Raw genomic sequence first — 136,073 nt, 5'->3', positions numbered from 1 at the left:
TTACTTGGTAACTTTTTTAAATTTACATTTTAGTTCCATTAACTTTTATGCAGATTCCTTGGGATATTCTTGGTAGAACAAGCATATCATCAGCAAATAGGGGGAGTGTTATTTCTTTCTTTCTAATCTTTATTTCTGTTACTTCCTTTCCTTGCCTTATTGCACTGTCTAGGGCCTCCAATACAACTTTGAATAGAAGAAAGTGTGAACTGACAGCCTAAATTCCTAATCACTGGAGAAAAAAGTCAGTCTTTCACCATCAAGATTGCCATTAACTGTAGCAATGGCTATGGCTTTTTGTAAATGGTGCTTGTCATGTTAAGGAAGTTTCTTCTATTTGCAATTCTGCAGTTCACTGAAAGTTTTTTTTTTTAAAGATTTTATTTATTTATCAGAGAGAGAGGAGGAGAGAGCGAGCATAGGCAGACAGAATGGCCAGAGGCAGAGGGAGAAGCAGGCTTCCCTCCGAGCAAGGAGCCCGATGTGGGACTCGATCCCAGGACCCTGGGACCATGACCCGAGCAGAAGGCAGCTGCCTTAAAAAAATAACATTTTTTACATTGTGAAAATTAATAAAGGAAATCTCACTAATACAGACTTGTGAAGTTTGGCAAGGGGAGCTCTCATACCCTAATACTTGCAGTCAGTTGCACATCCAACAGAAAGAGACTGCAAATCAATACTAACACAGCCCAGCCAAGAGAAATTGTCACAACTCAACCAATGAAGAACCACTATACTTAAGCCTCCCAATTTACTCTCTTACTTTTACTGTTTACAACTGACCAGTTTATTGTTTACTTTTAGTTTATAACAACCCCTTCCAACTTCCCCCTTTCCTCTATAAAAGAGTGTTTCTCTCCTTTGTGGTTTTGCCATAGCTTGCTTGTCCTGGATTGCAATTCTCTGCTCTTCCCAAATGAATCCATTTTTTTCTGGTAAAATAACTGGTAATTTTATATTTTTTCTTTTAAAATATTTTTAAATTTAAGTTTATTTTTACTTAGTGATCAAAAATGGGATCCAAAAAAAAAAAAAATGGGATCCAGAGAAGACCCCCAACAGCTCTGAAGCTGGTGAGCAAACAAACAGTGCCAGTACCCACAGAGCCAATTCCTGAATAAACTCATTTTTGCTGGTAAAATAACTGGCAGTTTTATTATTTTTATTTTTTAAAATATTTTTACATTTGAATTCAATTTAATTAACATATACTGTATTATTAGTTTCAGAGGTAGAGTTCAGTGATTCATCAGTTTCGTATAACATCAAGTGCTCATTCCATCAAGGGCCCTCCTTCATGACCATCACCCACTTACCCCATTGCCCCGCACCAACCCTCCAGTAACCCTGAGTTTGTTTCCTAGAGTTGTGAGTTTCTTATGGTTTGTCACCCCCTCTGTTTTCATCTGACTTTTCCTTCCCTTCCCCTATGTTCATCTGTTTTGTTTCTTAAATTCCACATATGAGTGAACTCCTATATTTGCCTTTCTCTGACTTATTTTGCCTAGCATAATACCCTCTAGTTCCATCCACGTCATTGGAATAGCAATATTTCATTCTTTTTGATGGCTAAATATTATTCCATTGTATATATACACCACATCTTCATTATCCATTCATCTGTTGATGGATATGTGGACCCTTTCCATAGTTTAGCTATTGTGGACATTGCTGCTATAATCATTGGGTGCATGTGCTTCTTTGAATCACTGTATTTGCATCTTTTGGTTAGATACCTAATAGTACAATTATTGGGTCGTAGGGTAGTTGTATTTTTAACTTTTGGGGGAACATCCATACTCTTTTCCAGAGTGGCTGCACCAGTTTCCATTCCCACCACCAGCATAAGAGGGTTTCCCTTTCTCCACATCTTTGCTAACATCTGTTGTTTCCTGAGTTGTTAATTTTAGCCATTGTGACTGGTGTGAGGTGGTATCTCATTGTGGTTTTGATTTGTATTTCCCTGATGGCAGTTCTATTTTTAAGGTTAACATTACTTGGTGATCAGAAATGGGATTCAGAGAAGACCCCCAACAGCTCTGAGGCTGGTGAGCAAAGAGGTGCTGGTACCCACAGAGCCAATTGTGCTCACTGCTTTCTTGCCCACCCTGGGGTTTGAGGGTAAGTTTTCTCCTGGATTTTGAGCTTTACACTTTGTGTTCAAGCTCTTCAGACTTTATTCAGGATCTGTTTCAAGGTCTTGTGTTTTGTATTTGTGTTTTTTTTATTTGAAAGTACTCATTTGGCCTTTGGTCCAACTCTTTTTCAGAACCAGACTCTCCCTGTTGGAACTGTGTATTTGAACTGTGTTGGCCTTTGGTCTGACCCCATTTGGGGACTGGACCATGCCATGAGGAACTGTGCCTGTTGGAATTACACAAGGCTTTAGTCTGACTCCTGTTTGGGATCAGATTGCTCCTACTGAACTGTGCTATCCTTTGGTCTGACTCCTTTTCGGAACCACATTTTACTACTGGAACTTTGCTGGCTTTTGGCCGGATTCCTTCTAGAACCACGCTGCTCCTACTGACACTGCTGTTTAAGAGTTTATCTCTTTGCTCTAAAGAAAAACCTCTAAGAAATGGGATGCCGGTCATCAAAACGCTCTGAGGGCTGCCTCCTCTTTTCCTCCTTCACCACTATGGGCACTCTGTTGGTTTTATATTTTCAAACTATGGTCCCTTCACATGTAATTTATCACTAAGTGTACTGACCTGACCAAAAATAATTTATAACTTAAGTGGCCTTATAAGAAATTTTAATATCCCCAAACTTGTTTTACTCAAAATTAAGTTAGAAAGTCATGGCTCCAAAACAAACAAACAAACAAAAAACTGAATGAGATACCTCCTTTAAATGGTACCTTGAGGCTTTCAGATGTTTTCAGGATTCTGTTTTGCCTCTTTGTGAAATACTATTTCTTTATTTTTCAAAAAATTTCATTATATTCACTTAGCCAACATATAGTACATCATAAGTTTTTGTTGTAGTGTTCAATGATTCATTACTTGTGTATAATATCTCTAAATGAATTGAGGCAAACAAGCAATTGAAAGGGGTCAAAATGGCTTCTGAGGCCTCACCCCATTCCCTGGGCCACCCACCCCTTGGTTGCAGACAGTAGAAGTCACCTTGTGCTCAGGCCCCAACTCTGGTGTCACTTTCCTCTATTCTCTCTATAGAACTTGCATTTTCCTCCTAATCTATCCCCATTCCTCCTCTCCTGAAACTATCAAACCTGCCTCTTTAAAGTTAAGTCTAGTGAGTACCTAAATAAACCTCAGGTTTCCCATCTTCCCTTGACTAAGTCCAAAATGAGACCCATTATTAAAGTTTCTTGAAGTGACTGGTACATGCATGCAGCAGTCCATCTTGATGACAGCACATGCCAGGGGCGATTCTATTTTGCAGAACTGCTTGTCTCATTTGGAAACTCTCCAGTGAGGAGGGTGACTGCCTTATGGGTGGAATTAAAGGTGGTAGTCATGTGTTTGGCTAAAGCTTATACCTGCATTCTACGTCAGTGGTCAGCCACAGAAGGGGAGAGAATGGACAGGGGTTGGAACCACCAAGATGTTCTGTTGGTTCTATGTCAGGCCCTGACCACCTCCCAGTTGGTAGGCTTCTCCTATAAGTGGGTGAGTATGTGGCCTGGCAGGTAGGGGCACCCCAGATTCAGCACTTAGTCTAGTTATAGGGTAAGTAGGGCCTGCCATGAGTACCACATGCCCAAAGCCATCCCCACAGAGAGGGGAAGGCACCAACAGGAATGGATGCTTGTTTCCATAGTCAGGTACCAGCAATGATGAGTAAAGTGTAACTGCATTGTTGTGTGGGGATCCATCCTCCATTATGACCTGTAGCATCTGTGGTCCTGTTGTGCCTCTCTATGCCAATGGGGCTATTCCCATGATTTGAACCAATGTTGCATTTAATCACCCCCAAAAACCCATTTAATCATCCCATTTAATTATCCCAAAAGCCATCCCATACCTATTCTATACGTAGAATATTATTTAACTGTTCCCATATCAAGGGAAAAATTTTGCTCTTTGTGTCTTCCTGGGCAGGGAGCCTGGATACCTAGTGAATATGGGTCCATCCAAGTAGGGGAAAGAAAGTGTTATACCACGTATAAAAGCATTCCCAAGTGCTTTGGAGGGCAGCTTGAATTTGTCAAAGGAGGCCCATGGTCGCTGATAGGGGGAGTTCACTACACACCCAGTAGTTGATCCTTTTCTATAAGAAGTTGTGGTCAGGGTCCATTAGGTAAATGGGTTTCCTGTGCAGAATCTAAGGGCAAAAAGTAAGATGCTGAGTAGGCACCAGAAAAGGCTAGTGACAACTGACCTATAGAATCAGGAAGGGTGGGTGTTCCTGGATAACCCCACCCCTGGCCTCAGTCTAGCTCCAAACTGACTGTACCAAATTGTTAGCTCCTTTTCTGCTACATGGCAGGACAAACTTGGAAAGGATAGTGGGGTTATAATAATTCTCTGTAGGGCCATTATGATAGTATCCCTTTTCATGAGAGGCCTATTGGGGTGCATGCGCTTCTTTGTTTTCAGTGGAATGGGGTAAAGAAATGGGGGGGATGGTTGGGTCTTATTCTATCCCTATCCTACAGGACTGAAAACCCAAAACACTGTACACTTGTTTGTCATTTCCAGGGCTACATAGTTACATGTTCTGCTATAGATAGATCTTGTGGCAAGGGCAGTAAAAGGTTATCTTGTGTCCCTACATGCAGCAAAGAGCATCTTCCTGCATGCTGTCTACTTGTATTCTAAGGGTGACATCAGGGGTCCTTGAGCAAGTAGAGTATAGGCACTATTGGAATGTATATATTTATTTAATGTCTGTATAACTGTTGACAGGTGGTGTTTCCAAAAGGCCAACTGAGCTGTACTGGGATTACATGGTAGATGAGGATGCCAATGGACATCTTGAGCTTTGGACCCCTTTGCACTTTATGTCCTGTGAAATGGGAGCCTTGGTTGCTGTCAGTATCAGTGGGCACCCTGTATGTAACACACAGCTGTTCCAGGCCACAGATGGTGGCCTTCTGTGTGGCATACTTGGTGGGGTTGGCTTGCAGGAGTCCTGAATAAGTGTCATTCATGTCAAAGCATAATGTCAGCCATCAGAGAGTGGCAGGGGACCAGTCAATCTGCTATCTCTGAATGGAGTGCTCTGTTTTCTTTCCCACTACCTGTCTGTGTCTCTTGACAAAGGTCATGGTTGTACCTGGGCACAGGTTGGCCTTTGTCGGTAGATGGTTACAGTGTCTTGGTAATGCAGTGGTAAGTCCCAGTTCTTAACAACTGCCCACAAGGTCTGTTGTCCTCAATTTCCCATGTTGTATAGCTAGGTGGCATTGTCTTCTTTTGGCAAGTCTTCTAGGAAGCAGATGTGGCCCAACTCATCGTTCTGTTGATTACCAGGTGGGGTGTGTGCAGTGTGTGCATCTACATGGTAAACAGTAGTGTTCATACCTTGTATGCACTGGAGTTCCACATGTTGATTCCCCAGCATGGGTGCCCTGTCACCATCTAGTCCTGTGCCTTCCATTGAAGAAATCATATGGTTGGTCCCTTATAGATTTCCCAGATTCTGTGCATAGAACAATGGAATTGGGCTCATGAAGCGCTTATGTTGTTTGCAGTTCAGCCCATTGACTTCTATGTCTGGCACCAGAGTCCATTAGATAGTTTCAGTTGAGGGTTGGATGGCAGTAGCTGTCCAGGTGCAGAGGTCACACCTTGCTGACCCTTGCTGACTCTACAGGCATGATCAGGGATTGGTAACTGTAAAGAATGGCAACTGTGGTGGCTTTGCAACCTCAGTTAATGGATTTCCTTCAGAGGTGACATGAGTCAACAGGCCAAGAATGGAGTGTGGCTCCACACTAAGAGGGCTATTTGTCAAGGTACTGTGTTGTTGCAAGTAGACATGCCATTTAGCTGCAGTCTGGATTTGGGCAATATCTGACTTGGGCTCTTGGAATGTATCCTTTAGCCATGCTGCTATAGGATGCTGAGTGCAAATGGTCACTGGGATCCTGTTAGTCATGTCTTCTACTTGCCGTAAGGCATGGTAATTAGCCCACAGTTGTTCTAAAATGCATTATCATGCTTCAGTTCCTTTCCATAACAGTGACCAGAAGCCTTACAGTATGCATTTGTGCCCTTGCCATTGCCATAAATTCCATCAAAACCCTTCTGGGTAACTGACTCCATCCAGTCAAGTGGCTGCCCCTGTACATGAACGCTTAAGTCTTGGATCTGTGTGACAGCCACCTTGGCTTCTTCAAATGCTTCTCTTTCCTTTGAAGACCAATCCCAATGGGCTTCTGTTCTTACAAATCTATAAAGGTGCTGAAGCTCTTGAGCCATGCAAAGGATAAATGGATACCAAGAGCTTAAGGAACCTAGGAAAGTTTGCAGCTGTTATGGTGTGGTGAGATGTGGATATCCTTGTATCTTATCAATAACTGCTACAGGAACAACTTCTTTTAAAAAAATTCTAGTATAATTAACGTGCAGTGTTTAATAGTTTCAGGTGTACAATACAGTGATTCAGCAATTTTATACATTATTCAGAGCTTATTATGTTAAATGTACTCTTTAATCCTCTTCACCTATTTTACCTATGCCCACCTACTTCTCCTATGGTAACCGTCAATTAGTTCTCTATATCTAAGAGTCTGATTTTTGTCTTTTTATTTCCTTATCTGTTTGTTTTGCTTCTTAACATCCACAAATGAATGATCTCATACAGTATTTGTCTTTCTCTGACTTATTTTACTCAACATTATATTCTCTAGATCTGTATATGTTGTTGCAAATGGCAAAATTTCATTTTTTATGTCTGAATAATATTCCATTGTATGTATATATACCACCTCTTCTTTAGCCATCCATTTATCAATGAACACTTGGGCTGCTTTCATAAATTGGCTACTGCAAATAATGCTTTAATGAACATAGCAATGCATATGTCATTGGAATTCATGTTTTTCAAATACCCAGTTGTGAAATTACTGGTTCATATGGTAATTCTATTTTTAATTTTTTGAAGAACTTCCATCTGTTTTCCACAGCGACTGTACCAGTTGGTATTGTCACTGATCGTGTTCAGGGTTCCTTTTTCTCCCCACCCTCGCTAACAACTGTCATTTCTTGTGTTGTTGATTTTAGCAATTCTGACAGATGTGAGAAGATATCCCATTGTAGTTTTGATTTACATTTCCCTAATAATGTCTGATGTTGAGGATATTTTCCTGTGTCTGTTGGCCATCTGTAGGTCTTTTTTGGAGAAATGTCTGTTCATCTGCTCATTTTCAAATTGGATGTTTTTTTGGTTTTTAATGTTGAGTTGTATTTGTTTTTACATATTTTGGATAATCCTTTAACAGATATGTCATTTGCAAATAACCTCTCACAGTTAGCAGATTGTCTTTTTGTTTGTTTGCTTCCTTCATTTTGCAAAAGCTTTTTATTCTGTTATCGTCCCAATAATTTAATTTTGCTTTTGTTTCCCTTACCTTAGGAGATATATCCTGGAAAATGTTGCTATGGTTGAGGGCAAAGAAATTACTGCCTATATTTTCTTCTATAGCTTTTATGGTTGAGGTCTCACATTTACGTCTTTAATCTACTGCAAGTTTATTTGTGTGTATGGTGTAAGAAAGTGACCCAGTTTCCCTCCTTTTCATGTAGCTGTCCAGTTTTCCCAACATCATTTGTTAAAGAGACAATCTTTTTCCCCATTGTATATTCTAGTCTCCTTTGCTGTAGATTAGTTGACCACAAAAGCCTGGGTTTATTTCTGGGCTCTCTAATATGTTCCTTTTGTCTATATCTCTGTTTTTGTGCCAGTACTATGCTGTTGTGATTACTATAACTTTGTAGTATATCTTGAAATCTGGGATTGTAATATGTTCCAATTTGCTGTTCTTTGCAAGATTGCTTAAGTCATTTGAGTTCTCTTGTGGTTCCATACAACAGTTTAGGATGCTTTGTTCTAATTCTATGAAAAATGCTTTTGATATTTTGATAGGGATTGCATTAAATGTATAGATTGCTTTGGGTAGTATGTCTATTTTAATAATATTTGTTTTCCCAAACCACAAGCATGGAATATCTTTCCCTTTGTTTGTGTCATCTTCAACTACTTTAATCAATGTTTGAAAGTTTTCAGAGTATATTCTTCCTTCTCCTTGGTTAAGCTTATTCCTAGGTATTTTACTCCTTTTGGTGCAGTTGTAAATGGGATTGTTTTCTTAACTTTCCTGCTACTTTATTAGTGCTTAGACATGCAACAAATTTCTATATGTTAATTTGGTATTCTGGGACTTTAATGACTTCATTTATCAGTTCTAGGAGTTTTTGGTATAGTCTTTAAGGCTTTCTATATATAATATTGGATTACCTGCAAATAGAGACTAACTTTCTCCTTACCAATTTAGATGGCTTTTATTTCTTTTTCTTGTCTGATTGCTATGGCTAGGACTTTGAGCACTATGGTGAATAAAAGTGGTGAGAATAGACATCCTTTTCTTGTTCCTGACAGGGGAAATTCTCTCAGTCTTTCACCATTAAATATAGTATTAGTTGTGTGTTTGCATATATGGCCTTTATTATATGGAGGGATATTTCATTTAAACCTGTTTTGTTGAGTTTTTATCATGAATGGATGCTATATTTGTCGAGTGTCTTTTCTGCATTGATTGAAATGATCATATATGTATCATCCTTTCCCTGGTTGATGTGTTGTATCACACTGATTGACTTGAAACATTGAATCACTCTTGCATCCTTGAAATAAAGCCTGCTTGGTTTTGATGGCAAGTTCTTTTTAATCTATTGTTGGATTTGGTCTGTTAGCATATTGAGGATTTTGGATCTATGGTCTTCAGTGATATTGGCCAGTAATTCTTTTTTGTAGTGTCTATCTGGTTTTGGTATCAGGGTAATGGTGGCTGCATAGAAGGAATTTGGAAGCTTTTCTTCCTCTTCTATTTTTGGAATAACTTGGGAAGAATAGTTATTAACTGTTCTTTAAATGTTTAATGGAATTCATCTGTGAATCCACCTGGTCCTGGAGTTTTATCAGGAGTATTTTCAATGACTTAATCAATTTCATGCTAGTAATTGGCCTGTTCAAATTTTCTATGTCTTCCTGATTCAGTTTTGGGAGGTTCTATTTCTAGGATTTATCCATTTCTTCTACGTTGTCCAATTTGTTCACATATCATTTTTCATGAGATTTTCTTATAAACATTTGTAATTTTGTGGAGTTGTATCTCCCTTCCTTCATTTCTGAATGTATTTATTTGTGTGTACTCACTGCCATGTCCTCTTTCACTCTCACTCTAGCTCTTTCTTTTTGAGTTTGGCTAAAGGCTCATCAATCTTCTTGATCCTTTCAAAGAACAAGCTCCTGGTTTCATTAATCTGTTCTATTGTTTTTAAGTCTCCATTTCACTTATTTCTACTCTAACCTTTATTGTTTCCTTCCTTCTGCTGGCTTTGGTTTTGTCCTTTGTCCAGCTCCTTTAGGTGTAAGGTTAGGTTGTTTATCTGAGGTATTTCTTGCTAATTGAGGTAGGCCTGTATTGATAAAATCTTTCATCTTAGAACAGCTTTTGATGCATCCCAAATATTTTGGACCATTGTGTTTCATTTTCATTTGTCTTCATGTATTTTTTAATTCCTCTTTGATTTCTTGGTTGACTCATTCATTGTTTAGTAGGAAGTTATTTAGTTTTAAATTTTAAAATTTGATTAAATTTTTTTTTAATTTTTAATTTACTTTTTAAAAATTTTTTTCAATTTATTTATTTTCAGAAAAACAGTATTCATTATTTTTTCACCACACCCAGTGCTCCATGCAATCCATGCCCTCTATAATACCCACCACCTGGTACCCTAACCTCCCACCCCCCCCCCGCCACTTCAAACCCCTCAGATTGTTTTTCAGAGTCCATAGTCTCTCGTGATTCACCTCCCCTTCCAATTTACCCCAACTCCCTTCTCCTAACACCCCTTGTCCTCCATGATATTTGTTATGCTCCACAAATAAGTGAAACCATATGATAATTGACTCTCTCTGCTTGACTTATTTCACTCAGCATATTTTTTATTTATTTTCGGCATAATGGTATTCATTATTTTTTCACCACACCTAGTGCTCCATGCAATCCGTGCCCTCTATAATACCCACCACCTGGTACCCCAACCTCTCACCCACCCGCCAATTCAAACCCCTCAGATTGTTTTTTAGAGTCCATAGTCTCTCATGGTTCACCTCCCCTTCCAATTTCCCCCAACTCCCTTCTTCTCTCTAACTCCCCATGTCCTCCATGCTATTTGTTATGCTCCACAAATAAGTGAAACCATATGATAATTGACTCTCTCTGCTTGACTTATTTCACTCAGCATAATCTCTTCGCGTCCCATCCATGTTGCTACAAAAAGTTGGGTATTCAGCCTTTCTGATGGAGGCATAATACTCCATAGTGTATATGGACCACATCTTCCTTATCCATTCGTCCATTGAAGGGCATCTTGGTTCTTTCCACAGTTTGGCATCCATGGCCATTGCTGCTATAAACATTGGGGTTTTAAATTAAAAAATTAAAAGAAATTTTTTTCTTGTGATTGATTTCTGGTTTTGTACTATGTGGTTGGAAAAGATGCATGATATGATTTCAATCCTTTTGAATCCTTTGAGATTTGATTTCTGGCCTAACAGGTGATCTATTCTGGCGAATGTTCCAAAAATAATATGTATGCTGCTGTTCTAGGATGGAATGTTCTGAATCTATGTGTTAGGTCCCTCTAGTCCAATGTGTGATTTAAAACTACTGTTACCTTGTTAATTTTCTGTCTGGATGATCTATCCATTGATGTAAGTGGGATGTTAAAGTCCCCTACTATTATGTTATTACTCTCAAATTCTTACTTTATGTCTGTTAATAGTTGCTTTATGGATTTAGGTGCTCCTAGGTTGAGCACCTAATTGGTTATATTTGGATGCATACAATTATGCCTTCTTGTTGGTTTGTTCCCTTTATGTTTATGTCTCTGTCTCTTGTTACAGTCTTTGTTTAAAATCTGTTTTTCTGATCTAAGTATTGCTATCCTGGACTTTTGCTTCCATTTGCATAGTAAATGTTTTTCCATCCTCTCACTTTTAATCTACATGTCTTTAGATCTGAAATGAGTCTCTTGTAGGCACCATTTACAGATAGGTCTTGTGCTTATCCATTCAGTCACCCTGTGTCTTTTTATTAGAGCAGGTAGTCCGTTTGCCTTCTAAGTAATTATAAATAGGCATGTACTTACTGCCATTTTGTTACTTGTTTTATTTTTTATTTTTTTTTAGATTTTATTTATTTGAGAGAGAGAGAGAGAGAGAGAGAGAGAGAGGAAGTGAGAGAGAGCATGAGCAGTGCCAGGGGAGAGGGATAAGCAGACTCCCATCTGAGCAGAGAGCCAGATGTGGGGCTTGATCTCAGGACCCTGAGATCATGACCCGAGCAGAAGGCAGATGCTTAACTGACTGAAACACCCAGGTGCCCCTTTGTTACTTGCTTTGTAGTTATTTTTGTAGCTCTTCTCTTGTTTTCTTCAGTTGTGGCTTAATGGTTCATAAAGTGATATGCTTGGATTCCTTTCTCTTTATTTTTTTGCATAATTACAGGTTTTTGATTTGTGGTTATCATTAGGTTCATGTCTAACATCTTTTGCATATGGCAGTCTATATTAAATTGATGGTAGCTTAAATTTGAACCCTTTCTAAAAGCACTATATTTTTACACCTCCCACCACATGTTATGTATGTGATGTCAGACTTTATATCCTTTTATTTTATGAATCCCTTGACTGATTTTTATAGGTGCAATTGATTTTACAGCATTTTGCTTTACCTCTATACTGGCTTTATAACTAATTTACTACTTATTATGTTTGTATTTATATGTGAAATATTTTCCTTTCATGATTTTCTAATTCTTTTTTTTTAATTTTTTATTTTTTATAAACATATATTTTTATCCCCAGGGGTACAGGTCTGTGAATCACCAGGTTTACACACTTCACAGCACTCACCAAAGCACATACCCTCCCCAATGTCTTGATAATGGCCTTTTCTTTCCACAAAAAGAATTTCCTTTAATGTTTCTTGTAAGACTGGTATAGTAGCAATGAACTCCTTTCACTTTTTTTTTTTTGAAGAACTATTCATTTCTCCTTCTATCCTGAAAGAGAGCCTTGCTGAGTATAGTGCTCTTAAGGGCAGGTTTTTTTCTTCTCAGCACTTTGAATATATTATGCCACTTCTGGCCTCAGAGTTTCAGCTGAAAAATCAGCTGATAGACTTATGGGGTTTCCCTTTTATGTAACTGCTTTATTTTTCACTTGCTGCTTTAAGTTAAAATCTCTTTACCACTACCTTCTACCTTTTTAATTGTTATGTATCTTGGTGTGGACATCTATGTATTGACTTTATTGGGGGCTCTCTGTGTCTCCTGGATCTAGATGTCTGTTTCCATCCCCAAATTTGGGAAGTTTTCATCTGCAATTTCTTCAAATTTTGCCCCCTTTTCTTTCTGTTCCCCTTTTGGGATTTCTATAATGTGAATGTTAAGTTATTATGTTTGATGATTTTGCTGAGTTCCTATCCTATTCATATTTTGATTCTTTTGTATTGTTGTTTAGCTTGATTGCTTTCTGTTACTCTATGTTCCATCTTGCTGATTGATTCTTCTGCCTCCTATGCTCTATTTATTCCCTCTAGCATATTTTTAATTTTGGTTATTGAGTTCTTTACCTCTGGTTCTTTCTTATATTTTATAGCTCTTTTTTGAAGGTCTCCCTGAGGTCCCCCACTCTTTTTTTAAGTTCAGAAATTATCTTTATGACCATTAATTTGAGTTTTTTTTTCTTTTAAATCAAGCATATTGCTTATCTCTGTCTCATTTTAGCTCTTTTGCTCTTGTTTTTTCCTGTCCTTTCATTTAGGACACATTTTTCTGTTTCCTCACTTTAACTAACTTCCTGTGTTTGTTTCTATGTATTAGGAAAGTCAGTTATGTCTCCTGACTTTGAAAGTAGGAACCTTATGAAGAGGTTCTGTGGTGCCTGTTTACCAGAAACAGGTGCTTCAGGGGTTTCTCCTATGTGGATTCCATGTACTCTACTGCTGTAGGTTAAGCCTCACTTTCCTTCAGTCCAGTTGGCTACAATGGCCTGTTGGCTACAATTTGCCTGTTGTAGGCTGGCTTAGGTCACTCTGCTGTCAAGGGGCCAGTCTGGGACTGCCGTGGACTTGCAGTTGGGTGGTATCAGCAGTCAGACAAGATGCCTGCCCTTAACTCATTTGCTGGGGCTGCAGTCACACTGAACTCAGGGCACTCTCCCTGTGCTGCTGAGAGGCTTTGGTTGGTAGGTGAGACCTGAAGACTAACGAGATATCAGCCTCCAACCCATCTACCAGAACTACAGTGACCCCAAACTGTTGTTTTATCTCCCTGTGCTGCCCCCTGGCAGGTTCTTGTTGACAGATGGGTCTGGCAATCTGAGCAGATGCCTGCCCTTATCTATCTGTTTGGGTGGCACACGCATTGATTGACAGGGCACCCTGCACTGCCAATTATAAGGTTCAGCTGTTGGGCCTACAGTAGAACTAGTGTGTGTAGTTATCTTCCCTTTACCTTCCATCCTTAGGGCAGGTGTCATTTTGAAGGCAGCCCCTCTAAGTTGGGCATGTTGGATGTGGCAGATCCACAGGAGAATACAAGGGTAGGGGACATGCTGTTGGCAGGGTAGCTGTAAAGTATTTTCACTGGTTCCTATAAGTGCCAGGCTATCTAGGCTAGGGAGGGGGCAAATGGCCCCACCAGCTCTTTTGTTCTTGGGGAAGTCTAAAGATCACTGCTCTCCAGCACATACTCTGAGATTAATAAATAAATCTCCTTCACTATACCCCAGATACTTTTCAAACTGCTGCTTCTATGCTTATCTCAGTGGGATTGCTTGTTTTTCTTGCTCCTTAAGGGCAGGGACTCAGTTTCCTATTGCCCTCTGGCTCTCTTAGAACTAAGCCCACTGATTTTTAAAGTACCCCGAATTAAGTCCTGCTGGTTGCACAAACTCACAAAGTTAAAGCCTACTGGCTTTCAAAGCCAAATGTTATGGGGCTTGTATTCTCATTGCATGTACCCCAAGTCTGGGGTAACTTCTCTGGAGTCTCCTTTTCTCTCTTTTCCATGTTTGTGGGGTCCCTCTTATTTGCAGTTAGTCTTAGCAGAAGTTTTGTTTCCCACTGTATCTCCACCCCACCTCCACTTTTCAGTGTGGCCTCCTCTCTATGATGACCTGTGGAAGGTCTCTTCTGTCAGTCTTCAGGTCATTTTCTGGGTTAGTTACACTGACACGGCTACTATATTGGAATGTCCAAGGGAAACTTAGGATCCTCTTACTCCATCACCTTCCCAGAAAAAAATAGGGAAATTAAAGCCTCCCTTTCATGCCTTGTGATTCTGTCAGGCATGGGTTCTGTATTGTCACTTTGTCAAGTAAATTCTGAAATATTGTTACATTTCCTCACTACCCAGAGATCCACTCAGTGTGTGATCAGAAGGGTGTGTTTTAAGAAAATGGCAGCCTCAGGGCAATTACCCTCTTTTGACCAATCAGTTTTGTGTCCACATTAGCTTCAGTTTCCTAAGCCTGGGCAGAGGTGGTGACCGCAGTGGGGGGAGGGAGAATTTTCAGGCAGTGGGGAGCTCTTATATCTCAGGTTAGCCTAATAGCATTCATCAGTACTGAATTTTAGCAGGACCCAGTTCTATTCATCTGTTCACTCCATTGGCCAGTCTAATCTTGGGTGCAGGCTGTAAGAGCTGCTTTCACATTAATACTACTTGGGGTAAAATTTGGGTCCTGTGTTGTAGACTTCAGCAGGGCAATAACTTGCTCACCTTGTCTCCAGGCATAGCTGGAGGCTCCATCAAACAGACTTCTCCTCCTCCTGTTAATGGAAGGATCCCAGTCTCTAGGGTGTTTCTCCTTGAAAATGTATCTTACAGGGGCACCTGAGTGGATCAGTGTGTTAAGCCTCTGCCTTCAGCTCAGGTCATGATCTCAGGGTCCTGGGATCGAGCCCCACATCAGGCTCTCTGCTCAGCAGGGAAACTGCTTCCCCCTCTCTCTGCCTGCCTCTCTGCCTACTTGTGATCTCCCTCTCTCTGTCATGTAAATAAAAAAAATAAAATTGTTAAAAAAATAAGAAAAAAGAAATGTATCTTCCTAAAGTTCTGTATCTCCAAAGTGCACTTGCCACTCCAATGTGTTTCTCATTAATGATTAAGTATTGTGTTCCTGTGTGTCTTTTTTTCAAGAGATTAATGTTATAAGACAAGAGTATCATTTACTGAAGGGCTTTGTTTTACTGCTATGGAAACAGGTTTGGCCAAGGTTTGACGACTTGCACAGGATCCCACAGTTTATTAATGGGAGAGTTGGAACATTGATCTCTTCTACCCTGCCTTTCTGTCTCCATGTTATCTTGCTTTAGTTAATGAACCCAAATTTAATAATACCATAAACTTGGGACTGGGGCTTTACAGGCAATGGAAATATTACTAAACATAGTTTTGAGTTTTATTTGCATTTATTCTACATATGAAAGTTTTAAAATCATGAAGCAGAACATTGAAAATCTTGGTAAAGAACATTTTGTTGTGAAACTTTGGAAGAACTTTCAAACTATATTGTCCTTTGTTATTGGGTAAATTTATATTATGTATTAGAAGAAATCTGTGATATACTTGAAACTCTGGAATTTAATTTCTACTTCTTTTTGCAGCAGCATTATTAGTAGAATTTTGTACTCACTGGTATCATCACTCACGTTCAGGTATGTGAAACCCTAGAAAAGGAGATAATTACACATATCGTTAAATTTGTTTTTTAATTTCTTTTCAGCATAACAATATTCACTGTTTTGCATCACACCCAGTGCTCCATGCAATACGTGCCCTCCTTAATACCTGCCACCAGGCTCCCCCAACCTCCCACCCCCTGCCCCTTCAAAACCCTCAGGTTGCTTTTTCAGAGTCCATAGTCTCTCATGGTTCACCGCCCCTTCCAATTTCCCTCAACTCCCTTCTCCTCTCCATCTCCCCATGTCCTCCATGTTATTTGTTATGCTCCGCAAATAAGTGAAACCATAGGATAATTGACTCTCTCTGCTTGACTTAGCATTAAATATTTTTAATAATAAAGTACCTCAGGGGGGCACATTTTCACTGTCAATATGTTGCTAAAAAGTCCTTGTGCCTCATTTAATGTAATTTGTCTTGAAATTTTAGTTTAAGCTGAACATTAAGAATTGCAAAGAAATGGTATTTAAGCCTGATAATAACATATTAGTATATTTTTTCTACCTGTAAAAGTAAATTAATGAAGGATGCTTTTTAAAATCCAAGTGTTTGTATTAAACACTTTATTTGTCTAGAAGTACTCCTAATCCTGGAAACATTCTACTTGGACTTCTCTATGTGACTGTAAGATTTCCGGCCACTATATAGAGTCACGCAAAATACTTGCTTTCTTTTAAATGTATTTAAAATTAAAATTTATTTTTAATTTTTATTATGTTCAGTTAGTCACCATATAGTACAAAAATTATTAAAAATTTATAATATTTCAATTTGCATTGGAATTATAAAAAAGTATTTTGAGGACTAATACATTTATCTTCATAGATTATACAAGTAGTGTAATCAGCTTATGAAGAATGTGTTTAGAATATATGAAAGCAAGATTTAGGAAGTACTTTAGAGTTCAATCATGTATGTATTTATGGAACTGAATTCCTTCCCATGTGCCCAGCACTGTGCTAGAAGCATCTATTAATATATAATCTCACTGATAAAATCTCTTACTAGTCAAAGTGGACTTTTAAGGGCATGTTAGTCATGCTCTCACTTGGTTTTTATTGCTAAATTTGTGAAAGTTAGCAATACAAATGAGATTCTATCTATTATGAGATATTGGTAGAAGCCCCTTAAAAAAATTTCGCATTTAAGCTGACTTTACACGTTGAGACATGTAATTTTAATTCAGGTTGCCTGTGCTATCTTGAAGCATTAATCTGATGTGTCCTTTGTAAAAGGGCATGATAACATGAAATGTTGGTATGGGAATTTTAATTCTCTAACAATTGCTTCCATTGGGTAAAAACTTAGTAATTGTTTTGAGATTCTAAGGCAACACAGTATTCTGTACCAGTGGACAATTTAATCCCAAGTGACATTTTGGTATATATCATTGGCCTAAATGTAGTCTAAGTTTAAGAGTAAAAAACACTTTATCTTTATTCTGTTTCTCTGTTGTAGAATATTTGGAATTATGCTCGTCTTTGTGGATCTGTCTCTCATCATTACAGACCTGATTGTCGCTAATAGCACAACATATATTCCTTTGGAATATCATTCAATTTCTTTAGCTATTGCTTTATTTTTTTTTGATGGATGTTCTTCTTTGAGCATATGTAGAAGGGTAAGTTTGATTAATTGTTTAAAAGCATGTGAAGCTATTTTGTACTGCTATGAGCAACATCCCAAAATAATTACCAAGGAAACCCAACAAATGTGTCCCTCTTTATCAAAGTATTTCTCCTCAATGCAAATGATGGGTATTAATCCTTTCTTATGGCCGAGTAATATTCCATTGTATACATGGATTGACATGGATGGAACTGGAACGGATTATGCTAAGTGAAATAAGTCGAGCAGAGAAAGACAATTATGATATAGTTTTCCTTATATGTGGAACATAAGGAATAGCATGGAGGACATTAGGAGAAGGAAGGAAAAATGAAGGGGGTGGAATCAGAGCAGGAGACAAGCAATGAAAGACTATGGACTCTGGGAAACAAACTGAGGGTTTCAGAGGGAGGAGGTTAGGGTTGTTTTAGTCTGATGATGGGTATTAAGGAGGGCATATATTGCAATGAACACTGGATGTTATATGCAAATAATGAACCATGGAACACTAGATCAATAACTAAGAAAAAGAAATGTAAAAATAAAAGAAAAACTATTCCCCTTGGAGGAATGGTCAACAAGAAAACAATCCAAATTCTAATTTCTTTTGGATTGGGTTTTAGTATTATTGTTGCAGCTGGCACTCTAGTTTCCAACAATATGTTGTAGATCCTTCAACAGGTAAAGATTAAAGAGATTGCAAAGTGGGTCCAGGCAACTATTGTGTCTCTGTGTGCACATTATTAAGAGGAAAATGTGTGTGAGCTATGAATATAAATCTCAACAAGAGTTGAATCTAAATAAAATCTGACAGTGTATCAATACTAGATAATAGGTCATGAACAATCACCTACCTCGGGTTGAAAGAATATTTATGTTGAAGTACATTAAGAGATCTGTGGCATGCTCATCCCATCAGTAAAGCTTGGTGGTCAGGCAGCAGCTGATTTTCTTTGCTTGCTGGATTTATGAAAAGGTGAACGAAGCGGGCCAAGCCCTGGAAGATGTCAACAGTGAGAGTCAGGGACTAATTCCCCAGTCTCATTTCATGTAGAGCATTTCAGAAGGCTACTTGTCTCCTTTTCTGCTGAACTTCTATCCTCCTACTTCAGAACCAAGGACAGTTTTTACCCCTAGGTTATTCAGAGCCTTAGAGGAGCTACCCCTGAATTCAAAGAAGAGTTCCTTGGAGCACCAGTGCTCCTGGCTAAAGGAGCCAGTGTTGGGGAGAAAGGCAAAGTGGTTAGAAGTTCAACTTTTACAGGGGAAATCCCAGCCTACAGGGATTCTACTGTAGGCACAAAGCCAGAGTTTGCAAACCAAATTACTGGACTGCACAATCCTCACAGCCCACTTGCTCTAAGGCTGTGACACATTTAGCTTCTGTTGCTCAGTAATATTGCCAAACAGCCCACCTTTCTCACCCAATGCATGAAGGTATTGCTTGCCTCTTATTCAATGGTTTGGTTCTATCTCTTACCATACTTAAGTTGCCATATTAATGCTTTTGTCACTTGTATTTATAAAATAAGATACAATTTGGATGTTTTCCTCCTTAATCTAGTCTAGTATGCATTTTAAAGAATCCATTAAACTAGAATTGTTAATGGAATAAGTCAAATAATTTGTTTTTAAAATATCTTTATTTCTTTGGGACATCACACATTAATATTTTCTGTTTTATACTACAGGATAAAATACTATTTTTCTGATGCACTTAACTTTTTGGATGCTGTCATTATTGTAATGACTCTATTGATTGATATTATTTATATGTTTTTTGACTTTAAGTCTCTTCAAACTACCCCCAGGTAAGATATTTATGTTTATTTCTCTTAAAGTTTAATTTCTTTTCTTTTTGGGGGGCGGGGGTCTTTTTCTGTATTTTTCCTTTTGTATAATCTTTTGAAGTCTGAATGTGCTGATCCTGAACCAAATAAGCTACCAAAAGTGAATATTTAGACAAATTTCCACATACTTAGACACTAAAAGATAGTTGTATTTAGGGAAGAGTGAAGGGTATACAGATTAAGTACCTTTAGCTGAATAAAGAACATGGAGCCTCCAAAGAAGAAAGTTGGGACTTTGCCTCTTGTACTCACTTGAGCTTCTCTACATTTTGAAATTCCCACTGAGGTTTAAGAGGTTATTGCCTTTGTTCTCCTCTAGGATTTTGATGAATTCCTATCTCACATTTATGTCTTTCATCCATTTTGAGTTTATCTTTGTGTATGGTGTAAGGAAATGATCCAGTTTCATTCTGCATGTGGCTGTCCAACTTTCCTAGTACCATTTATTAAAAAGATGTTTCTTTCCCATTGGAGATTCTTTCCTGCTTTTTCAAAAATTGGTTGATCCTAGAGTTAAGGGTCCATTAATAAAAAGATTTTATTTATTTATTTGACAGACAAAGATCACAAGTAGACAGAGTGGCAGGCAGAGAGGGGGGGGGGAGGAAGCAGGCTCCCTGCTGAGCAGAGAGCCAGATGCGGGACTCAGTCCCAGGACCCTGAGATCATGACCTGAGCCAAAGGCAGCAGCTTAACCCACTGAGCCCTTAAGGGTCCATTTTTGGGCTTTCTATTCCATTGATCTATGTGTCTATTTTTGTGTTAGTACCATGCTGTCTTGATGATCACAACTTTGTAATACAGCTTGAAGCCAGGCATTGTGATACTCCCAATGGGCATTAAGGAGGGCATGTGATGTGATGAGCACTGGGTATTTTAGGCAACTAATGAATCCTTGAACATTGCATCAAAAACTAATGATGTATTATATCTTGGCTAGTTGAACTTAAATTTAAAAAAGAAATTCCCACTGAATTCCCATTGAGCTTCAATTACAAGTTCCTTACACATGAAATCCCTGGGTTTTTCCTGTAACCAAGAGAGCACTAGTTTGAACATATCCAAAATTTGGGTGACTCCCAAGATTTCTCTCAGAAAGAACAAATGGAACAGAAAGCAAGGTGACATCGGTAAAATCATGGTAGTGGAATTTTGCAGTAAAGCTAAAATGAAGAAAGCCGAGGCAACATTAGAACTGTTTAGGTATCAGGGAACTAAAATGTGTATGAGAGACTGAAAATGTCCCCCTCTCCCCTGCTTTTCCTCTTGCTACAGTAGAAATGAAGAAAAGGAACATGTATATTGAGCTATAGATGTAGGGTGGCTCACTCATTAGTCCCAACATCTTGATCCTTTCTGTAGCCCAACAGCTTAGGATTCAATTCATGTCCCAGTAAAATGTGATGTCTATCATAGGCTTTTGGAGTTGTTTTAAAATAACTAGATCCAGTATGGTCCTCTGACTGGCAACCTCAGTATCACCAAAGAACTTGCTATAAATGCAAGAGGAAAACCATCTCAGGTCCTACTCCAGACCTACTGAATCATATGCACACTCAAGTTAAAGAAGACATATTCAAACCATCCAGTTCTCTGCCATCATGTTTTTTTCTGGTGGTAGGAGAGCCACCAGCTAGCACACTTGGGAAATATCTTGATCTGCTGCCTGCCTGATAATGGGTTAGCAGCTGTAGTGAGCCTCATTACTGATGGGAAATACACAGGTGAACAAGAACCATTTTGACAGAAGAAAGTTTTGATGTGAAAATGATGGGGAAATACTCATCTTAAATCACAAAAGTTCAATCCGCAAATTCTAAGTCTATCATATAACTATTTTTCTCCCCCAGAGTTTCTCAACCTCTGCACTACGGGTACTTTGGACCAGAGTTCTTTTGTTATAAGGGCTGTCCTGTGCATTGGTGTTTAGTAGCATTCCTGGCTTCTACCCACTACCTACAAGTAGCATGCCCTCATACAGTGTGACAACCAAAAATATCCCCAGACATGGCCAAGTATCCTATAGGGGGGTGGTTAGGAGACTTGGTTAGGGGGTGTGTGTGCAAAATCACCCCTGGTTAAGAACTACAGCTCTAGGCTTGATCCATATTGACAAAATCCTATTTCTAAAGCAAAAATGAATCTCTTTACTGTTAGATTGACTATTTTCTTTCGACCTCTACGACTTGTCATTCTTGTAAGAGTTTTTCATCTGGCTCATCAAAAGAGACATCTTGAACAGCTGGCCAGAAGGATGGTAAGCAAACAAAATATGTTTATGATTCAGAATATGTTTGCTTCAGGAAATACTGACAAGAGTTTTAGATAACTATATAATAATCTTTATTTTTATGATGATTTTTCATCTCATAAGTTAATGATTGTTTTCAACTCTCAGGTTTCAGGAAACAAACGGTGGTTCAGGAAGGATGGATTTGACCTAGACCTCACTTATATTACCGGTTTGTAAAGTTTAACTGTTGATTTACTTGTATTAACATCAAATATTTCTGGTGTGTGAGTAAATATGTTCATCTTGTTCTTGCTTTGTCTGAGCCATGTTCTTTCAAAGCATTCTTTATTCATGAAGACATGAGCCACTATGGTGGCACAACATATTTGTAGTTTATCCCTGACAATGGAAAACCTGCATTGTCCTCTCAAATCAGGGCTGCTTGGTTACCTTCCAGGAAATTGAATGGATTTCCAGTTAGCTCCGTTTGTTTGGTTTGGAATTTGAGTTCTAGTATTTTTCTGGGGTACAAGGATTTCAGAAAGACCTGTTCCATTCCAGAAACTGTGGAGAATAAGAGATCTCAGTTTTCTGAGTCAGGAACTCTGGAAGGCACCCTGAGAGTTCCCACCATTGCTGGAACCCAGATTTCTCATTTTTTTTTTTTTTGTTATCTACTTAGGAAATAAATTCTCACCACTGGTCAACACAAATCTGTCCCATATGGTGGGAACCAGCTGAGTCTTAAGAACACTGTGTGAGGGGGCGCCTGGGTGGCTCAGTGGGTTAAGCCGCTGCCTTCGGCTCAGGTCATGATCTCAGGGTCCTGGGATCGAGTCCCACATCGGGCTCTCTGCTCAGCAGGGAGCCTGCTTCCTCCTCTCTCTCTCTCTCTCTCTGCCTGCCTCTCTGCCTACTTGTGATCTTTCTCTGTCAAATAAAAAAAAAAATTTAAATAAAAAAATAAAAAGAACACTGTGTGAGTTTAACGGTCATTATAGCAGATAATTTAATATGTTTTCTTGATTATACTGAGAAGTAGCTTTTTTCTCCATCATTCTTAATCCAGAAAGTTCTTTTTTATGTAAAAGGAGTCCAATTGTATATAAGTTAAGTTCTCATATATTGTTTCACTTTATAATGACATTCATAGTAGTGACTATTTTGGCTTACAGAGCGTATCATTGGCATGTCATTCCCATCTTCAGGAAAGGAGTCTTTCTATAGGAATCCCATTGAGGTAAGTGTATTTAACAAGTGCTCATAATTCTCAGTAAACATAGACTGTGGAGTCATAAGTTTAATATTGGCCCAGAGATGGCAGTGTTCCAAAAATTTACTCTTTCCGGTAAAGAATTATAATGGACTGAGAACAATTAGTTTTTGCTGTGTAATGGACCACCCAAAAAATTAGGGGCTTATAACACCAACCATTTACTTCGTTTATGATAATGTGGCTTTTGAATTTAGGTTGGGCTTGACTGGGTGGTTCTGCTGATCAGGGACAAATTTGACTAATCACAGCCAGGCTGATGCATACATCTGCAGGTAGCTACTTGGCATCTGAGGATTGGCTATTCTAAAATGGTGTGGTTGGAGAAGTACCTGGGTGGCACAGTTACTTAAGGATCCAACTCTTGATTTTGGTTCAAGTCATGATCTTAGGGTCATGAGATTGAGCCCAGTGTTGGGCTCCACACGCTCAGCACAAATTCTGCTTGAGGTTATTTTCCCTCTTCCTTTGCCCCTCTCCCTGCTCACTCACACTCATGTACTTTAAATAAATAAGTAAAATCTTAAAAACAAACAAACCAATAAATAAATAAATAAATGGGATGGTTGGATGTCTCCATGTGATGTCTCATGCTCCAACAGACTAGTTCAGGCTTGTTCATGTGGTAGCAGTGGCAAAGGTCCCACAAACAGCAAGCAAAAGAATACAGAGGCCTTGACAGCCCAGGTTCAAACTACTATAATGTGGCTTCTATGTCATTCTGTGGTACAAAGAAAATTTACAATTCAGTCCAGACTCAAGGAGTAGAACAGACTGCATCTCTTGATGGCAGGAATTGCAATAAATTATGGTCATTTTTATAGTCTTATCATAAGAGAAAAGGATGAGAATTCTTTAAATAAAATAAATGTTCTTAGGTTTTAAGTTATAGTGGAAGCATACTGCCTTAGATTCTGTGGATTAAGTTATTTCACCCTTCCATGAAGATGACAACAAAGACGAGGAAGCCACTGCCCCTTTTAAGCCCAAAGCCAAGTCAAAGGCTTAGAAGATCAAGAAAGTGCTGCTTTCTTGAAAGTCATCCACGGTCATCAAAAACAATCGGCAGATCACCTACATTCTGATGTTGTATATCTGAAGGCAGCCCAAATATCCTCAAAAGAACACCCCCAGAAGGTGGGGTTATGGACATTGGGGAGGGTATGTGTTATGGTGAGAGCTGTGAAGTGTGTAAACCTGGTGATTCACAGACCTGTACCCCTGGGGATAAAAATATATGTTTATAAAAAATAAAAAATTATATTAAAAAAGTATATAAAATAAAAAATTAAAAAAAAAAGAACACCCCCCCCCAAGGAGAAACAAACTTGACCACTGTGCCATCATCAATTTCCCCTGATTATGGAGTCAGCCATGAAGTAAATAGAAAACAATAACACACTTGTGTTCACTGTGGAGTCAAAGCCAACAAGCACGAGATCAAACAGGCTGTGAAGAAGCTCTAGGACATTGATGTGGCCAAGGTCAACACCCTTATCAAGCCTGATAGAAGAAGGCATGTATTTCATGGGCTCCTGACTGTGATACTTTGGATGTTGCCAACAAAATTGAGATCATCTAAACTGAGTCCCGCTGGCTAAATCTAATTTCTTTTACCATAACTAATAAATTATTAATTCAAACATAAAATGATGTTTAATATGAAATTCCAGTTAAAAGCCATCATTTAAGAAGTTTGCATATGCTATATATTAGTATAATTTATATTATTATATCAATATGATATAATTATGTATATGTCTGCATATAAGTCTACACATAAACATGCATATATTATTATGCTTTTGTTGGGGCATAACAAATACTATAAATTGCTCTAATCTTAAGTGGCTCTTGATGAAATTATATATAGGTTATATATGCATTTAACCAACATCCCTATCAATATATGGAACATTTCTTGCTCTTTCTTAGTCAATATCCCAACACACTGGAGGTAATTATTAGTAAAAGTAAAAATTAAAATTAGTAAAAAGTAAAAATTAGTTCTACTTTTTCTTGAATTTCACATAAGTGGAATCATATAATACATCTTTTTTTTTTTTAAAGATTTTATTTATTTATCAGAGAGAGAGATGGGGAGAGAGCGAGCACAGGCAGACAGAATGGCAGGCAGAGGCAGAGGGAGAAGCAGGCTCCCTGCTGAGCAAGGAGCCCGATGTGGGACTCGATCCCAGGACGCTGGGATCATGACCTGAGCCGAAGGCAGCTGCTTAACCAACTGAGCCACTCAGGCGTCCCTATAATACATCTTTTTTGACTGACATTTTAATTCCCCAAATCTGAGATTCCTTCAATATTGTTGTACAGTTCTTACAACATTTACATATTTTTTTTAAATTTTTTATTTTTTATAAACATATATTTTTATCCCCAGGGGTACAGGTCTGTATCTGTTCTTATCAGTTTAACAACATTTACATATTTATTACTTGTGATAACTTTAGTATTTACTGCTATCTAAAATTCTATATTAAAAGCCCTAGTATTTAGGGGTACCTGGATGGTTCTGTTGGTTAAGCAGCTGCTATCAGCTCAGGTCAAGATCTTGGAGTCCTGGGATCAAGCACTGTGTTGTGCTCCATGTTCAGTAGGGAGCCTTCTTCTCCCTCTGCTCATGCTTACATGCTCTCCCTCTCTCTCTGTCTCTCTCAAATAGGTAAATAAAATATTTATTATTATTTTTTAAAAAGCCCTGTTTACAAACAAGCTTTCTATTTACATACAGGGATCATACAATTATACACCACTTCATGAAGACAGTGAAGGTGTTACATTCTATAACATCTACTTTACAGAAATTTTTAAAAAATCAAAAGATACAGCTGAAGAAACAGGTATAAATTTGGGGGCTAGTAATTTTTATAGGGAAGTTGTACAAGTCACATGACTTTTAAATATGTGAATTAAAAATCATGCATTTGGGGTAGTCATTATGCTTTGTGTTGAAATAAAAAAAGAACACTGGCTGTTAAAGAATCATGTTAAAAAATATTTAATGCACTTCAAAATGTTGTACAAATTATTGTGGTTTATATGCACCCCTAAACCTTTAGTCATCTAGTTCAAGTATATCACTAAAGTGATACATTAATTCTTCCAGTACAATGGCATATTTCATTCTATTGACCATTGCATACTCTAGAATATTTTAGAAAAAAATGTGTAATATTCACAAATATTCTGAAAAACAAGCAGTGCAGTGAACCTGCCTAGTGCTTCTGAGATGGTCTCATGTCAGCTTAATAAGTATTCATTCTATAAAATAATAAGCTAATGTTTGAATAATTGCCAAGACAAAAAATATTTTCTCAAAAATCATGAAGTCTTTTTATCAAGCACCACAAAAGGAGATAGAAGAATTTTAGTTTGAACAGATCTCTTGGACTGTGCTTAACCTGGAACTTTAGCTTAGTTTCCAAGATTTCAGAAGGACCAGATCTTGAATTACAGACAGACTCCAATCAAAAAGTTTTGGCTGTTGGGCTTTTTCCATGATTTGGCTGTTGACCATTGACTGATGATGGATAAAGAAGGTGTGTGCTATAGATATATAATGGAATATTACTCAGCCATCAAAAATGATGAAATCTTGCCATTTACAACAATGTGGATGAAACCAGAGTGTATTATGCTAAATGAAATGTTAGAGAAAGACAAATATATGATTTCAATTTTGTGTGGAATTTAAGAAACAAAGCATGAACAGAGAGGAAAGGGAGGAAAAATAAGATTAAAAAAAACAGGGGTGCCTGGGTGGCTCAGTGGGTTAAGCCTCTGCTTTCAGCTCAGGTCATGATCTCAGGGTACTGGGATCAAGTCCTGTGTTGGACTCTCTGCTTGTCAGGGAGCCTGTTTCCTCTTCTCTCTCTCTGCCTACTTGTGATCTCGCTCTGTCAAATAAATAAATAAAATCTTTTAAAAAATGGGGAGGTAAACTATGAGAGACTCTGTGGTTCAAAGAACAAACTCAGGGTTGCTGGAGGGGATGTGGAGTAGGGGATGGGTTAAATGGGTGATGGGCATTAAAGAAGGCACTTGTGGGGATAAGCATGGGGTGTTAAATATAAGTAATAGGAGTGCCTGGGTGGCTCAGTGGGTTAAAGTCTCTGCCTTCAACTTGGGTCATGATCCCAGGGTCCTGGGATCGAGCCCTGCATCAGGCTCTCTGCTCAGCAGGGAGCCTGCTTCCTCCTCCCTCTCTGCCTGTTTCTCTGCCTACTTGTGATCTCTGTCTGTCAAATAAATAAAATCTGGGCGCCTGGGTGACTCAGTGGGTTAAGCCGCTGCCTTCGGCTCAGGTCATGATCTCAGGGTCCTGGAATCGAGTTCCACATCGGGCTATCTGCTCAGCAGGGAGCCTGTTTCCTCCTCTCTCTCTCTCTGCCTGCCTCTCTGCCTACTTGTGATCTCTCTCTGTCAAATAAATAAATAAAATCTTAAAAAAAAATAAAATCTTAAATAAAATAAATAAATAAAAGTGATGAATCACTGAATTCTACTCCTGAAACCAGTACTACACTATATGTTAACTAACTTGAATTTAAATAAAAAATAAAAATAAAAAATGCTCGACTTTACAACAGTGTGAAAGTGATAAGCATTCAGTAGACCTCACACTTTGAAATTTGAAGTTTGATCTTTTCCCAGGCTAATGATCTGCTGTGCAATTATTTTCATCAGCTGCAGTTCCCAGCAGCTATGTGATCATGAGCGTGTACAGTTGATACCCTGACAACAATTGTGTGTCTGTATAGCCATGTTTGTTTTTTCTACTCAGTGCAGTATTCAATATATTACATGAGACATTCAACACTTTACTACAAAATAGACTTCCGATCAGATGATTTTGTCCAACTATAGGATAATGTGTTTTTGAGCACAATTAAGGTGTAGACTAGGCTGCTTTGTTTTGTTGACAGTTTCCTTTGCTGTGCAGGAGACTTTTATCTTGATGAGTCCCAAAAGTTCATTTTTGCTTTTGTTTCCCTTGACTTTGGAGATGTGTCTTGAAAGAAGTTGCTATGGATGATGTCGAAGAGGGTTACACTGCCTGTATTCTTCTCTAGGATTTTGATGGATCCCTGCCCATGTTGAAGTCTTTCATCCATTTAGAGTTTATCTTTGTGTATGGTATAAGACAATGGTTAAGTTTCATTCTTCTGTACATAGCTGTCCAAGTTTCCCAGCACCATTTATTGAAGAGACTGTCTTTTTTTCCACGGATATTTTTTCCTGCTTTGTTGAAGATTAGTTGACCATAGAGTTGAGGGTCCATATCTGGGCTCTCTACTCTGTTCTGTTGTTCTATGTGTCTGTTTTTGTGCCAGTCCCATGCTGTGTTGGTGATCACAGCTTTGTAATAAAGCTTGAAATCAGGCTATGTGATGCCCCTAGCTTCATTTTTCTTTTTCAACATTTCCTTGGTGGTTCGAGATCTTCTCTGGTTCCATACAAATTTTAGGATTGTTTGTCCCAGTACTTTGAAAAATACCTTTGGCATTTTGGCATTGGAGGTATAGATTGTTCTGGGCAGCCTAGATATTTTAACAATGTTTATTCTTCCAATCCATGAGCATGGAATGTTTTTCCATCTTTTGTGTCTTCTTCAATTTCTTTCATGAGTGTTCTGTAGTTCCTTGAGTACAGATCCTTTACCTCTTTGGTTAGGTTTATTCGCAGGTATCATATGGTTGTTGGTGCTATAGTAAATGGAATTGATTCTCTTATTTCCCTTTCTATATTTTCATTGTTAGTGTAGAAGAAAGCAACGGATTTCTGCACATTGATTTTGTATCCTTCCATATTACTGAATTTCTGTATGAATTCTAGTAATTTTGGAGTAGAGACTTTTGGGTTTTTCATGTCATCTATGAAGAGAGAGAGTTTGACGTCAGAAGATATTTGTAAATGACATTATAGATAAAGGACTGGTATCCAAGATGTATGAAGAACTTCTTAACCTCAACCCCCAAAAAACCAATTAAGTCAAAAAATGGGCAGAAGACATGAACAGATGCTTCTCCAAAGAAGACATACGAATGTCTAACAGACACATGAAAAAAAGTTCAATATCATTAGCCATCAAGGAAATTCAACTTAAAACCACATTGAGATACCTCCTTACACCAGATAGAATGGCAAAAATTGACAAGGCAGGAAACAACAACAGAGAAAGGGGAACCCTCTAACACTGTTGGTCGGAATGTAAGTTGGTACAGCCACATTGGAAAACAGTATGGAGGTTCCTTTATTAAAAATAGAGCTACCCTATGACCCAGCAGTTGTACTACTGGGCATTTACTCCAAAAATACTGATGTAGTGAAAAGAATGGGTACATGCACCCCAGTGTTCATAGCAGCAATGTCCACAATAGCCAACCTATAAGGAGCTGAGATGCCCTTCAACAGATGAGTGGATAAAGAAGATGTGGCTCAAATATACAATGTAAAATTACTCGGCCATCAAAAAGGATGAATACCCATCATTTGCATCAACATGGTTGAAACTGGAGGGGATTACACTAAGTGAAATAAGTCAAGCAGAGAAAGACAATTATCATATGGTTTCACTTATATATGGAACATAAGGAATAGTGTGGAGGACATTAGGAGAAGGAAGGGAAAAATGAAGTGGGGGAAATCAGAGGGGGAGATGAACCATGAGAGTCTAGACTCCAGGAAACAAACTGAGGGTTTCAGAGGGGAGGGCGGGTGGGGGAATGGCTTAGACTGGTGATGGGTATTAAGGAGGGAATGTATTGCACCGAGCACTGCGTTATACACAAACAATGAACCACAGAACACTACATCAAAAAATAATGATGTACTGTATGGTGACTAACATAACATAAAAAAGAAAAGGTAGGCTAGGCTAAGTTATGATGTTGGGTAGGTTTCGTGTATTAAATGTATTTTTTACTTTTAATATCTTCAATCAAAAAGGGTTTATTGGGAACTAACCCCATCACAAGTCAAGGAATATATGTAGTCAGAAAGAAACTGCCTTGAGAGAGATGAACTCAGTGATTATCAATTGAAAAAAAAGTATCGATTTTATTCATCTCTTAGACAAACAGAAAAATAAAACATTTTTCCCCATGGAATAACATGTATATAATGATATAAATGTATATTATACATAATTTTATAATTTATAATGATATAAATGTATATTATACATAAATATACAGTGTACAATAATATATTATATATTAACTAATAGTCATAAATATATAATTTGATATTACTATAATAGGATAATATATTTCCCTCTTAGAGTAGTACATGTTTAAATATGTATCATATATTATGTAGTATGTAATTTATATGTAATTTACAATTACATGTAAATTATATGTAGTATATTCTATTTATAAATACATATTGCATATATATTTATGTATATACTCATCTCCTAAAAACACAAAAATAACATTTTCCCCTTAGGATAATATACGTGTATTTATATGTAATATATGTTAAACTACACAATATAGGATATATAATTATGTATATAAAATATGGAGTTATATACAATACATTTAGTATAAGTTATATAAATATACATTTCGTTTATGGACATATATAAATTAATCTTTTATAGAAGCAGGAAAACAAAACCTAGAAAAATAGATGTATATTTAGATATAGTTATATTTAACTATATTTTTATATTTATATATAAAAATTAAACATATATATATATTAACATGTTCCTATAATCAAATTTAATATACACAGTATATATTTTATATAAGTACATATTTTTAGTTTATACATTATGTGATTATATTATAAATTCTATAAATTTATAAACTAGATAATTTATAATATATCATTGAGTTGTATACTATACATAATAGTTTTTATATAATCATATAACATGTTATATATTTTACATAAAACATATTATATTGAATGGTATATTATGTATATTATATATTACATGGCATATACTATATTACATATAAACACATATTATTCTAAGGGGATAAATTTTATATTTTCCTGTAAGAGATCAATATAGGTAATATGTATTTATAAGTAGTATGGAACTAACACAAAGACATATAATTCATATGGTAAAATGTTGAAACTGACCAAAATATGAAAACTGCTAAAGCTGTCAGAAAAAGACAAGACAAAAAGCTTTTGTGTATATCTATAAACTAAAGGTGACACTCTCCAAAGGTTTAAAAATTGTTATTGCTACTTCCATTTAAAAATTTTTTATAGGGGTATCTGGGTGACTCAGTTGGTTAAGTGTCTTACTCTTGGTTTTGGCCCAGGTCATGATCTCAGGGTCCTGGGACTGAACCCTGGGTCAAACTCTGGGCTCATGGAGGAGCTGGCTTGAGGGTTCTTTCCATCTCCCTCTGCCCCTTCCACCACTCATGCATGTGCACACTCTTGCACTCTCTCCCTGTCTCAGATAAAAGCTTTTCTAAAAATAAAATAAAAAATTTAATTCTAAATAAAAAAAAAAAACTATATACAAACCAAAATTTAACCGGAGGCCCCAGCCCCCTCCAAAAAAAAAAAAAAAAAATCAGTACTAAGCAAGACCCAGAACAGTTCATAATTTACAGTTCTGCATGAACAACTCTCTTAGGACTTATCCAATAACGTACTCTATTTTACAATCTGCTTATCTTGTAAAACTAATTTTGCCGACTTTATTTCATTAAAATTTCATACAGTGTAAAAGTAGAACTGTACGTAAATAATCCATCTAGAACTTCTGTAACATCGTCATTTTTTTCTGTAGATGATTCTGAGATTGTCTCATTTTACTGGTATTGGACCTTACTCATTCTTTTGACTCCTGGCAGTTAGAACTACTGCTTCCAAGGCCTGTATTTTCACTGCCTTCAGGAAATAAATCTTTCTCAGCTTGAAACAGATGAGGTTCATCCATTTGATTATTTTTCCTCAGAAGTTTCATCTCTTCATTCATAGTTAAATTTTCCCAGTCTTTCACCATTGAGTATGATCTTTATTTCCTTTATCTGTTTGATCTTCTTTTTCTAGCTCCTTTAGATATAAGGTTAGATTGTGTATCTGAGACTTCTACTTGAGGTGGGCCTGTATTGCTCTAAACTTCCCTCTTAGAATAGCTTTTGGTGCACCCCAAAGATTTTGAACCATTGTGTTTCATTTTCACTTGATTTCCTCTTTGTCTTTTGTCTTTTGTCTTTTTTTTTGTCCCTTTGTCTTTTCCTTTTTATCTTTTGATTTACTCTTTAATTTCTTGATTGACCTGTTCATTGTTTAGTAGCATGTTATTTAATCTCCATGTATTGGTGATCTTTCCAGATTTCTTCTTGTTGTTGATTCTTAGTTTCATAGCTGTAGTCAGAAAAGATGCCTGCTATGACTTGGATCTTTGTGAATTTGTTGAGACGTGTTTTGTGGTCTAATTTGTTCTCTGTTCTGGACAACATTCCATGTGTCCAGAATGTATATTCTGCTGCTTCAGGATGGAATGTTCTAAATGTATCTGTTAATTCAATATGGTCCCATGTGTTATTCAAAGCCATTGTTTCCTTGATGATTTTCTGTTTGGATGACCAGTCTATTGATGTAAGTGAGGTGTTAAAGTCCTCTACTACTATTGTATTACTCTCAGTTACTTCTTTTATGTTTGTTATTACACGCTTTATGTATTTAGGTACGTAAATATTTACAATTGTTATATCTTCCTGTTGTATTGTATGATTTATGATTATATAGTGTTCTCTTTGTCTCTTGTTACAGTCTGTTTTAAACTCTATTTTGTTTGGCATAAGTATTGCTATCCCGGCTTTCTTTTCACATCCATTTGCATGCATTCTCCATCTCTTCACTTTCAATGTGCATGTGTCTTTAGATTTGCAATGAGGCAGCATATAGCTGGGTCTTGGTTATTTTTTCCCATTCCATCTCTCTATGTCTTTTGATTGGAGCATTTAGTCCATTTACATTCAAAGCAATTATCGATGGATATGTATTTGTCATTGTTACTTGTTTCATAGTTGTTTTGGTAGTTCTCTCTTTCTTTCCTGCAGAAGATGTAACATCTTCTGCATATAATAGACCATATTGAGTCAATGGTCACTTAAGTTTGAATTCATTCTTTACTCCTTTCCTCTCCACAATTTAGGTATGTGGTGTCATACTTTACTTTTACTTTCTAAGTATGCTCACTGTTTTTTATAGTTATACTTACTTTAACTGCTTTTGTGCTTCCCACTTTTCTTACTCCTGCTGATTTTTGAAATTCCATGTTTTAAGCCCCATTGGTTGTAAGAACTCACAAAATTAGGCCCTTCTGGTTTTCAAAGCCAAATGTAATGGGGATTCATCTTCCCTACATGGGGTCCCTGATGTGGAGGTTTGTTTTTCACCCCTCACCATGCCTGCAGCACCCCTCCCTCTTGCAGACAGTTGTATGGTTCTCTTTAGCTCCAGACCATGTCTCTGTCCTTACTACCCTCTTTCAGTGGCCCCTTCTCTACATTTAGCTGTGGAGTTTGTTCTGTCAGTCTCCGTGTCATTTTTTGGGTTATTTACACTGATGCATTTATTTAGTTTTATCTGTGTGAGGCGATGAGCTGAAAGTCTTCCTATTCTACCATCTTCCCCAGGAGTCTTTGATATTATTTTAAATGGTATTTTAAAGTTTTGTTTTCTTATTGGCTGCTGTAATATCTATCTATCTATAAATCTATATCTATATATCTATAATTCTATATATATCTATATAGATATAGATATCCAGTACACTTCATAAATTCATACATTCAGCAGACACACAAGAAGACACTCAACATCATCCATGACCAAGGAAAATGCAAATCAAAACCACAATAATACCTCACACCTCTCAGAATGGCTAAAATCAACAACACAAGAAACAACAGGTGTTCGTGAAGATGTTGCAAAAAGGAACCCTGTGCACTGCTGGTGGGAATGCAAACTGGTTGCAACCACTGTTGAAAAGAGTGTGGAAGTTTCTCCAAAACAAAAATTAGACATATTCTGTGATCCAGGTATTTACCCAAAGAAAACAAAAGACACTAATTCAAAATGATACATCTAGGTTCATCCATGTTGTTGCAAACGGCAGGATCTCATCTTTTTTATGGCTCAATAATGTTCTTTGTGTATATATACCACCTCTTCTTTAGCCATCCATTTTGATGGACACTTGGGTTGTTTCCATATCTTGGCTTTTGTAAATATTGATGCAGTAATGGTGTACCATAGAGGTACAGATACCTTTGTGAATGAGTATTTCTGTTTTCTTTAGGTAACCCAATAGTGAAATTACTGGATCATATGGTAATTCTATTTTTATTTTTTTTCAAGAACCTCTGTACTGTTTTCCACAGTGGGTGTACCAGTTTGCATTCCTACCACCAGTGCACAAGGGTTTCTTTTTCTCCATACCCTCACCAACACTTATTTCTTATCTTTGATTTTAGCCATTCTGACAGGTATAAAGTGATAGCTGATTGTGATTTTGATTTGCATTTCCTTTTCCTCTTTTCATGTCTGTGTTTGCCATCTCTATATCTTATTTGAAAAAAATGTCAATTCAGAGGAAAAAGTCTATTTAGGTTTTCTGCCCATTCTTAATTGAATCATATTTTGGGGGGTGTTGACTTGTATAAGTCCTTTATATTTTGAGTATTAACTCCTTATCAGATATATCATTTGCAAATATCTTCTTCCATTCAGAAGGTGGATTTTTAGTTGTGTTGGTGGTTTCCTTCACCATACAAAAACTTATCTGGAATAGTCCTAATAGTTTATATTTACTTTTGTTTCCGTTGACTGAGGACACATATCTAGAAAGATGTTGCAATGGCTGATGTCAAACAGTTTTCTGCCTATATTTTCTTCAAGACGTTTTATAGTTTCACCTCTCACATTTAGGTCTTTAATCCAGTGTATTTATTTTTGTAGCAAAAAGGAACAAAATGATCATTCTTTTGCATTCTTTTAGCTGTCCAGTTTTCTCACCACCACTTATTAAGAGACTATCTTTTCCCCTAGTGTACATACAGTCTTGTCTCCTTTGTCCTAGATTAATTTTCCCTATTAGTGTCGGCTTATTTCTGGGCTCTCTAATCTGTTCAGTATGTCCATTTTTGTACCAGTACCATACCATTTTGATTACTATAGCTTTATAATATATCTCATAATCTGGTTTGTCTTCAAATTCTTTCATCAGCATTTTATAGTTTTCAGAGCACAGATCTTCCACCTCTTTTGTTAAGTTTATTTCTAGGTTATTTTATTCTTTTTGGTGCAATTGTAAATCAAATTGTTTTCTCTTTCTGCTACTTCATTATTAATGTACAAAAAAAAACAATTTCTGTGCATTAATTTTGTGTCCTGAAACTTTACTGAATTCATGTATTCTAATTGTTTTTTTATTAGGGTTTTAGGTTTTTCTCTGTATAATATCATGTAATCTGCAAATAGTGACAGTAACTTCTTCCTTACCTAATTGGATGCTTTTTTTTTTTTTTTCTTGTCTGATTGCTGTGGTTAGAGCTTCTGGGGGTATGCTGAATAAAAGTGGTTAAGAGTGGGCATCCTTGTCTTGTTTCTGATCTTAGAGGGAAAACTCTCAATTTTTCACCATTGAGTATGACATCAGCTGTGAGTTTGTCATATATGACCTTCACTGTGTTGAGGTATGTTCTTTCTAAACCCATTTTTTGGAGAGTTTTATCATAAATGGATGTTGAATTTTGTCACATGCTTTTCTGCATCTGTTGAGATGATTGCATGATTTTTATACTTCATTTTGTTGACTCGGGGGATTGATTTGCAAATATTGAGCCTTTCTTATGAACCTGGAATAAATCCCACTTGATCATGGTGAATGTTCCTTTTAATATATTGTTAAATATGATTTGCTAATATTTTCTTGAGAATTTTTGCTTCTGTGTTCTTCAGTGATAATGTTTTATAGTTTTTTTTTTTTTTTTTTGTAGTGTGTTTGTCTGTTTTGGTATCAGGGTAATGCTGGCCTCATTAGGCTGTACTTCAAAGCTATACTTTCTTTGCTATTGTTTTGGAATAGATTGAAGACAATAGGTATTAACTCTTTTTTAAATATTTGGTAAATTCACCTATGATCTGTCTGATCCTGGAATTTGTTGGGAGTTTTTTGATTAGGAATTCAATTCTGTCAGCAAGAATTTGGTTTTCAAATTTGTATGTCTTCCTGATTCAGTTTAGGATGACTGTATGTTTCAAGCAGTTCATCTATTTTTTTCTAGGTTATCTGATTTTTTGACATATATTTTTTTTCTGGTACACTCTTATACTCTTTCGTTCCTCTATGGTGTTCTTTGTTAACTTTTCTGTCTCTGGTTTCATTCAGTTCCTTTTGTTTTCTTCTCCTTATCAGTCTGCTAAAGATTTATTGAATTTTTTATGTTTTGAAAGAATTGGTTCTTTATTTCATTGGTCTTTTCTTTTTTCTTTTTTTTTTTTTAAAGATTTTATTTATTTGACAGAGAGAAATCACAAATAGATGGAGAGGCAGGCAGAGAGAGAGAGAGAGAGGGAAGCAGGCTCCCCACGGAGCAGAGAGCCCGACGCGGGACTCAATCCCAGGACCCCGAGATCATGACCTGAGCCGAAGGCAGCGGCTTAACCCACTGAGCCACCCAGGCGCCCCTCATTGGTCTTTTCTATTCTTAAAGACTCTATTTCATTCATTTATGCTCGATTTTTATTAAATCTTTCCATCTACTAATTTTGGACTTTACTTTTTTTTCTAGTTTTTTTAGGTTTTTAGATGGAGGTTTTTCTTCTATCTTTGGGTTGGCTGGTATCTCTATAAATATCCCTTTTAGGACTGTTTTCTCTGGGTCTCAAAGATTTAGACTATAGTGTTTTTATTTTCATTTGTCTCCATATATTTTTTAATTTGCTCTTCATTTTCTTTCTTGACTCATTTGTTGCTTGGTAGCATGTTGTTTAATTTCCACCTGTTTGGTTTTCCAATTTTTTTTCTGTAATTGGTTTCTATTTCACCCCATTGTGATTAGAAAATATACACGATATGATTCAATCTTTTTAAATGTATTGAGACTTGTTCTTTGGCCTACCGTGTGATATATCCTGGAAAACATTCTGTGTGCATATAAAAAGAATTTGTATTCTGTTGTTTTTGTGTGTCAAAACAACAGAATATTTATCTGTTAGTTCCATCTGACCTACTGTATTGTTTAAAGACACACTTTCCTTATTGATATTCTGCCTGTATGATATATCTATTTAAAAAGTGCTGTGTTGGGGCGCCTGGGTGGCTCAGTGGGTTAAAGCCTCTGCCTTCGACTCGGGTCACGGTCCCAGGGTCCTGGGATCCAGCCCTGCGTCGGGCTCTCTGCTCAGCAGGGAGCCTGCTTCCTCCTCTCTCTCTGCCTGCCTCTCTGCCTAGTTGTGATCTCTGTCTGTCAAATAAATAAATAAATAAATCTAAAAAAAAAGTGTTGTGTTAAATTCCCCTACTATTATTGTATTACTCTTTCTCCCTTTATGGGTATTAATATTTACTTTAAATATTTAGGTGTGCCATTGTTGGGTACATAGATATTTATAATTGTTGTATCATCTTGTTCAATTGATTCTTTATCATTATGCAATGCCCTACTTACTCTCTTGTAAGTCTTAAAGTTCTGCTTTTTGTGATATAAATATTGTCACCTTGGGGTTTTTTTCCACTCCCTTTTGCATGAAATATCTTTTCCATCCGTTCACTTTCAGCCTGAGTGTGTCCTTATATCTGAAATGAGTGTCTTGTAGGCAATGTGTAGTTGTGTTTTGTTTTTTGTCCACTAGGCCACCTTATGCCTTTTGATTGGAGTGTTGAGGGCACTTATATTTAAGTAATTATTTTCAGTGTGTACTTACTGTCATTTTGATTATTTTCTGGTTGTTTTTGTGGTTCTTCTCTGTTAATTCTTGTTCTCTTTACTTAAGATTATAAATTTCTGTAGTGTTATACTTGACTTTCCTTCTCTTTTTTGTGTATCTTTTATAAGTTTTGTGTTGGTGTTTACCATGAGGTTTATATGCGACATTCTATGTATACATCATTCTATATTAAGTTGATGGTCATTTAAGTTCAAGCACATTATAAAAAACTTTTTAAATCCTTCCTCCGGTTTTGTGTTTATGTTGTCATATTTTACATCTTTTTATAATTTTCTTAATTCTAATTAAGGCCTTTTCTCTTCCACTTTAAAAGGTTCCTTTAACATTTCTTTTAAGCCTGGTTGGGTGGTGATGAACTCCTTTAGCTTTTGCTTGTCTAGGGAACTCCATCTCTCTCTCTCAATTCTAAATAAAAACCTTGCTGGGTAGTTTACTTGGTTGCAGGTTTTTTCCTTTCAGCACTTTGAATATGTCATGACTATCTCCTCTGGGCTGCAAAGTTCCTGCTGAAAATTCACCTGATAGCCTTATGGGGTTTCCCTTTTTGTAACTTTTTGCTTCGCTCTGACTGCCTTTAAAATTCTCTTTATCATTAACATTTGACATTTTAATTATTCTGTGCTATGGTGTGGCCCTCATTGGGTTCATCTTGCTTGGAATTCTATGGTTCCTGAACCCGGATCTTACTTCCTTCCCCAGGTTAGGGGCGTTTTCAGCTATTATTTCTTCAAATATATTTTCTACTCCTTTCTCTTCTCCTTCTGGGGCCCCAATAATGCAAATTCTTACTTATTTGATGTTGTCCAAGAGATCCCTTAACCTATGCTAATTTTTAAAAATTCTTTTTTTGTTTTTGCTATTCAGCTATCTTCTAGATCACTTATGTGTTCTGCATTTGCTAACTTATTGTTGATGCCATCTAGTAGTTTTTCATTTCAGTTATTACATTCTTCAACTCTGATTTGTTCTTTTTGTTTTCTATCTCTTTGTGGAAGTTATCCCTGAGTATTTCACTTTTTTCTCTAGACCAGTGAGCACCTTTATGATCATAACTTTAAACTTTTTATCAGGCAAATTGATTAGCTCTGTTTTGTTTTGTTCTATTATTTGAAGCATATTCCTTTGCCTCCCAATTTTTCTTGATTTTTTGTATTTGCTACTATGATTAGAAAAGCTTCTTATCCAAAACTTGAAGGAATGGTCTTGTGTATGGTTGTCCCTTGTGTACACTTGTGTTCCTAGTAACTTTGAGGGGCTGGCTAGAATTGTGGCTTGTGTGATCTGTGGGTACTGGGGCACTCCATGGGAAGGCTGCCCTGGTGGGATGGCCATAACTGAAGTGTGTCTGAGTCAGGTCATTCCTGGAGCTGTCTACATAGAGAGAGCACCCTGGTAGCACAGCTGAAGGTGAAGTGGCTATAAGCAGAGGGTCCTAGGGCTCTACACACTGAGAGGACCCTTACAAATTGGTTGAAGTGGGTGAAAGCTATGTGTCCCAAGGCTCTCCATGCAGATACAGCTGAGGTGGAGCACAAGCTTAGGGAGGTCCTGGTGCACCCTGCACAAGTGGCACCCCAGCAGGACAGCTGTTGAAGTAGGTGTCAGTGAGGGTGCCTCAGGCTCTCCACACACAACTACTCCCTGGCAGAACTATTGAAGCTGAGGTGGGTGTAGGCCAGAGTGTCTCAAGGTGCTTACTGCAAAGGGCTCCTTGGCAAGTTAGCTGGAGCCAATGCAACTGTGAACCAGGTGGTCCCAGCACATTCTCTGCAGTAAGTGCCCTAGCAAGCTATCTGAAGCCAATGCAGTGGGGGCCTACAATGTTTCAGGGTGCTTTGCATGCATATGACTTTGATACAATGGCTGGAGGTGTAGTGGGTGCCTAGCAGGAGTGTCCCAGTGTGTGTCATACTAGGGCCATTTTGATAGAATGGCTGGGGCTCATGTGGGCTAGGGGCCCAGGGCTCACTGGGGCTCTATACCAGCTTGGATGTGTAAACTGTGCTTCTATCTACACTATCTAGGTAGAAGGGGAGCATGAACTGTGACACTCAACAACCTGTCCAATCTCGATGGATTTCTAGGAGCTTCCCTAGCATTTGGTGGAGTTCTAGGGCTACATTTTTTTTTTTAAATCCTAGTTGCCCTTTTCAACCATGGCTTATTTTCTTGCCCTAAGGCAGATGAATCTCTAACTGAACCCTCAGTATTGTCCCTCCCCTCTATGGTTCACAGTGTCAGAGGTGGGGCTTCCCTTCATTGCTTTGCCTCCCTCTCTCTTGCAGTTCTCTATGTAGCTTCTTTATCTTATGTAATGCAGAATCTGTTCAGTTATCCTTCAGTTCTTCAGGAGGAACTATTCTATTAATATTTGTAGATTTGGTGTGGCCATGGAGAAGGTGAAGTCAGGGTCTTCCTACATCACCACTGTGGAATGGAATCTCAGTTTTCCTTATCAGCTGCTCTATAATGACCTTACCTCGCTGCTCTCTAATGACCATATGGCCATCCCACCATATACCTGGGGTATGTGGGGTAACTCCTATCTGTTCCATATGTTTTCATCCTTTATTAGGCTAGCCTGGGTATGTTCTTATGTAACGGCAAAAAGGCAAGAGCCAGAGTGGTATCTTAAAAAGGTTTTTGAAGTTACTTGCTTTATGTCATTCCGTTGACCAAATAAATTCATATGATATAGTCCAATAGGGGAGGATTAAGTATTTGAATCTTTCATGAAATCACTTAAGGCAGGGAAGCTTTTCTATACATGCAAAAAATTAAAAACAATAACTAGTCCATAGTCATAGTCTTGGGACTTGGGCAGTCAAAATCAATTTACAAATGTTCAAAAAGGTCTTAAGGAGAGTGTGAACCACATCTTATCTAGGTTATGTTATTTGTAAGTAAGACATGATTCTACTACTCCCTTGACCAATTTTGAAAAATTTTCCAAACTGCTATTTAATGTGGAAACTACTTTATTCATTCCATAGTGGGAATAGTTTGAAGTAATTTGACCAGAACCATTGGATGGATTATGGCACTTTAGGGTAGCCATCTTCAAATTGCCAGAATCCATCTCTAGGGATAGAGCATCCTTTGACAATATTACTTTTCAGTAGGTTGGGCTGAGAGCTGTGAGGTAATTACAACTTGTTTAAATGGATTCATTTTTCTTTGTAGATTTAGTGGTGATAAATATAAATTTAGCAACACTTAATAGTGGCTAGGGTATTAAAAAGCCACAAACTTCATTAAGTATGTAAAGTCAAAGCAAAGACATTACTCTTGGCTTCTAGAGTTTTCTCTAGACCATTGAGATTTTTTTTTTTCAGTTCTTAACACTTATCTCCTTGGGTTATTGACAAAGTTCTAATAAACCATGATCTTTTTACCATTTTTAATAGACATAATAGAAGAGGTGATAAATCATCAGTTTTCATAAAACTCATGAATCATGAACCACCCCCCAAATCATATCTACTGTCCATATGAATATTTACCTTCCTCTTTTGCTGAGTGTAGGCTTATGTCTGAGCTATTAGTTCAGGTACCTGGGCTGACTGAGAATGAGGCAGTGGAGCTATGCTGGTGCTTACACGTTCAATGATAACAACGTGTAATGGACAGAGCATGTCTTTGTTGTTTTTAGGATGAAAGCCATCTACAAACTAACAAGTTGGACTAGAGGGTGTGAGATTCAGATATCGGCATGATTAATTTCTGAGAGAATGCAAAATGGTCATGTCGTTCCCCTTCACTCTTAAGAGGGAATAAATGTGCAGGATTAGACTTTGAACAATGGATAGTAATATGTAGAGCAATGGACAGTAACATGTAGAGCAAACAGTAAGATTTCATATGCAGTAAATTTGCTAATATAAATGTCAAGTGTTTCTGAGAAGTAGCAAGATTGGACATAGGTGGGAATAAGGAAGCAAGCACTATGGTGGAAGTGTCAAGTGTGGCCAGTGCTGCCATGGCATGCAGGCAAAGAGGTTGCACTTTCATCTCCAGATCATGGAATGTGCTAAGATAGACAGTAGCTTCCATTGTAAACTCTTCTGGTTAGTTAATATTTTGTAAACACAGAGAAAGGGTTGGCCTATTTAGGACAAAGTTGGAGGTTATTGCAAAAAGGGTTTCAAAGAGTAGACAGCATTTTTCACTTTCCCAAGAGTTTCTGGAATTGTAAACTTAAGGCTATTGAGAAAAAGAAGATCTACATTACCTACATTGCTAAAAATCTTCTTAGTTATCTTTTAGTTTTTGACCTTGGTACAATTATATATTCTTCATTCTGGTTGAGGACAAAAACTATACATCTAGTCCCCCAAAATGTGGTTTCTTGGCAGAGTTGAACTGTCTTTTTAGATGCTTTTTGTCTCTGTTGAGCTAGTTAGTTTAAGAGGTATTTATAGTCTTCAGGAAACTATTTAGATCAGAAAACATAGCAGCAAGTTATCTTTGTATTGAGTCAAGGATGGACTCTTGGAGAAAATTCAGAACTTGAGATCATTTTTTAAAAACGTATAGAGAAATATGAGGTGATTTTTTAAAAATCCCTAAAACTTAGCCATCCAAGTATTTTTTTAAAGATTTTTATTTATGTATTTGACAGAGAGAGAGAGATATCACAAGTAGGCAGAAAGGCAGGCAGAGGGGGAGGGAGATGCAGGTTCCCTGCTGAGCAGGGAGCCTGATGCGGGGCTCAATCCCAGGACCCTGAAATCATGACCTGAGCTGAAGGCAGAGGCTTAACCCACTGAGCCACCCAGACGCCCCCCAGGTTTTTCATTTTCTTTTTTTTTTTTATTAAAAAAGCAAATGCTGAATGTCCGTAAGTGTGATATACTAAGGAAGACTGCACAGAAATTAAATACTGTGAAATGTTTGCTTATTGAGAGAATGAAGGGCAAAACGGTATTCTAATGGTTGTGTGGTATTTCATTAGTGTTATAATCATGCTTGAATGTTGGATAGTTAGGTGTCATTAACATTAATAATGCGGCTGGTGGTGTGTATTATGGAGGGCATGTAGTGCATGGAGCACTGGGTGTGGTGCATAAACAATGAATTCTGGAACACGGAAAAGAAATTTAAAAAAAAATATTAATAATGCAGCATCAGAGGCACAAAGGTTTAAAGGCATAAAGCCTTTTCTCATAGGTTCCTAGGAATTAAATACCCTGGTAATGGAGTATGAGTATTTTGGGGATTCTCAATATATATTACCAAATCCAAGGGATTATGTTAGCAATAAATCAAAATCTTTATTTTCATGCCATCTTTGCGAACATTGGATTTTCCCATTTGAAAAGGAAAGGGCTAATTTCATGGGTGAAAATGGGATTTTATTGTTGTTTAGACTTCTCTGTTGGTGAGGTGAACACTTATCTATATAGTTTGTTATGCAGTTAAATTTTCTCTTTAATGAATTTATTTATGTCCTAGGCCCATATATCTATAAGTTGAGGGAGTATTATTTAAATTGTTTTGGGTTACTAGTTTATACTAGTATAACTAGTTTATAGTTAATATTAGACATAGTTCCCATTCACTCCATTTTACTGAAAATGAATCTTGTTTATTGCACTGTGGCATTTTTTAATGGAAATCTCCAATTTTTAAAGTCGAACCTAAATCTGTTGATCTTCCATTGATTCAATATTTTGTTTTTCTTGATCTAAAGAATTGATTAATATGCACTTGAACTTCCTAGAGATATTTGTGGGTTTTTAAAAATCTCTGATTCTTTACTCCATCTGGATTTCATTTTAGTGTAAAGGATCTCATGAAATCTTGATGCATATGAGTCTATTCCCCCATTCCAGCATTTTACAGACTCAGAGTATTTATCTTTTTTATTTACTATTTCCTACTGACAATTTAACCACTTGATCATTTTGATGTTTTTTCTTTTTCTCAATATGAAGCTAGTAAACATTGGTCAGGGTAGTATACTCATCAATTTTTAAGCCTTTTTACAGTCATTTTGTTGTACAGAGACACATGGTCTGTGTGTGTTTCAAATGGATAAATTTGGTAGAAATACTGTATTTGTATGTGATAGTAACTGTACTTTAGGTCACTATTTCTTATTTGAAAAGTTATGCATATATGCATATTTGTGTGTGTGCGTGTATGTGTGTATATATATGCACATACACGCATATGTATTCATTTTAGAAAGTATGCAAAGGTGATCCAAAGTCTCCATATTGCCACCACTTAATTAAAATTTAATATAATGTTTTTTTTTATCATGCATGTATAGACACACAATCATACCACACATTTTTGCATTATTTATTCATTTAAATAGTGCATAGGTTGATGGTAATATCCAGATCATGATCTCAAAAAACTATCTATTTGGGCACCTGGGTAGCTCAGTTAGTTTAGCCCGTGATTCTTGGTTCTGGCTCAGGTCATGATCTCAGGGTTGTGAGATGGAGGCCCACATCAGGCTCCATGCTAAGTGGGGAGTCTGCTAAAGATTCTCTCTCCCCCCCTTCCTATTACTCATGTTCTCTCTCTCTCTTTTTTCTAAAATAAATCAATCTTTTTAAAAATTTTAAAAAAATAACCTATCTATTCAAAAATAGATCTAGATAAGAATCATATATTACTACGAAATCATAATTTTCACCTACTTATGTAAGGCTAGCTAAATGTCTCTGGTAGCTTTAAGCAATGTGTATTTGTAGTAGACTTTATTCAGGTAGTCATGCACAACATTGTGGACTATTTGAAAACCATCAGTGGATAAGCTAGGACTTGGAATGTAGGTACTCTATTCCCTAAATCTCCCCTAAAAGGTGCTAAGTGAAGGACAAGTAAATAAAAGGTAATGACCATTCTGGCTTACTCCTAAGGAATAGCTTATATTGATGCCATATGGATTTATGTATGATATGTGTCTATTTTTTCTAGGAAGTTGTGCGGTTCTTAGATACCAAACATCGAGAACACTATCAAATCTACAATCTATGCAGTATGTACATGGCCAGATATTTTGCTACTATTGATATGAAACAGATCACTACATATAAGATGATTCAGTCTTCACATTTCATTTAATCATACGTATTTGGTGGGTGATGGGAAGTGAGTTTAAAAATCTCCATCTTGCATTGGTTCTGTTTTGTAGGGGAAAAAATATCTCAATAGTATAAATGCCCTGTCGGGGAGACAGGAAGCTTAAGTTGAGGCAGAGCCATTTTGGGTAGAATCTGCTCTAGTAGTGTTAGGTTTAGGGAAATACTTCTGTTTTCCCTGCTGGCTTGTGTTTTGAAGACAGACAATTCAAAAAATACATTTCCTAATTCACTAGGAGTGGGGTGTGAGGAGAGCAAAACCCAAATATGAAAAAAATCCAAATAGTCAATAAACAAGGGAAAATATGCTCAAAAACAAAACCTGTAGAAAAGAGATTATATCCCCACTTAGTATTCGGTCTTGTTTTTTCCTCTTCCTGTATATTAAGCAGACATTTTCAGGAGGCAAGCATTCTGGTTGGCCACATTTACTTCTGCTCTGTGGTAATATGTGGTAATATGATGAGTAACCTACTATAAAATTAAAAGTAAGGCCTGTTAAGTCCAAATAAGTTGGGTTACTCAAGATGGACAAACCACTGCTATCTCTGTTTTTCAGACCCTTAATATTCTTAAAAGCAACAAGAGCCAGTAAGAAAGCTCCTTTTAATACTGGTTAAGGGGGATGCCTGGGTGGCTCAGTTGGTTAAGCATCTGCCTTTTGCTCAGGTCATGATCCCAGAGTCCTGGGATCGAGTCCCAAATCTGGCTCCCTGCTCAATGAGGAGCCTGTTTCTCTCTCTCCCTCTGCTACTCCCCCTGCTTGTGCGCTCTCTCTCTCTCTGACAAATAAATAAATAAAACCTTTAAAAAAAAGTTAAGGTGGATAAGGCATTTATAATAAAAAGTAGAACTTCTTCATAACTTGATCATTTACTGTGTTTATTAGGCATATGTATCTGCCTATGTATTATTTATTTTAGGTGAAAGAGCTTATAATCCTAAGTACTTCCATGACAGGGTCCAGCGAATCAAGATTGATGATCACAATGTCCCCAGTCTAAGGTAAATTTCATGCCAAGATGGTTGTCAAAAGAAAGCTAAATATATTGGACTTGATTTTTTGTATGAATTTTAATTCAACTAAAAATTTTACATTTGAAATCAGTGAGATGGTGTCATTCGCCAAGGAAGTGGATGAGTGGATGTCTCAAGATGACAAAAACATCGTAGTGATTCACTGTAAGGGAGGCAAAGGTAAAAATATTTTTTAATTTTTCTTTTTCTAAATAAATATTAATACATTAAAGTACAAGAAGAAGGTACATACTGTTATTAGTATTAATAGTTGTTAAAATTTTGGAAGGGGGGTCGCCTAGGTGGCGCAATGGTTAAGCACTGACTCCTGGTTTCAGCTAAGGTCCTGATCTCAGGGTGGGGAGATCCAGTCCTTCACCAGGCTTTGCACTCAGCACAGAGTCTGCTTAAGTTTCTCTCTTCCCCTGCCCTTTTGCTCCCCACCCTGCTCTCTCTCTTTCTCTCAAATCTCTCAAATAAATGAATACATTTTTTTAAAAAATAGTGAACATTTTTTGATGTTTGCTTCAAAACTAAAGGAAGAGAAGGAAAGGAAGTGGGGGGTGAAAGGTGACTACTAAAGGGAAGAAAATAAGAATAACAAAACTATGAAAGATTGAGCATATTTTTTCTTATTTATTGACAACTTGAGTTTCTTCATTTTTGATTTGCAAAAATATGTATGAAAGTAAAAATGTTTAATTTTAAAATCTGTCAGAGCACATTTAAAAAAAATTTTAAGAAATATATAATGTGTTTTTATCCCTGGGGGTACAGGTCTGTGACTCACCAGGTTTACACATTTCACAGCACTCACCATAGCACATACCCTCCCCAATGTCCATAACCCCACCACCCTATCCCATTCCCACTTCCCTCAGAAACCCTCAGTCTGTTTTTTGAGATTGAGTCTTTTAAGGTTTGTCTCCTTCCCGATCCCATCTTCTTTCATTTTTTCTTTTCCTATCCCCCCAAACTCCCCATGTTGCATCTCCACTTCCTCATATCAGGGAGATCATATGAGACTTGTCTTTCTTCGACTGACTCACTTCGCTAAGCATAATACCCTCTAGCTCCATCCATGTCATCACAAATAGCAAGATTTAATTTCTTTTGATGGCTGCATAGTATTCCATTGTATATATATATACCACATCTTCTTTATCCATCCATCTGTTGGTAGACATCTAGGTTCTTTCCATAGTTTGGCTATTGTGGACATTGCTGCCATAAACATTCGGGTGCACGTGCCCCTTTGGAGCACCACGTATGTATCTTTAGGATACATACCCAGCAGTGCAATCGCTGGGTCATAGGGTAGCTCTATTTTCATTTTTTTGAGGAACCTCCACACTGTTTTACAGAGTGGCTGCACCAGCTTGCATTCCCACCAGCAGTGTAGGAGGGTTCCTCTTTCTCCACATCCTCGCCAGCATCTGTCATTTTCTGACTTGTTAATTTTAGCCATTCTGACCGGTGTGAGGTGGTATCTCATTGTGGTTTTGATTTGTATTTCCCTGATGCCGAGAGATGTGGAGCATTTTTTCATGTGTCTGTTGGCCATCTGGATGTCATCTTTGCAGAAATGTCTGTTCATGTCCTCTGCCCATTTATTGATTGGAGTATTTGTTCTTTGGGTGTTAGGTTTTCTAAGCGCTTTATAGATTGTGGATACCAGCCCTTTATCTGATATGTCATTTGCAAATATCTTCTCCCATTCTGTCGCTTGTCTTTTGGTTTGGTTAACTGTTTCCTTTGCTGTGCAAAAGCTTTTGATCTTGATGAAATCCCAGTAGTTCATTTTTACCTTTGCTTCCCTTGCCTTTGGCAAAGTTCCTAGGAAGAAGTTGCTCTGGCTGAGGTCAAAGAGGTTGCTGCCTGTGTTCTCCTCAAGGATTTGGATGGATTCCTTTCTCACATGGAGGTCCTTCATCCATTTTGAGTTTATTTTCATGTGCGGTGTAAGGAAGAGGTCCAATTTCATTTTTCTGCATGTGGCTGTCCAATTTTCCCAGCACCATTTGTTGAAGAGGCTGTCTTTTATCCACTGGACATTCTTTCCTGCTTTGTCGGAGATTAGTTGACCATAGAGTTGAGGGTCTATTTCTGGGCTCTCTATTCTGTTCCATTGACCTATGTATCTGTTTTTGTGCCAGTACCGTACTGTCTTGATGATGTCAGCTTTGTAACAGAGCTTGAAGTCCGGAATTGTGATGCCACCAACTTTGGCTTTCTTTTTCAGTATTCCTTTGGCTATTTGAGGTCTTTTCTGGTTCCATATAAATTTTAAGATTATTTGTTCTATTTCTTTGAAAAAAATTGATAGGATTGCATTATATGTGTAGATTCTTTTAGGTAGCATAGACATTTTCACAATATTTGTTCTTCCAATGCATGAGCATGGAACATTTTTCCATTTCTTTGTGTCTTCCTCAATTTTTTTCATGAGTACTTCATAGTTTTCTGAGTATAAATTCTTTGCCTCTTTGGTTGGGTTTATTCCTAGGTATCTTACAGTTTTGGGTGCAGTTGTAAATAAGATTAACCCCTTAATTTCTCTTTCTTCTGTCTTGCTGTTGGTGTATAGAAATGCAACTGATTTCTACACATTGATTTTATGTCCTGATATTTTACTGAATTACTGTACAAATAGTAGCAGATTTGGAGTAGAGTCTTTTGGGGGTTTCCACATAAAGTATCATACTATCTGCAAAGAGTGACAGTTTGACTTCTTCTTTGCCAGTTTGGATGCCTTTAATTTCTTTTTATTGTCTCATTGCTAAGGCTAGGACTTCTAGTGCTATGTTGAATAGCAGTGGTGATAATGGACATCCCTTCCGTGTTCCTGACCTTGGCAGAAAAGCTTTCAGTTTTTCTCCATTGAAAATGATATTTGCGGTGGGTTTTTCATAGATGGCTTTGATGATATTGAGGTATGTACCCTCTATGCCTACACTGTGAAGAGTTTTGTTCAAGAAATGATGCTATACTTTGTCATATGCTTTTTCAGCATCTAGAAAAGTTGGGTATTCATCTTTTCTGATGAGGCATAATATTCCTTTATATATATAAACCATATCCTCTTTATCCATTAGTCCATTGAAGGGCATCTTGGTTCTCTCCACAGTTTGGCAACTGTGACCATTGCTGCTATGAACATTGGGGTACAGATGGCCCTTCTTTTCTCTCCATCTGTATCTTTGGGGTAAATACCCCGTAGTGCAATTGCAGGTCATAGGGTAGCTCTATTTTTGATTTCTTAAGGAATCTCCACACTGTTTTGCAAATGCTTATGTTGTAAATTAAGATAAATGACTGAAGGTAAGTACGTATCTTTTTATGCTTCCCTGCGTTGACTTCACTTGATTGCATGATAGGATATGTACTGTGTCTGTGACTGTACGCAGCCACAAGAACATGGAATCTGCAAAAGTGTTTTTCAGATGGGAAAATACCAGTTATAGAGACCCATTGATGGCCTCCAGACAGAACTGAAATGTTAACAGTCTTTACCACTAAGAGCAGGGTTGGTAATAGTCAGGAATTCCTTTAGTAAGAAGCCTTTATATCACAGCCTGAGGTGGTAAAAAGTCTTTTTTGGAAGTGCTTGGCTTAGAATGTTTTCCAAACTATGGGTTGTAAAATAAGTTTGGGTGTTCATTGAAAAAAAAAAAAAGAATAGGAAGTAATATATATCTAAAGTTAAAAGGGTAAGCTTGAAATTACACAAAGTAAGTTCAGCATACACTGGCTAAGACAAAAGCTACAGATAAGTGTAGAAATAAAAGACACACTGTATTTTTTAAATCAAATTTTGTATAGCAGTGCAAAAATATAATTTAGAGTAAAACAAAAATTTTGAGGATGAAATAACATGAAATCAAGGGTTTGCTTTAAAATGCTATAGGGAGTGCCTGGGTCACTCAGTTGGTTCAGGGTCATGAGTTCAAGCTCTCCACTGGGCTCTGTTCTGGGTGTGGATCATACTTACAAAAAGTTTAAAAAATGAAATTCTGTGGAAGAAGAGAGGAAGAAAAACATGGAAGGAAGGAAGAGGAGTGAAACAAGGACAACAATATAATATACTCTGGGAAACAGATATTATGGGGTTTGTTATACTCTTCTGTTTACTTTCATGTATGTTTCATAACACACTTAAAGACTCAAAAATAGAAGGAAAAAATGGGTGTTATAAATGCTATGTCATGTTCTGGGTTCTGATCATGTTTTATCTTTTATAGGTATTTTTATTTATGTTAGTTGGAAAAACAGGGTATGTAATTAGTTCTTAACTGGTAAGTAGCTCTTTAGCTCTAGGGTCCTAGAGGAGACCTCAATGGCTCTGCCCGTTACTGCAGTCCCCAGCAGCAGGGATTCAAGAACAGCATACACGTGCGCACGTGCCTTTGGGCACACAGGACAGAATTCTAGATACAACCTCAGAGCAATGAAACAGCTTTGGCTATTCCTGAATTGAAATCTTTTGAATAAGCCCTTTCAGAGGGAAAGAAAATCGATCCCAAATGAGCTCTTTGAATATTTCGGACAGCATCTTTATACCAAATGCTTCCATGAACAGGTTGTTCATGGACTAACTTCTTTTCTTTTGCAGGACGAACTGGAACGATGATTTGTGCCTACCTTATTGCCAGTGGAATATTTACAACTGCAGAGGTAGGAAAGCTGTTACCACAGATGATCTTGTGCTGATTGAATCTGATAGTTCTGAAACCTCACTGGTAGGATGTTAAGATGGTTCTTTGAGTCGTGGTACTTAATGAAGTTGTGATTAGAGATCCACTTATTAGAAAGCCTCGTTTTGATTTGTCCTTGTTTATTTTTTTTTCCAAAATTTTCTTTACATTCTAGTTAGTTAATATACCATATTTCCTAGTTTAATTTTCACTGGTTAGTAACTGACCTCTTAGGTGCCTCTTAGTCTGGGCCAGGACTAGGGTGAGGTCAGTGAGAAACTCCCCTCAGGCACAAAATTTAAGGGAATGCCAAAATTTTCAGTAATTAAGAGAAATAATCGAATGCAGTATGTTTAAAATTAAGATTAATGAAAAAAAATCCATGATGTCTACAATAATACCAACATTTTAAATAAAGGTAGGGTCTATTAGGGACAGGATTAAAGGGGGGGGTTGTAAAGTCAAGCTGTCCAAGTGTAAAACAACTCCACAGTCATAATGCTTCCTACAGCTCAGTTGCTCCCAGCCCCATTCTTATGCCCCCAGTTAGGGGACGGTCTCCTTCCTCACAAGAATAATATCAAGATTGGTTTGGTAGGATGTCCAACATACCTAGAAGCACTAGGTAGGTGAAAGGTACATTTTCCAACGCAGAACAAAATCTCTCCTTGATGTTATTAACCTTTCATAGTCAATATCTATGGGATCTATTGGAGGCTGGGCCCTCTGAAAATTTCTGCAGAGACAGGGTGAGCTATTTCCTGTTCTTAAAGTGGGGTTCTCAGTCTTATTACTGCCATGATTGTGCTGAGAAGTTCCCACTGAATGGACATGGCCAGCAGTCTGAGAGGAGAAACTTCGGGTTGTCTCCAGTGTCCCACCCTCTGGTGCCACCATCTGCTTTATTCCTAATTTGAGACACACAGGTTAGGAAAATGGAGGCTCTTCCCCAGTGTTTTCCAAAGTGGGTCCAATCTTTCAGTGAATTGTAAAGTCAACTTGTTGGGTTGTGACTAGCGTTTTTAAAAATAAAATGGACTAGATTCGAATAGAAAATATCAAAAGGTAAGTATTGTTTTGTGAAACTTTGGTTTCAGTTGTATGCGAGTACGTGTTTGTGCAAAAAGCCTTGATACGATTTTTTGTTGTTGTTAAATTTAGTTTGAGTAAACTCTGCCTAAAGGCTGCAGACTTAAGGAAATAATGTGCCATTAGAACCTTTAAGAATACCTTCCACAGGAAAAGAAAGGGCATATGAGCCATGACTGTCTTGCCCCCTTTTCCGTAGGAGAGCCTTTTTTATTTTGGAGAACAGCAAACAGATAAAAGCACCAGTACTAAATTTCAGGGAGTTGAAACGCCTTCTCAGGTAAGTTGTTATTCTTAAAAGGGGGGACCTTTGGGGGAGTTCAGCACCCATTATTTGGTTTCACTGTGCACTCTTTTCCTCGCGTGATCGGGCCGCTCCACTCTGGTGCCTATAACAGGCCTGGTTCCCTCCCAGGGCCAGAGAGCCATGTCTATGAGTACCCCCCCACACACACACACACCCTGCCCTGGGGAATCCTGCTCTCCATTTAACATTGGTCACTGCTTACGGAGTTCAAGAGTTGATTCCTTCCCAAAGTAGAAAGGTCTAATTTCTAAGATTCCAGACTCGAAGATTATAAAAAAATCACTAGTCTTTGATTTCTCTCTGAGAGGAAATGAGTCTTTCACAAACCCCTACTTGGGCCATTCACCTCTTGCAGAACATCTCATGTGTGTGTGTGTGTGTGAGAGAGAGAGAGAGAGAGAGAGAGAGAGAGAGAGACTCAAAGAAAGAGACAAGAGGGGGCTCCCGTATTTTGAAAGAAAAAGGGGAAATTAACATCTTACCAAACCTATTCCAGACACTATTATACTTTGACATATATTATCTCATTTAATACTCAGAAAATCCATGTGAAATATATGCAGTTACCCTGTTTTATCCTTTAACAAATATTTTATGGTGAATAATTTCAAACATAAAAAGCTGAGACAATCCTATAATAAATCCCCGTATAGTCCTCACACCACTTCAACCATCATTTTATCACGTTGCATTCATTCCCTCCCCACTCTCCTCACATGCACACACACACACACCCCTTCTCCACAGAACCCAGATGGCTGTGGAGGAAATCCCAGTCATCGGGTCATTTTATCTCACAAGTATTTTAGTGTGACATTCACATAGACTCTCGAGGGTAAAAATACCATAACACCATTGATCATATCTAAAAACATTATATCTTAAGGGGCACCTGGGTGGCTCAGTGGGTTAAGAATATAACTCTTAATTTCAGTTCAAGGTCATAATCTTGGGTCATGAGATCAAGCTCTGCAATGGGCTCTACATTCAATTGGGAAGTCTGCTTGAGATTCTCTCTCTCCCTCTACTTCCACCCCTCTGCCCCTCTAAAACAAACAAATAAATCTTTAAAAAGTAAAAACAAATAAAAATATCATACCTTGGGGCACCTTGCTGGCTCAGTGTGTTAAGGCCTCTGCCTTTGGCTCGGGTCATGGACCCGGGGTCTGGGATCGAGCCCTGCATCAGGCTCTCTGCTCAGCAGGGAACCTGCTTGGCTTCCTGTCTCTCTCTGCCTGCCTTTCTGCCTCCTTGTGATCTCTGTCTGTCAAATGAATAAATAAAATCTTTTAAAAGTATATACCTTAATGATACCTTAATAATATCCCAATTTCTGGGGCATGTGGGTGGCTCAGTCAGTTGAGTGTTTGCCTTCAGCTTGGGTCATGACCCTGGGGCTCCCTGCTCACTGGGGAGTCTGCTTCTCCCTCTCCTTCTGCCCCTCTCCATGCTCTTGGTCTCTCTAATGCACACACACTCTCTCATATAAGTAAATCTTTAAAAAATACACTCAAGCTGGCCGCAGGGACAAGAGCATATGTATCTTCGTTAGCAGTGTGTGGAGCTCAAATCCTTTCGTGATGAGGAGGCTACTCTCTGCCAGAGCACAGACCTTCCTTGAACTTAGTAACAGTTAATCCTTCACACCCAGACTGAGCTTTTCCACAGTCATATTAACTACGTCTTGTTGAAAGGTTGTAGCGCTTTCCCTGGGTCTGGTTAGGTGTCCTTGCAGTCGAAAGTGGCCTATAGGAGCCACATGTGCCTCCCTTCTTGTTCCTTCCCCACAGCACAGAGTTCAGAATTTTTCTTCTAAGGGAGATATTCACTCATGAGGCAGCAAACATAAGCATGCCTAGTCATATCATGGCATTCAAAAAATGTTTCTTTAATTAATGATTCTCCCTAAATTCTATGTAAAAATAAAAACAAGAACAAAATCAGGAATGCTGAGGATAGACTTTTCGCCTCCACTTAAATTGAGTCTTCTGTTGTTTTGCAGAGTAGATACGTTGGATATTTTGCAGATGTGAAAAATATCTACAACATGACTCTCCCTCCAAGAAAAACAGTCAAGATTGAAAAAATTGTTATTCATTCAATTCATGGTAAGTGATTTATGTGTCATTGATGAGTTGGCCAGTGGGGAAGTGTTCTGACTCTTGAGGCGTGGGATGGTTGCTCCCATGTGTGTACCAACAATCCCAACTCATGGCTGTCCTTTTATGCATTCTCACATGTAACCCCTCCTGGTAGAAGAGCCCAGAAATCCTTAGATGCCCTCTCTTCACCAGTTTGTGAGGGCTTCATCCCCTTCTGTCTTCTATTCTCACTGCTGCCTTGGCTTCAGCACAGGGTGAGCTTTTAAGAATTGGACCCTGATGGAGAAGAGAGGAAGGGCTCATGAGCCCTGGAGACCACCTTTTCCTCATGTCCACCTCTAATTCAGGGTTCATCTGGCAGCCCTGTACCATTTGCTCACATGAGCCTTTCAGAAACCTTCTTTTCCCTCTCATCATCCTGGTCTCTCCCTCTCACCTCCCTCCTGCACTGTTAGTCCCCTCATCCCCAGCAACTCGAGAGGTCTTGATATGTCTTAAATACATAAAGTTGTCTTCAATACCCAAACAACAAATGAAATTTGTTGCCACAAATTTTCTTTTAGAAATAACTACCAAGTGCCTGCTTTGGGCTAGCCCCCTGCCAGTGTTTCTCTGCCCTCAGGAAGGAGAGGAATGAGTGCGCATGGATATAAAGAGCTGACCACAGTATTGGGGCACACACAGACTGGACCCTGCCAGCTGAGGGTCAAGGTCAAGGATAGCTTCCTAAGGAGCACCACCCAGGTCTTCCTTACTAGAATCTATGTAAACACAGAAAGGGGGTTGGGAGAAACCTGGACTCAGGGTGGTGGGGGGAGGGGGGCATCTTTCAGCCTCCTAGCTTCTATTACTTATTACCAGGAGTAAAAATCCTGACCAATTTTTAAAAGAGCTGACTGTTCTCATGCTTCTAGAATGTCAGGAGAGGGACTGGGATCTATCATCATGCAGGGAGGCAGGAAAATTAGATCTTCCATCTCTGGGACTTAAGAAATGAAGGAGAAGGGGAGGGGGAGAACCATCCTCAAGTCTTTAATTCTCCATCAACCACCCCGCTTCCTGCACAGCTCACAGGGAGGCAGCAGAACAGGGCCACCTCTGTGCGGGTGGGCTGGGGCTTCACTCTCACTGCCTGAGGTGCAGTAGGGAGCGATGCTCTGGCTCCCCAAAGTTAAACCATGTCCCGTGCGGAGATGCCGGGTCCCTCATGAGTAGTATGGTGCTGGAGCACTGGTATGCATCCCAACAGGCTTGTATTTTTAGCCTTCTGGGGAGTCCCAAAAAATAAGAGCTAGATATAGATATTTTTTTAACATTTCGCCCAATTATTTAGAAATAAAAGAATCATTTAAATATTTATATATATATATATGTGTGTGTGTGTGTGTGTGTGTGTGTGTGTGTATCCTGCATAGTAAAAAAAAAATTACAGTTAAAGTATAAAATGCTTTTTTTCAAATTATTTCTATATCCCTTCCTCCCCATCACACACACAGAGGTGGTGGTGAAGAATTTCAGTGGATTACCACAGTTGGATTGCATCGGTTTCCGGCTTGTGAAAACCAATGTCAACCCAGGAGGATTGTTTCTGTGGGAAAATTTGTCTAGGTTTCCAAACAAGCATTGTGCAGGCAGACCCTTGAAACATGGCCCATTCGGGCAAAAGGCTGCTTGTGTATAAAAATTAGCAACTGTTGGTGAAAAGGCTTTGCAGACTGCAAAGTCCTCTAGAGAGTCCATGATGACCGTTTCCTTGGCTGTGTGTGAATTAGGAGGGAGAGAGTTGTCGTGATCCTAATGGCTGACCTCATTCAGAATTCCAGGTGTTGCCACACCTCCTCAGGCAGAGCCAGGCTTGTCCAACAGGTGTCAGAAGGTAGGGGACAGCAGTTTTGCTCTGTTCCCTTCCCACATTCAGTGGGGTCCTGCAAAAAGAGTTGGCCACTTTATTCTAGACCAGGAAGAACAACATGGTTAGCCACTGGAGCAGTTTCTCACACCGAGAAATATAAATGCAACCATAAAACCAACTCAGTGGTAGGAGAGCCAGAATTGCGTTGAGTGTATGCTCTGCTTCAGTTTCTTCTTTGTTAACAGTGGGACCAACGGTATCTATAGAGACCCCCATGAGTATTAACCGTTCCAAACAGACAAATAGGCATTTGGTCCAGTGGAATTTTAATGTATTTTCCTAACATGTTGTTGCAAATGGCAAGATTTCATTTCTTTTGATGGCTGCATAGTATTCCATTGTGTATATATACCACATCTTTTTGATCCATTCATCTGTTGATGGACATCTAGGTTCTTTCCATAGTTTGGTTAAATAGCCTAACATGAATAGTGAGAATGGGAATTGTTTCTCAAAATTCTAAGCTTAAAAATACTTTTAATAAGTTCTGTAATTTCGTATGTTTCTCAGTCTGATGTTATACCCTAAGACTGTGACTTCTCTGCTAATATTTTATGTTTTATATAAACTGCAGAAACATTGTTTAGTTAAAACTGGAAGGTGCAGAGATACAGAACAGAGGAGCTAACCCAAATGCATAAGTACTGCAGAGGAAAACTGGGAGAGGGTTTCATGGGTTTGGTTTGCTAGTCTCAGGCTAACAAATAGATTCTAAAAGTCCAGTTTGAGAAGGAAGTCTCATGGAGACTTCCAGACAAAGTTGTAATCTTAGCAGCTGTTCAGTACATTTGTGTGTCCAGACTTCAGAGCCAACTTCAGAAGGACTACATGGTAAGTTACCAGTCTTTCTGCACCCATGTAAATAATCAGGCCAAAGCTAATGACACCAACATTTTTCTTTATATATATATATATATTTTTACTTATTATCCTCTTATCGCATTGTTAGCTTGCCCAAAAAAACTGAACCCTCTAGGCTAAGAAGTTCTGTTAGCCTTTGGGGTTGGACATTCTTGGTGCCCCATCAAGATCCCACTGGACCCCTTCAACCAGCTCTGTGATTCTCCACCCAACCTCCACCCCCTTTACTATAATCCTTGGAGAATTACTACTGGAGCCAACTCATTTATTTAGAGCCCCAAATCCCTGAGAGTGTCACCACCCTGTTGGGCAGCCCATACGCAATGACTAGCAGCTGTACAAAAACTCAACTCCTTTGCTTCCAAGTGTGGCAAACTCTGCAGTATAATTTACACCAAAGAATTCCCCATAGATCAAGCTGAATCTGCTGAATCCCACCCTTCATTGGCTCTTATGAAGAAATTCCTCCTAGGAGCACTTCCTTCATAAATCACTAGTAACCAGAGTGTTGGTTTAGGGTCCACTTCCGGGAGAACTCAACCTGTGATCATGCATTTCCTTATACTGAGGTGTCATATTTATAACACTGTATCTCCTTGGTCTCTGTCAGGTGATTTACTGTGTTGCAAATTGCAAGAGGACAGAGACCATTATTCATTCGTCTTTGAATCCCCCAGATCCTGACACACAGTTGGAGCTCAGTAGATCTCTGTGAAGTTGACTTGAACAAAAATGTCTCTGGCATGTCTCATCACACCTGTCCAACCCCCCTCATCCACTTCTCCAATTTTATTCCCCACCTCTCTGTCTGTCCATAAATCAGCTCTAGCAGCAGTGGCTTTCTTCCCCTTTTGTTGTTGTCATTCTTTTATAGTAACGATTCTTGGACTTCTAGACGTTGTCTCCCCCTTACTTTTATAAACACTTTCTCTATTGAAATATACTTGACAGAAAATGTTGCATTCATTTTAGGGGTGGCTGGGTGGCTCAGTGGGTTAAGCCTCTGTCTTCGGGTCAGGTCATGATCTCAGTGTCCTGGGATTGAGCCCAGCATCTGGCTATTGGTTTAGCAGGGAGCCTGCTTTCCCCTCTCTCTCTGCCTGCCTCTCTGCCTACTTGTGATCTCTGTCTGTCAAATAAATAAAATCTTTTTTTAAAAAATGTTACATTCATTTTAGATACATAAACTAGTGATTTGACAAGTATATACATTATGTTATGCTCACAAGTGTAGCTACCATCCCTTACCATACAACACTATTTGAGTGACACTCACTATGTCACTCACTATGTTTCCTGTACCTTTTATCCCCCAAGACTTACTTTACTCATTCTATGACTGGAAGCCTATATCTCCCACTCTCCTTCACCTGTTTTGTTCCTCTCCCCACTTTCCTCCCCTCTGGCAATCATCAGTTTGTTCTCTGTGTTTACAGATCAGGTTCTACTTTTTGTTTGTTCATTTTTGTTTGTTTTATTTTTTAGATTCCACATATAAGGAAAACTACTTTTTGTATTTGTCCTTATCTGGTCTGGCTTATTTCACTTAGCATAATACCCTGTAGGTCCATCCATGTTGTCACAAGTGGCAAAAATCTCATTCTTTTATGGGTGAATAATATTCCATTCTATGTACACACCACCTCTTTATTCATCTATCGATGGACACTTGAGTACTTCCACGTCTTGGCTATTGTAGGTAATGCTGCAGTAGACATAGAGGTGAAAGCACTGTGGGCAATACTATAGAGTTTCCTCACGAAGATAAAAGTAGAATTACCATATGACCCAGTAATTCCATTACTGGGTATTTACCCAAAGAATATGGAAACACTAATTTCAAAAGCTATATATATCCCCTATGTTTATTGCAGCATTATTTACAATAGCCAGTATATGGAAGCAACTCAAGTGTCCACTGATGGATAAATGCATAAAGAGAAGGTGCATATCCACATAAGTATAATGGAATATTACTCAGTCATAAAAAAGGAATGAAATCTTGTTTTTTGACCAACATGAATGAACCTAGTGGGTATATTGTTAAATGCATAAGTCAATCAGAGAAAGACAAGTACCATATGATTCCATGCACATAAGTAATTTAAGAAACAACAAAGAAAAAGACAAAAAACAAGAGTCTTAAATACAGAGAAGAAATGAGTTGCCAGAAGTTAAGTGGGGTAGGGGATTGGTGAAATAGATAAAGATGATGAATAGTACACTGACCTTGATTGTATAGAATCGTTGAATCCTTATACTGTACACCTGGAACTAATACTAATAAATACCCTTGAAACTAAAACTAATAAACAACACTTAAGTTAATTATACTCAAGTAAATAAATAAAGTGCCCAGAGTTGAGCCCTGCTGGTCCTCAAAACATATTAAAGCCCAATAGTTTTCAAAAGCCAAATGTTATAGGGACTTGTCTTCTCAGTGCAGGTCTCCTGTGCCTGCTCTGTGGTCTGAGACTCTTGCTTTTCCATGCTTGGGGGTCCCTCCTCTTCATGGACAGTCTTACAGGGGGGGTTGGTTCTCAACTGTGTCTTCACCTCACCTACCTTTTCGATGTGGCCTCCTCTCTACTGTGGAAAGTCTGTTCTGCCAGTTTTTGGGTCCTTTTCAGAGTTTGTTGCACTTGATGTGGCTGTTATCTTGGTGTGTGTAGGGGACAAGGTTAGCACAGGATCCTCCTACTCTGCCATCTTCCCAGCAGCAACAACAAAAAAACAACCATCATATATTTTTTATCCTCCTCTTGCTAATGCGGTGTACCATGTTGGCTGATTTGAAAATATTGAACCATGCTTGCATTCCCAAAATAAATCCCACTGATCGTGGCAAATGATCTTTTTATTGTTGAATGTACTTTGCTAATATTTTGTTGAGGATTTTTGTATCTATCTAAGTTCATGGGGAATACTGGCCTGTAGTTTTATTTGTTTGTTGTTTCTTTAATCTTGACTTTAGTTGGTCTTGGTATGGGTAATGCTGACCTTATAGAATATATTTGGAAGTTTTCCTTCACCTATTTTTTGGGATAGTTTCGGGAGAATAGGTATTAACTCTTCTTTAATGTGTAGCAGACTTCACCTGTGATTCTATCTGGTCCTGAGCTTTAGTTTGTCGGGAGTTATTTGATGACTGATTCAGTTTCATTACTAGTAATTGGTCTGTTCATATTTCCTATTTCTTCGTGACTCAGTGTTAGAGACACCAGCCTTCTTTTGGAGTAAGAATAATCTTCCTTTGAGGTTGTTAAGATCAAAACAGAATGGGGATGGGGAGACTGTCAGAAAAAAGGGTGAAAGAATTTGCAGTGAGCAGTGTTTTGACTTGTGCACCCTTGTGGGATTATCTCTACCTCTCATGGTCTTTAAGCTCTTTATAACTCTAAGTTGTAGAAAAGTAATAATACTGTAAATAATTTTTGTACATAAAAATACAAGTTAGTTGTATCTAGTGGAAAGAAATTGATTATTAAACCATTTTTTAAGATTTTATGTATTTATTTATTTGGGAGAGAGAGAATGAGAGAGAGAGAGAGCATGTGAGGGGGAAGGTCAGAGGGAGAAGCAGACTCCCCGCTGAGCAGGGAGCCCAAAACAGTACTCAGTCCCTGGACTCCGGGATCATGACCTGAACCAAAGGCAGTCACTTAACCCACTGAACCACCCAGGCGACTGATTAAGCCATTTTATATCTGTTTATACACTCATGTCATCAATTTTTATTTCCCAATAGATGCGCAGTATTTTTTTTTAATTGAAGTATAACATACATTTGTTTATATTAGCTCCAGGTGTACAATATAATGATTCAGTAATTTTACACATTACTCAGTGTTCATCAAGATAAGTATATTATCATCAAGATAAGTAAACTCTCATGGGTCACCTGGGTGACTCAGTCTGTTAAGTGTCTGCCTTTGGCTCAGGTCGTGATCCCAGAGTCCTGGGATAGAGCCCTGTGTCAGGTTCCCTGCTCAGCGGGGAGCCTCCTTCTTCCTCTGCCTCTCCCTTGTTCATGCTTTTTTTTTTCTGTCTCTCTCAAATCAATAGATAAAATCTTTAAAAAAAAACATTTATGGACATCGAGAAGAGCATATTCTATGGCGAGTGCTGTGAATCGTGTAAGACTGATAATTCACATACCTGTGCCCCTGAAACAAATAATACATATATGTTAATTTTTAAAATGATAAGCGTACTCTTTATTCCTCTTTATTGCACCCATCCCCTACCCACCTCCCTTATGGCAGCCATCAGTTTGTTCTCTGTATTGAAGGGTCTGGTTTTTTGTCTTCTTTTCTTCATTTTTATTTTTAAATTCCACATGATTGAAATATATTTGTTTCTCTGTTTCACTTAGCATCCCTACAGGTCCATCCACACTGTTGCAAATGGCAAGATTTTTTTTTTTTAATTACAGCTGAACAATGTTCCATTGTGTATGTGTATACCTGTATAAATACATCTTCACTACATTTTCCTTACCTATTCGTCTCTCAGTACACACTTGGATTGCCTCCATGTATTGGCTATTGTAAATAATGCTGCAATAAACATAAGGGTGTATATATCTCTTCAAATTGGTGCTTAATATTCTTTAGGTAAATACCTAGTAGCAAAATTACTGGACTATACAGTAATTCTCTTTCTAATTTTGTGAGGAAACTCCCTACTGTTTTGCACAGTGGCTTGTAGTTAACTTTGCATCAGCTGTAACATTTTACTGGTTTTTGATTAATTGATGAGTCAAATAAGATTTTTGACATGTATTTTAAAAATGCAAGAATAAATGAAACAAGATGGGATTGGGAGGGAGACAAACCATAAGTGACTCTTAATCTCACAAAACAAACTGAGGGTTGCTGGGGGGAGGGGTTTGGGAGAAAGGGGTGGGATTATGGACATTGGGGAGGGTATGTGCTTTGGTGAGTGCTGTGAAGTGTGTAAACCTGGTGATTCACAGACCTCTACCCCTGAGGATAAAAATATATGTTTATAAAAAATAAAAAATTAAAAACATTTTTTAAAAATGCAAGGCACAGAACAGTGCTTTGGTATGCAACAATTCCTGTAACACAGAAGTGGGGAATAATATGTATTCATATTTGTGCTATGTACATATATAAAAATACTCAGGGAGAGTATTCCTTTTTGATTATATGTGCACAAAAATATTCTCCATTTGGAGCTGGACAAATAAACAGGTGGGAGTAGGTGAGCCAGACTCTTCACCTCATGTCTTTTTTACCTTTTATATTATAGAAATATGCTTTAAGAGGTTGAAATGTGTGGGAATTAAGCTTGTAAATCAGTGCCCTTTCCTGTCATGTGGTAAGGGTTTGTATTAATTTAGTTCTACATTTTCACTAATCTCTGGTCAACATCAGTTCTGCAAAGGAGTTCTGCAACTGCAATGGGATAGGATGGCATGGGGTGGAGGAAGTAAGGCTCAGACATGATGATGCTTAATGCAAATTCATAATGTGGTCCTACAATGCAAATAGAATCTGAACATCAAGAATGATTAACATATGACTCTGTTAGAATATTTTTTTAGTTCTGAACCTTTACTTCTATGAATATTTGTGACATTCCTCATTAAAAGAAAAGCAGTTAGAATTAATTGAAGGCTTGAGAAACCAGCCTTTAAGAACTCCTAAAAAAAGGGTTCATCTGAATCGAATAGAGAGCAAGAAACCATTTGTCTATAGATGTATCATGAGTGCCACCAGAATATTTGGATGCAGCAGTCTAATATCTAACTCCAGATGAGGGTAAGAGGAAATTAGACTGTTTAAGACCCATTGTCGGATGTCTGAAGCAAGCAACACACTAGCAGGAAAGGTGGCAAGTTACCTACCTGATTTTTTTCTAGAAAGGTGAAGAGATGAAGTTCTGTCTTAGAAGCTAAACTATATGTCTTCCCCCCCCACACACACACACCTCCAGCCTTATAAATTGAACTTTAGGAGACAAAGTTGGGCTTAAAGATTTGTCTTTTAAAGACGGAATCCAAGCAAGACCCAGATGATTCACTACTGACACACTGTTAGCTGTCATAATTTTCTCTTTAATCCAAAATGTTAATCGATGAGACATTTTGCTCTTTGTTCTAATGAGCCTAACTTTATTTCCTTCAGGTGTAGGAAAAGGCAATGGCACTGATCTCAAAGTACAAATAGTAATGCAGAGGCAGATCATCTTTTTCGGCTCTGCTTCCAAAAACTGTCAGGTAAGAGATAGCATGCAAACTGGAAATTCTGGTGTTTGTTTCAAATCTCAATGTCAAACCAGCATGTTCAGTGTTAGCAGTGTCCCAAGTGACTCTGCCTCCGATATCCTTTGGGACTGCACTGAGAGAAGTAACTCAAGAGTGGCCGGAAGGGGACATATATACCTCTTTCCCCTAGGCGATGGGACCTGGTAGTCTGTTTTCATAAATGTTGAAGTGCCTTGGACTATCCTAAAGCAATAAGAAGCTTTCCCGGGTCTTAAGAAATATAAACCGTCCAAATTCTCTCTCCAGGTTTGTGTCTCTTCTCCTATTACTTCCCCACCACCACTCCTTGCCCATTGTCCCACGGAAGGCACGCACCCAGACCCGATCCTTGACTTCTGTTCTTATCTCTGCACATACTCTACTCTTGGTTCTGCTTATCCATTCTCCTACTGCAAACTATTATTTTTTCTTCCATCCGCTCGCACAGACTTATGACCACCCCCCACGTGGTAGGTGCAGGACACCTACCTAGACAGATTCTGCCCCAACGACGGAACTGTGTATGTCAATCCAGAATTTTCAGATGAGCTTTTCCTCTGCTTCTGCAAGTGACACCAGAATTCTCTCACTGAGGCCTCACGATGTAGAATCCTGGAGTCTCTCCTGGCCATGCCCCCACATCCAGTCAGCACTTCCTATTTATTTTACCTTGGGAATCTCTCCTCACTCTCTACATTCCTTTCTGTTCCCATTGTCACCGCCCAGTCCGGCACCTCATTTGCTCATGCCTGGATTTCTACAGTGGTCTCCCTACCTGTCCCTTCTCTTCATGCTATAGAGTGTCGAGAGACTGGCAATATGCAGGTCTTTCTCTGCTCCTACTTGAAAAGCAGTAAGTGGAGCAGAAGAACAATGCACTCTGTGCCTCTAGTCAAAGCCAGTCAGTATCTTTGGCTCAGTATATCTGCAAAATAAAGACCACATCTCCTGGGTTGTGAGGATTAGTTTAGATAATGTATGTGAAGTTGCTTTGTGAGCTATAATCACTGTTATAAGTGATAACTGTCAGGCCACTTTGTCACATAGGAATTGCCCCGCCCCCATGCTTCCACAATTTTTCTTATTTCCTGGCTCTTGAACCTTTAAAATATTTCCCTATCCTACCTGAGACCTGAGCTTATTTCCTTCAGTAACTTGACCTACAGACTCCATTCCAAGTAGACGGGGTGCCTTCTGGCCCTTGGGACTCAACACTCTCATTTCTGTTTCATGTGTTCCATGTCTTTCCCCTCCCTCCCCCACACCACCCAGTCTGCACAGCATTCTCTTTCAGAGCTCCTCGTGTGTACAAATCCACCACACAGAACTCTTTTTCTGCTCCTCTGTGAAACTTTCTTACTCTCTGCTTCTCATTAAGCTCCCCAGAACACACAACCACACAGTCTTCATTATCCAGCTTGACATGTAATTCATGCCACTCTACCATTGTTTCTTATGTCTGTAGCTCCCTGAAGCATCCCCTGAGTCTGCACCTTCTTTGGTATTTCGCACAGACTCTCCTTAGTGTGGGTACCACTATTGTGCAAGGGCCAATCAGTAACAAAGAAATACTCAGTATAGCCCCAAAGTCCTTCATTCCAGAAATGTGACCAATCTTTGGTCACTCCATCCAGTAGTTGGCTATGGACAAGGCCTATGATACCATCAGCGAGCGCCTCTTTAATAAACATGACCAATCACATGTTTTTGAATGTGAATGCCAAGTTTAAAACTGATCTTCTTAGTGTGTCCCGGCATCTGCAAATCAAATGACACACGTTCAACAGTGACATTTAAATTCTGATGGAAAAGGGAGTATTTCACTTTTCAGCAGTGCAGTACCATACCCTCCAAACATGTTGGCCTTTTAAAAATTTAAACAGTATTGCAACTTAATAGAAACGATTCACATTTATTTATATGTGTAATGGCTGAGCTCTGAGACCAAGTGTACTTGATAAATCCAGGAAGCTGCGATAAGCAAACTGAACTTCACCATTTATCCACCCATTAGCTAGGGTTATGGTTCTGAGTTCCGTGTGATCATTCACAGATCCTTCATGATGCGGAAACAGACAGTGTGACAATCCATCTGTCCAACTGCCCACCACTGTATGATGACATCAAAGTGCAGTTTTTCTCTTCTTCCGTGAGTCATCCAGAACCAACCTATGCCAGTATTCTTGTCTGGCCTTTTGAGTGATTCTGATTTAGCCTTTCCTTTACTACAATTCCTGGCAAGGAACAGGATAGGAGATGTCAACCCTTTGCCAGAGAGGGGGAGAAAAACAAGGCCGGTCTATATCAAAATTTTTAAAAAGAACATAAGAGATTTTTGCTCATTTTTTTAAAAAGATTTTGACAGAGATCACAAGTAGACAGAGAGTGGGGGAAGCAGGCACCCCGCTGAGCAGAGAGCCCTATGTGGGGCTCAATCCCAGAACCCTGGGATCGTGACCTGAGCCGAAGGCAGAGGCTTAACCAACTGAGCCACCCAGGCGCCCCTTGCTCATGTTTTCTAAATTCTATACAACTTGCATATATTTTCAAATAAGGAAAAAACAAAGGTATGTTTACTGCAGAGTGGTGATCAAACTTTTGTTTTGTATCTTTAAAACACAGTGTTCCCCATAGTTTATAAAGTACTTTAAAATGAGGGAGATCTGACTTTCCTTTGAACCGATACATAATTCATGTTAAATAGTATTTTTTTAAATTTTATTTGACAGACAGAGATCACAAGTGGGCAGAGAGGCAGGCAGAGAGGGAGGGGGGAAGCAGGCTCCCTGCTGAGCAGAGAGCCCGATATGGGGCTCCATCCCAGGACCCTGAGATCATGACCCGAGCTGAAGGCAGAGGCTTTAACCCACTGAGCCACCCAGGTGCCCCTTAAATAGTATTTTTTAATCTAACATTTACCTTATGAAAAATGAGAATGTTTGCCATTGTCATTGCTCTGAACATGAGTGTGTAACTTCTGCTGAGATGTCACAAAGTGTACAAGTGTTACTCTTTACATGAATTTCTAAGCCTCAGTGGTTTTGTTTTCCTATTGAAATCATCAAGCAGAACTGCCAACAACTAACAGTGTTGATCAAGTTAAAGTTTGTGCCCTCCTCCACCCCCTGCTTGCTCCCCGTTATGGGAAAATCTGTTCAGTAGTGAAATGGTATGTGTGTGGAAGCAAGTGACCTCAGTGGTTCCCATACCAGACGGGTTCCCCTTTGATCCCTGAAGCCGGTCTGAACACTCGCTCAGTCAGTGGTCCGAAGCAGGAGCTCCACTACAAGCAGTACTGGCCTGGGCAGTGTTGCTTAATTTTGTGATTTTCAAGGGCCATGAGATGAAAACTCTCTCATGTGTGGGTATTCTTATCATTAATACTGACAGTCAATTATCAGTGCAGCTGCTGCTTGTAGAAATGGATGAGGTCTTTGGACATAAAGTGGCATCGGCCTCCAGTCAGCATGATGTAAACTAGGTTGGAGGACTATTGTCTAATTTATATTGAAAAAAAACACATTTCCTTAAATTTTCATAGGAATAGCAAGAAAAAGCCATTTCTTAAAGGCTCCTTTGTGTCGTGAGCAGAGGGTTATAGAGGTTATGTGCTGTGTGTCTAACAGCTCTAATTGTTCAACATATATAGAAAGGAGGGAAAAGGAGGAATTTTAATCCCTTTGGAATTAGTTTTTAGTATTATTTTTATGATTAAAATTAACTTTTTTTCTTTGAATTTTAGGACCTACCCAAGTATTACGACCAGTGTCCATTTTTTTTCTGGTTCCATACATCATTTTTACAAAATAAAAGGTATGGCTCTGATATAATCCAATAGAAATGGCTTAATCTCCAAGATCTGTGTAAGGCAGAATGGTACTCCTGCCCTCAATTTATAGAAACCAAGAAATCCTCAAGTCCCCCATTCTTCATTATGTAAAATATAGGGTTAGCGTTGAGAACCACTGTGGCCTTAACCTCAAAGTCCATGCCATAGGACTGTGTCATAGGAGCTGAGACGTATTCTAATCAGATCTAGGTGTGGTGATAAATCCCTCCCCTTGCAAGTGTAGCAAGAGTCTGCTCAATTACCCCGACTAGGGCAGGCCCACCGTGTGTGTTCATCTTCTGATGACCGACCACCTACCATATTCTAGGCCAGAAAGGAAAGCATCCTCAAGGAAGGCTTTAGCTAGTTTAAAGGTGACTGACACACCTGGATCTAGAGCAGAAGTTAGAGGACACAGTAAACATTCGTAAAGACAGCTTAAAAAAAAAATCAATAGTCTCTATTTTAGAAATGACTTTCTAGTGACTAAACTGGGAAATCTTTTTTATAAATTAACTGAAGATTATTCCAGGGAAACTTCTTCCCTCTCTGGAAATTCGTTCCTGAGTCTGGAAGTTCTCTAGAATTCTAGTTCTCTAGTACTTGAAGGAGGACTGAGTTAGTGGGAATAGTAGAAATAGCCGCTGAGGACTATGGGTCTTGCTTGTGGGGGACAAGAGCTCTCTTGCAGACTTCTTCATAACTTGATCATTTACTGTGTTTATTAGGCATAGCTATCTGACCTATGTATTATTTATTTTAGGTGAAAGAGCTTATAATCCTAAGTACTTCCATGACAGGGTCCAGCGAATCAAGATTGATGATCACAATGTCCCCAGTCTAAGGTAAATTTCATGCCAAGATGGCTGTCAAAAGAAAGCTAAACATACTGGACTTGATTTTTTGGATGAATTTTAATTCAACTAAAAATTTTACATTTGAAATCAGTGAGATGGTGGCATTCACCAAGGAAGTGGATGAGTGGATGTCTCAAGATGACAAAAACATCGTAGTGATTCTCAAGATGACGAAAATATCGCACTGTAAGGGAGGCAAAGGTAAAAATCTTTTTCTTTTTCTAAATATTTATATATTAAAGTACAAGAAGAAGGTACATAGTGTTATTAGTATTAATAGTTGTTAAAATTTTGGAAGGGGGGTCGCCTAGGTGGCACAATAGTTAAAGCACTGACTCCTGGTTTCAGCTAAGGTCCTGATCTCAGTGTGGGGAGATCAAGTCCTTCACCAGGCTCTGAACTCAGCACAGAGTCTGCTTAAGCTTCTCTCTTCCTCTGCCCTTCTGCTCCCCACCCTGCCCTCTCTCACTCTTTCTCTCAAATCTCTCAAATAAATGAATACATTTTTTTAAAAAAAATAGTGAACATTTTTTGATGTTTGCTTCAAGACTAAAGGAAGAGAAGGAAAGGAAGTGGGGGGTGGAAGGTGACTACTAAAGGGAAGAAAATAGGAATAACAAAGCTAAGAAAGATTGAGCATATTTTTTCTTGTTTATTGACTACTGGAGTTCATTTTTGATTTGCAAAAATATCTATGAAATTAAAAACGTTTAATTTTATTTTTTTAAAAGATTTTATTTATTTATTTGACAAAGATCACAAGTAGGCAGAAAGGCAGGCAAAGAGGGGGCTGGGGGAAGCAAGCTCCCCGCTGAGCAGAGAACCCAATGTGGGGCTTGATCCCAGGACCCTGGGATCATGACCTGAGCCAAAGGCAGAAGCTTTAACCCACTGAGCCACCGAAGTGCCCCAAAAATGTTTAATTGTAAATGCTGTCAGAGCACTTTAAAAAAAAATTTCTAATAAAGATATGATGTGTTTTTATCCCCAGGGGTACAGGTCTGTGACTCGCCAGGTTTACACATTTCACAGCACTCATCATAGCACATACCCTCCCCAGTGTCCATATCCCCACCACCCTATCCCGTCCACACTCCCCTCAGCAACTCTCAGTCTGTTTTTTGAGATTGAGTCTTTTATGGTTTGTCTCCCTCCTGATCCCATCTTCTTTCATTTTTTCTTTTCCTACCCCCCCCAAACCCTCCATGTTGCATCTCCACTTCCTCATACCAGGGAGATCATATGATAGTTGTCTTTCTCTGACTGACTCACTTCGCTAAGCATAATACCCTCTAGTTCCACCCACAACGTCACAAATGGCAAGATTTCATTTCTTTTGATGGCTGCATAGTATTTCTTTATATATATATATATACCACCTCTTCTTTATCCATTCATCTGTTGCTGGACATCTAGGTTCTTTCCATAGTTTGTCTATTGTGGACATTGCTGCCATAAACATTCGGGTGCACGTGCCCCTTCGGAGCACCACGTTTGTATCTTTAGGATATATACCCAGCAGCGCAATTGCTGGGTCATAGGGTAGCTCTATTTTCAGTTTTTTGAGGAACCTCCACACTGTTTTCCAGAGTGGCTGCACCAGCTTGCATTCCCACCAGCAGTGTAGGAGGGTTCCCCTTTCTCCGCAACCTCACCAGCATCTGTCATTTTTCTGACTTGTTAATTTTAGTCATTCTGACTGGTGTGAGGTGGTATCTCATTGTGGTTTTGATTTGTATTTCCCTGATGCTGAGTGATGTGGAACTTTTTTTCATGTGTCTGTTGGCCATCTGGATGTCGTCTTTGCAGAAATGTCTATTCATGTCCTCTGCCCATTTCTTTTTTTTTTTTATTTTTCATAAACATATATTTTATCCCCAGGGGTACAGGTCTGTGAATCGCCAGGTTTATACACTACACAGCACTCACCATAGCACATAACCTCCCCAATGTCCATAACCCCACCCCCCTTCCCCTAAATTCCCTCCCCCCAGCAACCCTCATTTTATTTTGTGAGATTAAGAGTCACTTATGGTTTGTCTCCCTCCCAATCCCACTTCTTGATTGGAGTATTTGTTCTTTGGCTGTTGAGTTTGCTAAGCTCTATAGATTTTTATACTAGCCCTTTATCTGATTTGTTGTTTGCAAATATCTTCTCCCATTCTGTCAGATGTCTTTTGATTTCGTGAACTGTTTCCTTTGCTGTGCAAAAGCTTTTGATCTTGATGAAGTCCCAAAAGTTCATTTATTTCCTTGCTTCCCTTGCATTTGGAGATGTTCCTAGGAAGAAGTTGCTCTGGCTGAGGTCAAAGAGGTTGCTGCCTGTGTTCTCCTCAAGGATTTGGATGGATTCCTTTCTCACATGGAGGTCCTTCATCCATTTGGAGTCTATTTTCATGTGCGGTGTAAGGAAGAGGTCCAATTTCATTTTTCTGCATGTGGCTGTCCAATTTTTCCCAGCACCATTTGTTGAAGAGGCTGTCTTTTATCCATTGGACATTCTTTCCTGCTTTGTCGAAGATTAGTTGACCATAGAGTTGATGGTCTATTTCTGGGCTCTCTATTCTGTTCCATTGACCTATGTATCTGTTTTTGTGCCAGTACTGTACTGTCTTGATGATGTCAGCTTTGTAACAGAGCTTGAAGTCCGGAATTGTGATGCCACCAACTTTGGCTTTCTTTTTCAGTATTCCTTTGGCTATTTGAGGTCTTTTCTGGTTCCATATAAATATTAAGATTATTTGTTCTATTTCATTGAAAAACATGGATGGGATTTGGTAGGAATTGCATTAAATGTGTAGATTTCTTTAGGTAGCATAGACATTTTCACAATATTTGTTCCTCTAATCCATGAGCATGGAACATTTTTCTATTTCTTTGGGACAGGGGGGTGAGGTTATGGACATTGGGGAGGGTATGTGCTTTGGTGAGTGCTGTTAAGTGTATAAACCTGGCGATTCACAGATCTGTACCCGTAGGGATAAAAATACATTGTATGTTAATAAAAAATTAAAAAATTTAAAAAAAAAAGGCAAAAAGAAATTCATACCATACTAAAATGTAAGAAAAAAAAACCACACACACAAAAAAATGAGGGAGATCTTTCCTTTGAACATATACATAATTCATGTTAATAAAATTTTAAAAATACTATTTTATAACTTTTTTAAAAATATTTATTTATTTATTTGACAGAGAGAGACCACAAGTAGGCAGAGAGGCAGGCAGAGAGAGAGAGGAGGAAGCAGGCTCCCTGCTGAGCAGAGAGCCCGATGTGGGGCTCGATCCCAGGACCCTGAGATCATGACCTGAGCCGAAGGCAGCGGCGTAACGCACTGAGCCACCCAGGCGCCCCTAAAAATACTATTTTATTATTTGACAGAGATCACAAGTAGGCAGAGAGGGAAGCAGAGAGAGAGGGGGAAGCAGGCTCCCTGCTGAACAGAGAGCCCGATGTGGGGCTCGATCCCAAGACCCTGAGATAATGACCTGAGCAGAAGGCAGAGGATTTAACCCACTGAGCCACCCAGGAGCCCCATGATTTTTTTTTTTTAAGCTGTCTTCACGGATGCTTACTGTGTCCTCTAACTTCTGCCCTAGATCTAGTTGTATCAGTCACCTTTTAACTAGCTAAAGCCTTCCTCGAGGATGCTTTCCTTTCTGGCCTAGAATGTGGTAGGTGGTAGGTCACCAATAGATGACATCAGTCCACATCAGTCCACACACGGTGGACCTGCCCATTCGGAGTAACTGAGCAGACTCCTGCTACACTTGCAAGGGGAGGGATTTATCACCACACCTAGATCTGATTAGAATACGTCTCAGCTCCTATGACACAGTCCTATGGCATGGACTTTGAGGAAAAGGCCACAGTGGTTCTCAACACTAACCCTATATTTTACCTAATGAAGAATGGGGGACTTGAGGATTTCTTGGTTTCTATAAATTGAGGGCAGGAGTGCCATTCTGCCTTACACAGATCTTGGAGATTAAGCCATTTATACTAGAGCCATACCTGTTATTTTGTACAAAAGATGTATGGAACCAAAAGAAAAATGGACACTTGTCATATTTAGGAAGATCCTAAAATTAAAAAAAAAAAAAAGTTAACTTTCATAGTAAAAATGATACTAAGAACTAATTCCAAAGAGATTAAAATTCCTCCTTTTCCCTTCTTTCTATATATGTTTAACAATTAGAGCCGTTAGACACACAGCACTTAACCTCTATAACCCTCGGCTCACAACACAAAGGAGACTTTAAGAAATGGATTTTTCTTGCCATTCCTATCAAAATTTAAGGAAAGGTGTTTTTTTTCTATATAAATTAGACAATAGTCCTCCAACCTAGTTTACATCGTGCTGACCGGAGGCCGATGCCACTTTATGTCCAAAGACCTCATCCATTTCTACAAGCAGCAGTTACATTGATAGTTGACTGTCAGTATTAATGACAAGAATACCCACACATGAGAGAGTTTTCATCTCATGGCCCTTGAAAATCACAAAATTAAGCAACACTGCCCAGGCCAGTACTGCTTGTAGTGGAGCTCCTGCTTTGAACCACTGACTGAGCGAGTGTTCAGACCGGCTTCAGGGATCAAAGGGGAGCCCATCTGGTATGGGAACCACCGAGGTCACTTGCTTCCACACACATACCATTTCACTACTGAACAGATTTTCCCATAACGGGGAGCAAGCAGGGGGTGGAGGAGGGCACAAACTTTAACTTGATCAACACTGTTAGTTGTTGGCAGTTCTGCTTGATGATTTCAATAGGAAAACAAAACCACTGAGGCTTAGAAATTCATGTAAAGAGTAACACTTGTACACTTTGTGACATCTCAGCAGAAGTTACACACTCATGTTCAGAGCAATGACAATGGCAAACATTCTCATTTTTCATAAGCTAAATATTAGATTAAAAATACTATTTAAGGGGTACCTGGGAGGCTCAGTGGGTTAAGCCTCTGCCTTCAGCTCAGGTCACGATCCCAGGGTCTGGGGATCCAGCCCCACATCTGGCTCTCTGCTCTCTGCTCGGCAGGGAGCCTGCTTCTCCCTCTCTCTCTGCCTGCCTCTCTGCCTACTTGTGATCTGTCCAATAAATAAATAAAATCTTTTAAAAAAAATCAATACTCTCCCATTTCAAAATAACTTTCTAGTGACTAAACTGGGAAATTTTTTTTTTAAATTAACTGAAGATTATTATTCCAGAGAAACTTCTTCCCTATCTAAAAATTCGTTCCTGAGTCTGGAAGTTCTCTAGATTTCTAGTTCTCTAGTACTTGAAGGAGGACTGAGTTAGTGGGAATAGTAGAAATAGCTGCTAAGGACTATGGGTCTTGCTTGTGGGGGACAAGAGCTCTCTTGCAGACTCTGCAGGGAAAAGGGTATCCGGTGTCAGCAATACAAACACAGCTCTGTCAGAGCCACACCACTTATTTAGGCTTCGGTCTCCATGAGGGAGTTCCTTGGGACGGTGGGCTGTTGCAAGCTGTGGATACCGCGGTTTGCGGAGATGGTGCGACCTCTCTGTGAACTGGCTAAGGGAGGACTCACTATGGTAGAGTGGACAGCTGAGGCAGAAGGAGCATTTTAGGAATTACAAACAGCCTTACTGACTGCCCCAACATTGGCCATCCCAGATGTTACCAAGCCCTTCCACTTGTATGTGCCAACTGAGGCACAGGAGAGGGACTAAGACTAACCCTGGTTGGCCTTCTGTGCTTGAAGCATGTTTCTTCTTTCCTAGGCTTTACCTTCCATGGAACCAACTGGATAATCCACATAAAAAAAAAACCTGGCATATCTACCGTGAGAACTTCGCAGTAGAGCTGCATTTTGAATAAGTGGGGAGAAGGATCCTGTTCCCCACCATCCCTGCCACACATTTAGGTCTCCTAACCCTCCTTCCTTGCATGTATACTTACAGTACATTTACATACGCATACGCATTTTTGACACCTAAAGTATATGCGTTATAAAACGTTAGTGGTCCTTTTTCTTTCCTGAAGGAGGTATGCCAGAGTTGAGAGAACTACTGTTCCTGGGGACTGCATGCCAAAGTTAAGAGTTTAAAAGAACTTTCATATCAAAATAACATTTAAAATGATTCCTCACAATATTGCGTGAGGTTTATTATGTATTTTTGGGTAAGTAGTCCTTGCTTTCACATGTGTAATGTCAGATTAAAGAGGTCATTTCAAAGCTATTTAACAAACCTCCGACTGGCCCCAGTACGAGGCTTGAGCCCATAGGACCGTTCCTATAAACAGTCCCCGCTGAGCTTGTGATACAAGGTTCAATTACACAGGCAGTCCTTGGAGGACAAGAGAATCTGGGTAAACATAAGCAGACATTACAGCAGATTCTTTCTCTTTGTAACATCACCGTGAAGTCAAAGGAAATGTCTGCCTAGAGAAATCTAGATGATTTTAAAATCTAGATGACACAGACTCTGCTTCCCGCCAACTTCATTTAAATGTAGGGAACTCTGTGAAGATCATCCTTTAACTATAAACACTGGTTAGTCCAGTGTCCACAGGGAATCCTATTCTCTTCGTTGCTGGATGCTGTTTTATTCGAAATCTCGTTATTTATATGTTTTATTTATATGTCATTATTTATATGTTAATATGTTCCTTATTTATGAACATGCCTGGATGCAGATGCTCTCTTTCCCTCCAAATAGCCCTCAAAGGGTCTCAGCTACCAGTGCAATAGCCCATCTAAAGGCTTTTTAGGAAAAGCTCTGACTATATTACTTGCTATAATTTGTGTACAATAACACATGCTGCTGCTAAACAGTTTGTACTGTTCCCTTGAACATGCGTGCAATCATAAGCCAGAGGGGCAGACCAGGTGGCAGGGGGTGGGGGTGTAGATACTTATCTGGCACTAAGGAAGAAAACACCAATTTTCAAGACTTGCTTTCTGAAAGAAGATTACAGTTAGGGTTTCTTTTCCCTAACCCTCCAAGATGCATCCAAATTCCTGGCCACTGAGTTGCTACACTCTTCTGCTTTTGCTCACATAAAGAGAATTTACAGGCTTGCCTCCTTACAAACTGACATAAATACTTCCTTGAACAACTCGAGAATCTTACATCATGGTACATCAGAATGATACTATTTTTTTTCGAATAGATATGTCTACCCTGGAATAGAATTATCCAAAACATAATAGGAAATTTAGCTATTTTAAAAAATAGAACAGTTTCCTGCTACATCAACCCCATCCACACAACCAGGCAGAAGAAGAATGCTGCTGGTGGGCCAACTTGCACAGCTGCAGTATACAGAAAGAGCAGCTGCTCACTGCCCCGACCCTCTGGCTTCTGGCACGTGGGCTAGAGTTAGCACAGAGCCTCTGCAGAGAACAAAAAGCTTCAGGTAACCAGAGGTTTCACTCGAGGGGGACACTGTGCAAACAAGGACAGACACACACGGGAAAGATGTTAGCAGAGTCAGCCTGCTTAAGAACACTGGTTTCTGAGAGAGCCCTTGCTGGGCTTGGAGCAGCACGGTATGATGAGGCTTGCCTAAGTGGGGACAAGAAGGGACCCTCTTACACCAGGTGACCTGGAGTTTTGTGGTGGTGGTTAGTGCATTCATATGGCATAAAATTACTTGGCTTGTTTCATTGCTTTGTAAAGTCACCCCCTACATACAATCCTGAAAATCCACGGACTGCCAGTACCAAATGTAAAAGGCTCCAACCCAATAAGAAACATGGCAGTTAGCAATCCTGAGATAAATGTAAACAAGAGCGTCAGCCCCAACATCACACACTGTGGAGGACAGGCCCACGGTTCTGTCCAGTTCCATCCAAAAGAGGACCTTGCCCATGAGCACTGTCCTTCAGGCACCAGTAGGAAACAAGGGCTTCTCTTGGCTTTGGCACTCTGCTCCCGGGAAGGGTTTCTGGTCAGTGGAGGCAGTGAGTGAGTGAGTGGGCCAAAGTGCATCAGCAGGCGAAAGAAGGTCCAAAGAAATAATCTGCAATCCTACCCAGGCCAGGACCCAGAGGCGGAAGAGCAGGCCTGCTGGCGGTCATGGGCCTTCACAAAGCACAGCAGCAGGGCCCCCTCCCCTCAGCACCTCCCTCAACCTAAGGCCCAGCAGAGGCGGAGTTCTTTGGGAGAGAAGGGGAGCTGGCACAGGTGAGGGGCGTGCTGCTCTCACCACACCTCACAATGTGTTAGGGGTCAAGATGATCCCACCTAGGAAGTGAATGGCACTATTTTAACAGTAGAACATCTTGGGAAAGTCCAAGAGGCTTACTCCTAACTTAAATCGTGAACATGGAAGCCACACCAGTTTGCGGATATGTTCTCCTCTACAAAATCTACATAGTTCAGTTGTCAAGCACCACAAAAAAACTGAACTTCAGCCACTTAGCACAGTGCATGTACTAAGGTTCTAAAAGCCTACATCTAGAGTAAGGAATCACTCATAGTCATCTTTATGAAACATGGTTACCTCAGAGTTTTTCTGGTGAGATCTGAGAATTAAACATGGAACCAAATGACGCCTTCTAACATGTAACCATCCAAGCTGCACGAACACATACAGGTTTACGAAAAGTCCTGAACGAACTATATTTAGCCTTTCAGATCCTGTACAGGGTCGGCGGCTCGCCCTAAATGTCCCACCAAGGACAAGAGCAGCAACTGAGTTCAATTTCAGTACGATTATGGGCAGAAATTAATAGGATAAAATGGAGACCCTTTTCACAAAATTTAAGATTTAGAGTATAAGGGAAGACCAAAAAAAACAGAACTATGAAACCAAAATAATTCCCCATTGGTCTTGTACTCCATGAAACCCTGAGATGAACTGTCGTGATCACGTGCCTAGACTTGGATTTCGTTTTGCCAGGACACTTCAGTAGGCTTCGAACTGGCTCATCAGCTTCCTACTGTATTCGTAGGCCAGAAAGAGCGCCCTATTGGCAGGGAACCCTCGGATCATTGTGGGTTTCAGTCCAGAATATAAGGCTGTTATTCCTAGAAGACAAAAAGTGATCAAAGACTAAGATGCCCCTTCTCAGAGAGACCCTGTGGAGCCTCAGAGCCCAGGGCTGGACACCGACAGATCCAGACAACACACTGAATGCCGACAAGGGACGGAAGGGCTTCTGTCCAGGTGTCCCTGGACGAACGGGAAGGATGGAGGCTCACGGCAACGAGGCCAGGCATCCAGTGTTCCAGCAAATCTTGGTGACGCTCAGGTACCACACACGAATCCCGGGCTCGCTCCTGGTATGAGGCCTCACCTGGGCAGAGAGAAGCAGCCCCAGAACACAGGAGGGCAGCAGCCTCACAGATTCAGTCGGGAGGACAAGGACCGCAAGACACTGGGCCAAAAGCACAGTCCTGTGTCCACAGCTGGCACTGCCCAGACTGTTATGAAGATCCAAGTGGATGAGGGAGGCGTAAGGGCTCTGCGCAACTATGAGGCTTTATGCAACTCTGGAGTATGAACTGAACCGTTTCCACACCCTGTGACTGCTCTCTCGCAAAATCAAGCCCGAGAAGTTCACATCCTGAGGTGGAAGATGTAGAGCGGATGCTGAAAGGACAGGTCTCTGCTCACCAGAGGCACGATCCGGGCATTATACAAACATCTACTAGAAAATCTTGACACTCCTACGTTAACTCTCAAAATATAGAGACAATCACCTTCAGGAAGTCTGAGCATTAGGGACTTTCAGCAAGTTCTTTTAAATCCTTTAGTGGTTCTGTTAGAGATGGTTTTCTAATACTATCTATACTCTATAGTACAAGGGGTGCTGACTTCCAAGCATTTGTCCCCTTGGAACAATCTGGAGTTTTAAAGTTCCCTCCGGGCTATTTAGAACAAAGAATCCTGGCCCAGAAGCGAGGAACAAGGACAGCAAACATTCTTGAGAATGGAAGCAAGCTAAGGCAGGGGCACTAGATAAAGGACAGGGGGCAGGGGAAGAGAACAACCACACACATGTGATTGACCTCCACGAGGGTTACAGCGAAATACCTGGTCTAGACATACCCACTCCATTTCTGCAATGAGCAGACTCACCTTCATTTTTCACAATGCTTATAAAGGTTCTGATAAATCCTGCCTGTTTTCCAGACAGGGAAAGAACTTGAATTCTGGATTTGACACAATCCACTGGGTAAACAGCAAGCCAGAGGCAGATCCCACCAACTACACCGCTTAACATCAAAGGGACAGGGCCTGGAGGAGGAAAGCAGCCAACAGCATTTTTGTCTCAAGGACAGCATTTCCAGAGGTCAAGGTGGTAGTGGGTGCAGGTAGATGCAAATAAAAATGCTGATACTTCGGGCACCTGTGGCTCAGTCAGTAAGGCATCTGCCTTCAGCTCAGGTCATGATCTCAGGGATTGAGCCCCCTTTGGGCTCTCTGCTCAGAGGACACAAGGTCCCATGTGGCACTTTGGGTCTGCACCTCATCACAGGACCAGATCAGTGCTGGTCATTGTGGCGCTGTGGCCCTCCTGGCCTGCCCTCCGAAGGACTGGCCCACACAGAACCAACAGGCCCCCAGCAACATGGCAACCCGCCCCCCACCCCATGGGAATGAGAACAGTGGCCACTGAAACACAGGTCACGTTTTTTCCAACCCTCTCAGTCTGCAGTATTTCATTATGTTAATGCTCCACAGCCCTGATTCTTCCTTTACCACGAAAGCCAAAGTTGTCTTATTAAACATGATAGTTAAGCCTGGGAGCTTGCCTAACCCCAGAATAAGACCAAACCACTGAAGTGATGTGTTTGAGAAGAAACAAGTAATCATTCATGCAAGCCAAACATTGACATGATTGCGTCAAGTTGCTACACAGGACAAGCTAGAAAGAATACTTTTCAGTCCTCTGGAAACACACTCAAGATTTGTTACCAAGTTTTATGCTTATTGCAACAACTTTACAGGTGATTTACCCCTTTATTAAAGAGTCCCCAGAGGAAAGTAATTTCTAACTTCTCCCCTAAAATGTTACTACAGTAAAGAAGTCTGGGATGCACAGCTTCATCCTCGTGGCAAGGACATGAGTGCACCCAGAGGAAGGTGCCAAGGTCCTTTCCAAGCCTCCAGAAACCTCCGTGCCTAGCAGACCCCCACAGCCTCTGCAATAAGCAGGCCACAGCCAGGTCCAGCCCAGCCAAATGCTTACCTAGCTCATCCTTTGATCTCCCTGATGCAAAAAACAACCTGCTCAGCTCGTAGCCGCCAAAGAAGAGGAAATAGCCAGGCACCTCTTGGAGTAAGGTGCTGGAGAGGCTTTGGTAGAAGCCCAAGGGGCCGTCCTTCCTGAGGACGCTCTTCATCACAGACCAGACTGTGCTGCAGGGAGACAGGCAGCTGTGCTTAGGGCCAGTGAAATGGGGGGACTGGGGTGCGAGCCTGGCATTCCCACCCAAGTGGCAGGCCTGGCTGAACCCTGGGCAGGCAGGGAATGGCTGATTCTAGAAACTCAGGGGCCCAAATTCTGAAAATGAGGCTTCTGCAGGGAGGAAATCTCAGAGAAGCACAGATCCTATTATTTTAGGAAAACTGTTCTCACCTGAACTATCCAACAGCTAGGAAATATCATTAAAGTGTGTATTCATAGAGACCTGTGTGTGGCCACCATGCCTCCGGCCAAGACTTCAGCAGACTACGCCAGAAACCCGTCTCAAATGGAACCATGTTCACATTTCCCAAGTGTACCACTCAGGAAAGGAAGCCCTGAGAACACTCCTGGAGAAGGAGTACACTGGACTTCTGGAAAATCAGAAAGACCTCCTCTGAGTGTGGACAGAACAAAGGACCTAGACCAGTGCCAACGTGGCAAGGCAAGTTTCTAGAGCTGCTTTTTGCTAGTTGCAAGGCTCACCATCGCAGGCAAGGTCTATTTTATGGTACACAAGAAACAAGGGAAAAGAAGTAGGTGCTACCAAGCCAACACTCCTGCCCGATGACTGTTCTCCCCACAGGTGGTCAGTGGAGGTGGTCTTCAGGAATCTGACCCACAGCTTCCCCCTGTATAAAGGATTCCAGGAGTGGATCAGGACGCTCAGAACACATACAAATAAAATCCAACCCCCATTTGACAGGTGGAGAAAGAAAAGTCAGGGAAAGCCAGACAAGCTCTGATTTTTATATTGCTTGCATCCTCTTGCCCTCAATAAACAAATCTATTTTTTAGTTCATTGAAAAAAAATGCATTCATACATTCTGGATATTATCCAAGATGTAAAAGAGCCAATACCCACTTTTGTCCAACAATGAATAAGAGAAATTACAATAAGGAGCTGTACACTCTCAGTAAGAATAAAATGCCCTCGTATTCGCTCACTCCTCTACCTCCTTCTGTGCCTACCCTCCTCTACATTTCTTTCGAACGGGTGGGTATAGAAGGAATCTGTTCAATGCTTACGGTCTTTTCGCTTTGTGTTAGTGCAGTGAAGGACTAAGGGAATAGATGTTACTTGAAGGCACGACAATGGAAATTCTTAGAAACTGTACAGGGCAAGAGGCACTGAGGATTTAGTTTTAGAAAGTAAGTAGGCAGGAACTTCTATTTCAGGCTGATCAGAGCCCTGGAGCAGCAGTAATGCAGGATCCTTTCTGTCTAGACCCCTCTTCCTGACGGTGTGCACCATGGCAGGCCTTATCTGTCAGGAAAACAGCAGCAGAAACCACATCTTTGATGTGTATTAGGAAACCCCTTGCTCTTCACAGTGCTCTCAGCACGTGACCTTGCTTAGACCAGTGAAGAATCAAACCACCCGGTAATCAAAAGAATTTCAGAAGGCTTCATCAGGCATCACTCATTATCTAGGTCCTTCCTACAACTCAGCTCGCATTCTATAATGGGAATGTAACACAGTGATCCAACTCAACGGGACTGGCCTGCCTTCTGAACCAAGTCTTAACCCCAAGGTACCATATACCCTGTGTAGGCCAGGAGTATATAGCCACACCTAAAATATTGTCAACCGATACTTACCTTTGTGCAAGGTGTCCATTCGCTTAAGTTTTTGGAGCCAACAATTAATTTCCTTAAAACTACCTCAGGAAGGGGTGCCTGGGTGGCTCAGTGGGTTAAAGCATCTGCCTTCGGCTCAGGTCATGATCCCAGGGTCCTGGGATTAAGCCCCACGTCTGCTTCCCTCTCTGTCTCTGTCTGCCTTTCTGCCTACTTATACTGTCTGTCAAATAAACAAATAAAATCTTAAAAAAAAAAAAAAGCACCTTGGGAAACCAACTGAAGGTTGCTTTAGGAGAGGGGGGTGGGTTGGGGTAATTGGTGACGGGCATTAAGAAGGATGCTTGATCCATTCATCTGTGGATGGACATCTAGGTTCTTTCCATAGTTTGGCTATTGTGGACATTGCTGCTATAAACATTCGGGTGCATGTGCCCCTTTGGATCACTACATTTGTATCTTTAGGGTAAATACCCAATAGTGCAATTGCTGGGTCATAGGGCAGTTCTATTTTCAACATTCTGAGGAACCTCCATGCTGTTTTCCAGAGTGGCTGCACCAGCTTGCATTTTGGGAGGGAGACAAACCATAAGTGACTCTTAATCTCACAAAACAAACTGAGGGTTGATGGGGGGAGGGGGTTTGGGAGAAGGGGGTGGGATTATGGACATTGGGGAAGGTATGTGCTTTGGTGAGTGCTGTGAAGTGTGTAAACCTGGTGATTCACAGACCTGTACCCCTGGGGATAAAAATATATGTTTATAAAAAAAAAAAAAAAGAAAGGACCAATACCCAACTTTTGTAGCAACATGGACGGGACTGGAAGAGATTATTATGCTGAGTGAAATAAGTCAAGCAGAGAGAGTCAATTATCATATGGTTTCACTTATTTGTGGAGCATAACAAATAGCATGGAGGACATGGGGAGTTAGAGAGGAGAAGGGAGTTGGGGGAAATTGGAAGGGGAGGTGAGAGGAGAAGGGAGTTGGGGGAAATTGGAAGGGGAGGTGAACCATGAGAGACTATGGACTCTGAAAAACAATCTGAGGGTATTGAAGGGGTGGGGGGTGGGAGGTTGGGGTACTAGGTGGTGGGTATTATAAAGGGCACGAATTGCATGGAGCACTGGGTGTGGTGAAAAATAATGAATACTGTTATGCTGAAAATAAAAAATAAATTTAAAAAAAAAAAAAAAAAAAAAAGAAGGATGCTTGATGTAACTAGCACTGAGTGTTGTATTTAAGTGATGAATCACTAAATCCTACCCTGGAACTAATAATACCTTATATGTTAACTAAATTGAATATAAATTAAAAATTTAAATGAAAAAAAAAAAAAAAACCTTAAACTACTCCTAGGGGACATGAGAACAATTTTCTGGGTTCTGTTCCTGTTCTATCTCTGAATCTGGGCATTGGTTACCAAATTGTATATTTAGTGACTATTAGAACCCCCACTTATGATTTCTGGGTGTACAGCAGATTTCAATAAAAAGTTTCAAAGACTTATGCTTTTGGACCTCTAGGCTAGAAAGAATAGCTTCAAACTGGTTGTAAAGAATCCCCAGGGTGCAGGATATAGAACTCAATCAGAATCCCCACCCTCCCTGGGAGGAGACTACTTGTGTAAAAGGTCAATTAATCTGTTTTTTCCGGTCAGATTTACACACTGAGTCAACCACAGTGACAAAGAGCTTTAGTCAGCCAGATGTCAAGATAAATAAGCAAATGTTGAGATTAATAAAGACAATAAATCACACTGTGTATGACACACACTCATGTAACTAGAATCTGTTTGCAGGACTGAGGGGGAGAGCATTCTGATAACTGCAGAGTAGCTCCCCAGGGCTCTGAGGAGTGTTCAGAAGCCAGGCTCGCTGTCGGTACACGAGAAGGGTGCGGGGGTAGGTAAGAGAGTGACCCTGAAATCTGGGCTGATCCGCTCACGTGAAACCTGGGAATGGGCACCAAATATCCATCTTGGAACCTAAGTTGGCAATTCTGAAGGCTCAGCTCTCAGACACGGTTTCAAAGCTGTCTGCTGTGTGCCTCCAACACAGCTGGGGACACTGCCTCATGCACTCGATGAGCCAAGAGTGAGAGGAGCTCTCGGCCTCTCCACGTCCCAGGTGTGAAACATCTGCAGACAGTGGTCCGTTGTGGGAGCAGGAGTGGGTCCGGCCTCTGAAAGGTCATTTAGGAAGTACCCCTCTGACTGGTAGGGGAAAGAGTTCTAAAACCACAGTATTTTGGAGTAGATAAATCTCTTTCTCTGCCACTGAGTTTTAGTAGAATATAAAACTGACAAATACTCAATGCACCAAGGCAATGAGAAACCCTGAACAGCGCTTACTTGTGGCTTCTGGCGATCTTCCCTGACGACTCCATCTCATACATGGTCTGCAGCCGGCACTTGACGAGCTCAGTGGGGCAGAGCACCAGGGCCGCAAAGGCAGAGGCGAAGGAACCCACGGCTGCGATCTACAGATCACTGGAAGGAAACCAGCACGGGAGTCCGGTCATTCATTCATTCAGCACTCCCCACTCAAAGCGCTCAGCTGTAAGGGAGAGCAAGGATCAAAGGGGAGGAACCCTTTGCCGAGTGCCCACTGGGAACTCGCACATGCGGTTTCATCTAAGGATCCCAGCCCTGGGAAGCCAACACCGATACCGACACCCCAAATTTCATGTGGAAAAACCGTGCATAATACCTAATGTACCTGAAGTCACACCACTACCACGTTGCAATGCTAGGATTCAGACCTGGGTCTGCCTGACTGCAAGATCCAGCTCCTTTTATTAGTCATAGTCCTGGCGACACGCACGGAATATATCCCCCACCCCTAAGGCTCTATGCAGGAGCCATAATCCCCCAAGGTGACATATTCAGAGGGGGCCTCTGGGAGGTGCTTAGGTTTAGTGAGGTCGTGAGGGTAGAAACCCCCATGATGCAATCAGTGTCCTTATAAGAGGCCACCGCTCTCTCTATCCACCCTTTGAGGACACAGCAAGAAGGTGTCCCTCTGTAATCCAGGAAATAGGCCCTCACCAGACACCCAATCAACCAGCACCATGATCTTGGGCTTTCCAGTTTTCAAAACTGAGAGAAACAAATGTTTGTTTAAGCCATCCAGTTGACAGTATTTTGTTACAGCAGCCACACTAAAACACAATGATATAGAAAACAAATAATCAAAAAACAAAAACAAACAAACAAACAAAAAAAGAGGGAGTAAAAAAATTACCCAAACTCCCACTACCCCAAAGACACACCATCACGATACTACGGCGTATCTGCCACTAAGCTTCATAAAGCGAGGTTCTGGGGCCATCCCTGCATGCCCCAAATCCAACGTGGAACAACCACATGTACAACGTTACTGTTGCAGATGAAAGCCCACAATAAATCTTTAACCAAAAAGCTGCTCATTGCAAAAAAGATTTCCCAGTTCCGCTGACGACCTCCTGACCTCAGCCCCAGAGGGCAGCAGGAGCGAGGACAGGGGAGGAGGGGGTGAAGGAGGGGTCAGCAAGCTCCAGGGCTGGAGGTAAAATGGCTACACTGGGAATCTAAACGGAGAAGCAAATGCACGAAACACAAGCATTCATTTCACCACAGGAGGGTCTGGTACCAGCAGCCACAGTCACCAGCAGGGCTGTGAAAGCGAGGTCCCATCAGAGTTCAAAAATACGGGGAAAAGTCTGAGAGATCAACTGTCAGGAATTCTCCTGAGCGTTCACAAGGGTCAGAAAATAAGATCCCTTCCATCCCCGGAGTGTTCGGTCACAAGAGCTCTGCTGGCACCCGGGACTGGGCAGGAAGAGTGAGCTGCTCACAGGACGACTGGCTCCCTGACTCTCACCTGTTAAGCCAGCAGCCTGTGTCACCTAAACACCAGGATGCCACACCCCCGTGAGGCAACCCCCTCCCAGGCTACGGAGATCCCCTCCCAAGCTTTCCCCAAACCGTGAGCAAAAGTCTAACAGACCGAGCACATGCGACTGTCCGGGGTTCTGTTAAACAGTCACACAAAGGGACGTCAGACAGGAAGAGAAAATCAAGGGCCGCCTCCAATCTCAGCCCCAACTTTCTGGTCCCCGGTGACCTGGCATCGGGGCCATGGGCAGACGGAGGGCAGGGCCCAAGCCTGTCTGCTTCCAGAAGAGTTGGTGGGGAGTGAGGCTTTCTTCCAGGAGGGAGACCCTGCTTGTGTTCCAGACTTGCTTCTCATTTCAGAGAATCGGGTATGAGGCCATTACCCAGCGACATGCAACTCTGCTGGTGCTCAGGTTCTAGCGAATGGAAACTGTCCAACATGGTTCACACCTACTCGGTGGACTGTCAAGACCAAAGCTTCAGGTGGCTTCTGCAGTCTTTCAGCCAGCCTGCAGATCCAGGCTTTTTTTCCCTCGGGCACCCTTCATCAATTTGCTGACCAGCAGCCAGAACGGCCAGGTTTGCGGGAACAAAGATGGCATCGATCGGTGTGGAAGCCCTTCAGCCTAAGAGTCGGGGGCCTGAGTATGAGCACGCTGTTCTAGTGCAACAGCAAGGCCAAAGCACACCTGCAGTGGACTCTGAGTCCTCTCCCCTACCTGGGCGCCCAGTGAGGCACACGGGGCCCCAGGCTGCACCTGCAGGAGAGGCGTTAGACCCAGAACTGAAACCGCAGCAGGCACAGGATGGGATTTGGTAAGAATCGGCTGCTTATCTCCCATTCAACAAACATGTACCTGAACCCTCCTGCTGTGTTAGGACCCCATGTGGACAAAGGTCAAAGGAGAACTCTACTCGGGGTGGCATTCAAGCCAAGGACATGCAAATATTTACGGTATCATTGCTGAAATTCATGGCAGGCTCTTCCAAGCAGTGCTTTCCTTTCATTGCCTCTACTGACCACGCCTTCCTCTAGACCTGACCCCTACCACAGTCTAGAGTCCTGACTCTGGTCTTACGGCAAGAGTTCTGGACAGGGACTCAGAAGACACGGCTCTGGGTCCTGTGCTCAGTTATGAGCTCAAGTAATAGGATCCTAAGCCAGTATCTGCAAGTCGGGAGTACCCAGTTTTAAAACAGAACTGCAGGGAGAGCTCTGCTGCTCTCACAGATCATGAGGAGGGATGAACAAAACAGGACAGGTGTGGGTGCCCCAGCTCCATCAACTCTAATGTGGCCACTCCCTGCCAGGTAATAAGCAAACACTGTTGTGTGGGATGAAGACGCAGCTCCCTCCTGCCTCACCAGGACTGGAGAGGAGGGTACGGGGTGAGACCACATGAAACAGAATGGCTTCTTGGCTGTAGGACTTCCTCCAGGACCTCATAGGCTGCTTCCTACCTCCATCTTCTCCATAAGGCCTCCTCCTCTGGGAATGTCGGAGGGGACCTAAACTTCCCATCTTGTCCCAGAGAAGGTTTCCTCCTCTAGCAGGAAGAGTGACAGTTGCTATAGTGTTCTTTCTGTCAGTCTCTAGCATGAGATCCCAAACACTCCTGGTTTCTCTCCTGCTTATTTATTTACTTCCTCCTCCTCTTCATGACCCCTTCTGTGCTGGAAGGTCCTGGAATCCATGCTCAGCCCTCTATAGATGCTATCTCCCTGGGTGATTCCACCCAGTCCCAAGCTTTTAAAAAACACATTCCATCCATGAAGACAAAACTCCTGCGAACAAAAGGGCACATCTTTGAGGTCACTAGGTGTCTCCAGAGAACACTTCTGTACAGAAGGGGCCTACAGTCGGGTGGGACCGGAGTTGCAAATGGGTTTCCAGTTCCTACCGAAACAACCCATACAGCTATCTGCCCAACCATGAACCTGATATAAGTTTCAATGATTTAAAATAAATCAATGTTCAAAAAAGGGAGGACTACACATCCTGGTGGTTTCTGAATCCTCTATGGTCTCTGTGTAAATAAATATGGAAGGGAGGATGCGGCACAAGCTGAAGTCCGATGTTTGGGCAGACTTGGCCAAAGAGTCAGTCCATCCGCATCTTCACAGATGCTTCCAGCTCCTCCTAAAATTCCAAGTTGCTCTCCAGCCTGTCTGGCTCAGGCAGCTTCTTCCAGTCCTCTGCACTCTGATGAAGGGGAACCCAAAGCTCGGCTCACAAGTTGCAACTGTGGCTCCCATCCAGCCCTGGTGCCCACAAGAGAAGCAGTACCACCAGGGCATCTGAAAAGCATCTTCCTGAAGAACAGCAGAATGTAAGGGCACCTCCTTATTCAGGGTGCATTACTGACCAGCCTTCTGCAAGTTTTACATGACAACTTCACAATCAGAAACAAAGTGGTTATTTTAGAAAAGGAAACACTCTTCCCATAAGGTATCATAAAAGTTTATGTTTATCAAAAGTGGTGTCTTTCCTAAACAAAGGAAGAAAGTGTTAGTGCCCACAACTCAGCTCAGCCTGGCCTGCTTCTCCAATCAAACCACTTTCCACACCACCTGTTGGCAGAAGCTGTAGCACATGAAGAGGACCGAGTTCTTGGCGATGTTGGCGATCAGCGCTGGGCTGGTCCCCTTGTAGAAGCTGCGGAAGCCCACCTGGGAGTAGGTCTTCAGGCAGCAGTTGGTGAAGCCCCGGTACAGGTCAGGGAACATCTTCATCTTCACTTTCAAGGTGTCAGAGGGCTGCCCGGTCAGTACACATGCTGTGCCCCCTAAAAGCAGGACAGAAGCCTCCTCCAGCACCCGTCTTCTGGTTTGGAATGCAGCCGCAAACACCTACAGAAATTTAGAGAATGATAAGTACCCTACCGCAGGGCTTTTACTCCAACCTCTCTTCCCACCCCTCACCAGCAATGAAACCTCCAAGCCCAGTTCAGTTAACAACAAAGGGTCCCCACTGTGCCCGGCACCCAGCTCCAGCTCTGAAGGAACCCACCCTTGGTGGGAGAGACAGACACGTGTTCAACAGTCAAGACCGCAGGGCGCACGGGGGTGGCGTGTGTGCGGAGGGGTCAGCAATTGGGTCAGATGGACTTGGTCCCTAAGGCCGGCTCTGCTGTGAGAGTCTGGACAAGCGATATTAACTTCAGAGCCTTGGCTCCCCATCCAGTTTGCACGAGGATTACATAAAAATGGACGAGAAGGCTGAAGATAACAGCTGCTGCGGGAACGGCTCATGAAGAACAGTCCCTCTGCTGCGTGCAGTCATAGCAAGGGAGGGAGGAGAAGTCTGGCAGGAGGGACTCACCCCTCTCTGCCTAATCCCCGCAGCACAGATGACTATCAGAAAAACAGGGAAAGAGGCAACAGAGAAAGATGACAGAGAGTCTGGCTAATCCCTAAAGAGCTAAAATTGGACCACACGGAAAATTTTCATCTGGATTCTACCAACCAATGATTCGTATTCGAAGGGAGAATGCACTGAATCCTACCGTGCTTAGCATCAATTATGTATTTTTACACTTTTATATTGTAAGAGTTTAGAAAACAGCAAAATCTAAATTGCTGTAGAGGACCTCAATAAAAAAGTCTGAAGGTAAGGAAAAGAATGAACTCTAGCCATGCCACCCTGTCTTAACCCCGGACCCTGGCCTAGGTCAGCATTTGAAAAATGCCACTCGTTAATGCTTCTGCCTTTCCTGGGCCTCAGAGATCCCTGCATCTCAGATGTCCACTGTTTATGTCAGAAAACCTAACTATTGGATTAGGTATGTATGTATGTATGTATGTATGTATGTATGTATGTATGTATAAGAGATTGTATTTATTTATTTGACAGAGAGAGATTACAAGTAGGCAGAGAGGCAGGCAGAGAGAAAGAGGGAGAAGCAGGTTCCCCACTGAGCAGAGAACTGGATGCGGGACTTGATCCCAGGACCCTGAGACCATGACCTGAGCCAAAAGCAGAGGCTTAACCCACTGAGCCACTCAGGGACCCCTGGATTAGGTTTTTAAAGTGTCATCAAAATTGAAGAGAAGGCGGGGCCCCTGGATGGCTCAGTCAGTCAAGTATCAGACTCTTGATTTGGGCTCAGGTCCTATTCTTTGGGTTGTGAGACTGAGCCCCGCGTTGGGCTCAGTGCTCCGCATGGGGTCTGCTTATTCTTCCCCCTCTGCTCCTGCCCCCACCTCAAGACCTTTTTTTAAAAAATGGAAGAGAAGGGGCACCTGGGTGGCTCAGTGGGTTAAAGCCTCTGCCTTCGGCTCAGGTCATGATCCCAGGGTCCTGGGATCAAGCCCCCCATTGGGCTCTTTGCTCAGCAGGGAGCCTGCTTTCTCCTCTCTCTCTGCCTGCCTCTCTGCCTACTTGTGATCTCTGTCAAATAAATAAATAAAATATTTTTAAAAAATGGAAGAGAAGGCTTACATAAATATTTTATGTAATTTTGTGCGATTTCATAACTGACATTACATAGTTACTCTGTCTGAATTGTGCAAAGTAGAGACAGGAGAGGGGCTGTTTTCAATAACTCCCACAAATTACTGGCAGATAAACATGTTCAAGGAGCCTGAAAACTGTGAGCTCTTCTTTTAAGCAATTGCAAGTATATTTGTACTACAATTATAGTTATTCTCTCTCAGGTACTTCTAGGAATAAAATAGGACCCTAATTATATAAAAAATAATTATTCCAAAAGAAGAGGTGAATGTCAGCATTTTTAAAGAGGGTACAAAATTTAGGTGACCAAGACACAGATAAAGTGAATAAACCACTTCATTCAGAGCACTGCAATTTTAACTGGAACCTTTCCATAGTTTAACTCAATCATCTTCAACAGTTCCGACATCACAGGCTGCTAGTACAAGGACTTGTTGCATATCTGTAACAGTTACATTTCCAACAGCGAGAAGGTAGGAGGCTAGTGCATGCTCAAATACTAACTACATTTCCCTCCGCTCATCTATGGAGGTAACTGACTCCCATGTAATTTACCACAAACGACACTGTCTAGGCCCCCGTTAAGTGGGTGATGACGATTCGGAACACCAGCACCAGCCACTGAGACCTAGCAGGTCCTCAGATACCCATCAGGTATCCCAGAAGCTATGAATAACTTAGAGGAGTATTTCTCCACTTGCTCAAAGCATAGACCTCTGATCATCTCATTCTCCTTGACTGAAAAATAGAAATAGTTCTGTGTTCTTTCATAGATGTCCCAAAAGGCCCTGCAGGAGAGGGGCTCAGACCATGGTGCACTCTATACTTTACCAGGGCCAGTGTTGTGGGTTTTCTATGCTTAAAATAGTTGAGTCAGCAAATAACAAGGTGGTCAGGAAATCTAACCTGGCAGGGATGGTGTCGGTGGTGAAAATGGGGATGACCAAGCAGCAGACCCTTCACCAGAAGGTCCAGGACCACCTTGTCCACCCATGCAAAAATGGAGAACCTCAAACCCAAAGGAGGCACTTGATAAATATTCTGCTTAATTGCAACAAAAAGAATAGAAGACTTAGGAATAAACTTAACCAAGGAGGTAAAGACCTGTTCTCTGCAACTTATACAGCAATGAGAAAGAGATTGAAGACAGCACAAATGGAACATTGTACCATGATTATGAATTGGAAGAAAAAAACTGTTAAAATGTCCATGTTACCCAAAGCAAATCAATGGATTCAATGCAATCCTTACCAAAATACCACCAGCATTTTTCAAAGAACCAGACAAATAATCCTAAAATTTGTACGGAAGCACAAGTGTTCTTGAGTAAACAAAGCAATCTCGAGAAAGAACAACAAAGATGGAGGTATTGCAATCCCAGATTTCTAGATATACTACAAAGCCCTTGGTGTGTGTTCATGTGCGTGTGCATGTGTGTGTGTGTGTATCCTCAGGCTGGATCCCTTGTTGAGGCACTGAGACATGGCTGTGCTGAAGACCAAATACTGCTCTGCAGATAACTTCCTTGTAGTTGAAGACTCTCACTGGATGATATGTATAGATAGATGTATATAGATACATATAGATATTTTTAAGATTTTTTAGTTTGGGAGAGTTGAACGGGCTTGAAAAAACAAAAATTACTCTTCAGCAAAATAAAATACTTCTGTTTTGAATACATAACAATGTCTCATGTACAGTCAAAAATTGCTAGACTTGGCATGCCTGGTTAGCTGTCAGAAGAGCATGCAGCTCTGGATGTTAGGGTTGTGAGTTCGAGCCCTACATTGGGTAAAAAGATTACTTAAAAGTAAAATCTTGAGAGAAAGAAAGGAAGGAAGGAAGGAAGGAAGGAAGGAAGGAAGGAAGGAAGGAATTACTAGACTTTCACAAAGAAATAGGAAAATATCACCATGGGGAAAGAATTCGGTTGACAGAAAATGACCAGAAGATGGCGCACGTATTAGACTGAAAATGCAGAGACACATCAGTAGTTATCATGAGGAAGTTTAAAGGCTTGATGGAAAACCTGGACTTGGTGGTTGAAAAGATAAGACAATCTTAAAAATGACCTGAAGGAGGGGGGCCTGGGTGACTCAGTTAAGCATCTGCCTTCAGCTCAGGTCATGACCTCAGAGTCCTGGTATCCAAGCCCACATCGGACTCCCTCCTCAGCAGAGAGCCTGCTTCTCTCTCTGTCTCTCTGCCCCTCTTGCCTCTCCCTCTACTGTTTGCACTCACACTTGTGCTCACTCTCTTTTTCAAGTAAATAACTTAAAATCCTTTTTAAAATAGGACCTGAAGGAAATTTTAGAATGAAAAATCCAAAGAATTCTTGTACCAAAAAGGAGTAGTAACAAATAAAAGATATAGTCACATAAAAAACAGGATTAAGAAAACAGGAGCAGCACACTCTAAAATAGTTGAGGATATTGAAAATTTGATTTTTAGAAGAAAAGAAGTAACTAGCAAATTAGATGAAGCTAAAGCATACAAGACAAACCAAGGCAAGGAATTGCCCCATGATGGATCACAAAAACACAAAGTCATGGGAAGTGGGGAAGAAGCCATAAGCAATACAGTTGATGGATGCAGAGACAGAGCATCCTACAGAAGTACCAGGAGAGAAGAGAGACATTGCAGAGGACGAACTGGTCAAAGCAAAGATGGGAAAAAAAATCCCTCTCAGTTTAAAGAATAAAGCAAATATTCTACAAACCTCCAGAGAAGATAAAGGAGCAAGACTTGCATTGGCAGCAGACTTTTCATCAGCAACACTGAATATTAGAAAGCAATGGAGTTAATGTCTTCAACATTCTAAGGGAAAGTGATTTTGAATTTAAATTCTATATCCAGTTAAATGAGCATTTAGGCCTTAAGGGTGGTGAAGGACCTTTTCAGATATGTAAAGCCGCATCAAATTTACCAGCCAGAAATCATTTATGAAAGAATTACTGAAAGATACACTCCCACAAAATGAAAAAAGGAAGGAGGAAGATACAAATTCAAGAAAAAGTAGATAAAACTAGTAAACTCAAAGCATGAAACTGGGGACGAAACTGGTGATGGCTTGAGCTATTTGTTAAAGAGGTAAAGGTTCCTGAGCCAGAGGAGGTGAAGAACATAGAGACTCAGGAGGAAGGGTCTTCAGAGTGGAAGGAAAAACAAACCCTCGACAGGAAGACGGCTAAGATTTATAAGAGGAGGGAGGAAGGAGGCTTGAAGGTGCGGAAGAAGGGAGAAGAGGTGGCTTTGGAATAATGTGAGGAAAGGATTCCATCTTCCAATGCCATACTGTGGTAAATATGAAGCATGGAGTTGAGGAAATGACCAAAGATGCCTTGGAGATTATTGTAACTAAAGAAGTAGAAGATTCTGAGCCAGAGGAGGAAGAATGTTCAGGGTAGGAAATGGAAGTAGTTTTATCGTGGGACGAAGGAGAGGACCCTGAAGTAGAACATGTAAAGACTTGCCTTCCAGATTGAGATAAGAGAGGTCTCCAATGGACTTAAAGAAATTGCCTAAAATTATTTGGCTTGGGACTCAGATAAAAATTGGTGAAACCTTGGATGGAACAAAAACCCCAGAAAAAAGAGGAAACAGATATGCTCATAAATCAAGGAATTGGGACGGTCTGTCTAACCTTGTGTTTGACCTCTCCCTCAAAGTCACTAGAGATAAGTTCTGGTAAGCAGAATAGGCATTTATGTACAAATTTGAGTACTCCCATCAGGAATCACCATAGTTTGAAGGAAAACAGACACAAAACTCTCCAAACAAAGGTGCCAACACTTAACAAAACAGATAATATAAGAGAAGAAAATTTTAGAAATGGAATTAATAACTACAAAGAAATAAAAGAGGAGATTAGAAATATTAAAAATTATTATCCAGATGTCTTGTAAATAAAGAACTCCATGGATGCTCTGAATAGCTGAAAAGACCTACTTAAAGAGACAAGTAATGATCTAGAAGATCGACTTGAAGAACGTTCTAAGGTTACAATGCAAAGGGCCAAAGAGATAATAAAGAAAGATCCAGATATAGAGGCGAGATCCAGAAGCTCCAACATCCATTTGACAGGAATTCCAGAAAAAGATAATAAAGGGAATGGAGCAGAGGAAATAATTAATAATTGAAGAAAACTTCCCAGAGCTAAAGAAAGATTCAAGTCTTTTTTTTCTAAGATTTTATTTATTTATGAGAGAGGGACACAGAGAATGCATGAAAGGGGGGAGGGTCAGAGGGAGAAGCAGACCACGCTCTTAGCAGGGAACTGGATGTTGGACTGGATCCCAGGACTCCAGGATCATAACTTGAGAGCCAAAGGCAGTTGCTTAACCAACTGTGCCACCCAGGTGCCCAGAAAAATTCAAGTCTTGAGACTGACAGTGCTTACCAAGTACTCAGTAAGATTGATGAATAAAGACTCCTAGGGATCTGGGAATTCCAAGGATAAAAAAAAAATCATAAAGTCTTCCAGAAAGAGGAGTGTGAACCTACAAAGGAACAAGAATCAGACTGACAGCAGACTTACTGGACACTCTGGATCCTAGAAGGAAATGGGGCAGTAACATAAAATTTCCAGAGGAAAACATTTAAACCTAGAATCCTACATCCATCCAAAGTGGCATTTTATTTTGAAGGTAAAAAAAAAAAGACATTTTTTGATATGAAAGAATTCACAGTTTGTTTCTTGCATACCCTCTTTGAAAGAATCACTGGAGGATATACTTTAGCAATCTAGGGTGACTATAAACACATACACACAATGTAGATTATCTTTCTCCCACATCAAAAAAGGAATACAGGAAAATAAAATGCTACATTTCTACTCAGGAAGATGAACAGCTAACAATGCTCTTGGGGAATATAGGAAAAGAAGGTTATGGATACTACCTAGATGTTAGTAAAGTTAAAGAGTGTGCTAAAATGAATTCAATCATTGTAGCTTATGTACAAGTCTAGTTTCTAAACTACTGGGGATCATCTCTTGGCCTTTTGCTAAAGATAGAGTGTAAACTACTGCGGAGATGGAGGGAATCCGTCAATAGGATCATAGACAGGAGGAGATGGGGTGAAAGTAACAGAAAAACACAGGAAAAAATGTGGCAAGAAATGTTAAAACGAGAAAGGCGAAAGTTGAGCTCTTATCAAGAGAAAGGTAACTTTATCATTAATATTGATGTGAATCTTGAATCTTTTTATTAAACCGTTTCCTCCCCCCCCCCCAAATAACTACAAAGCAGTAGTAATAAAAGCAGTACAGTACTGCCACAGAAAGAGATTCATAGATTAAAATAACAGATTAGAGGCCCAGAAATAAACTCACACTGGGCACCTGGGTGTCTCAGTTTGTTGGGTGATTGTCTTCAGCTCAGATTATGGTCCCAGGGTCCTGGGATCGAGTCCCATATCAGGCTTCCTCTGTTCTGTGAGAAACATGCTTCGCCCTCTCCCTGCCACGGCCCCCTGCTTGTGGTCTCTCTCTCTGTTAAATAAATAAAATCTTTTTTTTTTAAGATTTTATCCATTCATTTGACAGAGATCACAAGTAGGCAGAGAAGCAGGCAGTGATAGAGTGGAGAAAGCAGGCTTGCCGCTGAGCAGACAGCCAGATGCAGGGTTCGATCCCAAGACCTGGGACCATGACCCGAGTCAAAAGCAGAGTCTTTAACCCACTGAGACAACCAGATGCCCCAAATAAATAAAATCTTAAAAAAAAAAGTTTCAGGGGTGCCTGGGTGGCTCATTGGGTTAAGCCTCTGCCTTTGGCTCAGGTCATGATCCCAGGGGCCTGGGATCAAGCCCTGCATCAGGCTCTCTGCTCAGTGGGGAGCCTGCATCCCTCTCTCTCTCTGCCTGCTTCTCTGCCTACTTGTGATCTCTGTCAAATAAATAAATAAAAATCTTAAAAAAAAAAAAACCTTCCAGTTTCATAAAACAAATAAGTCACAGAGATGAAAAGTACAGCACAGGAACTATAGTCAATAAGGTGGTGATAACATATGGTGACAGATGGTGACCACACTTACCATTGCGAGCGTTGTGTGATGTACAGCATTGTCAAATCTCTATGTTGTGTGCCTAGACTAATAAAACATTGTATGTCAACTACACTTCAATAATATGCTTTTTTAGCATTGAGAGGAATGTGTTTGGCTCTCTTCCCAGCCGGCAGACTGTGAGCTGCCAAGTCCATGTCCTCCATGGTGCAGTAAACTGTCCAAGCAGAGTCAAGCATGATAAGGGGGTCTCAGGAGGACTTGGTGTGTGTATTGGGGGCAGCCAGAGTGCAGAGGTCTCATGGACCTAAGGACTGATGCCTGTTTCTCAGAGATTTCTGAAGGTGGAAAGGCTTACCCTGCTGGTTTGAAGGTCTAATGGTCTGGTAAGGACATCAGGGCTCTCAGCCAGTGCCATGGCCCCACGTGACAGGAAGGGAGGAGCCGGGGGGCTGCTCAAGGAGCCAAAGGAGATGATCTATTGCCTGAAGAGGGTTTGGGAGTAGGCTAACCGCAGCAGAAGCCACTGCCCTTGTCTGAGAGGAGTGCTCCAGCATGGAGGGAGCCAGGGCAAACCTGCACACTCTGCCCTAAAGAACCCCACAGCATAGTCTCTGAAGAGCTTCATCTGGGCAGAGACCACCAGCATCAGATGGACCCAGAGCAGGGCCCATGCAAAAGGCAAGCCTGACTTTCCTGTCCCCTTCCTGCCCCATCTTGGAGGAGCTGAACTCACAAGAGGAAAGGGAAGAGAGAAGGAGAGAAGTTGGAGTAGGAATTGAATCAGACCAAATTATCTTAACCAAAGGATGAGAAAGTTTTATGATTGGTGTGATCACTCTATTTCAAAATGCAAACTAGCCTCTGTTGACTGTGCTGTACTTTTTAATTTTCTGCAACATATCACATGCCATATAATCCACTTAAGTATTATGTCTCTTCTTTATTGTCTTTCTCTTTTCCTCTCACCTCTGTCTTCATCCCAAAATATAAACTGGCAAGATCGAGGATCTTTGCTTTTAACTGTTTCCCTGGCCTCTGGAATGATACATTTGGGTAGCCCATCACTACATGTGGCTGCTTAGCTTGAACTTAAAAGGAAATAAAGTAAATTCATTGCTTCAGTTGCCCTCGACACATTTAAGTACTTAATATATGGCTAGTGGCTCCCATATGGGGCAGGACAGGTATGGAAAATTTCAGTATCACTGAAAGTTTTTGTTTATTTGTTCGTCTGTTCATTTGTTTTAAGTAGGCTCCATGGAGCCCAACTCGGGGCTTGAATTCACCACCCTGAGATTAAGACCTGAGTTGAGATCAGTAGTCCAATGGTTACACGCCATCACACATACCCCACATACCACATACATACACACACACAGACTACACACACACTATACCACATATACTCTACATACCACATACACATACCATCACAGCATGCACACACACACACACACACACACACCACACATACCCTACATACCACATACATACACATACAGACCACACACCACACACACACACTACACCACACATACTGTATATACCACATACACACACCATCACACCACACATACACTGCACACCACATTCACACACCAGTAACTAGAGTTAGTTTGTTTTAACATCTCAGGATTATCAAGGATGGATCCAGTTTCTGTGTCTGCATTAATTTTAGGCTGGCTCCTGAAGTTACAGGAATGAGAAAGGGAGGGTATCTGTGTTTTTCCTTGCAGGGTGAGAAGAAGTTGGCTTCTGGAATCTCTCTCAGAAGGTTAGGAAGTTCTCTTTCTCAGGGTTCTCTTGTGACAAAGGTGCCATACTTCACCATGACCATGAGATATTTTTTCATTCATACAGGTCTCTAATTTATTTCAATAATGTTTTGTAATTTTTTGGAGTTTAGGTTTTATAATTCTTTTGTTCAGTTTATTCTTAAGCATTTTATTCTTTTTGATGCTATTGTAAATAGAATCTTTCTTTTAGTTGAGGTGTAGTTGGCATATTACACTGGCTCTCTGCCTACTTGTGATCTCTGTATTATTTTCAGATGTACAGCATAATGATTTGATGTTTGTGTATTCCAAAATGATCAACACAATGTCTAGTTAACATTCCTTATCATACATAATTATAGAATTATGTTTTCTTTTACAGATAACTGGTGAGATTTACTTTGTTAGCAGTGTTAAATATGCAACATAGTATTAACCAGGTAGAATTATTTTCTTAATTTCATTTTTGGATTGTTTGCATAAGCATATAAAAATAAAATTAATTTTTATATATTTATGTTGTATCCTGCAACCCTGTCTTTTTTTTTTTTTTAGATCTTATTTAAAGATTTTATTTATTTATTTGACAGACAGAGATCACAAGTAGGCAGAGAGAGAGAAGGGAGGAAGCAGGCTCCCTGCCGAGCAGAGAGCCCGATGTGGGGCTTGATCCCAGGACCCTGGGATCATGACCTGAGCTGAAGGCAGAGGCTTTAACCCACTGAATCATGCAGGTGCCCCTATTTAATCTAAGTCTTAAGATGAGTTCTGTAGGAATTTTGAATATACAGGCATGTCATCTGTGAATAGAGTTAGTTTAACTTCTTCCTTTCAAAACTGAATGGCTTTTATTTCTTTTTCTTGCTTAATTGCCCTGGCTAGAACTTTTAGTACAGTGTTGAAGAAAAGTGAGAGCAGATGTTTTTGTCTCCCTTTATATCTCAGGGGGAAAGCTTCTAGTCTTTTACCATTAAGTATGATATAATCTGTGGTTTTTTGTTTTTTTGGTAAATGGCCTTTATCTTATTGAGCATATTTTCTTTTATTGCTAGTTTTTTTAGTGTTTTTATCATGAAAGAGGGCTGGATTTTTTCAGATGCTTTTACTGCATTTATTGATATAGTTATGTGGTTTCTAGTTTTTAGTCTGTTAATATGATGTGTTACATTAATTGATTTTCAGATAGTAGACTGACTTTGTTTTGTATGGGATACATATCATGATGAAGTGGATTACATTTCATCACTTATTTATGATACATAATCCCACTTGGTTATGATATGTAATTCTTTTTATACATTGCTGGATGTGGCCTCAGTGGTATTTTTTGAGGATTTTTGTATCTGTATTCATAACCAATAACACTCTGTAGTTTTCTTGAAATGCCTTTGTTGCAAACAATTTTTAAATGTCTAGATGTTTGGATTAACTGTAGAATTTTTAACATGTAATTGATTATTATTTCTTTATGGGCTTATTAAAGTACACACTTATTAAATAAATTGGCATATGAATTAATAGTGTCTACTGTTAATATATTTTGAAAATAAAAGGATTGGGAAGAGAACATGGTAACCTCTATTTTTACAGTGGAATGAAAGAATCTGTTGTATTTATGAACCTGGTGTGTTTTCTGTTCTCTAGTTTTCTTTTTTTTTTAATATGGGTGGAAGTGTTTGTTGGACTGTGTGTGTGTGTGTGTGTGTTTATAGAACTAATTTACCCCATCATATACCCGAAAAGCAGTGAATATATTACAATATGAATAAAGTAAAATAAATGTAATGGAGATTAAACTTGGAATTGTATTTAGAATTTTATTAACTTTTTTCAGTGATTAAAAGAATTTTATAAATGATAATTGCACAATTCCACTGAATGTAGAATAATTGCACAGATTACTTATTTTTTAAAAGCTTGGGACACAATACAGTAGTTTATAGTTTCTGTTGTGGATTAAGTTTCTCTGAAGAGAAATGGTATTTAGTGGAATTTCTGAATGGAAGGTTTACCAAATAGTAAGAGTTGTTTGTTCACCATCTTCCATGGAGTTTTTAGCAAACTCTTTCCTCTTAGGGTCCCATGATGTTGAGGGAGAATGGGGCCATGCTTTTGTCTCCAATCTGTAGGCTACCACGCCCTCCTCCAGTCACTCATCCCTGTGAAGTTTCTAAGAATAAGGGGTGTACTGGTAAAACTACCCTGGGTTATGCCCTCATTGTGTTCTCCTTGTGAAGAACGCACCTGGGTGTAGTAACAGGTGTTTCTTTCTTTTCTGCTTGCTTACTGTTCGCGCACTTGGTGGGGGCTTCCTGTGTAGCCTGCCTCAGGCATCCTCTTCATCATGCACTGAGAACTACCAATTAATTATATAGTGGTACCTCACATGTGACAGAGATTCTCATTTGACACTGAAGAACTTATTTCCTCTACTTTACAAATAACCGCCCCCCCCCGAGGCTCAGGAACTTAAATGATATGACCAGAAGCTGACATCAGCTGGGGCTGGAAGCCTCACTTCTGTCACATTATAAGCTCCTTGAGAACAGGGGGGCACCTGAGTGACTCAGTGAGTTAAGCCTCTGCCTTCGGCTCAGGTCATGATCCCAGAGTCCTGGGATCGAGCCTGCATCGGGCTCTCTGCTCAGCAGGGATCCTGCTTCCTCATCTCTCTCTCTCTGCCTGCTCCTCTGCCTACTTGTGATCTCTGTCCGTCAAATGAATAAATAAAATCTTAAAAAAAAAAAAAGAGAGAGAGAACAGGGAGGGTATTTTAATCAGTGATTTAGCCGCAGCACTTAGCACATATCTTGGCTTAGGCATGTGTTAAATAAATGTCAAGTTCCTGCTCCCTTCCGAGAGGCTGACCCCAACTCTGCGATCCTGAGATTGCTTATGCAGATGGTTCTGGACTCCTCCAGAAAGGCCGAGGCTCTCTTCTTAGGGTGCAGGGGCATCAGCTACTTTCAGAAGTGAGAAGATCCTCTAGGACTTTTTTTTTTCTTTTTTTTTTTTTAAGCCACTTGGCTATTTTGTCTCTGACCTGCATTACTGCATTAACTTCTGATGGAGGATCTTTGCCAAGATTCAGATCATGTGGCTTCTGGTCCCATGTGTTTCTGATGGCAGAATTCATGTGACTGCTGCTTCATGTCTGAACTTATACCTTGGGCTATGATCTACTCCTTATTCAACAAGTTGTGTTGTCACAATTAATTCCAAATGAAATTACTGCCCAACTATGTCACAGTTCCTCTCCAGCATCCTCAGTGGCACAGAAGTAAAATGTTCTAGACGGTTACATTTGGAAGACACAGGAAAGATTTAAATCTCTATATTTATGCCTTTAAAACAAAAAACTACCAGGTAGATCATCAGTCTCTCCCTAGGCTTAAAATATCAGGGATTTATTTAGCTAATAATTTTCATAAAATTTGGCTTCTAAAATTTAAATCTTTTATTTTTATATTTACATCAAATATTAAAAATTCAGTGTTACTTTCATAATTTTTAATGCATAAGAATATAAAGCAAGCCAAAAATAAAATTTATCTTGAAATCTATTGCAGCTTTTTCTCATTGAGGATAATCATTTGCTCAAATTATGGTCTTAGCAGGCACCAGCAGTTTCAACACGGATACTTGGCTCTTGGCACGGATGCTGTATGGGATTGTAGTATCTCTCAGTGTTAGTTCCAAGGACAGTTGGCACCAGATTTACCAGAAGTGTTTGTTAAAATGCCGACTCCTAGGCGTAGCCCCAGATGATTCAATCAGAACCTTTGAAAGTGAAACCCAGGAATAGGCATTTAAATCAGCTCCCCGTTGACTCTGGTGAATTCCAAAGTTAGATGTCCCTGGGCTAGCCAAGGGTCAGAGTCACAAAGATCTTGGATTTCGTTGCTCTGCCAGTGAAGGCTGTTTGACATTTTATGCTGTGACATTTATATCTGAAAATAGGAATAATGGTAACCACAGTTAGTTACCTCAAGGAGGTGTGAGTTTTCAGGGAATTATACGTAAAATTTCCTGCAGTGACCAGTACATAGCAAGTGCTCAACAAATGCTACTGGTAGCAACAGTCAGTGTGGTACTTGTTACTATTATCATTGCACCCAAACACTATAATAGCACTAGGACTCCTAAGCCCTTCAAAAGGAGGCTGTGAATGTTACCGGAAAAACAACTTTCGAGAGTTGAGATGTCAGGGCCAGATGTTGGCAAACTATGGCCCACAGTTTGGTTTTATAAATAAAGTTTTATGGGTGCACAGCCGTCCCATTTGTTTAAGTGTTGTCTGGGGCTTCTTTGGACTCTGGCCTGTGAAGCCGAAAATACTTTCTGGCTCTCAACAAAAAAGGTTTGCTGACTTTTGCTCTGTACTAATATGGATTTGGGCCAAAGCTTCATCTGTGTGGGTCCATGGTGCAGAGGCAGTCAGGTGTTGGTAATAAAAGTGAGTGCTGGTGACAGTAGCCAGTTTTCCTGTTCCTGGTTTCTGCTCCCACTACACCTGTTGCTTCAGGTCTTTCAGAAAAGCCAGCCCTTCACGGTGCCTTTCTGCCACTGCCTTCTCCCTCCACCTAAAAATCAGTGACAAGGTCCTGTACCGTTTTTGCATCTGGGAAGCCAGCTTGGTGACTACTTTGGAGGCTCTTAGGACTTAGGTGGTATAGCCCCTATGAATAATAACCTGGAAAGTAAAATGGTATGAAGAGATCATGTAGACAAAACACAGTCACATGCCCTGGTGGGTTTTCGAATTAGCAAGTTTGAATGCACATTAACTTCTAGAAACATCTTATCATTCATCTCTCACCACCTCTAAGTTAAAAACCAAAACCAGGGGCTCTGTGGTGGTTCAGTCGGTTAAGCATGCGACTCTTGATTTCCGCTCAGGGCAGGATCTCAGGGTCTGGGATCAAGCCCCGTGTTGGCCCCTTGCTTAGCAAGGAGTCTGCTGGAAATTCTCTTTCTCCCTCTCCCTCTCCTCTTCCCCACCATGCTCATGCATGCTTGCAGAGCATCTAAGATAGCTAAAATAGATAAATCTTTAAAAACTAAAACCAAACCCAATTCACAGACCATAAAAAATAAATTGACATAAAATTGTGGAAGGATCTTGTAAACAATCACAATCTAATTCTCTAAATCTAAAACTCTAAATGGAGATAAGACTGTTGAAATTTGTGGTTACATTTCACAAATTAAGCCTACCTCCTATAACTTCTATGATCAAACTTTGTATCGTGCTCAAGCATACAATGATTAATTTACCACATTTTGATATTTTCCAACACTTTCAATAGGAATATCCCACTTACCCCAAGTACTAGTTATATTCTTCTTGCATTATGCCCTAATGTTTTCATGGGCTCTAGCTGAAAAAGGACCTTTATCGTCAACCCTTAATATAATTTTATATGGTCTTTGATATATATATATATATATATTGAGATATATATCAAAGATATATATATATGGAGATATATCAAAGATATATATATCATATATATGATATATATATGTGGAGATGGAGATAACTTGTGTCTTTGATATATATATAGAGAGATACAAATATCTAAATTAGAGATATCAAAGATACAAGTTATCTCCATTTTTTCATATATTCATGAAACTATTATAGACAGCTAATAGACTTAAGCAAAAATGTTTTGAGAGATCAAGCAATGCTATTCTGTGTTCTTGTGGGTTTGATCATAGGTGTTTTTCTCTGTATTTCTTTCTTTGGTGTTCTCTTTCTTTCACTGTACGTGTGTCTCATTCCTTCTTCATGTGGTCCCTTAGTCTGTTTTTCCTCTTGTCCTACTCCTTTAACCGGTTGTGATCTTAACTGATTGTATCTCTTGGGTCAAATGTTTATGCAGTAGAACTAGCACAGCATTTAACATTACTCTTTAAAAAAAATTCCTGCCAAACAATAATTGTTTAATGTGCTCTTCGATTAATATTTTTATTAGCTTGCCGACTTTTCAATAAGAAAAAAATTCCCATCTTCTGTTTTCTTGGCCTCTCTCTGTTGCTAGCTCAGAGTGTTTTATTGTTTGATGGAGTAGATGTTTCCTACTCACTCTAAATTTGGAATACACCTACAGTATTCTTTCAGGCTTTATTGTTTCCTAAATCATCCATTTAAATACTGTCCTAAAGCTTGAATGTAACACTGTTATTGTGGCTAAAAATAATATGTGTAATGGAGCAGTAGATTTGTCTTCATTACCATCTTCATAACCACGCAAAAGCCAGCGTTCCCACAAAGCAGTCCATAAGGTCTAGTGATTTTTAAGTTTTGCCGGTTCCATGGTAAATGTATAATGGCTACTTGTAGTGATTTGTAAAATAGAATGGTGGGAAGAGTTTGACCTTTAAATCCAGTGGGTCTTTCTAAAACCCTGCTGTTTAGAGGGAAGGCAGAGGAATCCATAAAGCCACTAGTCAGGGGGAAAGCTCTTGCTCGTTAATGAACAGAATAGTATCCAGGGCACCCTTGTGCTACATCTGTGGCAGAACAGGAGCTTTTAGTCTGTTATTTTATATTGAGACGTCTATGAGCTGGAGACTGCTTGTAGTTCTTTTGTAGGGATGGTTGATTTGACGTTCCTATTTAATTTTTCTATCATTTATCAGAAAAACTTTATATTACTCTAGGTTTTTTTTTTCTTTCTTTTTGATTATAAAGACAAATCTGTGTCCCAGGTGAATTGAATTTAAATTTTGTTTTAATAAAGAACCTCACATCCTTGTTCTATGATATTAAAAAAGATGATTTTGCCATTTGAATTATTCTATTACACTTTATGATCCTGTACTTATGTTTTGCTTTTCTCCAGTCTAAAATTCCCATCTGCCACTTCCTCCTCACTATATTCCCTCTTCTAACTATTCCAACTCTCAAAACCTGATTCCTAGTTCTGATGCCATCTGCTCCAAGAAGCTGTCCTGCTTTGCAAAGTCAAATGAATGAATTTGGGTTTGTTTTTTATTTTTGCATCTCAATTTCTGTACTTTTAGAGACATTTTGCATAGACTTCTATTTCATAGTTACTTTGTTAACTTCCAAAGATAGGTGTTAGGTATCAAGTATATGAAATTACCATTATTGGGGCGCCTGGGTGGCTCAGTGGGTTAAGCCGCTGCCTTCGGCTCGGGTCATGATCTCAGGATCCTGGGATCGAGTCTCTGCTCAGTAGGGAGCCTGCTGCTATAAACATTCGGGTGCACGTGCCCCTTTGGATCACTACGTTTGGATCTTTAGGGTAAATACCCAATAGTGCAATTGCTGGGTCATAGGGCAGTTCTATTTTCAAGATTTTGAGGAACCTCCATGCTGTTTTCCAGAGAGGTTGCACCAGCTTGCATTCCCACCAACAGTGTAGCAGCAATGTCCACAATAGCCAAACTATGGAAAGAACCTAGATGTCCATCAACAGATGAATGGATCCAGAAGATGTGGCATATATACACAATGGAATACTATGCAGCCATCAAAAGAAATGAAATCTTGCCATTTGCGACAACATGGATGGAACTAGAGCGTATCATGCTTAGCGAAATAAGTCAAGCAGAGAAAGACAACTATCATATAATCTCCCTGATATGAGGAAGTGGTGATGCAACACGGGGGCTTAAGTGGGTACGAGAAGAATAAATGAAACAAGATGGGATTGGGAGGGAGACAAACCATAAGTGACTCTTAATCTCACAAAACAAACTGAGGGTTGCTGGGGGGAGGGGGTTTGGGAGAAGGGGGTGAGATTATGGACATTGGGGAGGGTATGTGCTTGGGTGAGTGCTGTGAAGTGTGTAAACCTGGTGATTCACAGACCTGTACCTCTGGGGATAAAAATATATGTTTATAAAAAATAAAAAATTAATTTAAAAAAACGGAGATAGATGAAAGAGGCAACAGTAGTGATGTCATTTTCTAATTACTGAACACCTCCTTTGTACCACTTATTGCATAAGGTGTTTTACATATGTTATCTCAGCGAATCTTCATGGCAAATCTGATTAGTATCCCTGTTGTTCCTCCATGAGGTCATCGAGGTTCAGTATCAATCTCAAGATCACATAGCAATTAAGTGGCAATGTTGGGCTGTAAGACCTGTTCCGTCTGCCTCTAACAGTACTGCTGCTTTATTGCTTTGTTGCTTCTCTGTTTTTCTAGAGCTGCCTGGCCCAGGGTTGGCCCAGGGTGGTAGTTGGGCACAACTAGATACCAACATAAGACTTGGAGCTCTTCCTAAACCAGAAATGTAACACCCATACTATTGTCACTGGAGCCTGGCTCCACCCATGGGACTGGTTCAGCGATGGGAGGAGGGAATCCTATACAGAGACTGTAAGAGGCTTCCGTTGTCTCTGCCCTCATCAGTATCAGTGTTAACATCCATACATTTTTTTAGTGGTATTTTCAGGCTCTTCAGTTTCCATTATAGGACATACTTTATGTATACCTATAAACAGCTGTTGAAAACAAAGTGCAATATCCATCATGGCGGCCGTTGTGTTTGAGGTTCTTGAAAACTGGTATAATTAGAAAACTGGTATAATTGATGTGTCTCTGCCTGTCAGTTCTAGGTCTCTTGCCTGGGGAGCTTTTTACAAATAACAGTTGACACCCTTGAACAACATGGGTTTGAACTGCACAGATCCACTTCTATGCAGACTTTTTTCGATAAATCAGTGCAGTTCTGTAAATGATTAACATTTTCTTTTCTCTAGGTGACTTTGTTGTAAGAATAAAGTGTCTAATAAGTATAAAATACACAATACATGTTCATTGACTGTATTATTGGGAAGTCTTCCAGTCAGTAGCAGGTCATTGATTAGTAGTTGGGTTTTTCTGGTAGTCAGAAGTTATACTTGGATTTTCAATTGCATGTGGAGTTTGGTACTTCTAACCTCTGGTAGTTCAAGGGTCAACTCTACTAGGATCTTAGGTCAGTCTCCAGAATATCTAAGTCAGTAGGTTTGTGCTGGGGCTCTGGAAATCAGTCAGCCTATCTATCCATCTGAATAATCATATGATTCTTTTCTCCTTTCTTCCTTCCCTCTCTCCCTTCCTCCCTCTCTCCCTTCCTCCCTCTCTTCCTCCTTCCCTCCCTCTCTCCTTCCTTCCTTTTCTTTCTCGCACCATCTGATGATTTTAAGCATATAGGTCACATTCTCTCCAGTTTCTTCCTCACACATTTTTAACATCTCTGAAGATAACTTAGTATCGGAGAATATTTTAATTGACAGAGTTTTTGTTTCTTGCACATAAAATATTGGTACATTTTACAACTGATGGGACGTTATGTACAGTGATGGCAGGGTAGGTGATTTCTATAAGGGAAAATGATTACCTAGGAAACATCCATTTAGGGATGGCCCTATGATTCCCAGAGTGTAAATGTTTTAATTTAACTAAAGAACAGAGAAGCTATTTGGTTTCATTAATCAGTACATTTGAATCATTACTCTGTATGATTATGCTTCATTTATTTTGTGTCAGAATGTTTTCCACATAATAATAGAGAATACAAGTGCATCATTAATTATAGTTGAGCAGCTCACACATGTGTGGGTCTATATATTTCCATATCGTCACACAGTGGAGGAAATTTAATATAAGAAATAATTAATCCTTACAAAAGAATTGAAGATTCAATTAAATAATAGTATTAAATTCATGATCATTTATAATCATGCCTTATAACAGTTTTAAGTAATGCTTGAAAAAGTTTGGAGAAACATTTCTATTTGCCCATATCTTCCCTTTTAAATGGAAAGCTTTTGTCATAATCATATGGTTGTTATCCTTGGGGGCTAACAGTTACTTGCTTTAGAGAAGAGTGCAACTTTTTTTGAAATGGAATTAACTCATTTGCAGGGCTTCACTGTGATGGGATTTCTGAATAAGAAGACTAATTACTGTAAAAAAGTTGTAGCTGTGTGCACGGAAATTTGGATTTGCTCCTTGACTGTAAATAGGGACCCTGCCTGATAAGAACCTCTGTGTCAGTCTGCTCTTCTGGTTATTAGAACTTCCGTGCTCCTTCATAATGTTTCTTCTGACTCTTTTCCTTTCCCTCACTGGCTAGGACTCTTGTTTAAAAACAAAACAAAACAAAACAAAACAAAACAAAAACCCATGAAACCAACTATCCTACAAAACCCCCTTGCAGTATATGATTGCAGTATCATGAAAACCCACTGTATCTTCCTCGATCCAAAAGGGTGTGAAGGAAGTCAGTTGCCAGTTTGGTTCATTGACTGAATAAAGTAGAGGACTTGCTTTATAGTTCAGTAACTTTTTTTAGGTTATATATATATTTATTTGACAGAGAGAGGGATCACAAGTAGGCAGAGAGGCAGGCAGAGAGAGGGTGAGGCAGGCTCCCTGCTGAGCAGAGATCATGACCTGAGCTGAAGGTAGAGGCTTAACCCACTGGGTTAAGTGGGTGAACTAGTACCCCAGTTCAGTAACTTCTTAAAAAGGCAAATATGTCTCTCCTTTATAGATGAGAAAATATGGAGACAAGAAAAATTTGAAGAGTTTAAGAGATGCTACAGGGAGAAGTGGGTGGAGAACAAAATTTTAGAGATTCTTGGAATACATCATAGTCTCTCTGAACTCCGTGATCTCTTTTTGCAACAAAGCCAAAATAATTTCAACACTATTTTTTTCAAGCACCAAACAGTTTTCAAATGGTTTCTTAAGCATGGCTTCAGCTTACTCTTAAAATGAATTTCTGACTTAGAGTTTTTATGGCAATTTTGGGTAGTTTGTCTAAGAACGTTCCACAAATGATGGAGTCAGTTCTAGAATTTGGGACTTAGGACATGTAGGCCCATATCATTTCCACCACATCACACTTAGTGATTCATTAATAACTTAATCACATTTTATCCACTACTCCCCGATTATGGTATCACTAATTTCAGTATTTTAGTGTTACTTTTTATAATTTCACGTTGCTTTAGGCTGTGATTTTCAAAAGCGGTTGAAGCCAAAATTCTTTCAGTATGGATTGCACCCTTGATTTTGGAGAATGTGAAAAAGAAAATTTAACATTAAAACTTGATTTATACTAATAGTTTGTGGAATAGCCACAGCCTGTATACAACTATAAAAAAATTCAGTTTTAATATAATTGAGAAAATCTACTTAAATATTTCTTTTATATGTTTAATAGTTTTTTTTAAAAAAAGATTTTATTTACATATTTTACAGACAGAGATCATAAGTAGGCAGAGAGGCAGGCAGAAAGAGAGGTGGAAGCAGGCTCCCTGCTGTGCAGAAAGCCTGATGTGGGGTTCGATTCGAGGACTCTGGGATCATGACCTGAGTCGAAGGCAGAGGCTTTAACCCACTGAGCCACCCAGGCACCCCGTGTTTAATAGCTTTATTGAGATAAGAGTCACATGCCAATTCAACCTGTCTAAAGTATACAATTCAGTAGTTTTGGTATAGTCAGAGAGCTGTATACTGCTCCACAATCAATTTTAGAACATAAGAAAAAAAATTTTTTTTAAAGATTTTATTTACCTATTTATTTGAGAGAGAGAAAACATGAGTAGGGGGAGGGGCAAAGGGAGAGGCCAACTCCTCACTGAGCAGGGAGTCCAATGCTGGGCTCCATCCCCTGACTCCAGGATCATGACCTGAGAGAAGGCAGATGTTTAACCAACTGAGCCACCCAGGTGCCTCTGGGGAGAGAGGATCTTTTATGTATGTATGTATGTATGTATTTATTTCAGTGTTCCAAGATTCATTGTTTATGCACCACACCCAGTGCTCCATGCAATATGTGCCCTCCATAATACCCACCACCAGGCTCACCCAACCCCCAACCTCCCTCCTCTCCAAAACACTCAAAGTTTGTTTCTCAGTATTCACAGTCTCTCATGGTTTGTGGGGAAAGAGAATCTTAAGTAGATCTCACACTGAGCTTGGAACCAGACATGGGGCTGGATTTCATGATCCTGAGATCATGACCTGGGCTGAAACCAAGAAGACACTTAACTGATTGAGTTGAGCCACCCAGGAGCCCCAAGAAAACCCATTTTATAAAGTGGAGGTATTCAGGGACATTCTGGTTCTTTTTCCATTTGGAACTATTATGAATAAAGCTGCTTAAAAAAAAAAGGGTAATTTAAACAAAATAAGTAATCTTCAAATTAATGTCAGAATCCTGTGTTTGAAAACCTTTAATTATATTGTAATTATTTCTGAGCTATTTAGAGACATTTCGTACCAGTGTGCTGAGCTGGATATCTAAAATGCCTTTTTAAAATTTAAAAAATTTTTATTTTTGGTTTTATCAGTGTCCTAGTGTTTCTCCATTGTGTTTTTGGTCAGGAGAGTAAAGTAGGTGATTTTTGCTTAAACAAATGAGTCTCATTTATTGCTGTAGAAGCTGTAAACATACTCATGGCTATTAAATGCAGCTTAGCTTTCTGGTATAGCTTACCAAGATCATAATAGATCCTGGGCTGAAAATTTTACCATTATTTACTGAAGACTGGTTCTCATAATTTGATGCAGATTAGAATCACATGTGTATTTAAAAATAGTAGTACCTTTACCTGTTCCTTGGAGATTGTAATTTACTTGCTGATTTAATCCCACGTGGGACCCAGGTGCCAATAGCTGGCAAATTTAAGTTTCTTGCATGATTCTTATGTGTGGCCAGGGTTAAAAACTTGTTTTAGTTTCTTGTTTTCAGAATTTTTTTTTAAATTTATTTTTTATTTTCAGCATAACAGTATTCATTATTTTTCACCACACCCAGTGCTCCATGCAATTCGTGCCCTTTATAATACCCACCACCTAGTACCCCAACCTCCCACCCCCCACCCCTTCAAAACCCTCAGATTGTTTTTCAGAGTCCATAGTCTCTCATGGTTCACCTCACCCTCCAATTTCCCCCAACTCCCTTCTCCTCTCTAACTCCCCATGTCCTCCATGCTATTTGTTATGCTCCACAAATAAGTGAAACCATATGATAATTGACTCTCTCTGCTTGACTTATTTCACTCAGCATAATAATCTCTTCCAGTCCCGTCCATGTTGCTACAAAAGTTGGGTATTGGTCCTTTCTTTTTTTTTTTTTTTTTATAAACATATATTTTTATCCCCAGGGGTACAGGTCTGTGAATCACCAGGTTTACACACTTCACAGAATGCTAAAATTTATATGGAACCAGAAAAGACCTCGAATAGCCAAAGGGATATTGAAAAAGAAAGCCAACGTTGGTGGCATCACAATTCCGGACTTCAAGCTCTATTACAAAGCTGTCATCATCAAGACAGCATGGTACTGGCACAAAAACAGACACATAGATCAATGGAACAGAATAGAGAGCCCAGAAATAGACCCTCAAATCTATGGTCAACTCATCTTCGACAAAGCAGGAAAGAATGTCCAATGGAAAAAAGACAGCCTCTTCAATAAATGGTGCTGGGAAAATTGGACAGCCACATGCAGAAAAATGAAATTGGACCATTTCCTTACACCACACACAAAAATAGACTCAAAATGGATGAAGGACCTCAATGTGCGAAAGGAATCCATCAAAATCCTTGAGGAGAACACAGGCAGCAACCTCTTCGACCTCTGCCGCAGCAACATCTTCCTAGGAACAACGCAAAAGGCAAGGGAAGCAAGGGAAAAAATGAACTATTGGGATTTCATCAAGATCAAAAGCTTTTGCACAGCAAAGGAAACAGTTAACAAAATCAAAAGACAACTGACAGAATGGGAGAAGATATTTGCAAACGACATATCAGATAAAGGACTAGTGTCCAGAATCTATAAAGAACTTAGCAAACTCAACCCCCAAAGAACAAATAATCCAATCAAGAAATGGGCAGAGGACATGAACAGACATTTCTGCAAAGAAGACATCCAGATGGCCAACAGACACATGAAAAAGTGCTCCATATCACTCGGCATCAGGGAAATACAAATCAAAACCACAATGAGATATCACCTCACGCCAGTCAGAATGGCTAAAATCAACAAGTCAGGAAATGACAGATGCTGGCGTGGATGTGGAGAAAGGGGAACCCTCCTACATTGTTTTCAGAATTTTAACAACAAAAGCCTGCAGCTTAATTTTTCCAAACTAGTTTAACTTCCATTTATCTGTCTGATGTCTCAAGAAGAGCTGATTAAATCAAAGCTACTTTAGAAAATGGGTGAGGGGGGCTGATTGAATCTCTAGCCAGCACCTCTGAAACTCATTTGCCGACCTGTTGATCTTCACGTCCTCAGCACTAGCAAATGCCCACTGGGCAGAAGTTCTTTACCTGCCTGCCTCCCTGCCTTTTATTTTTTTTCCTTTCCTCCCTTTCTTCGATATTTATTAAGTGCCTACTGTCTGTTCCAAGACTGTCTTATATCCCAAGGATATAAAATATAATTTGGAGTCCTTTCTTACGTTTGAGTTGGCAAAAGATGCATCAGACATCAGATTTGTGGAATTGAATAGAATCACACCTGAGCCCTCTTGGCAAACTGCTGGGCTGCGCCTCAAATCCTGTCAAAATTAGGCCTTTCTGATGTCCAGGAATGCTCCAAGCCTCGTCTGTCACTTCCTCATTGGTTTGCTTCCCTGTTACATTGAGGGACATCCCAATTCTAGCCAGGCTTATGTCATCAGGATCAAGTGGGCTAGAGTAGTAACTTGGGTCTGACTTCTCCATGCACCACAGACTCACCTGGGTCCTACCAATGCCTGAGTCTGGGGTGAGCTCAGAGTCAAGGTAGGTCATAAATACAAGGGACACTGTGACTTGAGGGCTGTAAGTCACCGGAGCCTCTGCCCGGAGGACTTGTACAGTGTGACTGCCAGGTCTAAGGACCCAGCCTTCTTTTCAGCCCATGGCACATTTCATTTTATTTTGTTTCAGTTTTTCATCCGTGATTTTGCTTTTCCTTGTTATTTGTGCTTTTTGCAGCCTCTCAGCCCGTAGAAAATACCTTCTGAATGCGTGTAAACAGGTAGGGGGAGCTGGCCGTGGATCCTGCTGTCGTGCTTCTGATGGAGATCTAAACTGGGGGAAGAAAGGCCCACTGTGAGGTTTAACAGCACAGTTCTGCCTGTTGAGGCTTTGATGCCACTCTTGGCAATACTAGATTATCCATGTAGTACTGAGTAATGTTGACCAGAGTCATAGCAAACCCCATGTTCCTAGGAAGGTATTTAAGACATACATTGTGCTGCATTTTTTTTTAAGATTTTATTTATTTATTTGACAGACAGAGATCACAAGTAGGCAGAGAGAGAGGAGGAAGCAGGCTCCCGAGAAGTGGAGAGCCTGATGTGGGGCTCGATCCCAGGACTCTGGGATCATGACCTGAGCTGAAGGCAGAGGCTTTAACCCACTGAGCCACCCAGGCGCCCCGACATTGTGCTTTTTTTAAAAAAAATTTATTTATGTATTTGACAGAGAGAGATCATAAGAAGGCAGAGAGGCAGGCAGAGAGAGAGAGGAGAAAGCTGGCTCCCTGCTGAGCAGAGAGCCCGATGCCTGGACTCGATCCCAGGACCCTGAGATCATGACCTGAGCTGAAGGCAGAGGCTTAACCCACTGAGCCACCCAGATGCCCCAACATTGTGCTTTTAAAAGGAAGTAATTAAAGTTTAGGCGTTTGAGGTGTTTCTCCCCTCACACTGCATTCCCTCCTGAATTCTTGTACTTCTTATTTGGGTTCTTTGGTTTGCTTATTTCATTTTGCAAATAATTTATTCTCTGGATCTCTGTGTATTGGTGTGTGCCTTTTTTTTTTTTTTAACTTTTTATTTTTTATAAACATATATTTTTATCCCCAGGGGTACAGGTCTGTGAATCACCAGGTTTACACACTTCACAGCACTCACCAAAGCACATACCCTCCCCAATGTCCATAATCCCACCCCCTTCTCCCAAACCCCCTCCCCCCAGCAACCCTCAGTTTGTTTTGTGAGATTAAGAGTCACTTATGGTTTGTCTCCCTCCCAATCCCATCTTGTTTCATTTATTCTTCTCCTACCCACTTAAGCCTCCATGTTGCATCACCACTTCCTCATATCAGGGAAATCATATGATAGTTGTCTTTCTCTGCTTGACTTATTTCGCTAAGCATGATACGCTCTAGTTCCATCCACGTTGTCGCAAATGGCAAGATTTCATTTCTTTTGATGGCTGCATAGTATTCCATTGTGTATATATACCACATCTTCTTGATCCATTCATCTGTGGATGGACATCTAGGTTCTTTCCATAGTTTGGCTATTGTGGACATTGCTGCTATAAACATTCGGGTGCATGTGCCCCTTTGGATCACTACATTTGTATCTTTAGGGTAAATACCCAATACAATGGTGTGTGCCTTTTATAGGCTTTGGTTTGTTTGGGAAATACAACTCGACCAAAGGAGCCTCTGTGGCCACCATTAGAACAAAGTTTCCTAATTTCAGTGTCATTAAGTGAGCAGCTGGTGCAGCTGAATTCAGAGGCACAAGCATGGTTATTGACTGTTTTCTCTGAAAACAGTCTGAGCAAAGCATTTCCTTAAGCAATGTTGAGTGAGATTTGGAACTTCCTATGCCTCAGAAATGTCCAAGAAAGGGTTACGGAGTTGCAAAGGTCAACATGACTGCTTGTGATTCCTCACCTCTACCCCCAGTCCATGATATTTGACTCCTTTAAAAAATCTTGTATTTTAGAATCATATGGTCAGAATGTCTAAGTTTAAAAAAATCCATTTAAATATATGATATATCAGTTACTCTTCAATGTGTGATAACACACATGCTAGTTAAATTAAGAACAAAAAAATTTCAAAAGTTGGAGCTAGCATTATAGCAGTGGTATGTTATTTTGGTATTTAGTTTCTTGAGGATAGTTAAGGAGAGTAATCATTTATATAAATTTATAATCATTTAGTAATCATTTATATAAATTCGTGTATCTTCTGTGAATAGGTTGGAAACAGTAGAGATCAGGATTTGGCCCGAATTTATTCATGCTTTTTTAAATAATGATTTTGCTTTCATTATTTTTTATCGTGTTTTCATTAATTTTTCCTTAAACATATTGAAATATAATTGATATAACATGTTAATTTTAGGTGTATGACATAATGATTCAATATTGTCCAATATGTCCAATATATAGGGACACCTGGGTGGCTCAGTCAGTTAAACGTCAGACTTTGGCTCAGGTCATGAGCCCAGGGTCCTAGGATTGAGCCCCTGCTGAGAAGGAAGGCCTGCTTTTCCCCCTCCTCCCTGCTCATGCTTGCTCTCTTTCTCAAATAAATAAATAAAATCTTTAAATAAATATTTGTATATATATTGTACACACACACACACACACACACACATGAGATTTTCACAATAAGTATAGCTTACATCCTTCAGCACTTACAGTTAACAGATTTTTTTTCTTGTGAGAACTTCAAAGGTCTACTCTCTTAGCAACTTTTGAAAATACAATTATGGGTCTTTTTTTTGAGATTTTATTTATTTATTTGACAGAGATCACAAGTAGGCAGAGAGGCAGACAGAGAGAGAGAGGAGAAAGCGGGCTCCCTGCTAAGCAGAGAGCCTGATGCAGGGCTCAATCCCAACACCCTGAGATCATGACCTGAGCCGAAGGCAGAGGCTTTAATTCACTGAGCCACCCAGGTGCCCCACAATTACGGTATCTTTATCTCTAGTCACTGTGCTATACATTACATCCCTAGGACTTATCTTATAACTGGTAATTTATACCTTTTGACCCCTTCTACCCATGTTTCCCACCCCCATGCCTTAAGTTTTCTTTTCTTTGTATCTTTTTTTTTTTTTTAAGATTTTAGTTATTTATTTGACAGAGATCACAAGCAGGCAGAGAGGCAAGCAGAGAGAGAGGGTGAAGCAGGCTCCCCACTGAGTAGAGAGTCGGATGTGGGACTTTATCCCAGGACCCTGGGATCATGACCTGAGCCAAAGGCAGAGGCTTTAAACCCACTGAGCGGCCCAGGTGCCCCTTTTCTTTTTAATGAACATCTGCCATATACCAGACTCTGTTAAGTACTAAGAGGTACAAAAGAAAGGCATGTTACTAAGCAAACCATTAATACTAAAGGTGGGATATATTTTGGTGAGAAGGTGGGTGGCATAGAGTGCTTTCATCTGTTTTATTTCCAGGTAAATTTGTATTTTCAGGGAAAATATTCTTTATAGGGGCGCCTGGGTGGCTCAGTGGTTAAATCCTCTGCCTTCGGATCAGGTCATGATCTCAGGGTCCTGGGATCGAGCCCCACATCAGGCTCTCTGCTCAGTGGGGACCCTGCTTCCTCCTCTCTCTCTGCCTGCCTCTCTGCTTACTTGTGATCTCTGCCTGTCAAATAAATAAATAAAATATTTAAAAAAGAAAAAAAGAAAATATTCTTTATAGAGAGAGAACTCAGGTTGAGTTGAGAAGGTTGAATACTACCCCCCTAGTCGACTTATGGCTTAATATCATAAACTCTTTTTTTCTATTGAATCTGTTTTATTTTGCTGTCCATTAATTTTTTTTTTTTAGAATATATAATTTTTTTTTATAAACATATATTTTTATCCCCAGGGGTACAGGTCTGTGCATTAATTTTTTAAATTTATGCAATTAAAGAAAGTTTACTCTCACAGATTAAGGAATTATTTTATGTGGGTTTACTACCTGCCATGTAAAATCATGATTTTACCTTTTCTTTTTGTTATTTCTATTTCTCTCAAGTTTTTTTTTTTTATTTGTTTAACAAAGAGAGAGAAAGGGAGAGTGCACAAGCAGGGGGAGCAGCAGAGGGAGAGGAAGAAACAGACTTCCCGCTGAGCAGGGAGCCTGAGGTGGGACTCAGTCCCAGGAACCTGGGATCATGACCTGGGCCTAAGGCAGACTTTTAGCCAACTGAGCCACCCAGGCGCCCCAACACCATATTATTTTCATATAGCCCTCCTGCATTATCGTAATCATTAAATTGTAATTAGGTGTCATCTTTAACATGCATTATTTAGTAAGGTCTGGTGGTTAATACAGCTCTGCAAAGGTAACGTTGTGCACTTTATTTTCAGTTCTACTTGGGTAGTGTTTGTTTTTTTGATGTTTGATGTGGTTAAGAGTATATGAGAAAAATGTCTTCTGTGAGTTGTTCATGGTGACTTCTGGCCCTTACGTTTATTAATAGCTTGTCCTCCATGATCCTATAATCATATAAACTGATAATTCATGACTTGAATAGTCTTTTACTTATCCATAAGGAAAAAATTCCAGACCCACCCCCAGAGCCTCAGCAGGTCCCCTGTATTGCCCACGGGGAGAGTTTTAAAACTTCATTGCTTTTCTCATTCCTTCTACTGAACAATGCCATTCTCATGGTCACCAATTAATGTCTGTGTCACTGAAACAGTAGGTGTCTTCTTCAGATTCTCACCTGACTGGTTTGTGGCCCTATCTTGGAGGCAGGTGAGTTCCTCTGGATTGGGACTGTCCTGACATTCGGTCCTCTTAGAATCGGATTCCTTCCTGGCTTCTTTGAGATCAGTGCCCTCACCATGTCTCCCATGCCCATGTTCATCTCCACTGACTCCTCAACTGATAAGAATTTCTAAAGTTATGTCATCTTTAAAAAAAATAACAACACCAACTTTTCTTTTACTTTGTTCCATTCTCAAGGAAGTATCCTCTCTCTCTCTCTCTTTCTGTCAAATTATAGGGTAGCTTCTTTTTTTTTCTTTTTTTTTAAATTTTATTAACATATAATGTATTATTTGTTTCAGGGATACAGGTCTGTGAATGATCAGTCTTACACAATTGATAGCACTCACCATAGCACATACCCTCCCCAGTGTTTATAACCCAACCATCCCATCCCTCTCCCCCACGCCCCAGCAACCCTGAGTTTATTTCCTGATATTAAGAGTCTCTTATGGTTTGGCTTTCTCCCTGGTCCCATCTAGTTTCATTTTTTTCACTTCCTTCCCCTTATGATTCCCTACCCTGCCTCTCAAATTCCTCATATCAGAGAGATCCTATAATAATTGTCTTTCTCTGATTGACTTATTTTGTTTAGCATAATACCTTCTAGTTCCCTCCACATTGCTGTGAATGGCAAGATTTCATTTTTTGATGGCTCCATAAAGTCTACAAAGAACTTATCAAACTCACCACCCATGGAATACATAACCCCATCAAGAAAATGGCAGAAAACCTGAAAAGGCATTTCGGCAAAGAAGACATCCAAATGGCCAATAGACACATGAAAAAGGGCTCATATAGGGTAGCTTCTTGGAGTAATTTGTTTCCACTTCTTTATCTTCCAATTCCTACTCCAACTTAAGGCTCCTGAGTTTACACACCTGCCTGCTACTGAGTTCAAACTTCTTTTGCTATAAGTCCCTTAACTGCTACATACATTGGTTTCACTAGTGGTGTCTTATTTGACCTTGCTTTCACTTTTGATGTGGTTTACTACTTCTTTAATTTCCTGCCTTTCCAATGCTATTCCTATGCTCCTGCTTCTTCCTTTGGGTTGATTCTTAGTCTCCTCTATGGGTTAATTCTTAGTTGCCTTTTCTTTTTGGCTCTAAAGCTCATATTCAGAAGTGTTTCCTCATTCTCCCTCCATTCTTAGTGTGCCCATTTTTTCCTGCATCTTCAAATTCCATTCATCTAGTCATAAATCCTAAAAAAATCTTCACCTCTTGATTGCTAGACCTAGATGGCCAACTTGCCATTAAATATCTCCAAGTGGATATATAATAACATTTCAAAATCATCATGTTCACAACTATGTTCTTTATCTGTTTCTTCAAATGGCCTTCATTTCAGCTTTTGTTAATTCATCTTTGACTGTTGGTTGCTAAATTTCTGAACCTTGGCTTTCAGTTTTTGAGTCATTATCACTCACCCCTTAGATATCTCATCAGTCAGGCTGGTTTTACCTCCTCAGTATTGTTGTTCTTTTATTTATTCAGTAGACTATTTTCATAACTGGTGTATTGTATTACTTCCATTTATTTTCTAAACTGTTTAAAAATGATGCTTTGCTGAAATGCAAGTACGATTCTGTCATTCTTTTGTTTAAAATATGATTCCCTATAATTTATGGTCTGATACTCAGATAACTTTGTCCCTCATGATTCAATTCCTCCCCTATCTTCCTAGTCTCTTTATAATTTAAAAACTTTGGTGTCGGGGACCCCTGGTACGTCTTGGTGCTACCCAGCTTTTGTACATGTGCTCTGTCAGAACTTACCTTTCCACCTAATACAGGTGTTTGTTTTTTTTTGTTTGTTTTTTTTTTTTAGAAACTTAACACTTACTTATGATGCTTAGTATTTTTTTTTGTATTTTAATTTTTTATTTTTTTTATAAACATATATTTTTATCCCCGGGGTACAGGTCTGTGAATTTTTTTTTTTAAGTAGGCTCCACATCCAGCATAATCTCTTCCAGTCCCGTCCATGTTGCTACAAAAGTTGGGTATTCGTCTTGAAGGGGTGGGAGGTGGGAGGTCGGGGTACCAGGTGGTAGGTATTATAGAGGGCACAGATTGCATGGAGCACTGGGTGTGGTGCAAAAATAATGAATACTGTTATGCTGAAAATAAAAAATAAATTAAAAAAAAAAAGTAGGCTCCACATCCAGTGTGGAGCCCAATGCAGAGCTTGAACTCACAACCCTGAGATCAAGACCTGAGCTGAGATCAAGAGTCAGGTGCTTAACTGACGAAGCCACCCAGCTCCCCCTTATGATGTTTAGTATAATGGGTATAACGGATTGCTAATATTTGTTAGCATATCCCTGTATCCCATTAAATTTTGACCTTTTGGAGGGCTAAAACCTTTTTCTTTGTATTCACAGTCCCTATCATAGTGCTTGGCACATAGTAGGCATCCGAATATATAGTGTAGCCTTATCAGTGAGAGAAATAAAAATCAATAGTTGGTCAGTTAGTCAAAGAAGTTATAACAATAGAGGAGCATAAACTGATGTATGCATACCTTACATATTTTATTCAAACATAAAACTTACAAATACATGTGTTTTGACAAACCTTTGTTATAAGACTTAGACTTCTTTTTCCAGTATGGATCCACAGGTGGGTTCAGGTGGGTTCAATCTGACAAATATGGTAGAATCAAACCCATGTGGATTGTCTATTTTTTCTGATTTGTTTCTTTGAAGTAAAACCTTGGACACACTGTTATGGTTATTTAGGGTTTTTTTCTTCCATTGTTGTATGGTTATGATGCCCATACTCTATTCAATGCTAGTTTTAAAAAATTCCATTTTTTATGAATTAATCTTTGAAATTTTTCAAGGGATTCAGCTATTTTGCATCATTCCATCCTCCTATTTCATTTATTTAGGTAATATAGCACTTAATAAAATCCATTATAATGAAGCGTAACTGCATAAACAGGTTTAGGATCAAAACCACTCTGACCACAAATGTAGTTCAGGTGACTGCAGTAGAGGTGCTGGTTGGAATGTTCCAGGTGCATCCGTCAGTATGATTTACAAAAGGAAAGGAGATCTTTGGTTAATCCAGACCATTGGTTAAGTAGAAGTTGGTTAAAAGCATTCTACCATATTTGTCAGATTGTGCTAAACGATGGTTATCTCTGTTACTTGGCATTTTTCTAACCAGAAAAGTTGAATACAAACTTGCCTTCTTTCCTGTGCATTTTCTCATCCACATCATTTATAAAAATGTTAAATAAGACCACTTTGAGCACCTGTCTGCTGGAAGGTCTCATGCTTCTGTGTCTATTTCTTGGTCATTTGTCTACTGCTTTAACCATGGCAAAATGTAATTTTAAAATTGGTGTTTGATTGCCATCAAGTAGAGTGAGTGCTCAACCATATTCTCTATCATTAATTCCTGTTTGTTTTTGTCCCTCAATATGTTGTTTTCTTCAGGATTTGGAAGGCCTTCATTTTGACAGTTCTGAGGCTGGGCCCCCTATTAACATCCTTTCCGTGGAGTGGCTGATTGTAATCGAAATTTTATATTTGAGCCAACAGTTTAGAAATACTACCTTGAATCTTTAACTCTGATAATGCCAATCACATTTTTGTCATATGTGGTTTAATAATTAGGTCTAGGCTCTCCCTTACATTAAGCACTGTTTGATTTAGTTCCTGCAACCTGTTTCAAAATATAAGTTGGGATTTGCAATATTCTGAATACTTTTCCTAATAGACACCAAGGAAAAATGACTCAGTCTATCTCTCTCTCTCTCTCTTTCTCTCATCTAAAATACATGCTTTACAAAAAATCTTACTGTATTTCCAAAGGTTTTATCTTTTTAAGCAACACTTTTTTATTTGCTTTGGAGCACTTTTTTTTCCAATTTATTTATTTTCAGAAAAACAGTATTCATTATTTTTTCACCACACCCAGTGCTCCATGCAATCCGTGCCCTCTATAATACCCACCACCCGGTACCCCAACCTCCCACCCCCCCGCCACTTCAAACCCCTCAGATTGTTTTTCAGAGTCCATAGTCTCTCATGATTTACCTCCCCTTCCAATTTACCCCAACTCCCTTCTCCTCTCTAACACCCCTTGTCCTCCATGATATTTGTTATGCTCCACAAATAAGTGAAGCCATATGATAATTGACTCTCTCTGCTTGACTGATTTCACTCAGCACAATCTCTTCCAGTCCCATCCATGTTGCTACAAAAGTTGGGTGTTCATCCTTTCTGATGGAGGCATAATACTCCCTAGTGTATATGGACAACATCTTCCTTATCCATTCGTCCATTGAAGGGCAGCTTGGTTCTTTCCATAGTTTGGCGACCGTGGCCATTGCTGCTATAAACATTGGGGTACAGATGGCCTTTCTTTTCACGACATCTGTATCCTTGGGGTAAATACCCAGGAGTGCAATGGCAGGGTCATAGGGAAGTTCTATTTTTAATTTCTTGAGGAATTTCCACACTGTTCTCCAAAGAGGCTGCACCAACTTGCATTCCTACCAACAGTGTAAGAGGGTTCCCCTTTCTCCACATCCTCTCCAACACATGTTGTTTCCTGTTTTGTTAATTTTGGCCATTCTAACTGGTGTAAGGTGATATCTCAATGTGGTTTTAATTTGAATCTCCCTGAGGGCTAATGATGATGAACATTTTTTCATGTGTCTGATAGCCATTTGTATGTCTTCATTGGAGAAGTGTCTGTTCATATCTTCTGCCCATTATTTGATATGGCTCTCTGTTTTGTGTGTGTTGAGTTTGAGGAGTTCATTATAGATCCTGGATATCAACCTTTTGTCTGTACTGTCATTTGCAAATATCTTCTCCCATTCCGTGGGTTGCCTCTTTGTTTTCTTGACTGTTTCCTTTGCTGTGCAGAAGCTTTTGATTTTGATGAAGTCCCAAAAGTTCATCTTTGCTTTTGTTTCCTTTGCCTTTGGAGACATATCTTGAAAAAAGTTGCTGTGGCTGATATCGAAGAGATTACTGCCTATGTTCTCCTCTAGGATTCTGATGGATTCCTGTCTCATGTTGAGGTCTTTTATCCATTTTGAGTTCTTTGAAAGGTTATTCATGAATTCCTTCTTGTCAGGTCTGATGATTAATTTGTCCTTGACCTGCTAATATTTGAGGGCTTCCCTATATTCCTTAATAGGACTCTCCTCCAGTTTTTGAGAAGCAGTTAGGTATTTATGTCCCCTCCGAGTGTATCCTTTATGTTCCTACACAGGACTTGGTCCTTTTGATCCATAGCAGATGTTTATCTTGGGCTGGGGATGAGGTCTTCATGATGCTCTTCACAGTAGCTATGGTTTATTTTCTTAAAGCTGCATATTTCCTTTTTTGGAATCAAGTGCCATTTTTAAGAGTTAACTAGTGACCTGTTAGAGCCGTCTTTCAAGGCCAGGGTGATGGTGCTATCTAGTTTGACAGGACTTTTTCCCATCCAGCAGCTGGTTTTGATTTTTTCAGTGTTAAGGGAAACTCTCCTGCCTGACAGCAGAGGTATATACTCAGATTACATTACCATTTTCTTGGTGTGTGTGTGTGTGTGTGTGTGTGTGTGTGTGTGTGTGTGTGTTAATTTCACTATTTTAATTAAGACTGTGAGACTATTATCTATAATTATTGTAAAAGCAGTACCTCAGAGTTTGTCTATATTGGCTCTTTCAACATAATGTGTATGTGAGTTGGTAATGGCTCTATTTCATAATAAAGGGAAATTATTTATGGATAAAAAATCATACTAGACTACTAGAGCAAGTATCTTAAGAAAGCAAGTGTTCAAAATATTTACCATCTGCTTCAGTAGACTTTTTGAAAATAACAGTACAGTCTGAAACCCCCACAGGCATCTCTATTTTCTCTTCATAGTCTCTTCAGCTCAGCATCCTCTCTGGGTCCACTGGCCATCCTAGACTGTGGATTTGGATAGCCCACATCATCCACCACAACCCACATCTTTTGTTTATGCACCTCCCTGCCTCTTGCAGGACTTCCAGCCCTTTTAAAATCTCCTCTAAGGGTTGGGTCCTCAAGGCCATCTTCTCTGCATTGATGAATCGTTCCAACAGCTAGTTACTGTGGCCTCCTCCATTTTAATCTGTACACAGGGCACAAGTCATCTCTTAAAAATGGAGCATTATTCAAAGAAGGAAACATGCAGCTTTAAGAAGATAAACTATGGGTATTTTGAAGACTTTACCCATAGGTGTTCAGGGCCATTTTGTGTGTCCTCATGAATCATCCCATCAGCTGGTTACTGGGAAGAGTCCCGAGTCTCTTGCTTGCTCATGTCCCCTCTCTTCTTAAACCTTCTGAGAGGGCTCACCACTGCTAATTCTAACTCCATGGAGAACCCTGATTTTGTGTATCTAGAGGGATCATTTCAGAGTTCTCTGTAATGTGAGCCCTCGGGAGAATGTTCCTTTAGGTTGTACTCTGGAGCTGTGGTCCTAAGCCATGTGGTTCAGGTACTTTCTCTACGTAACTCCTGCACCACTTTATGGGCTCACAGACTGGAGATCTGTGCTGAAACAAGGACATGTAATACTGTGCTTCATCTCTGGTCACTGTGCAAACCCACTCCCTTACCCTGTAATATGGAAATCAGTATAACAGAAACAATACCGAAATCTTCATCCTTGAGCCCAGAAGCAGAAGTTGTCATGCACACGGGCACCAGGGCTCACTGGATTTCTGCATCATCATATATACCTAGATACGTGTTATTTCCTGCGTAGTCCTTAGAGACTCCGACAGAGGTAAGTGAGAATCCAGATAAATTGCTATGTAATATAAATTATAATAAATTTGAAATAAGCACACAAGTGTCTTTCACATTTGAATTTCAAAAAATATTTTGAATATGAACAGGATTTGCTATTACACTTTAGCGTGTGTATAGACCAATATGCAAGAATGTGCATATAAATCAGATACGCAGTGAAGTATGTGTGTGTATATACACAGATGATGCAAAATAGAATGATACATACATGAGTAAGTTGTGAGTATGGATCAAACAGTACGGTGTACATACGTTCATATATGTGCGCATATATGCAATTTGAATCAAACACAGAATAGTATAAGGTACATGTATATACGTGTGTATCAGTAGTGCAGTGTATATGTGTGTATGGGTGTGTATGAACCCCACACAGTGATACAGTGTGTGTGTTTGTGTGACTCAGACACAGAATAGTGTATGTGAACGAATCAGAGGCAGGTGTGTATGTGTGCATGTATTTTGTGTATGATTTGGACATATGGTAGTATAATGTACGTGTGTACGTGTGTGCATATGTGTGAGACAATTTCAGACTCACAGTAGTATATTGAAAAAACACAGGATAAATAAAACTCATGTTGATTCCAGAGTAACATGTGACTCTGCACAAATCACACAATCTTCCCAGGAAGCTTTAATAAAAAGTGAGATCTTTAGTAGCTCTCAGTTCTTTCATGGTTTTGAAATTTGATGGTCACAAACTACCTCGCCTGTTCCATCACTGTGTGAATCATTATATCTGTAATGACATTTATAGTTGACCTTTCAGCATTCAGAATCTCCATTGTACCTCTGTTTATTAGCCTCTGCGGGAGAGAGACATAATAACTCTAATTCCATGGTTATTTCTCTGAACTATGCCCAAAATGGTCCTGGCTTTTATAGTTAAGGGTATTGAATACTTCTTTGGCTATACTATCAAAATTAAATTTTCTAAGTCATTGGATTAACATAAAGAAAAAATTGCAGCAATCTATGTCTCATCTTGTTAAGGCTACGTTGCTATATAATACCTAACTAAAAATGATTGAGTGAGGAAAGTCCTTGAAGGCAGTGTTCGTCCCTATCGGCAGTAGATAGTACTTACCAGATGCCAGATACTCAGCAAATATTAATGGAATGAACAAATCATTGGAAATCGCATTTTAAAAATTACATTTGCATTAAAAAAAAAAAGAAACCTGGCCTGTTTGTGAGAACTAGTGAAGTCATCAGTCCAGAGCTATTTTCATACACTGACATGGTGCTGCAAGGCGGCCGGAGGTGCCACACAGAGGAAGCTCTGAGAGAGAGGTTTTCAGAAGCAGAACATTTTGCTACTGACGGACAGCCTCACCGTTTCACACCGGCTGGGACTCTGACATCTCTAGGAAGCAGGGGGGCTTGTGTGATGGCCCAGGCAGAAGGAAGGTGAAGAGGAGTTTTAGCTTTTACGGGCTCTCTGAAGCAATGTGTCAATATCTAGATGCCGAGGCCGTCCAGCAGAATGGGTTGCCACAGGGAAGGGGAGAGGGAGGGTGGAAAGCCGGAGATGAACTCTTTTGTCTGTCGAGCAAGATGGTTTATTTTCCTTTTTTCTTTTACTCAAAAAGGTTGCAAATGGAAAGTCTGCTCTTTTGCTGACACAATCCTGTAGGAGATCATGAGAAAAATAAAGAAAGTGGGATTTGGATCATATATAATTTATCAGTGTATTAAAAACAAACTGAACACCGTGCTGCATGGTAAATTACTTCAGAACAGGCCCAAAGTGGGAGAATACCCTGTTAAGTAGTATTTTTAAACCCTTAAGAGAAAGATCTATCCCTTGTGAAAAAAATTTTTTTAACCTGAAATACATAAAATAAATGAAGTACATTTATTTTAACCTAAAATACATTATTTTAATTTTCTGATTATGGACTCTGGCCTGTGAACTCGGTCACGATGGATCCTTCAGAAAAGCCCAAGTGAGTCTTTGATTAGAGAATCATGTACCAGATGCTGTTTTAACCACTTCCGAAACCATCCAGAAGTACACACAGAGGTTCATCCCTTCAGAAACTTAGAAGTCCAAATACATCCACCAAATGGAGGTAAATTTGGAGATAATGAGATACTGCATTTGAGTGCAAGAAATGAACTCTTATTCAACTTCATTGATGCAAGTATTTTAAATTGCCAAAGTAAGGTATTCTCTGATAAGTGGCTTCCTCCAATGGGGAGCAAATCAAAGCAGACACACTTTAGCCTGAGTGCACTCAGAGGTCATGACTGTGAAAGCTGCCATGATTCAAACCCTATTGAGCAATGGGAAGCCAGAGACAGGAAGCTGCCTTGTTTATTAGAAGTAGGGTGACCATAGTCTCAGACAATGGAGGAAGATTCTGGTACTTTCATTCTGAATAGCAAGCCCTAGTGCAAAAAAAAAAAAAAAAGAAAAGAAAAAAAAAAGAAAGAAAAAAGAAAAAGGAAGAGAGAGAGAGAGAGAGAAAAGAAAAAAGGAAGAAAGAAAGAAGAGGCCAAAGTATTTGGCATAGGTGTTTCTGTATTACTAAAATGTACAGAGCTCCTGTGTACTTCTTAAAATTTTTGGTTAAAAAGGCACAACCTTAACGTATCTTATTCACAAAGAGTTCAAAGTTTAACAAAGCTCCTATAAAGTCAAGGTTGCAGTGAGTGCATGGCCTTGATTTCTGCAGTGTGAATTCAAAGTAACTTAACCATTATTAGGGGAGTGCTTCCTTCAGACTATTCCAGAAGACACTTATTCAGAGATTTCTACCATGTTTCAGCAGGAGAAAGATCAGAATTGCTTTGGGATTGCTAAGAAGGTAGGGGAGGGATTGCAGAATAATTTCCTATTTGATAAAATTTGGAACATCGTTTGGAACTTTTTCAATTACACATGAAGAAACAGGGACCCAACAGTGTCTTCCTTAACTGAAATCTAGGAAATATTTAGATGTCTATAGGAAACATCATAGAAATTAGATGAATGAACCTAATTGAGAGTTACTGTATGTCCTGTAATAAAATTGCCATTTTGAGGATTCATGAAATTTGATCTAGTTTTTAAAGGCTGGGCTTGAAATCTAACTCACCCATTACCGCTGTGGGACCCTGGGCAAATTGACTTAACATATTTGGGCCTCATTTTCTTCATTCATAAGAAGAACTTAATAAGAGAACCTATTTAAAAGGATTATTGTGATGTTTTGAAAGATCTTGAATGGCTTAGCATGATGCCTGGTTTGTAGAAAGAGCAAAATAAACGTAGACTGTTGTTATGATGACTAATGCTGTTACTTTGTTGCATGTATCATTCAAGGCCCTTATTTGAAAGATTCATTTTCATTTGTGTCAGCCACGCGAGGGACCAAGGACTAGAATTGGCCCACTGCCCTCAGCCCTGTGTATGGGAAAATCGTGTTCCTTCTGGTGGGCTGAAATACATGCTCTTTGAGGAATAAATTTCAAGATGTTAAAACCTGTGTATAGGGATCAGTGAACATTTCAAAGAGAGTAGATAATAGGACTAACAACTCCAAGTTTCTAGTAGCAGGTTTCATTTATGGTCATTTTGTATGTTCTGAGTTCCTGTTTCCTTCTGCATCTTACTCTGGGCTGTGTGTGGATAAGCACATACTTTCATATGTTTTTAGATGTTGCTTTTGCTGTTTTTGATAAAATTATGAGATACGTTTCTTTGTATCTGTTACAGAGGAGGAAACTGAGGCTCTAAGACATTTATCAAAAATTACCTGGAGTTAATTTAACCACTTTTTATTTCATTTTTAAAATTGTCTTCCTTCATGTGTCTCTGAATCTCCCTCATCTCCTCCTCCCCCTCATCGTACATCCTTGGCTTCCTTTCTTTTTACCCTTTGTCTTTCTCTTTTCCCTTTGCATGTTACCATTCCTCTCTTTTATTTTTCCTAATTTCTCTGATGGATGGCAAACGTAACTTTTAAGAAGTTGCTGTCTCTAATAGCTTTTGAATTTTTATACCAATAATGTGTTTTCTTTTAAAGGTGTTGAATTAAGTTGCAATCTGTGGCCAGTGGTTTAATAACTCGTCTCTCCTGTGTGTCCATGACTAGCTGACAGGAAGGATAATTTGCTTCACTTGTGTAAGAGATGGAGGCCACCCATTAACATATCTTCACTGATAGATAATTCAACTTATACTCTGGTTTTTAAAATTTGATTAATTAATTAATTTTTAAAGATTTTTATTTATTGATGGAGAGCGGGAGAGGGATCACAAGCAGGGGGAGTGGGAGAGGGAGAAGCAGGCCTCCCACGGAGCAGAGAGCCCCAATGAGGGCTTGATCTCAGGACCCTGAGATCATGACTTGAGCTGAAGGCAGACTCTTAACCGCTGAGCCACCCAGACATCCACAGGTGTTCTGGTTTTAAAAGGCCTCATAGCAGCCACCATTTTGACTGCTTTAAACCTGTCTTTTTGGTATAAAGGTTGCTGTGATCTACTCCCAGAGAGTCCAGTGAAATGAGCCCCTTTTCAGAGGTAATGGGAGGAGATCAGACTTTTCTCTTGGTCTGTGGGGATGGGACGGAGGTTGGGGACAACTGGCCCCTGAGCTCGGCTTCTGTCTCAGCATCTCCAGCTGGCAGCCCCGGTGTCCTTTGGACCCACCTACACATGCCCACAGCCCCTTGCCTGGCCTATTTTTTTTTTTAAATTAAAAGACCATGTGGAGTTAGCTTTAGCTTTATGGAGATAAGGGAAAGAGAAAAGTTGGAAGTTCAGGAACAAAAAAGCCTGAAATTGGATCCTAGCCCATGTTCTTAAAAATTCCCTCATCAGGATTCAACGACTTGCGCCTGGCAGCCCGTCGTGGTCTGGAGCTCCCTTTCTCGCTCTCACGGATGGCTCCCAGCGACTTGAAAATATAATTCTGAGCTTTTAAATTATGCAGGGCACTACACGACAACTTTTCTCTGGCCCTGGTGACCAGACCCTGTTCTGGACCTCCTTTTGCTTGTGTAAAGACAGTATTTTCTAACTCTTCCATTTCCCCGTTCTTTACTAGGCCCCACAATGGAGGGGGAAGAATGCAGATTTTTGTACACAGAGTTCAATTTCACTCCTCTTCCCTTTCAGGGGAGGCAGACATGGCTTCTAAATATTTTTCCACTTCTCTTTACATGTAGGATTAAAGCCAAAACAAATTATGGTCATCTTGGTTTTTTGGTTGGGTAGATTTTTGATGAGTTGGAGTTGACTGTAACTTTGAAAGAACATTTTTTAGTTTCACGAAATAGGTGGGTAGTGCAGTTTTTGTTTTCACAGATTACTTTTCTGATCCTATTTGTAGACCAAAGCATGGCAAATACTTGAATAAGTTTCACTTCTCTGTAGGAAACTCTTCATGTTAAATAGGATTCTTATACACTCAAAGGGATATACTGCATAATTTTACACCTAGTGCTATATAAGTTGGATTTCTTATTCATCACACACCATATGCAGTGTTATCAATCTTTACTGTAAGTAGAATGACAAGTGAGCAATAAAAGCAGGCCTTAAAAAAAAAAAAAAACTACCAACAAACATACAGGGGGAAAAAAACCCCTAAGAGATGCTTTGGAAAGAAGTGACAGTCAGTGAAATGTGGGTTACATGTATGTTGCATGACTGATGCACTGATGTGCACGCTCAGTGCGGTCCTTGGTTTTCACTTCCGATCACAGCGAGGTCTTGGTTCTTCTCTCGCCACTCTCCCTCCTTCCTCCCCCATACCTCCCACAGCTCTTGGGTACTATTAACACGTCTTCTCTGGGCGGGAGGCAGGTGTTGTATTTGACTGCATCTCTGATCCCAAGCCCACCCGTCTTCACTGAACAGGGCAGAGGATAACCTTTGGAAGTGGTTGGCACCACTCACGCGATGGTCCCTGTTTCCTCTGCCTTTCTTGCCCATCTGTACGATCCACTGCTGCTTGCAGGGTTGTTTTGTCTGTCGTTATCCATGCCTGCTTCACCAACTGCACCTGGAACTTGTTCCTGGGCTTTCTGCATGCAGCCCTGTATCCTGGCCCTAGGCTGGGTGCTTTAGAGCTATTGCTTACTGACCACCTACTGCCTAGAACAACTGTGTTTCATGTAAATTGATGCTGTTATTTTTCTTCCAACTGTCACCATCGCTTATCCATACCCTCCTCTGTTAAATGAAAAATATTCTGTGGACATGCCGTGACTGTTTCCTGTGCTGAGGCTTTGTGAGCCCTGCCTGCAGAGACTTAAGACCGGCAACCCAGAGGCAGGAAGACTTTGTTTCATCAGCCATGGGGAGCAGATTAAAGATGTTGGTTATGTCTGCAATTTGTTCCCATGCTCTGGGGATGAGCATCCTGTGTTCACAGTGATACAGAAACCAGCCCAACTAGGGCACTGGGTAGAGAACCAAGAAAATACAATTTACATGTATCCTCGGATACTTTGCTGGCAAAGTAAGTGCCTTGCATTGACGTGTTACTGTAGCCCATCAGCACAAGAAGAAGGCAGAATTTGACTTATTAAAATTTCAAATTAACTTGCCTTTGGTAGTTTTTCGTAACATGATTTTTCTGTGGCTTTTAAAATATTTAGTACTGTTGTCAATGGCTGGTGTGCTGGGACTGGAAATGTCTTATTCACTGTTGCCCATTCTGCTAGATGCTCTTGAGGAAGAAATGTACTGTCTTTTTGTCTTAACTTCCCTGTCCATAAGATGTTAATTATTATAATTATTCCCCACTTGCTTCATAGGGATGTCGGGATGCCTTGGCATAAATGCTATGTATAAATACAAAGTATAATATCATAACGGGCTTTTAATATTCTTTAATGTCAAATCTTTGCTCACTAATTTTTAATTAGGATGGATGTGCGTTGAAAATGTTCTAAGCTTCTGAGCCATTTTTCTTGATAAGATCACGGTCTTTTGTTTTTGTTTGGGGAAAGGAGGTAAGAAGCATTTCTCTTGAGAATGGAAAGCAGTCTATCCAATGAACGAAAGGCCCCTATGTTAATGCAGTCGGTAAAATATATAGGCACACTGATACGTTCAAAACATCAAAAAATTGCATGAACAACGAGGCCACACAGCTGGGAGAAAGGCCTTGGCAGGGATATGGAGGCTCTGATCTTGAAGCTGTCTGCCATTAGCTCTGTGCTCTTAGGTAAGTCATGGGTTGTTTTCTGCTTGGTAAACTGAGTCCCTTGAGTTTGCTAATTTCAGAGTTCCCTTGTGTTCTGTCATCTTAACCCCAAGTATCCATTTCTTGCCCTTCTTTGCTCCCTTCTCCTGTCAGTGTCAGGTCTGGACTGTGCCCACCACAAAGGAGCTGACGCACTCCTCAGTGAGTGTGACTCTCTGTGGGACTTCAGTTGCCAGTGAAAATGTCCAGCTCCCGACTATAGAGCCCTTCCTTAGTGTTTGGTTTTTTTTCCCCCCAACAGTAGCAAGAAATACAGATTTAATCACAAGAGAACTCTAGGTGTTGGAACTGTCATATACATAATACAAGAAAAACACAAACAAAGTATTTAAAGAAATAAGGGATGCATTTAAGACTGTACTTCTACAGTGAGGGATTTGAACAGATAAGTTTGGAAAAGAACATTAAAATGGAATGTTAAAAAATGAAAATTTAACTGTTGAAATAAAAACTCAGTGAACAGATCAGATAGCAGATTAGACACAGTTGAAAAAAGAATTAGTGAACTCAGAACCATGTACACATAATCCTAAGAAGGTAAGAAAGCCTGAAGGAAAGTCAAGGAAGTATGAAGCATGGAGTAATGGCTACTTGGAGTGCTAGAAGAAGTGAGAAGAGAGAACTATTTAACCATTATAGCAGTATTTACAGAAGAATTAAAAAGGCTAATACATCACACAAGGAATAGAATGTAATTTTTTTTATCATAGGAAGATACACATGTCATTAAATTCGCCATTTTAAGCATTTTCAAATGTACAATTCAGTGACATTGGATACATTCACAATGTTGTATTAATGTATTAAAAGATTATAGTAAGGCTCTGAAAAGGTCATTCTCATCTTTGTATAAGATTCACAAAGAATAAGGTAGTAGTAATAGTTGTTTACAGTTATTTAAAAATTTCAACAAAATGAGCAAAATTAATATTAAATGTATTCAAGTTTACTCTCACAAAACACATTTTAGTAAAGAACTTAATTACAATAAAAGATATGCAAGCATATTTAAAATTATTATTTATCCTAGTGTATTTTTTCTTCAGACCTTTTATTTTTTAATTTTTAAAAAATTAATTATTTTTATTATCATAAAATATATTATTTATCCCAGGGGTACAAATCTGTGAATCGTCAGTCTTAGAGACTTCATAGCACTCACCATATCCCATACCCTCCCCAATGTCCATAACCCAACCACCCTATCCCTACCACCCCCCCGCCAAACAACCCTCAGTTTGTTTTGTGAGATTAAGAGTCTATTATGGTTTGTCTCCCTCCTGATCCCATCTTGTTTCATTTTTTCCTTCCCTAACCCCCGCAACCCCCTGCCCTACTTCTCAAATTCCTCGTATCAGAGAGATCATATGATAATTGTCTTTCTCTGATTGACTTATTTCGCTCACCATAATACCCTCTACTTCCATCCACATCTTTGCAAATGGCAAGATTTCATTTTTGATGGCTGCATAGTATTCCATTATATAGATATACCATCTCCATTCATCTGTTGTGGACATCTAGGCTCTTTCCATAGTTTGGCTATTGTGGACATTGGTGCTATAAACATTCAGGTGCACGTGCCCCTTCAGATTGCCCCTAAAGATACACGTGCCCCTAAAGATACCTTTGTATCTTTAGGGTAAATGCCCAGTAGTGTGATTGCTGGATCATAGGGTAGCTCTATTTTCAACTTTTTGAGGAACCTCCATGCTGTTTTCCAGAGTGGCTGCACAAGCTTGCATTCCCACTAACAGTGTAGGAGGGTTCACCTTTCTCTGCATCCTCTCCAACATCTGTCATTTCCTGACTTGTTAATTTTAGCCATTCTGACTGATGTGAGGTAGTATCTCATCATGGTTTTGATTTGGATTTCCCTGATGCCAAGTGATGTGGAGCACTTTTTCATGTGTCTGTTGGCCATCCGGATGTCTTCTTTGCAGAAATACCTGTTCATGTCCTCTGCCCATTTCTTGATTGGATTATTTGTTCTTTGGGTGTTGAGTTTGATAAGTTCTTTATAGATTTTGGATACCAGCCCTTTATATGATATGTAATTGTCAAATATCTTCTCTTATTCTGTCAGTTGTTTTCTTGTTTTGTTGACTGTTTTCTTTGCTGTGTAAAAGCTTTTGATCTTGGTGAAGTCCCAATAGTTCATTTTTGCTCTTGCTTTCCTTGCCTTTGGCGATGTTTCTAGGAAGAAGTTGCTGCCCCTGAGGTTGAAGAGGTTGCTGACTGTGTTCTCAAGGATTTTGATGGACTCCTTTCTCACTTGATGTCTTTTATACATTTGGAGTCTATTTTTGTATGTGGTGTAAGGAAATGGTCCAGTTTCATTCTTCTGCATGTGGCTGTCCAATTTTCCCTATACCATTTTTTGAAGAGACTGTCTCATTTCCACTGGACTTTCTTTCCTGCTTTGTCAAAGATGTGTCTGTTTTTGTGCCAGACTATACTGTCTTGATGATGACAGCACTTTGTAATAGAGCTTGAAGTCTGGAATTGTGATGTGACCAACTTTGGCTTTCTTTTTCAACATTCCTTTGGCTAATCAGGGTCTTTTCTGGTTCCACTTAAATTTAAGGGTTATTTGTTCCATTTCCTTGAAAAACATTGATAATATTATGATTGTGGTTGCACTAAGTGTGTAGATTGCTTTAGATAGCATAGATATTTTCACAATATTTGTTCTTCCAATCTATGAGCATGGAACGTTTTTCCATTTCTTTGTGTCTTCCTCCATTTCTTTCATGAGTTCTTTACAGTTTTCTGAATATGGATTCTTTGCCTATTTGTTTAGGTTTATTCCTAGGTATTTTATGGTTTTGGGAGCAATTGTAAATGAGATCAACTCTTTAATTTCTCTTTCTTCTGTCTTGTTGTTGGTGTAGAGAAATGCAACTGATTTCCATGCATTGATTTTATATCCTGACACTTTACTGAATTCCTGTAAGAGTTCTAGCAGTTTTGGAGTGGAGTCTTTAGGATTTTCCACAGAAGGTATCATATCATCTACAAAGAGTGAGATCTTGACTTCTTTGCTGATTCAGATGCCTTTTATTTCTTTTTGTTGTCTGATTGCTGAGGCTTGGACTTATAGTATTGTATAGCAGTGGTGATAGTGGACATCCCTGCCGTGTTCCTGACCTTAGGGGTAAAGCTCTCAGTTCTTCCTCATTGAGAATGATATTTGCTGTGGGTTTTTTATAGATGGCTTTGATGATATTGAGATATGTACCATCTGTCCCTATACTTTGAAGAGTTTTGATCAAGAGAGGATGCTGTACTTTGTTGAATTCTTTTTCAGCATCTATTGAGAGTATATGGTTCTTGTTCTTTCTTTTATTTAATTTTTTATATCTTTATTTTTTTAATTTTTTATTTTTATAAACATATGTTTTTATCCCCAGGGGTACAGGTCTGTAAATCACCAGGTTTACACACTTCACAGCACTCACCAAAGCACATACCCTCCCCAATGTCCATAATCCCACCCCCTTCTCCCAAACCCCCTCCCCCCAGCAACCCTCAGTTTGTTTTGTGAGATTAAGAGTCACTTATGGTTTGTCTCCCTCTCAATCCCATCTTGTTTCATTAATTCTTCTCCTACCCACTTAAGCCCCCATGTTGCATCACCACTTCCTCATATGAGGGAGATCATATGATAGTTGTCTTTCTCTGCTTGACTTATTTCGCTAAGCATGATACGCTCTAGTTCCATCCATGTTGTCGCAAATGGCAAGATTTCATTTCTTTTGATGGCTGCCTAGTATTCCATTGTGTATATATACCACATCTTCTTGATCCATTCATCTGTTGATGGACATCTAGGTTCTTTCCATAGTTTGGCTATTGTGGACATTGCTGCTATAAACATTCGGGTTCACGTGCCCCTTTGGAACACTACGTTTGTATCTTTAGGGTAAATACCCAGTAGTGCAATTGCTGGGTCATAGGGCAGTTCTATTTTCAACATTTTGAGGAACCTCCATGCTGTTTTCCAGAGTAGCTGCACCAGCTTGCATTCCCACCAACAGTGTAGGAGGGTTCCCCTTTCTCTGCATCCTCACCAGCATCTGTCATTTCCTGACTTGTTGATTTTAGCCATTCTGACTGGTGTGAGGTGATCTCTCATTGTGGTTTTGATTTGTATTTCCCTGATGCCGAGTGATATGGAGCACTTTTTCATGTGTCTGTTGGCCCTCTGGATGTCTTCTTTGCAGAAATGTCTGTTCATGTCCTCTGCCCATTTCTTGATTGGATTATTTGTTCTTTGGGTGTTGAGTTTGCGAAGTTCTTTATAGATTAAGGACACTAGTCCTTTATCTGATATGTCGTTTGCAAATATCTTCTCCCATTCTGTCAGTTGTCTTTTGATTTTGTTAACTGTTTCCTTTGCTGTGCAAAAGCTTTTGATCTTGATGAAATCCCAATAGTTCATTTTTGCCCTTGCTTCCCTTGCCTTTGGAGATGTTCCTAGGAAGATATTGCTGTGGGTGAGGTCGAAGAGGTTGCTGCCTGAGTTCTTCTCAAGGATTTTGATGTATTCCTTTTGCACATTGAGGTCCTTTATCCATTTTGAGTCTATTTTTGTGTGTGGTGTAAGGAAATGGTCCAATTTCATTTTTCTGCATGTGGCTGTCCAATTTTCCCAGCACCATTTATTGAAGAGGCTGTCTTTTTTCCATTGGACATTCTTTCCTGCTTTGTCGAAGATTAGTTGACTGTAGAGTTGAGGGTCTATTTCTGGGCTCTCTATTCTGTTCCATTGATCTATGGGTCTGTTTTTGTGCCAGTACCATTCTGTCTTGATGATGACAGCTTTGTAATAGAGCTTGAAGTCCGAAATTGTGATGCCACCAACGTTGGCTTTCTTTTTCAATATCCCTTTGGCTATTCGAGGTCTTATCTGGTTCCATATAAATTTTAGCATTATTTGTTCCATTTCTTTGAAAAAGATGGATGTTACTTTGATAGGAATTGCATTAAATGTGTAGATTGCTTTAGGTAGCATAGACATTTTCACAATATTTATTCTTCCAATCCATGAGCATGAAACATTTTTCCATTTCTTTGTGTCTTCCTCAAGTTCTTTCATGAGTACTTTATAGTTTTCTGAGCATAGATTCTGTGTCTCTTTGGTTAGGTTTATTCCTAGGTATCTTATGGTTTTGGGTGCAATTGTAAATGGGATTGACTCCTTAATTTCTCTTTCTTCTGTCTTGCTGTTGGTGTAGAGAAATGCAACTGATTTCTGTGCATTGATTTTATATCCTGACATTTTACTGAATTCCTGTATAAGTTCTAGCAGTTTTGGAGTGGAGTCTTTTGGGTTTTCCACATATAGTATTATATCATCTGCGAAGAGTGATAATTTTACTTCTTCTTTGCCGATTTGGATGCCTTTAATTTCCTTTTGTTGTCTGATTGCTGAGGCTAGGACCTCTAGTACTATGTTGAATGGCAGTGGTGATAATGGACATCCCTGCCGTGTTCCTGACCTTAGTGGAAAAGCTTTCAGTTTTTCTCCATTGAGAATGATATTTGC

The 136,073-nt window shown here is 39.8% G+C and overlaps 2 protein-coding genes and 2 long non-coding RNA genes across 4 annotated transcripts; 2 read left to right on the top strand and 2 right to left on the bottom strand.

Moving 5' to 3' along the window:
• Positions 1-22,815: 22,815 nt before the first annotated feature.
• On the top strand, positions 22,816-45,991 carry LOC309857872. The gene is made up of 3 exons (XR_014307947.1): positions 22,816-22,886; positions 44,823-44,883; positions 45,910-45,991. It is a non-coding gene; the product is annotated as an uncharacterized lncRNA (long non-coding RNA).
• A 116-nt stretch (positions 45,992-46,107) lies between these two features.
• On the top strand, positions 46,108-74,734 carry LOC309857869 (phosphatidylinositol 3,4,5-trisphosphate 3-phosphatase TPTE2-like). The gene is made up of 7 exons (XM_082750604.1): positions 46,108-46,183; positions 50,616-50,677; positions 51,986-52,066; positions 54,096-54,201; positions 63,124-63,215; positions 66,985-67,055; positions 73,683-74,734. Exons 1-7 carry the CDS (start codon positions 46,132-46,134, stop codon positions 73,777-73,779), a joined length of 561 nt encoding a protein of 186 aa, XP_082606730.1. The 5' UTR covers positions 46,108-46,131; the 3' UTR covers positions 73,780-74,734.
• Positions 67,967-76,275, bottom strand: LOC309857870. The gene is made up of 3 exons (XR_014307946.1): positions 75,721-76,275; positions 71,944-72,011; positions 67,967-68,112 (listed from the first exon to the last, which is right to left on the bottom strand). It is a non-coding gene; the product is annotated as an uncharacterized lncRNA (long non-coding RNA).
• A 444-nt stretch (positions 76,276-76,719) lies between these two features.
• LOC309857868 (mitochondrial ornithine transporter 1-like) lies at positions 76,720-87,831 on the bottom strand. The gene is made up of 6 exons (XM_082750603.1): positions 87,789-87,831; positions 87,332-87,628; positions 83,255-83,382; positions 79,106-79,275; positions 77,992-78,150; positions 76,720-76,937 (listed from the first exon to the last, which is right to left on the bottom strand). The coding sequence occupies exons 2-6, from the start codon at positions 87,509-87,511 to the stop codon at positions 76,816-76,818; spliced, it is 759 nt and encodes a 252-aa protein (XP_082606729.1). The 5' UTR covers positions 87,512-87,628; positions 87,789-87,831; the 3' UTR covers positions 76,720-76,815.
• Between the last annotated feature and the right edge of the window lie 48,242 nt (positions 87,832-136,073).

The sequence above is a fragment of the Mustela nivalis genome (assembly GCF_964662115.1).
Source record: "Mustela nivalis genome assembly, contig: HAP1_SCAFFOLD_1480, whole genome shotgun sequence".
Lineage (NCBI taxonomy): Eukaryota > Metazoa > Chordata > Mammalia > Carnivora > Mustelidae > Mustela > Mustela nivalis.
The sequence above is the reverse complement of the archived record's forward strand: the minus strand, read 5'-3'. Positions and strand labels throughout refer to the sequence as shown.

Bases quoted from the DNA above. Each gene is read 5' to 3' on its own strand.
- LOC309857869 (XM_082750604.1), top strand. From the start codon at position 46,132: ATGTCTCAAGATGACAAAAACATCGTAGTGATTCACTGTAAGGGAGGC. The intron at 46,184-50,615 runs GTAAAAATATTT...TTTCTTTTGCAG, and splicing joins TCACTGTAAGGGAGGCAAAG to GACGAACTGGAACGATGATT. The intron at 67,056-73,682 runs GTATGGCTCTGA...CTTCTTTCCTAG, and splicing joins TCATTTTTACAAAATAAAAG to GCTTTACCTTCCATGGAACC.
- LOC309857868 (XM_082750603.1), bottom strand. From the start codon at position 87,511: ATGAAGATGTTCCCTGACCTGTACCGGGGCTTCACCAACTGCTGCCTG. The intron at 83,383-87,331 runs TGATTGGAGAAG...AGTGATCTGTAG, and splicing joins AGGTGGTGTGGAAAGTGGTT to ATCGCAGCCGTGGGTTCCTT. The intron at 78,151-79,105 runs GTAAGCATTTGG...TTCCTCCTCCAG, and splicing joins GAGATCAAAGGATGAGCTAG to GCCCTGTCCCTTTGATGTTA.